Raw genomic sequence first — 112,839 nt, 5'->3', positions numbered from 1 at the left:
CATGCTAAACTCGCTTTAAATACTTATATCCTCTGTATGCAAATGTTGATTCATACCAAAATCTTTTTTTCATAGTTGTGTCTGACACATGAAAAACGTCTCGGGTTATGTATGTGTAACTGTTGTTCCCTGAGAAGGGAACGAGACGCTGCGTCTCCCTTGCCATACTTCCTGCGTCCCTGTAATGCCGTCTTTGGCAATATTTCTGATAGCGATATACTTCCTGGCTCCCGAGTCCTCCATGTCTTTGTCGTTAATCCTCACCATTGATTGAATTTGATATACACATTCAGACGCACTTACCCCTGGAGGCGTCCCCAAAGTGTCACCACAGTGACACAGCGGGAGTTCCCTCAAACAATGTATCTTAAAAGGTAACACAATGTAACCTTGCTCTCACTTGAAATGTGTTCCCACATTTAGTCCTTGAATTTGAGGGTATTAGACCTGGAAAGTCTTTGAAAGGTCGTTGAATTTGAAGTTAACTAAGGTGTGGGAACTCTGTAATAATTCATTCTTTACCCTTAAAACTGATTAATTTTTAATGACTTAAATGTATGAAAAGCAATAAATGACAACTGCACTGTAGACACTGTTTATGATCTGATGTGAGGCATTCGGCATAAATTTCAGGCCATTTGGGTGCATAAAAAAAGACCCAAAGTCATTTTCAGGTATCATCATAATTTCTTTCGACTTACATTTTACGTCTCAGTTAGGAACCTGGTTGGTGTAGAGGAACTTTTACAGCCAGAGTTCCTTGAGGTCCTTGAGAGCCTTGTTGGCCAGTGTTGAGGACAGAGGAGGAGCTTTATGAGAAGAAGATGATGTATCCTCAAGAATGGCTTCTTCTCGGGCTGGTCTGTTTTGTGTCCCTGAAGCTCTACCAGATTAAGCCTGCATGATCTGCCTCCGTGGTCAGTGGTTTATAGGCCCAGCTGCGCTTCTCTATTCTGCGAGGAGCAGAGGTGGTGGCTCTTGTCCCAGTGCATTGATATATCTCCATGAATGCACATGGCAAAACCGAGAGCTTTGAACGAAACTATGCGCAGGCCAGTAAACTGCATCCAAGGTGGATGTGGTAGGGCTGGCTTCCTTTCTAATTGTGGGTTGTCCGAGTCGCTGGGGGAAGAAGAGGTGGGGGCTGTCGACTAACCTGCCAACAGGCGGAAAACAACAATACGGCCACAAAGGCAAACAATGCTTTTCTGCAACAAGATAAAATGCAGTTTCGTTTACCGTAAAGTTTAAACAGACGTGTTTGTGCCACTCGGGTCGAGGCAGAATTACCATGCCACACTCGGTTAACGCTCTCTACCCTGGGACGTGGTAAAGATCTCACACAGAGAGCAAAGCTCTCTCTCTCTAAGCGGCGTCTGCCGCCAGCCCCGTGCCGAGTTCAAACGACCCAGAGGAGTGGCTCCTATCCCTGCAACTGGGGGCCTTTATTCTGCTCCTTTGTGTCTGCTTTATGGGAAAAGGGCCCAGATCACCACTTGGGGAGGAACTGGCAGACTATTATATTGGGTAGGGCTAGAGTCTGAGACGCATAGTACACAGATTACACCACAGTGGGTACAAAAGGGGGCCTAATTAGACCACGACTGGGTGAGGTCCAGAGAAAAATAAAACGCAGAGAGACGCAGAAGAGAGGTGGCACGTCTAACTAGAGAATGGGCTCTTCTCTCGCTTATGGGAGAACTGAAAATCAAACAGTGTGCAGTGAGACTCAGAGGGATGAGAAAGGGAGGAGAAACGGAAAAGCAGCGTAAGCAGCTTTGCGAGTGTTCGGCTACCTCGGGGATGGTATTGATTAACAGGGTTTCAGAGTCCTCCCGCTGCCAAAGATGTCTTAAGCAGCTTTGAGCTGGTGAGAACAAGCAAGCTATTTTGTTTGCCTCTTCGTGTATAAAAGACCCCAGAACAACTCTAGAATATCCTTTACTGATTTATTGTGTTATGAGACTTCTCTTTTGTACTCCTGTGGTGCGTTTCTTAAAGTATTCCAAATTTGAGACGCAAATAAGAGGCATACTACAGTGAAGATAAAGATTCAGTTAATAATACGAAATAAAGCACATTAGTCTGGAGTTTATGATACTTTTATCGCAAGCCTCATAAATCATCAGGATTGACTGTAAAAAGAAGAGCCCACCAGAATGTTTAACATCTTAATTTATGTATCACAGCTGGAATGACATGATGGTAAGTTAATAATGCTGGAGTTTTCATTTTTTAGTGAACTGTTCCTTTAACAACCAGAGTTCCAGCATCATTCCAAACTGCTATTATAAAAAGTCTCCATAAAGTGTGGACTAAACTGTCTTTTAGTATGCATGCATGCTCTTGAGTATGCATCTAACTGCTTTTTTAAGTATGGTTTGGATGCCTTGTGATTATGACATGTTTCTTGCCAAACCCTCAATGAATTCCACAGGCCACGGAGTTCAGAATGTAATCACTGCTTTACGGTTGCATGCAGGCTAATTACTGCTAAATCTAAAAATGGGTTTTGTCAAAATGTGTTCATAAAATGAACTGAAATGACTCTGAAGTTTATGATAGACCACCATGCTGATGGTGATGAAAACGCAGTTAAATAAAAAACGCAGTGGATAAACCTAAAACAGACAGCTAAAGATTAGATTGGCCTTGTATGAAAGATCAACTTTCTGTAACTTTTTAGTGTGTTTATCTCCTATGACACTAAATTTACTCTATTGTATCACAAGTCTGATTTTCTAAAATCAGAGAGAATGTAATGAGTCTTATTCTGAGAAGAAAAATATGGGGAGCAAAGACTAAAGCAGACGTTAATCTCACTCCAAGAAACAATTAAGATATTAAACAGATCTCATAGAAGATAACTCATTTGTGAGCCTGCCTGGGAAAACTCAGCACAAGTCATTTTTAGTGATTTACTGATTTCTACATAAAATTATTTGGCATAAAGTTAAGAGCATTCTGTGAAAATATAACATTGATATCTTTAATATTGACTAAGGTTACGGACTATTAGAAAAAAGGGTCAAAATACAGTATGTGACCTTGCTGTTACTGGGCCAGTTTCTTAAAGGATGTAATAGGAACCATTAGGTACAGATATGTATATATTTGGTGCTTGTATGTAGGGGAGAGTGTGGCACAACTTAACGCTCTTTGACTTTGGCCCTATCATTCCAAAAATATTTAAGTTAGAGTATTTTTTACACAATCAACACACACATCTTTGCTACAAATTAACTCAAATGAACCGTTTCGTACAATTACATTGAAAGGGACAGGAGTGCACATGTTACAACTTTATTATTAATTGTAACAAACAGAGGGTTTGTTGTAACACCTGCTAGAAAAAAATCAATAAAATTCTGTCTATGTACTAAAGGTGGATATTGTTTGTATATCTGCCTTTAATATATAGATTTTACACATTCATCCATCCATGATCCTTCATCTAACCATCCTTGTATTAAGGATCAATGCATATAGATTTTTTGAGAATGCTGCACAATTTAGACAAAAAAATCATAATTGTGAGTTATTTCCCCTGATATTGTATTAACACTTATCACTAGTATTTACTTTGTTTAAATTTCATTATCATTGTATACTGGAGGCTTAATTGTAACACAGTGTGACAACTAACCCCGCTGTGTAAAAAAAATATTTCAATCCCAGCTATTAGTTACTAACAGTTGCTGACATGTTTTAAAATGGTGTTATGTTTTATGTAACAAGACAGTGATTCAAATAATATAAGGTTGGATTTGGTGACTTACACACCCAACTCAGAAATCAAAAAAAAAACACAAGATGATGAAATTTACTTATATGCCTCCAAAACACACTTTGTTCAATATCTTAACCAAAACACTTGAAAACGTTTTTCAAATTCACAGGAGATCACCTTCTGTAAAAGAAAAAGACAAAACGCACAGATCCTGTATAAATATGTAAAGTAGCTGCGTCACAATTAACCCTGCGTTAGTTTGTGCCCCGCTCACCCCTACTTATGAGATACTAATATGCATATCTGACATGCTAATAAGCTCCCTTTGTTTCCAATATGTACCTCTGCGGTACTTATATGAATTATTTAGGTACAAATGTGTAATTATTGACCAATTATTTTTACCATTTTGCACCCAACAGTGCATAACCAATCAAAGACTGAAATTAAATCTGATGCTCCTAAACGAATGTTTTAAACCTGGATATTTCAGCACAATCTTATGGCAATACTCATCTATTTTATGAAGTAGATATTTTTATGTAGGTATTTTCATTCATACATTTTAGTATGATCTACTTTCACCTATATGACTTTGGGGCCACACTCTAAATTCTACCCAATGCTGGGTAAATATTAGACAGAACACATGTTGGGTTGTTGTTTTCTCAACCGTGAGTTTTAACAACCCAGCATAGGTTTATTTAATAACTCAACATTAAATTCTGTCTCAGCATTGAGTTAAAAATAACCCATCAGAATTAAGAGTTTATAGGGGTGAGGTTTCATTCATGCTTTTTCAGATAATTGTACGGTTGTTTGATTCTGTAAAGTTTATGATTCTGTGCTCTTGTATAGCTCAATAGTAGAGCATTGCGTAAGTCAAACCCACGCATCGCATACTAATAAAAATCTACACCTTGTAATGTAGTGCAAGTTGCTTTGGTTAAAGCATCTGCCAAATGCATAAATGAGGAGCTCAGATGCAACAGCCGCCTAACCTAATCTCTGTCAAAAAATTCGATAATGATATTAACCAAATGCTCTCGGCACTATTATACATCCATCAAATACTCAAAAAAATTATTAATTGGATTAACTCAATAAAATTGTGGGCAGGATTTCCATCCAGTGAATGTGTACCCCTAACTCATAAATAAAGCTGCTTTACACAATAAAAATATATTGAGTCCAACTCAATTTAAAGTAAATGGCAATACTCAATTAGTTGCCTCAACTCAATTTAGTGTAGTCTGAATAACTCAATTTAGCGTAGTTTGAATAACTCAATGTAGTGTAGTCTGACTAACTTAATTCTGTTATTTTAATATAAAACGTTTTTCTTATGTCATACTAATTAGCACATGTTAGCATGCTAATAATAATAACATTTAATAATTTGGATGAGCATGTGAGAAGAGACTGATCTCAAAACAGTCATTAACACATTAACACACTCTTCTGCACGATGGTAACCAAACAATTTGAACACAAACACTTCTAAATCAATAAGATAAACAGACATTAAACGCCATTAAGTCTTTCTCTTTACCTAAAAATGCATAAAATAACACTTAATTAAAAAAATTACTCTCCAAAAGCAGTTGCATGCAAAGCATGCTGGGAAATTCTTTTTCCAGAACCCAAACTCAAACAAAATTGTGTTAACGCAATAAATCAATAAATTATAGTACATATGCATTTTGTGTTAGACTAATTAAATATATATACGTATTGCTCTTAATGAGGTATTTTAAATGAATTGAACACAATTTTAATGTGTCATTTCTAAGAAGGGCTTGAATCATTTTTTTGAGTGTACTTTCTCTTCAAATCTGCTTAATCCTAGCCTCAGCCCATTCAAAAAATACCGGTTTATTGGCAGAATCCAATAAGAGTCGGATAAAAAATTCCCATTTGCAAGAAAACATGTCAGACGCACCTAGAGGGTTTCGGATCTGACCTCTTTAAATGTAAATGATTCACATTTAGTGTAAATTTAAACAAAATTGTCAGCACTTTTGGATATAAATGAAAAATGAAATGCTTAGAAGGTTAACACGCATCCCAGATATTAAGTAATATCAGGCCAGGTTTATTCTTGCAGAATGACTCTCCTAAGTAATTTCCTAAGCTGTTATCAGTGTGTTTGATGATATACGGTAGTGATGGAATGCATTCAGATACTATTTTATTGCAAGCTGTCACATCCTGTGAATCACTCATCACACCGTAATGATCAAATTCCAGAATAGCGTGTGTCTTGTATATTTTCATCTTTCGAGCAAAAACCTAAAAAATTGTTCGGCTGAGGTCATAAAGGATCAGCCCCATTTCCTGCACAAGCAGCAGCAGCGGCAGCTCTGACAGACAGGGAGTTGAGGAGCAGTTACGAGCAGCTGCATGATTACCGTACTCGTACTACACAGTAGCTGCTGTTGATGACCTGATCCAGCCCGGCACATCTGGTGCTGGCACAAACACACTGGAGTAATAGCACATTTGAAGGCGGGCGAGAGAGGAAGATTAGCCTGGAAGACTTCCTGCTCGCTCTCTCATGAGCTATAGATCTGCGGAAGTCTTCTCACCTCGGCTTAGGGTGCTTTAATTACAGAAAACCGCTTGTACTTCACCTGACAGCACTTAGAAGGGCATGCACGCACACGCTTTCAAGCTTCATCGTTCGGGGATGTACAGAGCCGGAGACCACATTTGGGTTTAGAGAAGAAAATGGGATGTTCCCCTTTCAGTGCTCTCTTAAAAATAAAGGTGGTACACAATGCCATAGAAAAACTTGTTCTTTGTAGTTCAACAAGGTTTTATAGACTATATAAAGGTAAGAAAGTGCACTCTAAAAAAATGGAAATTAAGCGTTGGGTCAAAAAGGGACAAGCTCTACCCGCTGGGTTGTAATTTAACCTAAGCTGGGTTGTTTTAACCCATTGTTGGGTCAAATATATGCTTTTATATTTAAAACAACCCAGAATTATTATGTTTGTAGTTAACTCTTTCACCGCCAGCGTTTTAAAAAAAGTTGCCAGCCAGCGCCAGCATTTTTCATGATTTTCACCAAAGTTTAATGCCTTCCAGAAAATGTTCTTCTTTAAATATATAAACATACAATATACCAAATGAAAGAACAGACCCTCTGCTTTCAAACAAAAAAAAAACGTTTCATCCTACCTTCAGTGGTTCTTTTGCAATCAGCTTTTGTATAGACCCTTTTACAGCTCACGTGATCAAATAGCCTGCGCGCGCATTTGGGCAACAGAAGTGGTGTTATTCCCCATTGTTTCTAACGTGGTAGCAACTCAGAAAGTTTATTAAAACGGTTTCCCAGCATCAAATTGTCTGGTTGTTGCGTTTGGTTGCACAAATATAATATACTAATATACGTATATATGTACCTGGCAACTTTATTTTTGGCCATCTGCTAACGTCTTCTATCCACTCCCCTATAGTACACGGATCTGGTAGCTGTGTTGAAAATGTTCATAAAGTCAACTTTTTTAAAATAACTTACTGTTTGTGTTGCTTCACTTTTGATTCTTACGATACTTCCGTTGCCTAAATGCGCGCGCATACGCTGCCACGTCATCATTGTGTACAAACAGTAAAAGGGTCTATATGGGTAGGTTTCTGCAAAAACACCATATTTTGAGCAAAAAGCAGAGATAATTCCATTTTTGTGACGGACTTTTCATAGAGATCCCATTCAGAGCGATCTTTAAAACAGACACGGACATGCAGCAGCTTGCCATAGGGCAATACTTCCAGGTTTAAAAAGTTGCGGAAGGGCGCCAACTGGTGGATAATAGCGGTATTGCGGAAAGACGGAAAATCTCGTCATTGGCGGGGAAGCGTTTTCTCTTAATTGACGAGATATCTCGTCAATGGCGGGGAAAGAGTTAAAAACCTTTGACTGTGTGGTTCTTTGGGGAACCAAACATGATTCTTCTATGGCTTTGCTTTTGCTTTGTGGCACCTTTATTTTTAAAAGGGTAAGATTGAATTAACATGCCTTGGTGTGGCTGAAGTGCATGCTACACACCCCAAAATAGTCAAATGCTTGTCAAACGTATCTTTCTGTTATATTGTTCTCTATAATTCTCGCTTATCTGCATTCTCTGCAATTTGAAAAAAGGTTTGGCCGTACAGTATTAGGCAATGTTGTGCGAACACTCGGTTCTAGATCAAACTGACCTCGTAGCGTTTCTGCTAAACCTCCAAACGGTGAATAGCAGCACTAAAGCTGCGAGGTACTTTTGAGAGCACCAATGTTCCTGCGATGTTCCCTCCTCCCTGCTATAATTGCAGGGTTAAGAGGGGCCTCACTGACGTAGACACAGGATTTATTTTAGTGAGTTTCCACAGAGCTTAAAAGAATGCCGTAGCACACCCTCCACAGATCCACACGCACACACTCGGAGAGTTTTGTGCCTAAAATGCAATAAATACAAATGCACTCTCATTGCCCTGCATGCAGTCACTCAAACGCACGCGGCCTTAGGCAAGTTTCTGATAACATAAATCACGCGATACATCTTTATAACCGTCACCTGATTCAAAGCTCTCTTCAGGAAAGAGGCACACAATAGACCTCTTTCGTTTTTGCGGTTTCATTTCATCTATTCACCAATGTTACAGACCTTTATTTGATCGTTTATAGTCACTGGGCAAATTCATTGAGAAAAATTCCATTAAAGGGCTTCCTTGTGTTAGCACAAGCGTCGACTTTGTAAACCACACGCGAGTTCTGGATTGCTTTACATTTTAAAGAGTGATACATTGTCTCGAGGTCTAATTCGAAAATGGAGCGGAGAAGTATGCTTTTCCTCCTTTCTGCCTCAACACTACGCCTGACTCCACTACAATTTTCCCTTTCAGCAGCATGTAGCCATGACAGTGAGCTGTGTCCCTACCCCTGAAACCTGGCCAAGAGACCCCCCTTTTCAGAAGAATGAGAAAGGCATTCCTATTTCAGTTAACCCCTACCAGGGGACAAGACTCCATTCAAATGGAATCAGACTTGAATTACTTGGTCTTTCTGTTTTTTCGGAAAAAGGTTGAGGTCTTCCTATGGATTCCCCCTATATATGTTCCCCTTGAGACATAAGTACTTAATAAGGGCAATGTTTTGTTAGTTTAGTTGTTGGTGCCTGTAAATGTTCAGTGGTAGCTATGAGCATATTTTCTTAATCTAATAACTTAACAAGAAACAGAGGTTAAACAAGTAAAATGTTTTGTGAGATATCATTGCCAGTGTGTTTATGCATATGTCTACTATAGCTGAAATATGGTTAAAAGCTGATGCCTTTGTCTTCAGTGAACTTATATATATTTGTTTTTTAAGACAGCGTTTTGTGATTTAATGGTGTAATTCCGCCTTTCATTTACTTTTATACTGGTTTACCAGCCTGTCTCATCAGCAGTATGTTTTTTTCCAAGGGGGCCTATTAAAACGAAAAAGAACAACGCTAACAGCCTCTCTCGTTCCTCTCTCTCTTCTCCCTCCTAATATGTTCCATATTATGAGTTTAAATAGGGTGGATTCAGGAAGTGCAGTCACACTGGTTTGCCTTTCCAAGATTCCAGGCTGAGGTTTGGCCCGGTGTGGTGGTGGTTCTGCGGGTCCGGGCTCCTGGGCAAGCCTGTGTCGGGTTTCCTCCTCCAGGGAGAATAGGTGTCCACGTTGCTGGTTATATGCAGTGTGGTTTGTGCTCTTTTGTATTGTGCTCTGCTGCTTTGGAAACAATGCGAAAACGTTTTTAAGCATTTCACGATGTAATTGAAGCTGTTGGTGAAGTTGTTTTATACTCGTAAAAGTCTGCAAATAATTTTTGTCATATGAAGTGTGAGAATTCTGTTTTAGTGTGCTATGCCAGTTTCCAAAGGCTGTGCACTGCATGTCCTGAAGATTCCAGTCTCGGCGTTCGGAAAATCTGGAGAACTTCAAGAACACTTCAGCACAGCAGAGGAGATCAGAGATGTTCTGTGAATACCTCCCTCTTTCTCTACTCCAGCTAATCAATCACAGAGACTGCTCAACTGCTGCCAAACATCTGAAGTGTTTCTTACTGGGGAATTAGACAGAGCACTGTTGTAGATCTCATTCATGTCTTTATCTCAGGCTGTATCTCACTCAGAATTGCCTGTGTAAAAAATGCCTCTCGCTCTTCTGCTGTTTGCAGAATCAATGCAGTAAAAGTTCAAATCCTTTGGGAACAAATGCGTGTCTCTGGAAGTTAGCTAAATCTGACAAAATCTCCTCTGGCATATCCTCATTTGTAAAAACTATATAATATAAACTTCAGTTGCAAAACCCTCTAAGTGCATCTGACGTTTTCTTGTAAATGAGCATTTTTATCATGTTCTCATGTTCAGTAATTTCACAAACATGGCAATGAAAAGGTTATTAGTCAGTAACTGAAATGCCGCCTTTTTTTTTTTTTTTTACAAATGTCACTTTAGTCATTTCATTGGTATTTAAAGGGGACATATTGTGGAAATCTGGCTTTTTCAATGTTTAAGTGCTATAATTGGGTCCCCAGTGCTTCTATCAACCTAGAAAATGTGAAATAGATCAACCCAGGAACTTTTCTCTCCAAGCATATGAAAAATAGGTCATTGAAATTTGTAATTTATAATAAATGATCTATATGGTATTTTCACATACGTCCTCTGGGGACACCAAAGATTTATTTGACATCTTAAAGTCTTGTAAAATGTCCCCTTTAACAATTTTGTCTGTATTTCACTGCAAAAGTTGAAAAAAAATCCACTTGTTTAGACAAGACATAGTAAACATTAGCAAAATCACTAAAGATAGGGCGACCATACGTACCATTTTCCTGGGACGCGTCCAGGCCAGGATTTCGGGTACGTCTTCCGTAAGTCATATTTGTTGACCACATACGTCATCAAGGTTCTCACAATAAATAAAAAACATATACAATCATTGTATTTTCATTTGTACCTTGAAATGACACGGCTGCTTTTCTAAAAATAGAACCTGAAATAATGAACCTCAATGACGTATGCAGTCAACAAAAACAACTTCTGGAAGACGCACCCGAAATCCTGGCCTGGACGCGTCCCGGGAAAATGGCATGTTTGGTCACCCTAACTCAGAGCCAGCGCCAGACCATAACTGACAGGGGGGCACTCGGCTTCCAACGGGGGGCACGCAATAGCAACAATAACTTGCAAAAACAAGACATTAAAACAACAAATACAGCAAGCACACACTCATACAACTGGTACAGACTGTCAGCTCATTTCCCGTATAAAGTGCAAAAGACCACAAACTATGCGCAAAACTATTGAACTTCGACCGCGGCGTGAGCGCAAGCTGAGCTCCGCTGCGCTCGCGCACTCGACGCAGCAACAAACCGCCCTCGCCCGGCGCAAGCCATTGAAATGAATGGGTTTCATAGCGCAGCGCACACCGCGTCCTAGCTTTAAAAAAGCCCCTTTACCACAATCACGTCGTAATGCTGTTAACGGTCTATAGCCATACTTCACATTTAAGCTTACGTAATTTAAAACATCGCTAACTTACCTTTGAAATAGCTGAAGACGGCATGTAAGAACATTAAACTTCCTTAAAACAGTGTCCTGTAGATTTGTAAATTCCACCTCAACCTCTAATCTCTGAGTTTGAGCCAGTCTGTGTTTGCATGAAGATGAAGCAGGCGGTGCTGTTTCGTTCTAAATGTTCTAATATCCATATTTTACACGATCCATAAAATGCCCCGAAAAAACACGTTGCTAGTATCAAGTCACAAATATGCTAAAGACGTAAGACGGGTGAGACCGGCAATACATCCAATCAGAGAAACTGGTCTATTTTTAATTAAAGAAAACATATATCAACTATATTTTCCTCATTTGATTACATTACAAGTCATGAAACATTCAATGTTTAATTTATTTTAATTATTCTTGATATATATTAAAGTAATAAAAAACTTTGTAGGGGGGGCACAACAACCTGTTCGGGGGGGGGGGGGCACTGCCCGCGAATGCCCCCCCTTGACGCCGGCCCTGCCCTAACTAAAGATGCAACTATAAACACTGGAAATAAAAGTCAGAATGTAACAATGAAGAAACTGAAAAACACAGTAGGGGGCGCTGTGATGCATGTGGCCACATTCGGGTTGTAATATTTTAAGGTCCAAGTACTCACAAGGGACCCAAGTTTGAATGTAAACACTGTTGTTTTTCGTGCCATCATTCATCCAATTTGTCTTCTTTGCACTTAGAGGACTTTGCTGAAAAACTGATGTGACGTTTAATGGATAATGCCAACAAATTGGTACGTTTAAATGGCCTGAGGCCGGGATTAAGCGGATTTGAAGTGGAAGGTATTTGATGAACGTATATGTGCTGAGAGCATTCGGTTAATATTATTATCTCAAGTGGCATTTAGTGGCTTTTGATCTGCGCTCTTCATTTATTCATCTTAGTTTATGTTAACTTCAGCATTAACTAATACATTTTTAAAATCAAAGTTATAACTGTTAACATAAAGTAATGCACAATAAACTAGCCTGAACATTGTTAGTTCACATTAGATAATGCATGTACTATTGTTAACAAATACAACCGTTATTGTAAAGTGTTAACAAATGATTATTGTTGTTTTTTATATTTGTTAAAAGGTCTCTTGTGAGCTTTAGGTCATCTAAAATATTAGAATTAGTTGTATATGAAAACAACAGGGGTTTATGGCACACGCATTTCGATAGCTGTGTGTGTGGGTGCGTGCATGATTGCGTGTGTGTAAGGGTAAAAGGGGGTTTTGAGCACTCCTCTTTCAGGAAAAAGATGAGTGAATAGATTCAGCTTGGGCTTAGAGGTCAGGTTACACATTCCAGGGGCACACACTACTGCCTGTCTCCATGCTAAAATACCTGTGTGCATTCGTTCTTGAGTGTGTGTGCATCCATTTGTGCATGTCACCGCGTACATCATATTCATAAACTACAAAAAATCTCCACACCGCCTTGTGCATTTCAATGCCCTGACGTGCACAGTGTTCCTTTTCATAAATCCGCGGTTCGCTTTTTCTGGTTCCCAAAGCATTTCATTCCAGATATGATATCCAGCATATAATTACAGTATTGTAAGAGCAGAATTACCAGGCATTAGTCTGTGGAAGGGTTTTTGTGCTTCAGACTTTGACTTTACTTGGAGAGAATAAAGCTGGTATGAGGGCCAGGATCCAGAGCTGTGGAGAGGGGTAATGAGAGGGAGAGAAGCCCAGAGGCAGCCACTGTAATTGGGCTGTAAATGTCCAGAGAGCCCCAGGGACAAACCCCCGCACATGGACTTTCCAGATGTTGAATGTTCTCTTCAATCATTCTGATATCTGAGTCAGAGTGGCCACACCCATAGAAAGTTTGAATTATCAGTCACTTTTTACATTGAATTCCCCAGGCTTAGCGTTTTGTTGGATAAACTGCTGTTATTCGTATAACTAGATAGTATGTATGAAGATTGACGCCGATCTTAGAAATCGAAAGTCTGGTTTTCAATTTCATGGGGAATTGTTTACAGACAATAACATGATTGTCTTCAAAGCAGGATCCCAGTTTTTGTGGTAAACATCTAAAGATGTATAAAAACCACTGGTAAATATGGCCTTGAACTGATTTCATTACTGTAAGTAACAGGCTCACTACCACATGCATTTGGAAGAAATAGAAGCCGTAAACAATCACATATGGGGTACTAAATGAAGAAAGAATACAGAAAGAGAGAAAAGGAAAGAGAAAGAAACAACGCTGCTCTTTTAGTCTAATTTGCGGAAAAGCTTGTGCCCTTAAAACTCTGAGGAATCCAGTAAGAGAAACCACGGGAATGACTTTAAGTGCTGCTGGTGCCTACTGGACTCCTGTGCTGTGTATGTGTGTGTGTGTGTGTGTGTATGTGAGAGAGAGAGAGAGAGAGAGAGAGAGAGAGAGAGAGAGAGAGAGAGAGAGAGAGAGAGAGAGAGAGAGAGAGAGAGAGAGAGACCAACCAGACTCTTCCACACTGTGGCTTTGATTAAGGCAACAATGCTGTTTATTTTACTATTTTCTGACTTCTATGGAAAACAAGCAGGTGAACTAAATGTACAGCAAATTATGTTTTTTGTTTATTAAACATCTAAATCAGCTGATTCACGGTTTAGACCGTTGTTTACGTAATGCGAGCAGGCTTGATTTATTTTACAGGTTACAAATTTTAGTCCAATAAAGAAATAAAATACACTCTTATTTCTGACGTAATGGAGCGATGATTGAACGATTTCACTCAATACATCCTTAAAAATAAAGGTGATAAGATGGCATAAAAGAAACATTTTTGGTTGTAACTTACCGGTTTAGTTCCATTTAACATCTAAAGAAGGCTTAGGAGAAAATTGGTTCCTTAGACCAGTGTTTCTCAACTTCAGTCCTCGCGACCCCCGTCCCAAAACGTTTCAGATGTCTCCGTACATAAAACACCTGTTTTGTGTGGTTTGTTCGACTTCAGCCACGCTGCGCAGATCGATCGGCCTGTGACATCACAATCGCGCGAGATTAATTTAAGAGTGGAGGACTTCGTATGCGTTCAAATCGCTTTCGCGGTACTGCGATGTCACACGCCAATGATTCTTCGCGGCGCCGCGTGAAGTAGAACAAGGCTTTTATGGAAGAGCGCCGATTTGAAATTTGCGGTTTTTTATAGAGAGAGACAACGTTATTTTCTGGGTGGGGGTCGCGAGGACTTGAATTGAGAAACACTACCGTCATACACTGTAAAAGGTAAGAAAGAAATGGTTCTTTTAGTATATTTTCGACTGAATTTGTTTCTGTGGGGATAAAAATGCTTCAATTCGAAGTCAGGTAACTTTATGTGTCGCTATGAATGTGATGAAACTCACCATTAAGTACTACTGTTAATACAGCATTAACTTAATGAAATAGTGCTTAGATATCAGATGCGTTCAGTGTGATAATCGGAGCTGTGTTGTTGTTGGTAGACATATAGCCTGCGTTATGTGATAATGGGGCAGTTTTACGAACAGGGATTAGACTAGAATTTAAAAGCTGTCCAAACTGAAAACCACTTGCACTGTTATATCTCAAAATACATAAATGCCATTTGTTTTGCCTCAAAATGCACACAAGTAATGTTTTTAGTAAGGCATGTTTGTTAAAACTAGTTTGTTAAGGCCTAGTCCTGGTTTAAGCTAATCTCTGTCCGGGAAACCCCTTAAAGGAGACATATCATGCTAAATCCACTTTCTTGGCTCTTAAATGCATTTTGTTGTATATTTGTAGTGTTTATAAGTACATAAAAGTTGAAATTAGTCTCTTCAGGTGCTTTGTTGATATCTTTATATTCTGTTTTGGTCATATTTTCCAACCGGTTCTGATTTTTCTATTATCTATTACGTTTTTTGAACAATTACGTCACAGTATTTGCAGCGGAACTGCTAAATAAGGACATCGACTTCCAGCCCAACACTACGAGCAATCCGCCATTTTATATTTCTCGCTGCGATATTGTAGTCCAAGCTCAAGGATGCAGAAGTTACGAGAGCGTAAGAAATGTACTCACATCTGTGGGTAAAGTCATTTTTGTGTGCCCGAGGCACTTTAAGGATAACTACTTCACCAATCTCCGCCAGTATAAAGAAGGATTTGCCGATAGACTTCGTCTGATTGAGGGGTCAATTACTTCTTTCTTTGGAGACGACGAGCAGAGCACTTCGGTAAGCAGTTTATAACTTAAAGTAAAAAAGTAAAGTACACGGTGGTCATGGTTTAGCAGTGCTGTTTCTCACTCCGAAGGCTGCAGCCTGCGGAGATCGCTTTTGGGCATCAAGCCTGGTTTAAGTTAACTGAGCATCACATTTGCAAGTCATGAGCATATTACAACAACTTACGATTAACTAAGAATAATAGTCAACTTTATAATTGTTAATATTCTGAAATAAGACCGTCTTGATGACGTATGCAGCCTGGATATGCGACCTCCGGAGGCTGCAGCCTCACACCATTGCGATACCTACATATGAAGACGTTGTTCTGCAGGTTCGTCGTCTTCATTTTCCTCTCAGTCCGTTTCCGACTCTGGCGCGAACATATAAGGCTGGATGGACAAGTCTTCCGTTGTTGATATTTTGTGAATAACGAGTAAATAAAAAGTTTCTGTGCAGCTAGATAATCGTATCTCTGCTATAAAACTACAAAAATGGCCGAACGGGGTGGAGTTTAACCGAGTGTCACCTCTGCAACCTGGAGAGGGGGCAGGGTATGACGTGCATTTAAAAAGACAGTACCAAAACGAGTTGCTCTCAGATGCACATCAGAAAAGGGGTAGAAAGGGGGCCTGTGGGGCTATAATAATGAGGAATTCAGACCCAAGCATTGCAGTTTCGCTTTACATAGACCACAAATAGATGATTTATATGTAAAAAGGACAGATTTAAAAGCATGATATGTCTGCTTTAAAGTGCAAAAAGGAGGGCCCCGAGATTAAATCTCCTACAACAACTTGCAGTGTATAATCGAAGCTAAGAAATGAACATGTTTATGAATGTTTATGCCTTATGACATGTTGGTAGAGTAATTATAAACTGTATTTTTAGCCCACAAGGCTTTCTAAATGTCGCTGCTAGTGTTCTGTATGGCATGTTTTTGGCCAATAAACATACACTTATGTCACAAATAGTTCGGCTGTGTCTCAATCAGCTCCCTTGTTCCGTAGTCTGGGCACTGATCAGGGAGTCAGCCATTTTAAGGGCTGTCCCAATAGCAAAATCCTTCTAGTACACTGGAACATCCATTCCCTGAAAATTCCCACAATGCAATGCAAAAACCAGTGAGCATTGATGGTGCCTATGTTCCCTTACCGGAAATCACGTGAACTTTTACTTTTAGCAGCCTCATCACAGGAAAGTAAGTGAACAGTGTCCCAATGTTAAGTGAGCTAGGGTCCTTACCAGTGCCCAAACCTGGGAGCTAGCGAGTGGATTGAGACACAGCCTTCGTGTTGTGCTAGACCCTCTAAAGAAGGAGCTAATTTAAACCCAACAAAATGCATTCCTTAACTAAAATCGTTTCCATTTCTTGCTGTCCGAACATGAAAAAAAGGAAGTACATATACAGTAAATATCCCCAGAACTATGAAATTGTAGCACCTTGTATGATGAAAGGTAATATTGCTCCACTGTTCTAACCATCATCCCTTTAGAAAACATAGTTTACACTAATCCATTCCTGACATGAATATAGCCTGCTCATTTATGAATTTCACCAAGTAAAGAGCAGAAAAGTGTGAATACATGTATTTATCCTTCTCTTTGTGTGCTCTTACTCGGCCGTATCGTCAGCCAGGGACCTGGGGCCCTCAAACCTGAACAAAAACGTTGGCTAAAGGCTTTAAAAGGCCCCGGCAGCACCCTGTGTTAATAACCTGTCTTACCACTGAGCCGCTGTGTAACACAAGCCCCCGCTCGCATTCCTCGCTCTTTTGTTTGACTGCGTTTGGAGCTTTTCAGACTGTCGGAGCTCCTGACTGCTTCCTTGTCTTGTGCCATCCTACTGGAGGCTGTTTAAGGCCTTAATCTAGACCTGTCTGTCAGCTGTGCCCTGTTAAGGCCCAAACTGATTGACTATGAATGCTAACTTCTGTCAGCACCTGGGTGTAAAGAACTGGGGTTTTTGGGGATGGAGAGCAGGAACAAATGAATGAGAGAGAGAGAGAGAGGGAAATGTAAGACAAAAGGATAGATACAGGTTGACATGTAAATATATGGTAAATGTAGGAAAATTCCTACTGGAGATACTGTGAAGAAAAACAGAGTTAGTAAGAAGATATATTTATATATAGAGATAGACTGGCACAACCAAAGGTCTGAGCTGGGTCTGTGTTTTATTGAATATTGATTATATGACACCATGTGTCATTAATATCCATGTGAAATCTAATAATCATTATTAATATGAATGATGAAGCTGCTGAACTTTTATACGTATGTCCATTTAAATATCACTGTAGCTACATTACTTTATAAGATTTGCCATATGTTAATATCATTACATGTATTTCAAAAGTCTGGAGTTTGTAATCGGGTCCTGGCCTGGCGGAGACCTTCAGGTTGTTAAGGCAGGTTATTGGAGGAATATATTACATGTCATTGGTGGAACTTTGCAGACTCGGAGCAGCGAAGTGTTTCCATCTGGCCCTTTCCATGGCGGTTTAGTGTCCAAACCTAACACACTCTCGCTGAAGGATTGATGCCTGTTCAATGTATGCCATTAAACCCACAGGTTCACCAGACGGCCACACCAAAAAGTGCAATCCTCGAGGGAATAAACAATGTCCAGGACATGGAACGAATGGATGCAAAACTACTTCTATGGAAGTGTCACGCGTTACAGCGATGTGGAAAGTTCCTGGCCTGGTTCTCACGGATTCCTGCGGGGAGATTTATGTAAGCGCCCTTCCCGTCGCCTGTGGCTGCAGGTAAGAGTGGCGGCAGTCTGTCAGGGATGACGATGCTCACAATGTTCAAACAGTCATTAACAAGACCAAGAATCTCTATTAGGAATGAGCCTGCAGGTACGAGAGAGCAAGTTCAACCTCAGGCTCGACAGCGGCACGTACAGACTCATCGCTTTTCGAAACTCACACAACATAATGCTTATATAGCCTATCTATATACAGTATGCTATGCATGATCCTGTAGCTCAATTATTACTGCATGACTCTAGCAATGCATAGATCATAGTTTCGATCCAAGGGACACGCATACAAATGTGTAAAAAAGAAATGTATAGATAAAATGCACTGTAAGTTGCTTTGGATAAAAGCGTCTGCCAAATGCATAAATGTAAATGACAGTGGGGGCTAATTGTTAGGACAATTTTTGTCTACTTTTGTTTGCTGTACCTGCAGTAACTGATATTTCAGCAAATACAACTTATATATTATCGCCCATCACAGTCTGATGTGACATGCAACTGTTTTTCATTCCCAGTTTATACATTATTCTCTGAAATTTGCAATTCCCTTGAAATTTCTACTGTATGTTTTCTTCTGCTTGCATGAACAAAATGAAGCCGGGCAGATTATTAATATAAATGCAGTAATAACTGGCCCGAGGCTTCTCTACAGTCTGTATAATAGCAGGCGCCTGAGAAGAAAGACAGGGGGGCTCTGCATTCTTCCTGATAGACCTGCATGCACAGACTTGCTGCTGATGTTTGGAAAGTGTGCAGCTTGTCTTGCTAACACGCTCCTCTTCTGTTCACACAACAAGCCGATGGGAAGCCCACATTATCATAACCAACATAACCAATCATTGGTTTGGCGTGGCAGTTGCATTTATAAAAACTGTTAGGGTTAGGGTTAGGTGGAGGAGTCCATGACTGCTGTAGCGTACTTTTTTCTATAGACTTAGTGAACTGAATAAAAGTTAGTTCAATTTATTTTATTTTTTAGAATTTTGCATTGTAGCAAAGCATAGTAGGCCTAGTTCAAACATTATTAGTAAAGCCTTATGACTCTGATACTCTGTAAGAAAAAAAATGGTCTCTAGCGGTCACTGGGGCAGTACCCTTTCAAAATATAGGCCTAAAAAGTACCTCAAAGGTACATGTTGGTACCAAAGAGTGCATATTGGTGCATACACTCACCTAAAGGATTATTAGGAACACCTGTTCAATTTCTCATTAAAGCAAATATCTAATCAACCAATCACATGGCAGTTCCTTCAATGCATTTAGGGGTGTGGTCCTGGTCAAGACAATATCCTGAACTCTAAACTGAATGTCAGAATGGGAAAGACAGGTGATTTAAGCTATTAGCGTGGGATGGTTGTTGGTGCCAGACGGGCCGGACTGAGTATTTCACAATCTGCTCAGTTAATGGGATTTTCACGCACAACCATTTCTAGGGTTTACAAAGAATGGTGTGAAAAGGAAAAAAACATCCAGTATGCGGCAGTCCTGTGGGAGAAAATGCCTTGTTGATGCTAGAGGTCAGAGGAGAATGGGCCGACTGATTCAATTAAACTGATAGAAGAGCAACTTTGACTGAAATAACCACTTGTTACAACCGAGGAATGCAGCAAAGCATTTGTGAAGCCACAACATGCACAACCTTGAGGCGGATGGGCTACAACAGCAAAAGACCCCACCGGGTACCACTCATCTCCACTACAAATAGGAAAAAGAGGCTACAATCTGCACAAACTCACCAAAATTGGCCTGGTCTGATGAGTCTCGATTTCTGTTGAGACATTCAGATTGTAAAGTCAGAATTTGGCTTAAACAGAATGAGAACATGGATCCATCATGCCTTGTTACCACTGTGCAGGCTGCTGGTGGTGGTGTAATGGTGTGGGGGATGTTTTCTTGGCACACTTTAGGCCCCTTAGTGTCAATTGGGCATCGTTTAAATGCCACAGCCTACCTGAGCATTGTTTCTGACCATATCTGTCCCTTTATGACCACCATGTACCCATCCTCTGATGGCTACTTCCAGCAGGATAATGCACCATGTCACAAAGCTTGAATCATTTCAAATTGGTTTCTTGAACATGACAATGAGTTCACGGTACTAAAATGGACCCCACAGTCACCAGATCTTAACCCAATAGAGCATCTTTGGGATGTGGTGGAATGGTAGCTTTGTGCCCTGGATGTGCATCTCACAAATCTCAATCAACTGCAAGTTCTATCCTATCAATATGGGCCAACATTTCTAAGGAATGCTTTCAGCACCTTGTTGAATCAATGCCACATATAATTAAGGCAGTTCTGAAGGTGAAAGGGGGTCAAACACAGTATTAGTATGGTGTTCCTAATAATCCTTTAGGTATCCTTTAGGAGTGTAGTGCATAATAGTACCGTAAAGATACATATTGGTACCAAATGTATACATATCTGTACGTAATTACTACATATTTAGAGCTTTTAAAAGGGTAACGGCCCAGTGACTGCTTGACACTATTTTATTTACAATTTTTTCACTGAAAGTGTAGTTAATACTGGGATTGTGCCTATGCAGTACACTTAATACTCACTAAAATGAAGCAAATCAATGTGTTAGAGGCCATTCTTGTATTATTCTGTATTGTTTTCCTGTGTTAACACAGGCATCATTGATTGTTGCCGTTAAAAATAGTTTTTTCTTCCGTTCCACTGCGTCCATCTGTTTTCAAAAGCAAAAAAGCATCCTGTGTGAACAGTCCCTTTCACTGGTTACAAAGGGTCGTTATAAGGCCATTAAGTTCATGCTAAACTAGATGATACCCATTCATAAGAATGGCACACTTTTTTGTACTATGTTTAGCCCCATTTGGATTTTCCAATGAATTTCCTCTCATTTTCTGCCGTCTCATTTAAAAATATTGTGGGGAATTTTGGGACCAACTGCATAGTTGTGATGGTGTGACATCTGATGATGCTTCCTGTCAGAAAGGCAGGTACAGTAAGTGTCAATGGCATCAGTGTTGCAGATTTTAGAGTCGAGGGGCATAGGGGTCACAGCTGAATAAGCCCACTTTATAAACGTCAAAGAGCCCTTTTTGTTTTGTTTTGACTGGACAAATATTTGTGAGTCCATTATGGGGTTACACCTACAGACAGCAGCTCAGGAGACAGTAGGAGTTTGTTTTCATCCTTTTTATCTTCCCCTCCCTCCGTCACTCCCCAGTATCCCTCCCATGCTCTCGAGTTTTTAATATCAAAGTACACTGTCTGACAGGAGTAAATCATGAACAAGGGGGCTTTTGTTGCCTTTTTCCAAAACCAGCCAGAGACGACAAGAGCTTGTCAACCCTTGTTCGTCGTGAAAGGTAGATGCGGGGAAAATTAAGGTGAGATGGAGAGAGGTTCGTCTTTGAAGCACAAAAGAGATTCTTCTCTCTCTGTCTGGTTTGAAACTGAATAACTTAATTTGATATGTAACAAAGGTTTCCTTTTATTAAACCATCCCACCACTTTGTTGTTTTCAAGATCATGACTCTTAGCAGCATGAAAATATCTGTACTCCTAAAGGCGTTTTTAAAGTGGGAGGGGTTTAACAGCGGTTAAACTGTGCCCGGCATACTATAGATGAAAAGCATACTTTAGCCTAGCTGATTCAAAGAGTAAAACCTGTATAGCTTAAAAACTATACGACTGTTCAACTGCCAGCCATCGCCCAAGGATGTGGTTTGCATTGTTATGTACTTTGCGTAACCACTGATCAAAACTGTAAGACATTTGAAGTTTTTCTGTATTAGAGACACAAAGGCAATCAAGACATTTTTAAAGATCCTCAGGGTGTGTGGTGAGGTACTGAATAAGAGGTTCACCTCCCTCCCATAAACATGTACAGAGTATGCACCACACTATTGTGTTTTTTATTGTATGTGATTAAGACATGAAATCTCACGTTACTTCTATTGAACTGTGATTTAGACAAAAAGCAAAAAGAAATGTGTTGGCCTTTGATGTCTGAAAATACATTTCAATTCAGCGTTTAAAGTCAAGCAACTTTATGGTTTATTGTATTATGCACAAAGAAGTACTGTGCTGAAAACAAATAATAAATTAAGAAAAAGTTTCATTGTGACCCTGTCTCTGAAATCCAGGCTAAAGTTTCAAAATCTATTTATGACATTAGGGGCATCAAATTTGATTTTGCTTACTCTGTCGATATTAAGGTTATATTTTTACAGAATGTTCTTTACATTATGTAGGATGATTTTATGAAGAAAACAGTAAATAACGAAAAATTACTTTAGCTCTGTTTTCACAGTTTGGGTAAATTTTTTGGTAATCATGTATTATTAAGCTTTTATTGTATATTATAATATACAGTATAATGGTTAGATGGATATACTGTAAGGTATGGATGGTGAATACTTAAAGGGGGCATATCATTAATAGTATGTGAAAAAATGGGTAATTGAAATTTGGCTCCTCTTATGATGTCAGAAGGGGATAATACCGCCCCTTAATCTGCACTATCCAACCACAGCACTGCCTTTTAGTGCAGATATCAGCTCATTTGCATGTTAAAGGACACACCCAAAAATGACACATTCTTGCTCACACCTACAAAATGGCAATTTTAACAAGCTATAATAAATTATCTTTATGGTATATTGAGCTAGAACTTCACATACGTATAAACATTTATTTGACCTCTAAAAAAAGTATTTAAAAGAGGCACATTCCTTTTTTTTGGTTTAAATTTAATTTACTGCTTTGCATGGTGGAAAATGTAAGGAACATATAAAAGACTTCAAACAATTCATTTCCTCCACTAACCTTTATTAAGAGATCCAAACCTGTAGCAGCACACAATAAAACCATGTATCATCGCTCCAAATGTAGCTTTGTAAATATGTCTGTGGTGTTGACTGATATCCTAATAAAACATCAAGCTAGAGAATATACGCCGGATCCATCGCTCCAGGTATTTCTCACTCTAAATGTGACGGATGAAATATTTCATCATCTCTAGAAAGAAACATTGATGGATAGAGCACTGTGATGATTTATGGCCAGGTTTGCTTTGAAGTGCCTGACTGTTTAGATCTGTTCAGATCATCTAAAGTGCACATGCTCGCTGAAGCCGTTCCTATTGGAGTGTGACCAATGAGAACAGATTATCTGCATTGTCTGTAATTATACCCATTTGGATTAACTGGATCCGAACTGGTCCTGATGCTTGCCTAAGCAGGCAGTACGACCTGTATCCAGTCTCAAATTGTGACATCCAGCATGAAAGCTGGTGCTCATTCTGTATCAAACCCAGGAGCTGTGTTTGCCAATCAGTGCTAGAACATAAAGAAAATCTGTGTAACATTATAGGTTCTTAGAAATAAAGCTACACTGTGAACCCAGTGTAGGGTCAGTTTGATTTAGCCCCAGCGTGTTTTTGGCAAGGCAGAGGTTTACACTCCCTTTGATATGGATAGTAGCCATCAGTCACCAGGCCCTCCGCTGACCTCTGGTGTGAGCTGTAGATCCAAAGGCATTAGAAGTGACTGTACATGAAGAGAGGGCTTTAGGAGGCTGCTAGCCAGCTGATACCCCAGATGTGCAGCTCTGTATGGGGTCAAGTCTGCCGGTAAAATCATGTTCTGACAATAAGAGGTTTACCCTTAACAGACCCCAATGATCTGCGGAGCATATGACAGCCAGTGAGATATACAATTAATGGCTTCATTGTAGAGGTGATATTTAGAAATAATTGACATTTGATGGCAAACGTTTTTCTTAATTGTAACTTTTGTTTGATCTCAGAGAGCTTAGTTGGGTGATTCTCACGAAATTAGATTTGTGAGGTGTCATGAAACATTTTGATAAAAAAAAGTAAATCTAAAGTAAGAGTATCAAAATAAGAAGCATACAGTTATAAACATCTCTTCATGTACTATTTTGCACATGATTTCAAATGACAATACAAACCAATTTTTTTTTTCACTTTTAAGGGGGAAATTTTCATTACCGCAACGTGTCCATGAGTGGATTTGGGTTCTTTGACATGGAAAATATATAATAAAAAAATCTAAAAAATAAAAAGCTTCAGTGCATGTTAAACTATAAACATTTATAGTAAAGAAACACATGGTATTTGGTATCATTGGTAAATGTAGAGACAATAATACGGAATATAAATTGTGTCTAAAAAAATTCTCATCCTCTGCAACAATTTTCAATCATTGTTTAAGCCAAGGAACTTTCATTTTCAAAAAAAAAAAATTTTGTTGGAAGGGACATCATTGACTGTGACACTCAAGATGGCTACCAGGTAAGCAGTTCTTATTTTTTTCTCTGCAGATAAAAGTTGAAATTTTGTTTGTCATAGTACCTAGACAACTTTTTAGTTCTCATTACCGAAAGATGAGGCTGTAAATGCATATATTTCATGTAATATCATGTTGTGGTAATGATAATTTTTGATAATGATAATCCAAAAAAATGTAAATAATTATATAGGAATTTTTTTAAATCCTCTAAAAATAATGGTTATAGTAAGTTCAGACCTTAATCTTAAATGTGCAAAAAATAATTATTGGCTTCAAGGGCTTTTTAAAAATGTTGATGCTGGACACGGATTTCGTGAGAATCACCCAGTACATTATTATGTTATTATTATTAATATGTTATGCTTGCTCCTGAAAAAAGTCTGTCCTTCACTTTTTGGTATTTACCTTTTTATACCTTTTTTTCATTTTAAGTTTTTTTTTTACAAATGAGAGACATTTAAAATTTTGTCTATCGCTTTCGATAAATGCATCTGCTAAAAGAATAAATATGAGTAATGTACATTTAATAATAGTATAAACACAGTGGAGACTGTGGTGGTGTGAAAATAAACACACTTTAGCTTTTTACAGATTTCACAGGTTTTCTATTAAAATCCGAGCAGGAAAACATGACCCATGTGCATCCAAAATACTTAACAACAGAATCAGCTATGTTGTAGCAGATCAACATTTCTGTTGATGTCTATATTCACACACAGTGCTCAAGAAATAGCAGAAATAATAAACAAACATTGAAATAAACTGTGATGTCTTGTTTGTGGTGCTCTTTGGCTTTCACTGGGTCACGTTGTCTTACCACATATGCTTACCACTTCCCTGTCCATCCCTCTTTCCAACAGCTCCTTGTTGAGGAATGTGATGTGTCCCACCTCTCCGTTAAACTGAAGTGTTTTCCATGCTCAAAAGAAAAAAAAAAATGGCACTGCCATCCGTTCCCATTGAACACCCTGGCATAAAGGTGCTGCTCTCATCTCCCCATACTGTATGTTTACTTTTCTTTTATTAGCACCACTCCCAAGTATAGCCGCTTTTCAGCATACTTTAAGAATGAGTGCTTACTATTTTTAGCAAATACAACTGAATAAGGTTATGCAATTGGTAAAAATATCTATTTTTTCCACTTTGCTTGTTTTTCCTACACTTTCTCGAGTCATTGATGTCTTAGAGGGTTTTAATAAGCCCAATGCTGGATGAAAGATGCTCTCTTTACTGCCCTGGAAGCACCTCAGTCGCTGACAACTGTACACTGAGTAGCAGAGGCAAGTGTAGGCTACTGCGCTTTTTAAGCTCTAACAGGGGCGTCTGGTCACGATTAGGCTTTTTGTCTGTCCTGTGATAGATGAATTAGCGTAACTGAACAAGGCTCTTGGAGAGAGCTCTCGAACTAAAGATGAGATTCACACTGACAAAATAATGAAATGTGGGTTCCCATTCACAATGCGGAGAGAAGCCTCCTCGATTCACTGCACTTGTGAAGCGTAAATGTCTGCACTCCCAAATGTGGAAATTCAATATGTATGAAATGTGGAAGAGTTCAAAATGTTGGGCCAAGTAGTTTACCTAACTCAGTTTACCTAGTAATGTGCTTTGTCTTTCAACAAAAATCTACTTTTCTTAGATAACAATTAAGTTGCCTACACTGTAAAAAATTATATTATATCAAAATAAAAAATAATACACTGGATTTACTTAAAAATATAGTGCATAATTTTTGCATCCACTTTTTTAAGTACGTTTTATTTAAATTATTAGCAATTGCATAAATTGCTTAAAATCCCATGTGAAACTTTCTTTAAAAAAAAATGAAAGCAAAAATGATGCACTATATTTTTTAAAGTAAATCCAGCCTTTATTTTTTGCAGTGTATATTTTAATGTTACTTTAACTTAACAAATGAAGTTAAACAATTTCAACTAGTTTTTCTCAGTTTTGTCAAGTTATCACAAGTCAAAACTTAAAATACTAGGTTGAATTGACGTAAATAATTCAGTTGTTTAAACTTCGTGCTGTATTTTTAACAGTGTAATTATTTTGAGTTTACTAAAGATTTAAAGTTCAAACAGTTTGTATTAAATGCATTTTCATGAGACGCAATACTGCCGCATGCACCTCAACACTTAACATACAAACCTCGATCATGGTGACAATGAACAAACATCATTTATTAAAAATAACTCTAAAAACAACACAGGAGATCTATATGTAATGTATAAGTAATTATGATAAGTACATAATTAAAATAAATTAATTATAGAGCACCTATTACATTGCTAAAAACTTTATCTTGTGTATTTGCTATAATACAATGTGTTCGCGTGGCTTGTGGTTCAAAAAACAAAAATAATTTTCCACATACCGTACGTCATTGTTACTCCTCTATGCCCTGCTGCCCTAGAACACACTGATTTTGTACAAAGCTCATCGATCTGAAAAGCGCAGAGTCCTCCGATTGGCCAGCTAACCAGTACATTGTGATTAGCCTGGGAGGCGTTTGCTGTTTTTTGTTTCCCATATAAGGAGCAGCTCGCGTGGTGTCTCCTGCATCTGCCATGCTATCTTTTAACTGGCTGTAGCTAGCGAAGTTAGAGGAGGTTGACTCAAGAGTTTCAGTTGCTTAAGAGTTATGAAAACAGCATGTAAACATGACTTATTGGGGTATAGTCTCGGAATCTCGTCTGATGGTAATAAAAGCGAGTTTTTAAGGTTGAAAAGTAATAACACGAATGTTCATCTGACAGGAAGTTTCGCTTTATCAGGTATGTGCATGCACCATATTTTTCCTCTGGCAGCAAGACTTAATGGCAGGGCATCTCTGGGTTCAAGGTCAGATATTATAAAAAAAAAAACGAGAAAGAATCGAATCGAACCGTGACCTTGAAAATGTAACCGAACCGTGGATTTGGAGAATCGTGACACCCCTACTACAATCCATGTGTTTGTAAGTTGGAGACTATAACTCGCGTCATCGTTTACTTTGGGATTTGTACCTTTGCATATCATAGAACTAACTCACACTTACACACCAAAGGAAGTGTAAAATTGTAAATTGGAAAATAGGTGCACTTTAAAGGACAAGTTCGGTACTTTACACTTAAAGCCCTGTTTTCAGATTGTTTATGGTGAAATAGAATGGTTTTGACTGAAATGTCGACATATGCGGCTGCCCCGAGAATTCTCGGGTGTTTGTGTTTCACCTCCCACCTCTACAATGGGTTTAATGGTGCACTGGAACAATCCTTCCTAAAATGCATTAAACTTTCGTTTACAAAGACGTGAAACTGATATGCTCACACAAAAATCGCTGCAAAAGATGCTTTCCAACAGCTGTTATCGCATTCGTTGTTAACTTGTGGACCTATTTTTCCAAACGCCTCACACCCGTATATTCTTCCGCTTAGAGCTTGAATAATAGACACTCCAGCCCAGGTGGTGGCGCTAATCCGCCTTTGCCAATTGCAAGAATAGAAACAAAGTTCCCGGCGCGGAGTAATACCGTACCTCACAGGACATCTAATACTAGTCAATGGAGTTGGAAAAAACTACGATAAAACCTGTTGGAATGCGTATTTTGCAGCGATTTTTGTGTGGGCATACCAGTGAACACCCCTGACCACTCGGTGAGTTTCACGTCTTTGTAAACGAAAGTTTAATGCATTTTAGGAAGGATTGTTCCAGTGCACCATTAAACCCATTGTAAAGGTGGGAGGTGAAACACAAACACCACAAAATTCTCGGGGCAGCCGCATATGTCCAAATTTTAGTCAAAACCGTTCTATTTCATCACAAACAATCTGAAAACAGGGCTTTAATTGTAAAATACCGAACTTGTCCTTTAAGCAATTTCATCTGTTTTATAAGTAACAGCATCTCATCACTAAAGATTTAAAATAATCAGTTGAAATGATCAGTTTCATTATACTTAAAATTTAAGGGTAGCAAACATTTTATAACAGTGACAACAACAATGGGATAAATAAAGCCAGCGAACACTGAAACACTTACTCTTTTTAAAACCAACCACATCATTTTACATGCTGCAATGCATGCTGGGAACTTTTAAATCCATGTTTAATGTAAAACAGTTTGAGTGTCTAAGTCTACAAAAGAATCTTATTCAGCACACAAAAGAAGAATACATGTAAACTTTCTTTAAACTACTTAATTAGCATTGTTAGGAGAAGATTTTGAAGTTTTGAGGATACAGTGATGTATTTGGTGTCCACCCTCTCTCTGTTATTTTCACTTACATTCCAAATACATTCGGTTCTCTTGGCTCCTATAGAGATGCATAAACACATATACTGCACATCCATACATGGGTAATGCATGTTGCTTTTCTAAAGAGAAGAGATAATGGCTGAAGAAAGAATGTAGAGTGCTGTAAAGTCTCTGTCTCTCTCTCTCACTCTCTCTCTCTCTCTCTCTCTCTCTCTCTCTGGCCTCCCCAAGGGGATCGGATGTTCTCAGCAGTTATAAGCAAGCAAAGCTGGCGGCCGGCAGACCGGCTGGCTCCACAGCAGCCTGGGCACAGAGACAATGCCAGACCTTCTGTCATGAGGCTTGCTTTCACTGAGGTCAGCTAAAACAGCCTGCGGGGTATAACACAGACATATACACACACACACACACACACAAACACACACATACAAGAACACAATGACATAAACAGCTTCGCATTTGAAATGTTAGATTTATTATATTTTAAATCACTGAGTACTGGCACTGGTGAATAACCAAACAGTTTCACCACTGTTTCCTACAATTCATCTGCTGAAGGACAAAAATTGTCATCCAACTGCAGAGTTTTTTGTTTCCCTTTTGTGTTTTGGTGATGGTACGTCCAGTGTCTGGCATAACATGGTGTACTTTTAAGTGGTTTGGGCAAATTTGACAAGAAATACCAATGTTTTTAGTAAGTGAAGAATGACAGATGTGCTTTTACATGGTGATCACAGGTAAACATAGGAAAACACTCAGATTAATCTGTGCTATGTTATTATTAGATTAGTTGTGTCCTAAATGCATTATGCATTTCATACTTAACTCTGCTATCTAATGTTTGAATTTTAGAAAAGCGATATTGTCTTAAATTATTCCTTGTGTAGTGTAGGATAATATCATAAAAATTCTATTAAGCTCACATGCTAAACTGTTCGCTTCAAATGCTCATTTCTTCTGTATGCTAATGTTGATTCATACCCAGATGCCTTTTTGCATAGTTGTGTTTGACACACAAAAATGTCTCTGGTTGTATGTGTAACCGTTGTTCCCTGAGAAGGGAACGAGACGCTGCGTCTCCCTTGCCATACTTCCTGCGCCCCTGTAACGCCGTCTTTGGCAATATTTCAGATAGCGATATACTTCCTGGCTCCCGCGTCACCCTGTCTTTGTCGTTAAGCCTCACCATTGGTTGAATTTGATATACACATTCAGACGCACTTACCCCTGGAGGCGTCACTGCAGTGATGCAGCACGAGTTCCCTCAAAAGGGAACTGTAACAATGTATCTTAAAAGGTAACACGATGTAACCTTGCTCTCACTTGAAATGTGTCGCCACATTTAGTCCTTGAATATCGCCAGTGGCACTGAAAGCCCCTCCGGTCTTCTGCTGTCCAAGCAAAACTGAGACTAGGAGTGCATGAAGTGTCCAGCATTCCACACCTCATTTATTTAGCTGAATAAGTGCATCATGTAGGTACCTGAAGTGTACATCTTGTTGGACATACATACTACCCTACTACAAAATGGTAGAGAATAGTATGCAATTAAGTATGCAATTTGAGACACATTCTTAAAATCTGTTTGCCTGCAGAGGTGCAGGAGGAATAGAGACCATTTCAGCATCTTGGGCCACATATTACCTTTCTCAATTAAAATAAAATAGTATTTTGTAAATTGCAGTAGTGAAGTAGAAAACAAACATTCAGAGCTTGATGATAAAGGCTGCTTGATGCTTACAGTTTTATCTCCACTATCTCCAAAAAAAAGAAGATTTGTTGGTTAAACTAAAAAAAGGTTATCTGGTTCGCTTAAAATGTTGAATTCAACTTAAAAAATAGGTAACTAAAAAATAAAAAAATAGTGTCAACTAATATTTTAAAGGCGGGGTGCATGATCTCTGAAAGCCAATAGGCTTGTTCGACTTCATGCAGCGCCACAAGAACCGACAGCCGGATGACGTCAAAGTTCTGCGAGAGTGATATAAAAGCAAACTCCTTCGTATGATTTTGCGAATCGCTCTCGCAGTACTTTGACGTCATCCGGCTGTCATTTCTTGTGGCACAGCATGAAGTTGAACAAGCCTAATGTTGACATTTGAAATCACCTAAACAAACACGCCCCTACCCCAATATATTCTGGAACTTCTTTTAATAGACCCACCCCACACATACGCAACCCAGGCAACGATGTGGTTAGTAGACACGCCCCTTTCTGCTGATTGGCTACATGTGTGTTTTGGTGCTCGGCCCGACTTCCTTTTCCAAAGCGTTTCTCAAAGATCGTGCACCCACCTTTAAAGCTGAATTAACTCAAAATTTCAACGCAATCGGTTAACTTACTTTTTTAACCCCTTCAGACCCTGCGTCCACGGGAATGGACATCACATGTTTTGTGGATCAAACCAATAAACATGCTGATCAACCAATCAAAATATGGCATAGTGATTAAACACCTGAAAAGTCAGGTCTGAATGGGTTAAGTTGAACCAACTTTGTAATATGTTTATAATTTTCCAACCAAATAATTCTCACTTTAACATTGTTCATGTGGTCATATTAAATCTTCAGACAACTGTATGTTCAACTGTTTTCTATTTTTCACAAAATATAAGTTTTTTTAAAGCTATATATAAAAGCATAAACATTTACACTTAATAACAGAGACGATTCTGTTCCCCTTTAGTAAACATTGAGGTTGGGTTAAATTTGGAATCCGTGAAACATTGAAAGCCAAATAAGGGGTCATGTACTGACTGTACCCATAGTTCTAAAATGCTGAGCTGATTGATTCCAAATGTAAATCAGACGACCATACAGCAACAGCAGCCTGATACCATTGTATCTTGCAAACTACAAACTCAATTCACGTCTCTATCTATCCGAAAGGTCGTAAGCAAATATGTGTTTTATAAATCCAGACTGAGCCTTGGACTGTATCCGGTGAGATCCCTTGTTCAAACTGCTTTTAAGACCACAATAATGTTTACTGTAATCCGAGCCATAACAGAGGAGCTATTCAAACTAAAAAAAACCTTCAGTGACAGCTCGTAATTGATGACTTATTCAGGAGGGAGGCACAGAGTGTTTGCATCAACTCAAGTGCTGATATTTAAGACTTGGTGTGTGTAGTTTTTATTCACAGATGACATGAATATCAGCACGGCTCCAGAACCGCAGTTTTAAGGGGGTTGGCAGATCTGTTCACGAAAGAAAAACTTTTTACAGAGATTACTAGCAAGTATGGTTCGGATTTTATCATCCTCCTAAACAAACCTATCATGCCCTGCCTCATACACACTGCGCACCTCCTAAATTCTGACACGCACCACAACAGGTGTTTATACTTCTCTATCTGTCCACACAGGTCTAATAGTGATTTATAGTGGATAAAAGGAAATGAAGCATGAAGGATTGCTTTGTGTATGAGAGACCAGAAGGGCTGGCGTTGTGTGTGGTGTAGATGTGCCGATGGTGCTTGGCACATTTATGCGTAAAAGCATTCGGATTCTCTTACCGTGCATATGTGTTACTTTTATAGTGTAGTCTTGCATACGTGACATATGCTGGTAATAAAAAGAAATGTTAGATTTATTTTGCATTGCATTTCATTAAATTGATAACTAATGTCTTCGTGCTGTTCAAAAAAAGTGGGAGGTGAGGAACGAAATGTGAATGGAGAGACCTCGAGGAGGCCTAAATCATGCGTTTGTTTCTCAGCGTGACCGAGAGAGCACATCCGCGTGTGATTGAGCTCTTTAAAATGCGCCCCAGAGTACGACAGAGAAAATAAACTGTTTAGTGTTTCAGTGGAAACTTTTTTTCTCCCCTCCTCCCGCGTTTCTTTCTGAATGAGAGGCTGAGCCGGAGTGCCGAGGTCTATCAGAAACATATGTGTGGAGTTCAAGGGCGGCCGGAGGAAGAAGGCGGATAAGCTTAGCAAAATGGTCCACATTCAGTTAGCTGAAGTCTCACACTCAAAGAGGAGAAACAAGAGCTTAAGGCCTTTTAAAAAGAGAGGTTGTGAAACGTGTAGCTGAAACAAAATCATTCACAACGAGATTTCGGTTTTGTTCGCCATACTTCACTTTTTTCATTCTTTGTTGTTTTGCAGTTCACTCAATTGCCTGTATGTTTTGTTTTATTAAATACACAATTGAAGATGCAAATACTGTATGAAGTATAAAACTTTTTTAACTCTTAATTGTCATTTAACTTGATCAAATCCATAAAAATGACATTCGCTGGTGTACCCAATGATTCAGTCATATAATACATATATCTTGCACAAAACCAATTTATTTAGATTTTTTAAGTTATCTGCCAAAACATTTTAACAGAAAACAGTTGGTGTTGTTATTAACTAGAGCGATATCTAGAAAAAACTGAAGAACTTACAGTGCTGAGGTGGCACTGTTGCCGCATTGCCACAAATCACATATTAGTGGCATTTCATTTCTGACAGGAGTACCACAGCTCCCTCTTTTGAGAGGTCTACAAATAAAAACTTGTGCGTATGGGTACTGCTTTAACATTTCAGAAGGCAATATCATCCCCACCTTCTGGTAGCTTCACACAATTCATGCAGTCCTATATAAAAATAATACATTCACCCTTTTTACACCTGAGGCAAGCCATTGTAATGTGTATGTAATATAATGTTTGACTGGCTTCTCTTGTGAACTGGTAATTAGAGGTGGACACTACTTGAGTATTTTAGTTACATTTTCCAAGCATCTGTGCTTTATCAGAGTGTTTGTCTTGGGAAAAATGTACTTTACTTTACAAAAAAAATTTCACTACATTCTAAAGCATAGAATCATACTGTGTATTCCTTTTATATTGCATATTAAAATTGATTTAATACCTAATTACATAAAAATTGTGTACTTTTAGTTTTCTTGAATAAAAGTACGAAAGTACTTTTTACTTAACTCTTTCCAGCCAGCCAGCGCCAGCATTTTTAATGATTTTCACAAAAGTTTAATGCCTTCCAGAAAATGTTCTTCTTTGAATAAATAAACATACAATATATCAAATGAAAAAACAGACCCTATGCTTTCAAACAACAACAACAAAAAAAACCGTTTCATCCTACCTTCATTAGTTCTCTTTTTATCACCTCTCAAATATGGTAGGTTTCTTCAAAAACACAAAATTTTGAGCAAAAAGCTGAGATAATTCCATTTTTGCGAAGGACTTTTGATAGAGATCAGATGCAGAGCGATCTTTAAAACATACATGGAGTTCTTTCCCTTTCACGTCAAGCGTTACTTCCGGGTTGAAAAAATGTCCACCTAGTGGATAATAGCGGTATTGCGGAAAGCCGGAAATTCTCGTCATTAACTCGTCAATGGCGGGGAAAGAGTTAAAGGAATATTCCATTTTCTTAAAAGAAAAATCCAGATAATTTACTCACCACCATGTCATCCAAAATGTTGATGTCTTTCTTTGTTCAGTTGAGAAGAAATTATGTTTTTTGAGGAAAACATTGCAGGATTTTTTTCATTTTAATGGACTTTAATAGAGCCCAACATTTAATACTTAACTCAACACTTTTTCAACGTAGTTTCAAAGGTCTATAAACGATCCCAAACGAGGCATAAGGGTATTATCTAGCAATACGATGGTCATTTTTGACAAGAAAAATAAAAAATATGTACTTTTAAACCACAACTTTTCGTCTAGGTCAAGTCCAGCGCGACCTAACGTAAATGCGTAGTGACGTAGGGAGGTCACGTGTTACATATATAAAACGCACATTTGCGGACCATTTTAAACAATAAACTGACACAAAGACATTAATAAGCATCAGTTGACATACAACAACGTAGGAACGGTCCTCTTTCAAGACGCTTGTAAACACTGGGGCGGAGTTTTGCGTTCGTCCTCTGTGACCTCTTGACGTCATGACGTATTGTGTGGGGTCAGCTGGGGCATCACGACTGGATCTACATGGCGAGAAGTTGTGGTTTAAAAGTGTATATTTGTTATTTTTATTGTCAAAAATGACAATCGTTTTGCTAGATAAGACCCTTATGCCTCGTTTGGGATTGTTTATAGTCCTTTGAAACTCCGCTGAAAAAAAACGTTAAGTGTTGAGTTAAGTATTAAATGTTGGGCTCTATTAAAGTCCATTAAAATTAGAAAAATCCTGCAATGTTTTCCTCAAAAAAACATAATTTCTTCTCGACTGAACAAAGAAAGACATCAACATTTTGGATGACATGGTGGTGAGTAAATTATCTGGATTTTTCTTTTAAGAAAATGGACTAATCCTTTAATGCCTTCCAGAAAATTTTCTTCTTTAAATAAACAAACAAACAATATATCAAATGAAAAAACAGACCCTCTGCATTCAAACAACAACAAAAAAACCGTTTCATCCTACCTTCATTAATTCTCTTTTTATCACCTCTCAAATATGGTAGGTTTCTTCAAAAACACAAAATTTTGAGCAAAAAGCTGAGATAATTCCATTTTTGCGAAGGACTTTTGATAGAGATCAGATGCAGAGCGATCTTTAAAACATACATGGAGTTCTTTCCCTTTCACGTCAAGCGTTACTTCCGGGTTGAAAAAATGTCCACCTAGTGGATAATAGCGGTATTGCGGAAAGCCGGAAATTCTCGTCATTAACTCGTCAATGGCGGGGAAAGAGTTAAGTAAAAAATTACTAGATGTTTAATGTACTTAAATATTAAATATAAAGCAAAAACTTGAAATTATGAAATGTAGTGGAGTAAAAATTATGATAATATGCTTTGGAATGTATGTTTTTCAAAGAAAAACACTGATAAAATACGAATACTAGAAATTTTACTTTTATGTAGAAAATAAAAATACTTAAGTAGTGTCCGCCTCTGCACACAGCATAACTCTGTACAGGTTAATCTAGATGATGCAGAAGCTCTTTTTATCAGACATACATAATGATGTAAATAATAATATTGTGAGTCTGAATTGTGTTGTTTATGTACTACTTACGTGAGTGCTTTGCATGTATGTAAGCATTGTGAGGTTTTGTTTCGGCTTTGTATCCTGTTGACGGGAATGGAAAATCTGTGGCATTTAGGTAGAACAGCCATGTCATAAAGACTGCACTAATGAGACCAGGCTTTTGAGGAGGGGGAAATGGTTTACATATGGAACTGAGAGCATACTGCCATCACAACTATGTGTGCGTGCGTGCGTGCGTGTGAGAGAGAGAGAGAGAGAGAGAGAGAGAGAGAGAGAGAGAGAGAGAGAGAGAGAGAGAGAGAGAGAGAGAGAGAGAGAGAGAGAGAGAGAGAGACATTTTACAGTCACAAACTCTGTAGCTTTTATGCAAACTCTAACAAACGAGTAGACGGAATCAACAAAAACTTCTTATTTTACCTCTTTTCTATGTCCATTGTCTATTTTCGTCATGCCACAGATTCCCCCCGATTCTCCCCCTGCTGTAACATCTAACACCACACTGCTATATCCACATACATCATCATCCAAACCATCCGAGTTTTACAGGCCTCTCACTAAAATAAACAGTACAGTTGCAACAGCCGGTTAAAGTGCTCACCGTGGGTCTCAACGTGGGTCTCGAGCTACGTTCCCCCAGGCACCGAAGTTCAACCTCTGACCCTTACATGCAAACACACTTACTCTCACACACACAGGCTGTCGTGTAACTACACGCTCACAGGCACATAATATGATATATCAGGAAATGCCAGACGAGAAAGATGAAGGGAATAGAGAACAGGCGGTACAGCAGTGTTAAAAGGATAACGGTGGTGGGTCAGACATCAAAAGTTCAACCCCCCTCCGCCAGGCAGGGAAGAGGAACAAATGCTCTCATAAAAAGTCAATTACTGTACTTCAAGTGTAGCACCATTAGAAGAAGAATGTGGATGTTAACATTAACTATGCATATACAATCTATATTTTTAAAACTACTGTCTTAGTAAAAATGTTTTGTTAACCAAAGAGGAGTTATTATCGATTTAAAGAGCGATTAAAACCATCACTACTGGTATCATTTATAGACAACCCATTGAGATATGGAAGGAATTGCAAAGTAATTTTCATCCATTGTGTTTCGTAAACCATAAAAAAGTATCGGCCTTTTATTGTCGTACTATTAACATGTTTATTGCATTGCCTAAAGCCGTAGAAATTAATCAGATGAAGGGAACAATGCATTTGTGGCTCTTTTGTAAAGTAATCAACTGTTAATGTCCCTTATTGTGGCTGACCAATTTACATTTCAATAAAATTTAAAAAAAGAAATGATTATTGATGCACTGCTGCATCAATGCTAAAAATATATATATCTTTACAAGTCAATGATTTAAAATAGAGCTTTTGTAGGGAAATTTAAAAGGGTTTAATGGTAAAGATGGCTAAAGGGATTAAGAACTTTTTATGTGTTTCATTTGTGCTGACAGTATTGTTTAGAAAGAAATTTAAGATAAAACATCAGGATAAAACTTATTTTTCTTAATGCGTAAGGCAATGTTATATTTGGTTATATATTAAATTATCTTTTTAAGATTGGTCATTTTATTGAGTCATTTCTTAATCTAAACCTGGATGACAGACTGTTTACCAAGTCAAATTGTTTTGGAAAAACTGTTATTACAGCCCTCCGGCAACTATCAGCTACTGAGACACCGCACACACTCCAGAGACATTAGTCACCACGAGAGGAGTCATCCCCAGCCACTGCCCCTCCAAAATAAGCATGTTTTAATGTTCATGAGGAATGCTTAATTATCCGTAAATGGCAATTTACAAGTATCTTGCTGTAAGGCACAGCCACTTCAGTGAGGAGACAGGCCCTAATTTAATGGAAAAAAGCATTACGGGGTGTGCGGTGGAATTATCCACGGCATTACCCCCATTTCATAACCCACTTTAACGTTGGCAATTTCATGCATATGGAAACAGTGGCTCCTAGCATTGGGGGGCGGGGGGTTGATTGCACCAAAAGTAATTTCACAATGATTAGGTTAGTTGGGTAATTGTGTGTGCATGTGCGTCCCTATACGTGTCTTATTGCGTCACAATGTTTGTTGTGCTTAATGATGGTCGTCATTTACACCTATAGCTCAAGTGTCGTCTTGCCTAAAGCTAAAATCAAGCACTCGTTTAACATAAAGCGTAAGCTGATGCACAGATTCACATGATTCTTATCCGTTTGACCGCTTCTCCTGGGATATTACAGGACGAGAGGAACTGTTCTGGAGATGGATAGGCATGATCATTGACAATTAACATCTGAATAGTGGTGTTAGGTTTAAAAAGTCCCCAGAGGGAGACACGCTGACTCGTGGATTAAATGAGGTTTAGCTCTAACTGCTTGAAAGTAGATCATGAGTAGCTATAGGGTATGTTTCTACCATAGATAGATAGTATTTTGAGCTAAAATATGGCCTTTAGTTATTATGTTTAATTAATAACTGAAAAACATCCAAAGTTACAGGCTCATAGACTGTATCAGTTAGTTGATGGTATTCATAATATTAGGCAATATAGGATGTTTATGAGTATATGCATACAATTATGTGTTACATGCAGCTGATGCAGGAATATACTATAATGTTAAAGTTTTATTTCCCTTTTAAGCATTTGTGTCTATTATTATGTATCAGTTTATTAGACATAATTTTAGATGCAAATTGGTAGAAACAATTTAAATAAATCACAATATATCAAGTAATTTTCTAAACACTATTTTGATGTTCACCCAATAATACAATGTTGCAATTTTTCTGTTCACCGCTAGATGGCAACATAGCGCTGTAGATCGTCATCGGCATATCGGTGTCACAGGCTGACTTCTTTTACAGATGCAAAATCTAGGTATTGTAGTTAAATTGTAGTTATTAGAGACCCCAGTATCACCACCTCTTAATATCTGTGTTATGATACATTGTTGTACCACAAGTGACAAAAAAGTATTTCAAAGTAACAATTTGTTACTAAATATATAAGTTAACAATAGCACTGAAAAAATGATTCATTCAATTTAAACAAAAAAAAAAAATTTTTTTTAAATGTAGCTTAAATAAATTCATTACGACCAGCTATCTTAAAAAATTAGTAAATTGAATGAATAATTTTTTTCAGTGAGGGAAATATCAACACTGATGTTTCTTAAAATAGCTAATGCTGTTGCGATGAAAATAACTTAACTGACCTAACTCTTTCATTTAAAATTATTGGGATTTCATTCATAGTCAATCAAGTTTTCTTTAATCATTTTCTGTAAGCAAATATTTGGTTAAACAGATTATAGAGAGTGTATATTGTAAGATTTTGACTTTTTTATGGGGCCATGGTGAATGATATGAGTAGGGGAAACATGTTGTGAAGGGTGGAAAATTTGCTGCAGCACCAGATGTTGGTGTCTGCATGTCGATTTTTGGGAATTGTGCCTGCCTGTTGCATAAATGTAAATACATTTTCCAAAACATGGTATACATTTCTTTATTTTAAACCTACTTTTAGGGCTGGGAAAAGATTAATCGCATACAAAATGAAAGTGATTATTTTGCATAATATATGTGTGTGTACTGTGTGTTATTATTGTGTATATTTAACCACACACACATACATATATTCATGTCAGATTTTTTAAATTATATATATTTAATTTATATATAATATAGAATATATAAAAATATAAATAAATATATATATATACAAATGTAAATGTTTCTTAAATACATACATGAATGTGTGTGTATTTATATGTACATAATAATTACACACACTCATATTCTTATGCAAAAAAGCATTTTTATTTTGTTTGCCATAAATCGTGATTAATCTTTTCCCAGCCCTTATAAATATATATTTAAATTAAGCTTTTAATGTAGCTTAAATAACTTGATTGCAACCACTTACCTTTATCATTTAAATTATTAAAAATTTGATTAATGATTAATCTATATATAAACCACAAAAAAGTAAAAAATAAAAAAAATAAAAGAAATTGCATGCTTTCTGATGTTATATCATTTTTGGGTGATATACTGTATATATAATATCAAAAATGATATAACATCATAAAGCATGCAATCTCTTTTATTTTTCATATTTATTTTTTTATTTTTTGTGGTTTACACAAAAGCCCCATAATCCTTTTGCCCCCTCCTATTTAAACTATTGTGTAAAGTCCAGCTGATCCTCTCATTCCCCCTTAAATCCAGACTGCTTCCCATGTACCCAGTGAGGAGTCCGGCACAATGCCATTGTTATCTGCCGAATTGTCTGCGGTCATTACTCATTCGGCCATCCACTTTGCCTTTTGTCCACAGCTTTCTGGCCATGGACCTGAGTGTTGCCTCTCTTCCATCCCACACTTCCTTAGCCCATCTGCCCCTCTCACAAACAGACACACATACAGACACCGTCCACACTTCATACCAGCTGTCCCAGTGAAGTCCCTGGGGTAGAAACAGGTGCTAGGGTTGTGCGTGTGCGAGGTTAAGAAGACATCAGCGCGTGCTGCCTACTCATCCTTCCTTAAAATCATGAAACACGTGAACTTAATGTTGTCAAGATACACTAAACACAACTTCTGTTATAATGGGATGAACCAATTATTTTGAGCAAATGTGCACAAAAACTACAAATCTAAATTTTTTCACAGCGAGAATAATTCCTCCTTGGGCCTTAACTGAGACGAAGTGAAATTGTGCCAGAGCCTAATGTGAAATTATTAAATCGCCATGTAAATAGATAAGAGAAAAGAGCACAGTGAGTATTGGGCTTTGAGTAGAGCTATTTATATCATAAGCACAAAATAGTCAAGGGGGAGGGGAATGGTGTTTTACGCATATGAATAACAGTCCACAAATAGATCCAAATAACTACACTGCAGTCACCTTAACAATTTCCACAGGATGCATTCAAGGTGAAATTAAATCCGTTTTATTGGGGGTGGGAGGGATCAAAGGGTTTAGCGAGAGGGGTCCTCTATTTTAGGACCTTGCGTTGTGGGTTATAAAAAGGGAATGTGTCGACATTTCACATGCTGGTGCAGCCAACAAGCCATCTCTTTTTACGATGTCAGGCTGTGCGTTTCCTCAAAGAATGCAACTTAAGATAGTAGTAACAGCAGTGTTTGCTTTTGCATTATTGGGTGTTGAAGTGATGGTTTTACACTTGGTTGCAGTTAGTTGATTTGTTAATGCATACAAATATTTTAGCATTTAAAAATGTAAATATTTTTCTAGCTCTTTAATAGCTCTTTAACTTCCTCCAGCTGGCATGAATTGACTGGTTTTGAATAAGCATGAACTGATTGGGACATTCCCAGTATGTGCTTGCAGAAGGCAAGCTGGGACAGGCCTGAATATGTATGCAAGTGCACACAGGAGTGCTGCTCTCAAGCCCTGCCCCCTCCTATCCCCCCTCCCATCTATGTCTGGAATCTAGAACCAATGACACAGCCTGAAGACATGGTTTCCAATACAAATTTACGATAGCCTTTTCAATGAACTTTTACTTGTTTATTTATGTTGTATGTTGTAGTAAATGTAATAATGCTAGTATTAGTTTTAAAATAAAAAATACTTTGATTAATAATGACATTTCATGAATGTAATTTTCATATGAAGTGAAGAGAGTGGATTTTGTAATATAATACATTTTTGTACACTCTAAAAACAAACAGTGCTAAATAGCACTAAAAATGGTTCACTGGGTCATAATCATGGGGAACCATTTTAAGTGCATAGCACCTATGTAGTACTTGTGTAGAACCATGGTGCTATAGTGGTGCTATATCACCCCCGGATGGTTCTTCATAGGTGCTTTATATGTGCTATATAGTAGTATATAGAACTAAAAATGGTTCCCATGTGATTACGAGCTTTAAGTACTATTTAGCACCAATTTGGAGTGTAGACTATTGCCAGAAAGTTTATTGTCAGTGAATTTTTAAGGATTTTTTTCTCCCATTAAGAACAAAATGTGACACTAAATATACTATAATATTAAAACTTAACCTAATATTACCATAATTTTAAAATTTAACAAACGTGGACATTACATTTTTTTTGTTGTTTGCACCATAATACTTAATTCAGTGTAACTGGAACCTGTTGTACACATATGTGGACAATTACACTGCTTCATGTTATAAAAAAGAAAAAAAATGGTTATTATATTTATTGGTTATTCCTAACCCCACAAATAGCTGGAAGAAATTTAAAAAAACCAAAGCTCTGGTCTTATGAGGTTAAAGTACTAGTTGTAATGACAATGAATAGTCTAATATAACAGTGGTTCTCAAACTTTTTCAGCGTGCGGCCCCCCTTGTGTATTGCTTCGCGCCCCCCCAAATAAAATTTATGACAAAAACCAGTTATAAAACTTAAATTTTAATTAAACAAAATATATTAAATTATACAAAGTAGTGATGTTGGTTAGTAGCCTTTTTTATGTTTAATTACACAGAATTCATAATAAATGAATGTATTTTATAAAATGTCATAAAACTGGGGCCCCCCTGGCACCATCTCGCGGCCCCCAGTTTGAGAACCACTGTAATATAATACAATTATAACATAAAAATATAATATTACAACTAAGGAATGTATAATGTTAACACTTTACCATAAGGTTTGTATATGTTAACATTGTAGCATTTGCTAACATGAATTAACAAGGTGCAATATAGTTTATCAGGATTTATTCATCTTTGTAAATAGTATAAGTTAATGCCTATATGATGTCATGTTTGTTCACTGAACGTTGACTATGATAACACTTTTAATTTTAAAAATGTATTAGTAAATGCTGAAATTAAAATGATCAAAGATTCATAAATGCTATAGTATTATTTGTTAGTTCATGTTAGCTATTGCATTAACTAATGTTAACAAATGCAAAATTATTGTTAATTTTTGTGTTACCTGTAAAATCTCTAAACACGTATCATTTTAAGTATAAGTGCTTTTATTGGCAAGACCTAACAGTATAAACCATTAAATCTCAACAAACGTCAAAGGGGTGCAGTATTATTTAAAGGTTTCTGTAAGATATGACATAATAAGCATTAAAATATGCATAGCATTTTTTTCATATCAAATACACATATTTGTAGTTATGTTTTGTAATATTTTACTGGGGAGAAATTGTGAGTAGGGGTCTCCAATTGTTGTGTGTGTGTGTGTGTGTGGGGGGGGGGGGGGGTCTTAAAGTCAAAAGCTTGAGTTCCACTGGTGTGAACTATGGGGAAGTAGTAGGAGGAGGGGCGGGTCCAGACAGCGCTGGCTGTCTGTCTCTCCGGGTTTCAGCCGTCTGTTGTTCAGTGTTCACTAGCTCTCATCATGCGTCAGTGTTTAATGTTACTGGAATAAAAAAAACTTTCTGCTGTGCTCTACTTTGACCTGGCTTCTTCTTTATAAACCCAGGACTTATTCTTAATCAACGGTTCATCTTTTCACAAACCGCGAGGCGAATATTCAGAGCTGTTCTTCATAACTAAACATGTCTATATTGCCTTTCACGCCTCCTATCGTGAAGAGGCTTCTGGGCTGGAAGAAGGGCGAGCAGCACGGACAGGAGGAGAAATGGTGTGAGAAGGCAGTGAAGAGTCTGGTGAAGAAGTTGAAGAAGACAGGGCAGCTGGATGAGTTGGAGAAGGCCATTACCACCCAAAGTATCAACACCAAGTGCATCACAATACCGAGGTACACAGGCTGTGCTTCAAAACCTTCTCGACTGACTGCGTTGAAACTTTAAGGCATCACTGGTGCATTCTGAACGCAACGATGATGCCTCAAACGGTGTCTAGTAGATAGGGAGCTCAACATTTATTGAGACGCGTACATCCAGGATTTGTCCTGCTGCTAGCGCTGCTAACATAAGCATAAGACAGCAGATTAAAACTTGTTTAACACGCCTTTTACACATTAAAATAAAATGGTTGTTGATGTTGAGTATTTATGTCAACCAGCTATATCGTTTTATAGGTCGGTAAACTACCTGAATTTCTTAAAAACTGATTCGAGTCGTTAACGTTAGCTCGCTAAAATGATTACTGCAGATTACCATGAGAGCTACGTTGTTGTGTTATACTGTCATATCTTGTTTTTAATGACAGTGTCCATGCAAACAAATCTTAATTTTTTGCTTGTATTTTAAAATTACGTTTTTATATTTAAGTCTTGCTTGCTAGCATTCATATTAGCACTTACCACATAGCTTAACTAACGTTAGCCAGAAAACCATTGAAATGTTTGTAAGTGACCATATATTTCACTGATAGAAAACATGTAGTTAAATATTTAACTGAATGAATGACAAACATGTCTATATACAAGTTTAGTTGTTACATAACAGATATGTGGGGTAGCTGAATTTGTTTGATAAATAACTAACATCTGGCATTCATTTACAGTTCAGAGATTTTATTACATCTAGCATCTATACCAAAGTAGTACTTTAGTATATAAGTAATATCATTAAGATATTTAATAGCCAGTGAGGTAAAATGACCAAGATGAGGCACTGCAGATATGTCTGGGTATGAGTTTGTGCAAATATGCACAGAGCTTGGAGAGTGGGGATTCAACATTACATTTACATTTGTGCATTTAGCAGACAATTTGAAGTGACTTACAGTGGATTACAAGGTATACATTTTTATCAGTGTGTTGTCTGGGTTCAAACCCATGACCTTTTGCGCTGCTAACGCAAAGCTCTATCATGGATACATTCCGATGTGACTAATAATGTCAAAAAGCCACAAACACTTTATGTCCATACACGTTGTTAGCATTGTTAGAGTGATTACTCAGCGCGCAGAAGAGACTGTTTAGACTGAAAAATGGGCGAGAATCTGGTGGAGAAATCTCCTTGGGAATCCCCTGCTGACTCACATGGTGTTAATAAATAGAGGTGATATCACGAAGTATCATTTGAGCCTGGGGTTACATACTTGAGCATGTAAGTGCATACCTTGCCATCTGTGTGGCCGGAAGGGGAGAATTTCAGTTAAATGAACTGTGCTGATTCATACAGATCTCATGGGTTTATCTGTGACTATAAGATAAAGACTGTTGATATTGAATTTCATTTCCCATTTTTTACGCCACAGATTGCAATTCGGCTGGAATGGTTTATATTTTCACTGTTTACCACAGGGCTCCGTTCTGGGTCCTTTACCGTTGATCACTCATTCACTAATATCCAGTTACATGGCATCTAACATCACTGCTAAGTCACAACATTGTATGTACACCTCTGCAATCTGAAATGTGGATTAACTTTCACACATCACTTCTTAAACAAATCTCTAGGACAGTGGTTCCCAACTTTTTTAACTTCAAGGCTCCCTAGTTGCACACAACAATATTTGAAGCCCCCCCCACTCACTCAATTTTTTGCACATAAATTAAATAGAATTGGACTAGACAGATGTATATTTGCTGCTAAAATCTTGATTTTTGCTTGTTTTAGCTTATTTTAACGCTTGTCCGAAACCGCCTACTAATATATTATACAGTAGAAGAGTAGTATGTCCGAATTCATAGGTTTCGAAAAACAGTAGGTGAAAAGTTCCCTGAATGACCTACTACTTCCGGCAAGATCCCGAAGGGTTCATTCGATGGACACTTTGCTATTCCGTGAGTCCCCAGAATAGGAGTTCAACAACGAAGGCGGCGCGGAGGGGTGTTGTTTTATTCAAAAATGCCCAAAAGCATTAACGCGGCTCTATTCAAATGCAAATACATGTATTAAATAGCTGTCCCTTGTGTTTAAATTGAGCTTATTTAATGCCATTCCAGTTAAAGGACAAGTTCGGTATCTTAGACTTAAAGCCCTGTTTTCAGATTGTTTATGGTGAAATAGAATGGTTTTGACTGAAATTTCGACATTTGCGGCTGCCCTGAGAATTTTCGCGTGTTTGTGTTTCAGCTCAGACCTCTACAATGGGTTTAATGGTGCACTGGAACAATCCTTCCTAAAATGCATTAAACTTTCGTTTACAAAGACGTGAAACTCACCGAGTGGTCAGGGGTGTTCACTGATATGCTCACACAAAAATTGCTGCAAAAGATGCTTTCCAACAGCTGTTTTAGCATTCGTTGTTAACTTGTGGACCTATTTTTCCAAACGCCTCACACCCGTACATTCTTCCGCTTAGAGCTTGAATAATATACACTCCAGCCCAGGTGGTGGCGCTAATCCGCCTTTGCCAATTGCAAGAATAGAAACAAAGTTCCCGGCGCGGAGTAATACCGTACCTCACAGGACATCTAATACAAGTCAATGGAGTTGGAAAAAACTACGATAAAACCTGTTGGAATGCGTCTTTTGGAGCGATTTTTGTGTGAGCATACCAGTGAACACCCCTGACCACTCGGTGAGTTTCACGTCTTTGTAAACGAAAGTTTAATGCATTTTAGGAAGGATTGTTCCAGTGCACCATTAAACCCATTGTAGAGGTCTGAGCTGAAACACAAACACGCGAAAATTCTCAGGGCAGCCGCAAATGTCGAAATTTCAGTCAAAACCGTTCTATTTCACCATAAACAATCTGAAAACAGGGCTTTAAGTCTAAAATACCGAACTTGTCCTTTAACGACTAACTTATGACGACGTATGTCACATGGCAAATGTAGTAGGTCCGAAATCCATTTATACTATCCATATTCATACTATATAGTACTTCGACTTCATCTAATTCAGTACCTACTGTCACAGTATGCGATTTTGGACACAGCCTTTATGCTATTTATTGCTTTATGCTATGGTAGTCATAGTCATTAATGCAACAAATGCGTTATCCTAAGTCGCTTGGTAAGACATTATCTGTTTAGAACATTGAAATGTACTATGTACCGCGCTGAAGCTAAAGTGCCATCTAAAGTTTAAACATGTACATCCTGCCTCCTTTTAAGAGAGCTTTCACAAAGGAAATACATGTGCGCTTATCTTATGCATCTCGTGCTAAACTGCTTTATTAGGCAAACCTCAACCACTGTATCATCTTTGTGTGTATGTAGCAAGCAAGCGAAAGCTAGTCAGACAAATTAATGTGTAAGTTGTAGTGAGTGTGCACATGTTTGCACACAGACTGCGTACTCTGCTCACACAGTTTATTAATTAGAGTATGCGACATGGTTATTTAGATAAAGCTTGCAAGGGTTTGGGAAAGCCGTGGGTTGTTTGGTTTGTGGTTGGTTGTAAGAGGTTGGCGTTTAGAGAGTTTAGAAACAAGCGCAGTGGCTTTGGCATAGTCTTTGAAGTACTGATTTTCAGATTGATATGCTGTTTGGTCTTCCGGATAAAATGTTCTTTACATTAGTGGCCAGCTGGGTAACAGGGTTAAAAGATTGCAAAGTGTGCAACAGAATGAGCAGGAAATCATCACCTGCTCACAAGCTTCTGTGGGTTTTTGAGGTCATGCTACTTCCTGCTCCTCTCTCCTATTCAAAGCAAGCGTAGATAATATATTCTGAAACTGTCTAATGTAAACAAGAGCAAACCCACGCTGAAAATGTTTTAGCAATGAAATAGGTGCTCTTTAAAATATGTGACCCTAAACTAAATGATAACCAGTGTATCAGAAATCAATTCCAGTAATTGAATATACTTTATTACGCAACACCCGAATATAATCCCCTTGGTAACTTTCAATAGCTGAGAACTATTTTCTGGCGCTGCGTAATATCGTTGCGCCTGCTGCAGCCATGTTATGGCAGCAAAGTCCTTGATTATTACGCCAGAATGAGAGTATAGTTCCTAGCCATATCAGCCTAGAAAATCGCAACTTTTAATTTTCCAGTCGGTCTTAATATACGATGTAACTACAGAAGAGTCAAGTTTTAAATAGAATAAATATCAAAACTCTTTGGTTATTTTTGAGCACGATGCTAATGGTCTAATCAGATTTAATGGATTGTGCTAAGCTATGCTAAAAGTGGTAGCGCCAGACCCGGAGATCAGCTGAATGGATTCCAAAACTGTAACAATCTAATGTTTAACTCTAGGGGAGCTGGAAAACGAGCATATTTTCAAATATTTGTGTCTCATAAATATTGTACTATCCTAACAAACCATACATCAATGAAAAGCTTATCTCAATTAAAAAAAATTTGTGGTCCAGGGTAACAAATTGAATCGATATCCAACCCTAATAATAACATTTTTGTTATGTTTAATTTGAGGTTATGGTGATGACCAGTGGATTCAGTGTGACATCTCTCATATGTGAATTGTATGTGGCAACAGTCACTCGTGCTCACAGAGGAAGTTCTGAGGTTACTGGCATGCCGCACTGTCCACTTATTCTCTGCAGAAATACTTGCTTTTAAAAACACCAATTTTATTGAATGGTTTCATCTTGCCACTGTCTTTTTTCCACTGTTGATTTTAAAAGGCAGCATGTCTGCACGTGTGAGAAGTAAGAAAAGATGGGTGCTCTTGGCATGGACTCAAGGGTGAATGGGTTCTGCTGTGTGTGACAGGTCAGTCTGGAGGTCTGTTTGACTTAAACAGAAGGAGTAGAAGTCATATGTCTTAAACAGAGACCTCAGGACTTGGCTTTGTCTCTGTGGATGTACTCAGACAATCCAACACTATGACTTGTCTTTGCCAGGCTGCAGACTCAATTATACATTTATAGTTTACAGTCCGTTTGGGCTTAAACTTTTGGGCATTTCCATTGGACAGTTTGACCCGGTACGGCTCACTTTTGCGTTTTTTTCACTGTGTACAGTATTTAGTATCTATCCAATACTATTTTTGTACCATCTTGGTTGAGGTTCCAAGGGAGCCATACTGATACCAAACATGATGTGTAAGCACTGCAGATCACTGATTGGTCAGAGTGAATAATCACTACCAGCGTCATTGCTAAATGCAAGATTAGTTTACCTTTGTGTGCTATTGTACCACACAATGAAAAAGTGACTTTATATGAGCCAACCACACATTTTAAGTACCATGGGGTATGAATTATAAATTTACAAAAAGGAAGGACGATGAGCAGCATGATAATTTCTGGGCTAATGTTTTTCTGTCTGACAAATAAATCACACACTGTTAGTTCCTACTGCAAGTTAAGGTTGCAAAATACTGAAATTCACACAGCTGGTGAACAGCTAAATGATTAAGTAAACATTACATTGGAAAGTAGTACGATGGTCTTAGTCTGCTGTCTGCGCCGTCACATTGTCTTTCCTCTACTCATGCCAGATATCTTAAACTCACACACTCATTTCTTTCTTCATCCTCTGTCAGTCCTCTGAGCCCTTTAAAGAATTAAAATAACCATGAAAATGCAGTAATGCGATAAAATGCATTAGCAATGCCTTCCATTGTGCATGGGCCACAATAGCATGAAAATAATTCATGCTTTCACTGCAGATCTCTCTACTTGGAGCCATTGACCTCGGCCATCAGCAGGCACTTTTCAACCCATTATGAAATAAAGGCCTGATTCACTTTCCACTAAATGAGGCTCTTGTACTTTTTGAATATCCTGAATAAACCATTGGGTGAAGGATGACTGTGTTATACTTGGAAAAGACTATCTGTTTGCATCTATTTCAGTGGAAGTTCATCTGATTGGCTGTCAGTGGAGACAACCAGATTAGTTACAACATCTACAAGCAAGGCCATGCTAACTGGGCCATGCTAAGCTGTTTACAAATCACCACTGAAAGATTTATTAGGCTTTCGTATTCATGGGAACATTATGTTTCGAAATAGTGCAAGTTGTTACAGATCGATGTGTAATGTTGTACATGGTTTTTTTCTGCAGTTCAAAATGCTACTTTGATGTTCACTCCCTATTTGTTTTTTTCTGCAGTTCAAAATGCTACTTTGATGTTCACTCCCTATTTTGTTATACAGATCCAAGCTGTATTCTCTTTACTGTTAATAAGGTGAAATAAGCACCGTGTTGGCATTAATTCGTTACCGTATATTGGTTGGTTGTGTTAATGCCTTTTAAACTCGGTCTGTAGGTCTCTAGATGGCCGTCTGCAGGTGTCTCACAGAAAAGGCCTCCCTCATGTGATCTACTGCCGGCTTTGGCGCTGGCCTGACCTGCAGTCCCACCATGAGCTCCGTGCCATAGACATGTGTGAGTTCGCCTTTCACACGAAGAAGGATGAAGTGTGTGTGAACCCCTACCACTACCAGCGTGTTGAGACACCAGGTGAGCCGGGCAAGAGTAGAGTAATCTGAAGTATTTAGATTGAAATGTTTTAAAAATCAGATTTGAGTATGACATGAAATAAGTGACTTATTGGAAAGTGTGTTCAGTTTTGCCCCCAGTCCTGGTTCCTCGGCACACTGACATCCCCACTGAATTCCTTCCGCTGGATGATTACTCCATTCCTGAGAACACCATATTCCCTTCTGGAATTGAGCCGCCGAGCAACTATATACCGGGTATAAACATGCTTTCAGTTTTCACACATTAACTTTCACCCAGACATGCCCTTAGGACTTCACAATACTGTAGACATTACTCACTCACACACGCACACACATTGGATCACAGGCACACAGCTGCTGGGCTTTGTGGTGTCTCTGTTTGCATAAACTGTTTGTCAAGAATGTTCAGTCTGGCTTCTTAATAAAGTTGGCAAAACAATTAGGCAGATCCGATTTTGGAACTTACGACTGGTAACATTAAAATTATTTAACATGATTTAACCATTAAGTCGAATTCCTGTGTATGGGAAGACTTTCTCAGCATAGGAAACATTTAAACAGTTTGCTCTTAATTTGCTTAATTTGTGTGTCATTTATATGTTAGTGTACACCTAAATAGAAGGTATATGCATTAAAGCTCACTTTATATGCATAAAAACACACTTTTTCATGCTACTTATAGGGTAGTTTTACGTCCTTCGTGTCTCCAAAGAGTCTTTAGTTTGATCAGATTTATAAAAGACAGATTAGCTTTACTGATTCTTTCTGAATAAGCCCTAGCTCCTGGAGGCGTACCGCAGGTAGAGCGATTCGCAAGCAACAAACAAAACATTATCCCACTATCTCTGGATAACTTATGATTCACTATTTGTTCGTGTTGTTTACATCATGCACTTATGCACCAATTGCCAATGAAACAGACATTTGATGCAGTTTTACTTAATGCCTGTGACTCATGACCTGGTCGGGACCGCCCCATTCCAGCGTTAGGCGCACAACTCCACTGCTGTCCGGAATAAACAAACTATATCCATTGTTTCCATAAGACTAGGCTATTTGAGAAACTGAACAAGCTTACATTTTCCTCACAAACAACAACATATTTTTTGGTGATGTTGATTTCGTGTCAGCTCTTGGTTGGTGTGTGCGCTATTCCGGTTAAAGTGCCCATATAAGGACTTACACTATACTTTGGTTTGGTTTATTTGTTTAACAGGGACAATGCACATTAATGGACATAATTGTAAATGTACCAGAATTAGCACAAAGGGCTATTTTTCATCAGTAGCCCCCTGGCAGAATATTAAAAAGTCATCCTAAAACAAAAACATGGCATTATTACACATATACACATAAGATTATGAAAAAGAAAAGAAAATGATAAGAGAGAATGAAAGAGAGAGAGAGAGAGAGATTGCCCATAAAAGAAATAAAGCAAGATTGTTACGTTTAATGCAGGGTTCACACCAGACGCGGTAGAGGCGGCAAGCGCGAGTGATTTACATGTTAAGTCAATGCAAAGACGCGAATTGGCATTCTGCGGTGGGGAACGCGCATTAACCAATCAGGAACTTGCTGTAGTAGTGACGTGATTACAGGAAGCGAGGGGAGTCTCAGTGAAGTCGCGAAAGCCCCTCCCATAATGCGAATATCCGCGTGAATGTCACGAATTACTACAATTTTACAAGCGAATGAAGCGAGTAAACTCCAATGTTGAAGCGTCCAACTACACATGAATAGCACATTTTTGTCGCCTCTACCGTGGATAGTGTGAATGCACCATAAGACTTTCATGTCCGAAAACACTTTCCTAACCCTTGTACGAACCCTGACTAGGTGCATTCGGCACAGAAGTACTCCGTTATACATCAACCTGCTTTTTTGACATTTTGCCTTTGTTCAGCATCAGGAATCCAACTTTCATCAATTAAGAGAAAATGACAAGTTTTTACGGCAATCCATATTTCCACTATTATCCACAAGGTGGTGCTCTTAGCCAACTTATAAAACACTGAAGCATCCACTAAAGCCAAACAGTAAAAACTCAGTGTATGTTTTGATCATCGCTCTGAATCTGATCTCTAACAAAAGTCCTTCACAAAAATGCAGTTATCTCAGCTTTTTACTCACAACAAATGAAGATAGGATGAAACTGTTTTTTTGTTTGAAAGCATAGGGTCAGTTCTTTCATTTGATATATTGTAATGATATGTTTAAATATTTAAAGAAGAACATTTTCTGGAAGGCATTAAACTTTTGGGAAAATCATAAAAAACTTTTTTTTAAATGCTGGCAGGGAAAGAGTTTACAGTGTTAATAAGTCAGAACGCACGAATAGCTTTAACCCCCCACCCCCATAACGTAATTTTTGTGAAAAAAGTATTGATGACTAATGTTTTACTACATAGATTTATGTTCAACCAAATGCTCTCTATAATAAAAATGTCACTCATAACACATGTTTTATTACTATGACATAATTATGTCTTTTCTTGCTGCTTAATGTCTAATTTGTTTTTTCAGAGACGCCTCCTCCAGGCTACCTGAGCGAGGATGGCGAAACCAGCGACCACCACATGAACCACAGCATGGACACAGGTTAGATCTCTGGGTTCCTATGAGACACGATATCATTAAAACTACTTTTTCATATTAATCTGATTTCTTGTCTCAGGTTCCCCGAGCCTTTCACCCAACCCGGTTTCCCCCGCAAACAACAACCTAGGTAAGATCACACGTTCATCTCCTGTCAGTTTTTGTGATCTCCATCAGAAGGTTTTTGTTATGATCAGTCAGATTGCTGTAAGTACATCATGAAGGGGAGACTACACCCTGCTGTGAGGTCTGGCTTTAATCTGGGTGGATTATCTCTGGCACGTTATCTTCATAATGTGGAGCTGCCTGCCTGACCCCACTTGCTGTGATTGGTGAGAGGGGAAGTCTGTTCCCCTGAGCCAATGAGAAAACTGTAGTGGGAGTCACTGCCAGTAAGGCAGATGATGAGTAATGCTACCAGCATCTTTACTGTCCTATTTACAAGCAATCGCTCAGGGCATCGTAAGGGTTTCAAAAATCTGGCAATGCGTGTACAGTACCGCCCAGTCTTCTGATGAAGAAAATTGTGTCACGTGCACTGTATGTGAACCCTTGCGTTTGCGTAAAAAAAATGACCTTACTGCGGCCTTTAGTGTGTTTATTATATTTCTACTATGAATATAATAGTAGGAGTGATAATATGAGTACCTTATTTTATAGAAGCCTTTGTTTCTGTCGTCTCTGTGTTCTCAGCCCGCCCAGGCTAATGTAGTAAAAATAATAATATCCTGTCGCAGGGTTGTTTTAACTCTGCAGAGAAACACCAGGGGTGCATGTAAAAGAAATAACAAATAACACAGCCACCTGCTGATTTCAAAGGGCAAGGGACGGCTACATTGTCAGAATGTGATCCCTATTCACAGATTTGCAGAAGTCCTGTTCTGCATACATTTATTTGTTTACTTTGTTGCTTCTGTCCCTTTATCTTTGTCCTGCACTTGTTTTTTTTGTCTCTCTGCTTCCTCTCTCAACACACTTTTTTTGTTTTGTGTGTATTAGACCTGCAACCGGTAACATACTGCGAGTCTGCCTTCTGGTGCTCCATCTCCTACTACGAGTTGAACCAGCGTGTAGGCGAGACCTTTCACGCCTCCCAACCATCTCTGACAGTGGACGGCTTTACAGACCCCTCCAACGCCGAGCGTTTCTGCCTGGGATTGCTGTCCAACGTGAACCGCAATGCAGCTGTGGAGCTCACGCGCAGACACATCGGTAAATTCACCCTTAGCTCTATTGTAATTCGTATGATGAAATTATGAAATCAGTGTGTTCTTTACACTTCACCCCGCCCCCTTGTTCCCCAGGCCGAGGTGTGCGCTTGTATTACATCGGTGGCGAAGTGTTTGCAGAGTGTCTGAGTGACAGTGCTATTTTCGTCCAGAGTCCAAACTGTAACCAGCGTTATGGCTGGCACCCCGCCACGGTGTGTAAGATTCCTCCCGGTGAGTCAGTTCATCTGTACGTTTTGATTGGCTGCGTGTATATACGTCCTCTGAGTCACTCAGTCATGCATGTTATAGACTTCCTCATTATGTTGTAAAGAACCACTCAAGCGTATATATGTGTGTGCCTTTCATTTTCTCTCAGGCTGTAATCTGAAGATCTTCAATAATCAAGAGTTTGCTGCTCTCTTGACCCAATCTGTGAATCAGGGTTTTGAGGCTGTGTACCAGCTCACCCGCATGTGCACCATCCGCATGAGTTTCGTCAAAGGGTGGGGAGCAGAGTACAGGTGAGCCGGGACATAGCATACGCATACTACAGTAACCTGTTATCAGATGAGTAATAATTTCCGTCTGCAGTCTCTTTTATTTCTGCCTGAGGTAAACAAAAGCATATCTCCTATACTCCATATATAACTTAAACCGAAAATGGGGGTGATTTTACTGCATACTGGTGGATTTGGACCATCACAGTCAGACTCTGAGTAGATGCCCGAGGAGGAAAGCACTTCTGTGCATGGCACCAGGTTCAATCTCATTAATGTAACCAGGGCAAAGTTTTGCTGGAGTTTCTGCACTTTATTTTAAAGCACAACAGTTTACAGCACACAATTAAAAACAGTAAGATGTTATTTTGAACCTACAGGAAACATTGTAGCAGGAATGTGGGAATGCTTTGCAGGGAAACGGGCCAGAATGGGTGTTCAGACATCAAAAGCAGCCATATCACTCTGTTGCCTACTGAAGCTTAAGCCCTAAGGGGCTGTTTACACTTGGTATTAAGATGTGTTTTCATCGATCGGATCACAAGTGGACGAGAGAGACACATTACGTTTACACCTGGTATTTAAATCCGTCTCTTTTGTCCACTTTCGACCACTTCTGTCCTGAATACTGTGAGGGGACGGTCCGTGAGACGGTGGGCGAGTCTCTCTGCTGTCATTCAAACGCGAGCGGGAGTAATGATGAGTTTATATGGACGCAAACTAATATTATGTCGGAGTCCACTGCTTGTTTAGCAAGTAAACATGCTGCACAGTGTTTTGTACATGTACATGTAAGAGCTTTCTCTGAATTTTCAGCGCAATTGATGAAATAGGATCGCGCAACTTTCACGCTTTCAAAACGAAACTACGGAGAACACCCGCAGTAGTTTTATCAATGAAAGGCTAAAAATAGCGCTGTTCACCGTATGTTCACGCCAGAAGTAAAAAAAAAGACGTAAAATTTGTGTTTAATACCTCAGATTAGATAAATGGGCGGAGAGAAGGCGGCGCGTGTGGCTGTTTTAACACATTCAACCACATATGCGTTCCGCAGCTCCAAAGCGATCCGATCGAAAGTGGTTTCGACTACCTCTGGATGTGGTTGAAAGTGGTCGAAAGTGGACGCGTTCAAAACGTTTTGAACACCATTTACACCTGGCATTAACGTCGTCCACTTGTGATCCGATCGACGAAAACGCATGTTAATGCCAAGTGTAAACAGCCTCATTAGTAAGTTTGAGCCTGGTCAGTACTTAGATCTTTAGAAAGCCAGATTGTGGCTGGTAGAGGTGTTGGTGAGACCAAAAGGGGGTGCACTGCTCACCCTATGGTCTGTGTGGGTCCTAACACCCCGGTATAGTGATGATGGGGACACTATACTGTCAAAAACCACCGGCCTTTTGCCTTAAAACTAGAGTTATTTTCTTAGGTCATTTTGCTCATCAAGATGCATCTTAATTTAAGAATTTTTAGATATTTGTCGGAGCCAATGGTGTAGTGGACAGTTCTCCCATATATGGTGCAAATGCACTTCCTGGTTACCCGAGTTCAAATCCCGGCTTGAGGTCCTTTGCCGATCCAATACCCCTATCTTCACCCTGTGATTTCCTGTCGTCTCTCAATAACTTAATGTCTATCAATAAAAGGCAAACTGGGCCAAAAAATAACATAAAAAAAAAGAATTTTTAGATATTGGTACTCAAAAGATACAGAGTGATCTCACGGAAAGATGGCACAACATTTAGCTTTTTTTGTGCCTTAAGCATTAATGTCTTTTTTGTGTCACTCGAATTTCTATAAATACGTTTTCTTTCTTTCTTTCACTTTCTTTTTTGTGTCATGTTATGTATTGTTTTCTCATAGTTTTTTCCCATTTTCTTTGTCGCTTGGGGTTGGAATTAGAATCACTTTCTGTTACATTTTTAGAAATCCTAACCCAAACCCCAACTCTAACCCCAACTCCAGGCGACAATAGTTTTAAAAGCGGAAGAAAAACATGTAGAAACCAATACGTAAAAGTACATCCTTACCCAAACCCCAAATATAACCCCAAGCAACAATGATTTACAACTAGGGGAAAAATTGAGATGGTCTTCACTGCAGAACACGACATCCAGGGGGCGCGGTTGGATCTAGATCACTACTTTTATTGTAGTCCTTAGTAAAGTTTGTTTTTCTGTCAAAAGAATTTGAACTTAATTTAGTTACGACTCAATGCGGAAATGGTAATGCAACAACACGTGTATGACGTGTCTTGTGGTAAAACTGCCGACCAATCAAAATGCAGTGGGAAGAGATATCTGGATCCAACCCCACCCCCTGAATGTCGTGTTCTTCAGTGAGGCGCTACTGAAAAGGACATTTGTGCATAAGGCACGAAAAAAAGCTGAATTTTGTGCCATGGGCACGAATAAATGATTTTTTTTGTGACTATAACACGATTTGCTGTGAGATCATGTTGACAAGATAACAATAATAAGTTAAAAAAGTCATTTTTTGCAGTGTATTGAAAAGTATAATAAAAAAAATGAACTACTGTTAAAACATTTATTATTAAAAAGGTTTGTGGCTTATGTAAAAGCTCCACATTCTCTATTAATGCTCCTCAGCTGTCATTCACATCTGTCTTGCTTAAATAAAGATGTTATGTAGAGTAAAATTAAACGCACTGAAAGGTATTTAATCACCCTGTGACTGCAACACACAACAATCTAATGCTTGGTTATGTAAAACAGCTATTTCTGGCCTGTGTAGAGTTTGCTGAAAATGCTTGCCTGCATAAGAAGCACATTACTGACCCAGATTCTTCTTCCTGCAGACGGCAAACAGTGACCAGCACCCCCTGCTGGATAGAGCTGCATCTTAACGGTCCCCTGCAGTGGTTGGACAGAGTGCTTACTCAGATGGGCTCTCCAAACCTCCGGTGCTCCAGCGTGTCGTAGGATGAACCCACAAGCCCTATCTAAATAACCACACCCAGAACTCACCATCTTTTGCTACTGTACAGTAAAAGCAGCAGAGTACAAACTGAGGACAGAGATGAAAACATCTGCAGGACTTTCGAGAATGTCAGTTCAACAGATTTTAGTTTAAGCACTTTCAAACAATGACACTCGTGGATCGTGGATGTGTTCCCATGAACAGTTTAAAAATGAGGCACTTACCTCAATGTTTATAGAAACCTTTTATTTTTGGATCAACAAATTACCACACATTTAATGAAATACTCTCTAAGTCAGACGCAAGGGCTCTTAAGCAATCACTTACATGGGTGCCTAATAGACATTTCTGGTTTTAAAACGTTTCCACAACCTTCAGTGAAGGGGTCCTGTGTGAACTTACGTTAGCCTGGTAGCTAGCAACAAGCTAGCTGTTTGTGTAGTTGTGCTTCCTGTCCATGCTGAACAGGTCAGTATATCGTGTCTGAGATCCACGTTGGTCTCATTTGCACAGTTAACCAGGTTTGTAAGCTTCTAGACTAGCTGGGACTGAGTGTGTAAAAAAGGGTACCTATGGTAAAACAACCTTGATGATAAAAAGCACTTATTTTTACAAGTCGACCATGATGTAAACAAGAGTTTTGTCATTGACAAATGTAATAGATGATGGTGCCATCGTATATCTTAACTTGAAGATGGTTACTTTAAGAATTGTGGCAAATCAGACATTTTGTAATAAGTATTTTTGCATAAACTAAATGGAAATTGTGAAGTATATTTTTACTGCTATAGAGTATTGACATTAGATTGTGTAGTTGTCCAACATTGTCATAGGAATTGCAGCACCAGTTGGTGTGGTATAAATTATGTAAAGGACACATACACAATAACATTACCTGGCCAAACAGTTCACTTTTCTTGCTCTTTTTAAGATCGCTTAGATAGGCCAACATTGAATTGTTCACATGGTTATTTTATTGTCTGTTTTTCTGTTTGTGTTCATCATGGTGCATCAAAGGGATGTTTTAAACTCAGGACCACCAATCCATTCAACAGATACAGATTTTTATGCAAGAAAATAGTGCATTTTTTATTTCTATTTTGAGTAGGGTTAAACTAAATCGACACTATTGTATTTGATGTCTTTTCATGAAAAAGTAGAGGGCAAGTACTGCTGGCAGCTCTTGGATCGCTTATATTGTTGTACAAAAAAGATAGTTCATATATTATGTACTAGCTGGATTGTCTTTGTTTTGAGCTTATTTTGTGTATGCTTTTAATATCATGGACAAATGTAATATTTGAACAATCGACTCATTGCATGAACTGGAGATACGTTCTTAACAGATGAATGGTTTTTCATTTTATTGTTTGACGTCTGGACTCTGGAGGGAGTACTGAAACATTGCTCATGGAAATATCAAAGCGCTCTGCTTGCTTTAGTTTGTACAGTCTGGAAATTGAGCAATTGATCCTTGTGATGTTTGATCCCCACTAGCTGACCTGCTGTATATCTTATGACTTTGCTGGGACCTCCTCTGCAACTTAACAGGCATTTGAGGTTTTTAATTAGATATGCCATTTTCACTGAAATTTTGATATTCAAGTATTCTGTGTCTCTTAAATAACTTGATATGGTAAAGCATTTGACCAGTCATAACTTTAATAGGTAAATATATGGGTGATTTATATTATTGCAGGTACACTTGTGTGTCCAAAGTAATTTTTTCAAATGGTTATATTTTCTAATATCTTAATAGATAGATATTACAGGCCATAACAATATAATATTTTTGTTAAATGTATTATATATCTGAAAATCATGATTTCCTTTTATTGGAATTAGTCTGTCAATTCTGTTACAGTCAAAATTTGATATAACTGGACACCAAATGTACCTGCAATTAAATGATTGCCTTTACATTCTTATACTGGTGCTCAATTCCTGTTGGCTCTGAATAATCTTCACTTTTCTGAAATATATACTTACATTTACTGTTGTACTGGATTTGTTATCTAAGTTTTAATAATAAACTAGATTAAGAGCATCTTTGTTGAGTTATTTACACCAGCTTTGTTTCTAATATGAAGAAAGTCAAATTGCATGGGTATAAAGAAGGTTAAGTAAGTTTGACTTGTACTGCGATTTCAGATCCCATGTTGTATAAAAATACAACAAACCAACTCTGTTTCAAGTTTTTTTATTGTCAAATATCTAATGGCATGTTCAAGCACAGTCCATAATTGTGACTTACATCCTGTTTTTTTATAATAAACAGTCCACATTTAACTAATCTCCCATTCTGTTTACCACCTGTTGCAACATCATACTTATGACAGAACAACAAACTTCATCCACGTATGAGGATGCAGATCTGCACAAACACCATGGGAGAGTAGCCGTGACTATAGTCTTGCCCAATGCGACCCCTCCTATTCCTCTGAGATTATACTGTTTTAAAAGTCAAACGCCCATAGTCACCCTGCAGAGCCTAATTGTTGTGTTGGATGATGAAATTATAGTAACTGCGGTTTGTTTTCAGGCATCTTGCATGTTCCAAATCTTGGTTTCTTGGGTGGGATTGGGCAGGTCAGTATTGGAATGACTGGGGGGGGGGTGGGCTGAGTAATAACAGTGGAAGCTGTTTCATACTGTGACCTTAACTTTCCTCTCCTGATGACAAGCCATCAATCTCATCTTGGTCTCCACCAATGGCCATCCAGAATGCTTTAGCAACCTGTCAGAAAATAAATAATTTCTCAGTAGTGAATAAACACATTTTCTTCCTACTTTAGAAATGTTAAGATATATTACCTTCTCTGCATGTACTTTCCTCTGCTCATGTGGTAAGGAAGATGCTTTATCTGCGAAACAGGAGACAACTGGTTTTAAGCATACCGTTTAGTTTGTTAGATTTTTTTTATTAAGACTTTTTTACCTTTCATCTCTTTTAATTTTGTAAAGAGCCGTTCAAAATTCTCCACATCTGCATCTCCAGCTGTAAGATTGGCCAGTTCTTGGATGTCTATGTCAATCATTGGATCTTTGTAACAAATTGGCAGTAAATTTTAGTTAACACTTACAGAACTGGTTGGCCTGCTACCTTAAAATATAAATTCCCAAAAACTGAAACTTTCCACTACTGATTATGGTAATGTATTTTATGTAATGTTATCAGTTATTTATTTACTCCCAAAAAAAGTACTTACCCACTGCTGTATTTTCTGCATTACCCTGGTTGTTTTCTGCTCTCTGGATCTCACTGCTTTCATCTGTGCTGTTGGATGGAGAGGACTAAAAAGGAAAACATTCCGTTTTAAAAAGTTTGTAACAAATAACCTGTTGTCTCCAACATTTGCATTATAACCTAAATCTCTAGGGTGTGGTTTCCTGGATAGGGATTATTCTAGTCTTGGACTAAAATGAAGGTTTAAGCTGCCTTTATTTCAAGGTGACATAGAATGATTGAACGGTGTATTTATCCTTGTTCTGTGATGTGACATGTAGACAAAAAAAAATGTGTTTGGGTCTGTAATGCCTTAGAAGCTTCTTAAAAACCTCTCTCAGATAGCTCTATTAGGGTGGGGGATTTTAAACAAGTGGTTTTGCACCTATTTGGCTCCCCCTACTGGCTTAACTTGCAATCTCATTACTGATTGGCTGACTTTGCTGCCAGTCAAAAAATGTGGTCAATTATTTTAAAGTGGAGGGGCAGTGAGATGCCTGTGATGTCATAAGTATCAGTTTTTCAGATTAGGCCGTTTTCTGGCTGAAATTTCTAAAAGAGGAATTTCTATGAGACTGAGATGTTTAGCATGTTTAGCACTATTTGTATGTTCGTGAATGTGGGTGGACTACCATTATTCAACAAAGACAAGGTAAAAATGGTTTTTCATTCTCCATCTCCTTTAAAAACAACTTACACTACACTTTTTTCCATTCAGCTGACCTCGAGGTCTGGCGGTACCACTTTTTAGCATAGCTTATCATAATCCATTGAATCTGATTGGACCATTAGCATCGTGCTCAAAAATAACCAAAGAGTTTCGATATTTTTCTTATTTAAAACTTGACTCTTCCGTACAAACATTGTGTATTAAGACTGACAGAAAATTAAAAGTTGTGATTGATATGGCTAGGAACTATACTCTCATTCTGGTGTAATAATCAAGGACTTTGCTTCCGTAACATGGCTGCAGGAGGTGCAATGATATTACGCAGTGCCCGAAAATAGTCCCCGGCTATTGAAAGTTACTATTTTCAGGCGCTGTGTAATATCATTGCAACTTTTAATTTTCCATCGGTCTTAGTACATGATGTAACTACAGAAGAGTCAAGTTATAAATAGGAAAAACTATATCGAAACTCTTTGGTAATTTTTAATGTTAATGGTCTTATCAGATTCAATGGATTGTGCTAAACTATGCTAAAAGTGGTAACGGCAGACCAGGAGATCAGTTGAATGGATTCCAAAACGATAAAAATCAAATGTTAAACTCTAGGAAAGTTGTAAAATGAGCATATTTTCAAAAAAAAAAAAAAAAAAACAAGAGTGGAGTGTCACTTTAACATTTATATAGTGATTGTTTTGTCCCATAATGCACACCAGTATCGTTTTTTCTAAGGTTTGTTTGTGAAAATGACTCAAGTGTCCTAATATAAATAAGGCCTAGTCCTGGATTAATCTAAACCCTGTCTTGGAAACTGCCCATAGGTGTTTTATTTATGTTAAGGTTGACCTGTGTCTCTTGACTGGGTCGTGGGTTGTTGTGACGAGAAGCCACCAGGCTGCTCATTAGGCCAAATCCCTGACTGTGTTCTAAAGAGAAACAAATAATATTCAAAGCGAATGTTTATTTACTTTGCCAAAAATGAACCTATAAATATGCATCATCATAAACCGTATCATAACTTGATCCGTTACAGATTTGTGCATTTCGAATTCTGGCAATAAAACCTCACCATCTTTCATCTCGACACTGGACCACACATTGGCATTAAGAGCTTGCACTATTCTTTTTACCCCGGTGGACTCTGGAAAGTCATCTGTGGGTTTAAAAAAGTAACACAATGTAAATCAGAGATTATGCATATGATGCGTTTAAACATGAATCCTCTGTCTTTTTCGCTCACCATCCTCATCAAGTAGATCTTGTGGGTTGAGCTCCACTAATTCAAATGCATGAGACAGACACCACTGCTGGGCCTCTTGTCTGCTTATACCTGCAAAGTTATATTCACAACACTGTAAGCCATGATTAACCTAAAACAGCATAGGTCACGGCAGAAGATAAAGCACTCACCACTGTCACAGACATGGTCACACACTAGGATGAGCACTTCTGGAGACAGTTCCTCTACTATGGATAACCAGGGACTGGCTTTACTAAGGCCATCTTTCTGAAATAAAAGGACAGAGGTAAATGGAAGCATGTGCATTTAATGGGAAATTTGGGGAAACTGTCAGTACTTTACTTACAGTTTTGCTGTCAAAGTAAACAATGAAAGCTTGCGTAGACTGAGCAACCTCCACATTCATGTTGAATGTACTTGGAAGGGCACATAGACTGACGTCTGCTGTGTAGTATTTGTTGTTGATTGTCCATGGATACCAAGCAACTCCTTCCTTTATTTTATCAGCTTGTGGGAGTGATTCTAAGCCCAAGATCTCTGAAAGAAACAGGTCGAATGCAGACCAAGCAGGTTTTTGTATTTGTTTGTAAACAGTATTGCAGTAATTTAACTAAACACTGCCGCCTGCTGGACAAATTAACGTACTATCACCAACACGTTAAAAATGCTCAACGCAAGTAAACTTCAAGGATTCGTAAAGGGTGGGTTTGTATGCAGACCAATGATAACAACGTTTACTATAAATTAAAATAAAATGTGGCAAAACTTTATCACAACTAATTCACTTGTACACGAGATTGGTGTTTTGGACCGTGTGATGTCAAATCATTCCAATATTATCCAGTGCGATCAGAAAAATCCAACAATTTACTACAAACCAGAAACTATTGTGTATGGTAATGAACAAGACATTGTCTCGCTACATAACATTGGCAACAGCATCAAATAAATACACGTATTAGACAACAAATGCACGTACACATTATTAGTAACGCTTCATGCTACCGTTACACAAACACGTTAACATACTCTTTTAATGAATAGTAAAACGTTTGTCAGATTTAATTCTTCAATGAGAAGACAGCACGATAGTATTTCTTGTTGACAGCTAGCATTAGCTTAGCTGAAAGGCTAATGTGTCTAAAAGATTACTCACGTCTGATGAGCTCTTCTTCCTTAAAGTTGGAATCGCAACTTGTGACTAAGATACAAGGCAAGGCAGGCACTTCATCTCCTTGATCGTCAGACATTTTGAAGCTTTAAGAGACTTTAAATAGCCTCTAATAGGAATTAGCACGTTAGCACACCTGACAGCCTCCTCCTTGAAACCTTTCACCTCTGATCTTTACACAGTTTACGGTTTACTTCCGTGTTTGCGTGTGTGCATGACGTGTGTTCGACTTGCAGACCGTTGCAGACTGTTCGACGTATGACATCATAGTCTCGCGAGATGTTATATAATTTCGAAACGCTCACGCGATATTTTAATATCATACTGCGATTGGAAGTCGATTACACTAACTTTAAAGTTTTAAAATTATATTAAAACGTAGACTGCTTATCGCATGTCATTGTTAGCACATATTAGGACAAAAATAAGGAAAGACAATTATTCCATATCCGGTTTCCCCGTAGAAAATGGAATGCAATAAGCGTTGTGTTACTATAGTGACAGCCAGCCTACTATTTAGAAAACTATTAAATTGTATCAAAGGGACAGCACGATTAGAAATGCTTAAAATGTGACTTAAAAACTCATTTTTAGTTGACAAATGGCGGATGTCCTTAAAAATAAAGATGAGGTTGGACATATTCTAGTACAGGTAATTTGCAGTTACTAAAGTCAAGTTATTTATATGGAAACTTGTCGGTAGTTGGTAAATATGTGAAGTTAATGCCGGTTTCATTAACTATATAATATATATTTATACGTAATATTATTTCAAACAGGTTAAGACAGGTTTTATGTGTGTTAGGTCCAGGATGATTTGAGACAACTGAAAAAGAATCTGGTCCGACTGACTGTGCAAGAAAATGGGGAAATTTTAGACATCCAGGCTCTGGATACAGCTATCAGCAGGACAGAACATGGAATACGGGTATATCAAATCCTGGATTTTGTTCATAGCTCTGCTGAATTATTGAGAGATTCTTGCAACAAATTTTGTAAAATGTGGAACGTTATGTTTGTGCTTTTCGTTTCTTTGTTCATAGAGGCACGCAGAGGATTATCTTAAAACTATTCATAATCATGTTCTGACTCTACCATGTATCAAAGAGCCTGACAAGAAGACTACTACTGGCAAGCTTGTTACATGGTGTGTGTAATTCTTTAAATAAAAAGCTAACATTTAATTTTAAATGCTTTTGAAATGGGTTCATTAGGCAGAATAATAAAGAAAGGACATTTCCAAGACTTTTTAAAGATGTCAAATAAATCGTTGGTGCCCCCAAAGTAGTATGTAAAGTTTTAGCTCAAAATACCATATAGATAATTTATTATATCATGTTAAAATTGCCACTTTGTAGGTGCAAGGAAAAATGTGCCGTTTTTGGGTATGTCCTTAAAAATGCAATTGAGTTGATCTCTGCACTAAATGACATAGTTGGATAGTGCAGATTAATGGGCGGTATTATCCTCTTCTGACATCACAAGGGGAGACAGATTTCAATGGCCTATTTTTTCACATGCTTGCAGAGAATGGTTTACCAAAACTAAGTTACTGGGTTGATCTTTTTAACATTTTCTAGGTTTATAGAAGCACTGGGGACCCAATTATAGCACTTAAACATGGAAAAGTCAGATTTTCATGATATGTCCCCTTTAATAGTGTTATAAAACATCCCAGAGTAAGACCTCAAAAAGCTGCATGAAAATACCAAAATACCAAGTGAAAATTTCTGCACATTTTAGTCAGATGGTTGGCTTGCTCTATTATATATGTTGTATAATGGTTGTTTAATGATATTTTAGGAGTATTTAATATGGATACAAAGCATATGAAACCTTACACTCTTCTAACATTTTGCAGGCAGCCACCATATGAGGCAATACCAAACACACGTCCTCAGAAAAGCCAGATTACTGGTGCTTCACCAGGAGAAAAGGTTTTTATTTTCCCACTTTTTCATTGCTCTTAATATGCTAAAACAATATTTTTTGAAAATATGAATTTATAATTGTTTCTGTTTTCTTAACAGCATAAGTTAGCGTTTACCATGCGCCTGCTGAATAACCCATTTCACCCCAAAAACAAGGAGATTGTGCAGCAACATTATGGGATTCAGCTTCCTCGCCTGCACAAAAGAATCGGGGCCCCTGTGAGTTCCTAAAGAAGGCGTTTACTTCATTTAAAGGGGACATTTCACAAGACTTTTTTAGGATTGTAAATAAATCTTTGGTGTCCCCAAAGTACGTATGTGAAGTTTTACCTTAAAATTCCATATAGATAATTTATTATAGCATGTTGAAATTGCCACTTTATAGGTGTGAGCAAAAATGTGCCGTTTTTTGTGTGTTCTTTTGAATGCAAATAAGCTGATATCTGCACTAAATGACAGTGCCGTGGTTGGATAGTGCAGATTAAGGGGCGGTATTACCCCCTTCTGTCATCACAAGGGAGCCAAATTTTAATGACCTATTTTTTACATGCTTGCAGAGAATGGTTTACCAAAACTAAGCTACTGGGTTGATCTTTTTCACATTTTCTAGGTTGATAAAAACACAGAAGACCCAATTATAGCACTTAAACATGGAAAAGTCAGATGTTCATGATATGTCCCCTTTAACCGTCACCGTCTCAAAAAATGGGCCATTTGGCATTACAAAGAGTAATAATATATGACCCTGTCTGTAAAACCCAGGCAAAAAAGGTGGATGATGAAATTTTTTTGATTAGGCAGAGTTTGGAAGATCTTTTTACCAGAGAGGAACAATGAAAGTGAATAAAGAAAGAGTTTCATCCCATTTTGTGAGGTCAAGTCAAATTTACTTTCTGAATGAGATCTTAAGCATTCTGGGTGAGATGTTGGTCCAGGTGGGTTAGGGCTGGTTTGATACTTGTCAGGCTGGAAGGGATTGTGGTTGCGTTAGAAGTCAGCTTTTACGTTTAAGGTTTATTGATAGTGTTGATTATATCTTGGCCAGGACTGACTGTTGCCTTAACGCTGGTGTCTGCCACATGAACCTCTTGAGAAGGAATGATGGCATTGGTGTGCAATAATAGATGAATCCAGTCACTTTGCTTTCAAGCGGGAGATGCGGATTTGAAGGTCACCTGGTTTGGCAGTGACAGCTAAATCTGTTTGTTGGTAAACAAATTAATCTTTCCAAAGGTCACCATTTGTTTTGGTGCTCTGTTCCCCCACCCCTCCTGCTTTCTGCCGCGGCTCTCCCTTTATCTCCTGCATCCTCTGTCTGTCACTCGCGAGGAGGCTGTCATGTTGCTGAGAAGAAGGTATGAGACTTGGCTGCTGAAAGCGGACAGACGCAGATTGCTGCACATCAGCATTCTTCAGAGGATGGCCAGCACCTGATTGCAGTTGTATGGACTGCTGCTTTACAGCTGTCTCAGGACAGGCACTGGTACCTGTTCCCGCATGCCAATAAGACAGCCGTGGCTTATCCAACTGGCACTTTGCCTGCCGCATCAGTATCTCTGTGCCGTCGGCTAGTTCTTCAGTGTGTCTCCAAAGGATCTTCTACTTTCTTTTTTTCAGATGTCCCTCTGTACCACTTAAACAGCTGTGAGCCTCCAAACCACTGCGAACACCTGGCTGGTGCCGGTGGTCTGTCAGGGAGATCGCTGGTGTGACAACAAGCAGGCCAGAGAACATCAGGGGGGGAAGAGTAGAAACAGCAGGATGAGGACAATACAGAAGGGCTCTGTCTGGCATGTGTCCACAGCTTGGCACGTGCTCTCAGATATATCTATTTTTTCAGTAAAATGACTGAATTACATCTGTGATGATGCAGTGTGCAGTGCTATGATTAATGCATAGCCTACTCATCACATAATATCTGTGCTTTACAACATCAGCGCTACTCAACATACGGCCCTTAAACCGTGTTTTTGGAGCCTGTGTATGTGAAAAATTACATATGTAATTATAAAAATATGAAATTTATGTAAGGTGTTAAAAGTATACATATGGCAAGACATACATTTGTTAGCATGTTAGCATACACATTGTCTACTCAACCTATTATAAAACTTCAGGATCAAGGGACCCTGATTTGTTGCAAGTGAATATTGGTATGTTGATGTGGACTCTTAGCAGTCATGACATTTGGGACAGATCGGACATTGCATAATCAGTGTTAAACGTGTCACTTCCTGTTGCCAGCTGGTGGCGCTATGACAATAAGTGACTAATGGCATCCTTAAAAGTGTACCTGTTTCACACCAAACGGGCTGTAAATTTATTGTAGCTAACATGTTTTTACGAACCTCTTTGTCGTCTGTGACATTGTGTTTTCTCAGGTAATGTTTTTACAAAAAGTGTAAATTGTAATTTTTATCTGCTTCAGATGTTGACATTATACTGATTGGGCATATTTTACCAAAATGATTGTACTATTGTTAAAATTAATGATGAATTATACGAGTCGCTAAATGACTGTTACGAAATCCTAATTATTGCGTTATTTCTGTTGAGATTAATGTGGAACGTGGACAAGCCTTTCATCTGATTTATGCGCTTTTATACGATAATGAGAAGGTACGATCATTTTAGGCATTGCTCTGATGGAATTTAATTCTAGGGGATTTCAAACAGCTGTTCTCATGAGAGAAGGTACAAGACAAATAAACTGAGCCGTGCTCAAAGTATCCAGAACGCATTGCCAGCATGTGATTGATTGCTTCAGGGAAGGGGGCTTATTGGCCAGTTTACAATGTCATTAACTGCCTGTATTTTAGCTCCAGCTTTATTTTAATGAATGCGGAAAATCTGTTGGTTGTAATCACACAACTTCACGGCACTCTCTCGAAAAGGCGGCTCGCTTGTGATTTGCTACAGCCAGCCGAACGGAGAGAAAGAGAAACCATATTTCTTGACATCTACAAGCTGCCACCAGTCTGATTAATGGATGGTCGTCTCTCAGCGTTTTACAACAAAGTTTTGTTTGGAGGGAAAACTCTGGTCAGTGACCCAAAGCTAATAGCATTCTCCATGAGCAAGTTATTGAACGAAGTACGCTCCCTCTCTCTTTCTAGTATGGGGTGAATGGAGGATTTCAAGCCTGCAGGCAGGTCTTTTTTTGCCCTGGCGAGACAGGCCAGAAGGTTAATACCCTTTGTTTTGTCACTTTCAATATAATACCTTTGACCTTAGACCACATCATTCAGTAATTTCTTCATGTTTGGACAGTGTTTTATTACCTTTTGAAGACATGTCCATTACTTAGTCTGTACAAGCTTTAAATAACCATTTTGCAGCTCAGGTGTGTCATAGAGGTTAGTGCAAACATGATTTTACACAGCAGATCATATTCCGGATTAAAAAAAATCACATTTTAGGTTTAAAGGGACACTCCCCCTCTTTTTTAAATATACTCATTTTTCAGCTCCCCTAGAGTTAAACATTCGATTTTAACCTTTTTGGAATCCATTCAGCCGATCTCCGGCTGCTGTGGCGGCGCAATGATATTACGCAGTTCCCGAAAATAGTCCCCTGCCATTGAAAGTTTCTAAGGGGACTATTTTCGGCTGCTGCGTAATATCATTGCGCCTCCTGCAGCCATGTTACGGCAGCAAAGTTCTTGATTATTACGCCAGAATGAGAGTATAGTTCCTAGACATATCTGCCTAGAAAATCACAACTTTTATTTTTTTGTCGGTCTTAGTACACAATGTTACTACAGAAGAGTCAAGTTTTAAATAGGAAAATATCGAAACTCTTTGGTTATTTTTAGCACAATGCTAAAGATCTAATCAGATTTAATGGATTATGCTTAGCTATGCTAAAAGTGGTACCGCCAGACCCGGAGATCAGCTGAACGGATTCCAAAAAGTTTAAAATCAAATGTTTAACTCTAGGGGAGCTGGAAAATGAGCATATTTAAAAAAAAAAGTGGGCTTAAAGTTCACTCAAAAATTTAAATTTAGTCATCATTTACTTGCCTTCAAGTTGTTTCAAACATGTATTGTTCTGCTGAACACAAAGAAAGATATTTTGAGGAATGTCTGTAATCAAGCAGTTTTGGAGGATCGTTGACTTTCACATTAGGACAAAATACCATGGAAGTCAATGGTGTTCCAAAACTGTTTGGCTACAAACATTTCTCAAAATATCTTCCTTTTTGTTCGGCAGGAAAAAGAAATGTATACATGTTTAAAATAACTTGAGGATGAGTAAATGATGACAGAATTTTCATTCTTGGGTAAACCATCCCTTTTAACATGATTTCTTAATAGAGGGTGGAGACATTTTGGTAACAGGACTGAAAGTAACAGGACTGAGTTTTTGGCATAGATTTAGAAAATACATAAAATATATCTGCATTAAATATGTGCTAATAGCATGAAGACACTGAGCAAATTCTAATGATCTACCAAAATGTTTTATTTTAAAATAAACCAATAACATCAAAGAAATACAATAGGTGATAGGATTGAACGTTAAGATTGACATTCACAATCATAGCATCAATATCATAAAATATACAGAAAAGAATTTGAGAAAGTAACTTTTGATCTTCACATGGTCTTCAGAAGATCCAGATGATGTCACTTCCTCTTGAAAATGTGACTTGTGGAATATTTCTAGATTTTCAGAGGGTGAAACGTGTTGGGTAACAGGACTGAGTGAAATCCTGGGGATTTTACTAAAATGTGCATTTTATCTTAAATAATATGACTTTTTCAATGGTAAAAAAATATTTAAAGCAAATATGAGATATGGACCCACACAAAAATGCAAAAAAAATAAATAAATAAAAATAAAGATATCTAAAGAATTGTATGCTTTATATTTAGAGGTAAAGTACAGAGATAGAGCAGGGATGGATATAAAATGCTGTTTTTCAGTGTTCTATATAGTTTTTATTAATGTTTTAAATGACATAGTTTAAATTTGATGTTAGATTAACATGCAGGAAACTTTGCTTAATAATAAAATGTCGATCCAGGTGAACATCTGGCTTGGCAGGGTTAGACAGAATATTATATACATTCAAGTAATGAAAAAATCGTTGTTTTGCCATTTTAGGTGGGAACTCAAAAAGTAGTCATTGGCGCCACTGTGGGAAATTTAGCCGCAATACCAGGATGCCAACATCTCTACCCCAAACCACCACCGCCCTTTGAAGAGAACTTAAATCCAGGTTTGACCTCTCATACATTTGTTTGTTTGTGGATTCTTGTATGTGTTCAGTTGTGATAACTTGCATTCCTAAAATATTCTGCGTACAGATCCTCTCTAGAGACTGTAACATAACTTGCTTGGTTTTTTAGGCAATGCAGTGCTGCTTCCCTTAGCAGCTGACCCCTCATCAGTTCAAACCCCAGTACCGCCCAGAGCTGCCCATTTGCTCAGGATAGAGGACAGTGGCCAAACTAAGTTGGGTCAGTCTATTTTCGCAATGTCATTAGAAACTTTCAGCCTACATTTTAAGGTTAAAAGGCATACTTTTTTATGTTTATACCATATTACACTTATCCTGTGCATTATAATCTACAATCATATAGTATTTGCAGAAGGAAATTAGTGTGGTCTTTCTTTAGAGTATAAGAATTAGACATTTGAAAATAACTGTAGTATGTACTTCCACTGTAGATGAGTCAGAAAAGGCACGTAAATGGCAGGTGGTTGTGAACAGAGAAGATGGAATGGCTCTTGGAAGGTCAACAGAGGGTCAAACATCTGGGACGATGCGGACTCCACCTCCATCAGCTGCATCTACAAGCACTGATAACAGAGTCATGACTCACGGGTTAGCCCGACTCATCCCACTAAACCCACAGGTATTATCTTACTACTGAGGTACATGATGTGATTCATGACATGTATGTACAGTGTGTTAAACAGAAATGAAATATTTCAGTCTCACTAATGTATTTCTAATAATCATTTGCTTACCAATAGAGCTATATTTTGCGTGCACACAAAGATGCAGTCTGGTCATGAGAGTCAGCTTAAGAGTTGACTGATAGTCAATTTTCCTTTTGGCAGTTTTCTCTAAGTAGTGACCCCTGACGTAATGTTGACTAATAGTGTCAGGAATAGCTTTAGGGCACTTATATAGGTAATGATTTTAAATGATCACTCTCTACAGGCCATAGACATTTTATAATTATGACTTGCTGCTAAAAAATATAAAAGCTTGATTTACAGCTGCTTCCAATTCTGTTATGGTGTTTTTTGAAAGTCAGTAAAAAAAACTATTGTAATGCAAAATGTATTTTTTATTATTATCAAAATTTTATTATTAGGGCTGCGCGTAATATACAAAAATCTGTGAAATAGTGCAAATGTGCATATCATATATCTATTTAAGTATTGCATATCGAATGTCCATAGGTGGAGTTTGGGCGCAATTATGACTTTGTCTGAGCTATTAATGAAATAGAAATATGGGAATTCATATTTTATTTGTCTATTCTTAATACTTTAATGGGTAGACCGAGTAACTTAATGCTAAAATAGTTTTTATTAATTTCAACCATATTTTAAGGGGAAATATCGTGAAAATCTGACTTCTTCCATGTTTAAGTGCTATAATTTGGTCCCCAGTGCTTCTGTCAACCTAGAAAATGAAAAAGAAATCACCCCAGTAACTTAGTTTTGGTAAACCATTCTCTGCAAGCATGTGAAAAAATATGTAATTGAAATTTGGCTCCCCCTGTGATGTCAGAAGGGGATAATACCGCCCCTTAATCTGCACTTTCCTATCACCACACTGCCATTTAGATCAAGGGCACACCTCACACCTAGAAAGTGGCATTTTTAACATGTTAAAATAAATTATCTATATGATATTTTGAGCTTAAACTTCTACTCTGGAGACACCAAAGATTTATTTGACATCTTAAAAATGTCTTGTGAAATGTCCCTTTTCAAAACCAGGAAGCTTCACTTTCTTGCTAATATCAAAGTAGGTTGGTACCCTTTGTTTGCCGGTGCCCCAAAGCACAAACGCGAAACTCATGCTTATACGAATGGTGCATTTTTTAGCATTCATTATTGCTCAGCCCTAATTATTATTAGTGACCCTTTCTATGAAAAAAGTCTCATAATCTATTTATGAGCAAATTTCACATTGCTTTCAATCTTTGACATGGTCTTACTCAGTCAATATTAAGGATATCAAGGTTATATTTTAACAGAATGTTCTTTACATTATTTAAAAAAATGTAAATCACAAAAAATGCCTTTAGCTGGACAGTGTCACATTTACTGTATAATCCTTTTATTTAATATAAATTTCTCTCCTTTTAGAACATCCCAATGCCAACTGCTTTCAGCAAATACCCTTTCACCATAGTTGAGGCTCAGATTGATACCAGTGCTCCAGACTACTGTAGGTTTAAAAAGCAGTACTGTCTGGGCTGGGGTGCAATCGCGGAGGCTTTGGATGAGCTGCAGCGGATCCTGTTGGACTACTCTGTGCCACTGGCGCGAGCGTGCGGGGAGCGGCTTGCAGCTTGTGTGCAGAGCGGTGATCTCGACCAGAGAGGTGACAGGAGCCGGTGTGGCCATGTGGAGACGCTCCTCTCAGTGCTTGAGAACAGGGATGAGGTATGGGAGCTGATGTGTCAACCTGGCCAGCGCTACAAAGGCAAAGGGGGCCATCAGGCAGCAGCTGTGCGCATCCAGACCTGCTGGAGGCGATACTCGGCCCGGGCCGCCTACCTGCTCCAACTTCGCCCCAAATGGGCGGCACAAACTATTGCCATGTCTCTGCTGAAGCGTGCCAAACTTATGCATTTGAAAAAGAGCCTGCAGGCCTCGCGCCTCCGCCACCTGGAGAACTACCACATCAGGGCAGAGGTGAACCATATTTGTATAAATAAGTGTGTATATTGGATTCAAATTAAGGGGGCGGGGGGTCTTGCAAAGCATTTATAATGCATCATTTTAGTTTAGTATGTTACAAGCAGGTTAAAAACGAAAATTAGAAAATGCAAGTGAATGAATGATTTAGTTCGCAAAAGATATCCTACAGTTGTAAATTCAAATTTAACACATAATTTACATACACATGCCAAATTTAATATTAAGTTTTTATTTATCAGAGCAGATGTTTCATCTGTACTGTCATTCCTGTAACATCTTTATGGATCTAGGATGTCTCTTAATTAGTGCCCACATGTTCATTCATCCACACTGTCACTCACTGTGAGAAAAGACACAAGCTTGTGTATGTTTCCACCCTTTAAACATTCACATCCTTTTAATTAAGCCTTAATCTTCCCCTGGCAGAAAGCTTCATGTAGCCTGCTAATTGAATTAATAGAGGGAAGATGTTTCTAAGTATGCACTTAGCTGATTTAATTAATGTGATTTATGCTTGGTTTGTCTCTATGAGACCCAGAGAGAAGCATCATTTCCTCTCTTTGCTGCCACCCGTGTGACGACAACATGATAAATCCATGTGCTGCTGGGTGCTTTCTCACCGATCACTTTTGTTCTGTAATCTCCTGTGTTTGATTCACAGTATTTGGCAGCCAACTGGAAACACATCACCTGTGCCAAAAGGACCATCATCCACGTGCCATCATTGGGTAATTCCTTTGCATCTGTTATGATGTCTTTTGGTCACTGAATGTATTTTGGAGCATCTGCACACATATAAGTCATATTAACGGGGATTATAACTAGCTGTATGTCAGATAAACCCTGCACTGGTTAGTAGAGATGATAGAGAGTGAGACTATAATCACCAGCAGATGGAGTGTAATTTTTGCACTGGGGGTGGCTGAGGAGAGGCCTGTGTGAGCTCAGCTCAAATAATTAAAAAGTTGAACCCTATTGTTTTTATTAGTTCACTCTGTTAGTTTAAATACATTTAATCATTTTATTATAGAGATAAGTATTTTTTTTTGATAATTTGGTGTGTTTTCATACAGTAAGGTTGTTTCTTATAGACAGCAAAGAGATTGCACTTGCTCAGAACCCCAGAAAACAATTTTGTGGGATGGAGCCGTTGTTCACTAACTATTAAAATTTCACAGTTAAAACTTAATTTTAAATTGTTTAATAGGATATTCCCAGGCGCACCGTCTCAGTCTAAGGGAATTTGATTTACTCCAGAATATCCAGATGGGAAGACTATGTGACATCAGAGGTACAGTATGAGCTTTAATGCTTACGCAATGTGTAATTTCAATGTCGACTGATGACATTGTCATTTACAGATAAGAACGTTGAGGTGATCTATGTGTCTCCGGTGAGTCTGGGAGAAGATGTGCTCCAATACTACACTCATCTGCTGGGCCTGCAGGCAGCAATTGAACTGGGTGATGCTTCTGCCCCCCAGACGCACTGTGCCAAGCGCTTCACCATCCTCATGCCAGAAGGACTGGAGTATTTTTCGGTATGGTGCACTCTCGCATGTTAGTTTTCTTTCTGTGATTTAATAATGAACTCATTTTCTGTCTCCTACAAACTAATCCTGCAATAGCCAATTATGGAGTTTAACTAAGGCATTATTTAGTATGCTCATTTAGCTCTTTTCCTATTGGTTCTCACATTGTAGTCAAAATTTCACTTAGGGAATCACACTAAGTGGGCAGTTTTCCGGACAGGGCTTATCCTAGTGCATGAAAAACACTTTGTACTGACATATCTTAACACAGATCAGTGCCATTGTTTTGTCTCAAGATGCACACCAGTATTGTTTTTGTAAGGTTTGTTTGTAAAAACTACTTTTTGTAATATAACTAAGGTCTAGTCCTAGATTAATCTCCTGTCCTGTCCTAGATTTATCTAAGTCAGGAGTGGGGAACCCTTGGTCCTGGAGGGCCACTGTCCTGCAGAGTTTAGTTCCAACCCTAATCAAACACACCTGAATTTCATTTTCAAGTAATCCTGAAGACTTTAATTAGATTTTTCAGGTGTGTTTAATTAGGGTTGGAACTAAACTCTGCAGGACAGTGGCCCTCCAGGACCTGGGTTCCCCACCCCTGATCTAAGTCTTGTCCGGAAAACCGCCCCTAAGTATTTACTTAAAGGAATAGTCTACTCATTTTCAATATTAAAATATGTTATTACCTTAACTAAGAACTGTTGAATCATCCCTCTATCATCTGTGTGTGTGCACGTAAGCGCTGGAGCGCGCTGCGACGCTACGATAGCATTTAGCTTAGCCCCATTCATTCAATGCTGCCATTTAGAGATAAAGTTAGAAGTGACCAAACACATCAACGTTTTTCATATTTAAGACGAGTAGTTATACGAGCAAGTTTGGTGGTACAAAATAAAACGTAGCGCTTTTCTAAGCGGATTTAAAAGAGTAACTATATTTTATGGCGTAATAGCACTTTTGGGAGTACTTCGACTCGCCTGAAAAGTCCGCTCCCCTTCTCACTCTCATAATGGGAGAGGGAGGGTGTTACTGCGCCAAGTCGAAGTACTCCCAAAAGTGCTATTACGCCATAAAATATAGTTACTCTTTTAAATCCGCTTAGAAAAGCGCTATGTTTTATTTTGTACCACCAAACTTGCTCGTATAACTACTCGTCTTAAATAGGAAAAACGTTGATGTGTTTGGTCACTTCTAACTTTATCTCTAAATGGTACCATTGAATGAATGGGGCTAAGCTAAATGCTATCGTAGCGTCGCAGCGCGCTCCAGCGCTTACGTGCACACACACAGATGATAGAGGGATGATTCAACAGTTCTTAGTTAAGGTAATAACATATTTTAATATTGAAAATGAGTAGACTATTCCTTTAAAGGTTTGTCACAGGAATATATGTGTGGCAATTAATTTTTCTCCTGTAGAGGGCGTCAAAGGCGACTTGTTTATTTTGTCCAGATCATCCATAAATGAATTGGATACAATGTAATGATCTCTCCCTATTGCCCACCAATACATTTCCAGGTTTTAATGTATTAGACCAGTGGTTCTCTACCATTTTCACTTTAAGGCCCCCTAGTTGCCCACAACAATATTTGAAGGCCCCCAACTTTTTCCAAATAAAATGAACTATAGCTCGGAATGACTAGCCGGATGTATATTCGCTACTTAAATGGCCAAAAAAATAAGAAACATTTAGATTTTTGCTTGGTTTAGTTTATTTTATTGCTTGTTTTGTCCAATTTTTTATCATTTTAAAGGCAGGGTCCATGATCTCTGAAAGCCAATGTTGAAATTTGAAATCACCTAAACAAACACGCTCCTATCATTCTAGACATTCTTTTGATAGACCCGCCCCACACATACGCAACCCAGGCAACAATGTCGTTTAGTAGACACTAGAGATGCGCGGTTGGCGGGATAAACCGCGGATCGGGCGGATGACGTGACGAAAAATAATATTTTAATTAAATCCGGGCAGGTGGCGGGCGGTTGAACCCATCAAATTAAAAATAAATGTATACATTGTTAAATATTGTTATCTGAGTATACCTACATCCAAAAAAATCAAGCACACTTTGAAAGAGTCAAATTTTCATCAGGCAGTAATATGGCTAGTCGGTCTACGCAGATTGTTATGAGAGATTGCAATGCCGGCAAAGGAGGTACATGACAAACTCAAAAAAGGATAATTAAAAACAAAGGAAATAGAAGGTCAGAAAAGTGTTGCCTGGAATAAGTTTTACAAAGTGGTAAATCAGGATGACACCAGTGCAGGCTATGTAATTTGTGCATTTAATTTAGGCTATTTATTTATTTTTGTCCCTGTGTGCCGAAAAAGTGTGCTACAAGTGTGTTTTGGTAGTTGGCCCTACTACCTTTTCCAAAGCGTTTTTCAGAAATCGTGCACTCCACCTTTAAGTCATCTTGAGGCCCCCTTGAAAATCTGCTGAGGCCCCTCTTTGGGCCCCTGGCCCCCTGGTTGGAAAACACTGTATTAGACTGTGTAATGTGCAAAATTAAACATAAATATTGTGGAATAATGTATTTATTAATGAATAATAATAAATTAAGAGTTTGGTTCCAAAATGCGATAAGCGCCATTTTTAAAAATAAATTAGTTACCACCAAAATCAGTATTGTATATTGATATCTGCAGTGTTATTCTGTCATCTGTCATCTTTTCTCCTTTTTTCCCCAAAACGTGATAAATGTCCTCCTTTTCTGCAGAATGCAATAAATCCGCTCAAAAAATCACAGCGCACCATTTCACGCATTGTAAACAACAATGGTGGTGCGTTGAATACACACAGAATTTTAGTTTTCCTCAACAAGTGATCAACAAACAAACAAAAACAAAATTATACTTTTGAAGGCATTGATAAACCTGTGTTGGTCTTCTGTGGCGGGGAAGATGGCACTTGTGCGATGGAAAAATGCCGGCTGTTGTTTGTTCTCACACAACAGCATTAAGCTTCTGTTATGCTAACACATTGACCCCAGGTGATCTTATGAAAAACGTTCTATTATTTAACTCGAAGTCGACGAAAATCAAGCAGGATCAAAACATTTGACAGCTGTTCACTGTCAAAAAAGTTCAACGACGACATCCCAAGGATGACAGCAGAAATGATAGTGTTCTTAATGTGACAAAGTAAGTGTTTTGATTAATGCCATTAATGTTTATTTTTTTAAATCAGTGTATATCACTAGTCAACTAAATGAATGTAACATGGTAAAGATGAATGCACATTTATATACTGATTCAATAGATTTATAGCATTTTGGGGAAAAAACGTGTCATGGATTTATCACCTTTTTTTGCAGAAAAATCATCAGTTTTTATAATAAATCTTTGAAAATCAAACTATGGATTTGAATTTTTAATGTTATTATAACCTAAAGATGTTATGTGAAAGTTTGTAACAGACAATATTGTTTTTTATCTTGTCACTTTCTTGGTATAGAAAACACATTTTTACCCAAATTAGTCAAAATGGATTTATTGCGTTTGGAACCAAACTCTTCAAATGTTCTCCTGCTGTATAGCTTAATGGAAGAGCATTGCGTTAGCGGCACAAAAGGTCATGGGTTTGAACACAGGGAACACAAATACTGATTCAGAAAATGTATATTTTGTAATGCACTTCGGATTAAAGAGTCTGGCAAATGCATAAAAGATATGTAAATATAAAAAATAAATATAAAAATGAAATATGACCTTCTCTGACCTTCCCTTTAAATCACATTTAACCAGTTATGCAGCACAATATATTTAATTCATCATACAGTATGTTAAAGTACATTTACTGTTGGTCTAACTGACATCTTGTGTGCAAGCAGAGCTGTCGTTTTATTTATTGCAGTGTCGATTCCTCTCTGTGTGTAAACTGTGGCAGACGTGTCAGCGGGATAAATCTCTGTTAGCCATCGCTGCCAGCGTGGCGTGCCAATGACAGACGGGACAATTCCGTTTGGATCAAACATACAGATGTGGAGTAATTAGTGCTTTCCCCACGGAGCCCATCACTAAGCACACAGTAAAGACGGGAGGGTACGGAGGTATAGGGCCCCCAGTTGTCTTTTATCAATTTAACATGTTGGAGTACAGGAGAGGTCACGACCCCTCCGGCTGTACGTAATGGGCCCAATGTGTGTGCAAGCGCTCATAAATTACAACTATAGACAAAGCGAGGAGTAAGACCTTAGAGCTGGAGCGGAGAGGACAATTATTTACGTACACAAAGACCTTAGAGATTTCACCTTCAGGCAGGGAAATATATATAACATAGCAGTTTTTTTAAGCGCCGTACAGTATATACAGTTATAATAATCCAATGTACATGCAGTACTGCAGCTTTTTTTCAGTTTGACCCACATTGTGTTTCAGAACAAAAACATGTGTTTAGCTTCGATCCTAAAGTACAGCCCACGAACGCTGAAGCGCATCAAGCATTTGATCCAGGGGAAGCAGGCCTACATGGTCGCTGGCATCACCCATATCGATGACCTGGCCGTGTCGGATGATCTGGAAGTTCCTCTTTTAGGCACAGAACCTGCTGTGGTCCACCTATATGGAACTAAATCCGGAGGAAGACGAATCTTCAGTAGTGCAGGAGTTAACACACCTCCAGGAAAATGGGATATATATACCCTAGAGCAGGTCAGTGGGATAGTTATGTGTGCACCTGCTGTACTATTCAAATATATGGATTTTATATAGATGTCATGTCTTACTTCCAGCTTTATGAAGGCTTGGCCCAGTTGATGACAGAACACATGGAAGTGCAGCGATGGCTCTTTAAGATTGACAGTGAAATGGGTGGACAAGGAACGGCTTATTGTGATGTGTTCCACCTAAGATGCCACGCTTGGGCACAACAACAATACAAACACCACCGTTCAGAACAATGGAGAATGTTGATGACGGAAGTAAAGGTAAGTTTATCTTTGTATTAGTTCATATTAGTTATCTTTTTTGATTTTTTTGTAAGAGAATTAGTATCAGGGTTCTCACGAGTCCTTGAAATCCTTGAAAGTTTGTGAATCTGGGGAAAATAATTCAAGGCCCTGGAAAGTTGTTGAAAATATACATACCTAGATATAGGTCATTGAAAGTGCTTGAATCTATTTAATGCAAGACGTTTTCTGGAAAAAAATCCATATTATTTCCTATGTAGTGTAGGATAATATCATAAAAATTCTAGACTTTTTAAGCACATGTTCGCTTTAAAATGCTAATATTTTTCTGGATGCGAATGTTGATTCATTACAAAAATGCTTTTTTGCATCGTTGTGTTTGACACATGAAAATGTCTCGGGTTATGTATGTAACTGTTGTTCCCTGAGAAGGGAATGAGACGCTGTGTCTCCCTTGCCATATTTCCTGCGTCCCTGTAACGCCATCTTTGGCAATATTTCAGATAGCGATATACTTCCTGGCTCTCGCGTCACCCTGTATTTGCCGTTAAGCCTCACCATTGGTTGAATTTTATATACACATTCAGACGCTGACGTCCCAAAGTGTCACTGCAGTGATGCAGCATGAGTTCCCTCGAAAGGGAACTGTAACAATGTAACAGGTAACACGATGTAACCTTGCTCTCACTTAAAATGTGTCCCCACATTTAGTCTTTGAATTTGAGGGTACTGGATCTGGAAAGTCCTTGAAAGGTCCATGAATTTGAAGTTAACTAAGGTGTGGGAACCCTGTAGTATGCAGCATCACCAATTATATCAACTCATCATTGAAATATGTTCAATTAAATTAATTTAATTAGGTTCCTTGGTGCTAATTTAATATTTAAGTTTAAATATTTGTGGTTCATGTTTAAAACCTCTTGGTAGTAAATCAGTTGAGAAATATGCCATGCCATGCAGTTGCACAATGTCTGTTGTGCACGCTAGGAATACAGGAGTATCAAGTGGCTTGTTTTTAAATGTGAAAAGAAATTATTTTGCAAATCCAAAAGCCCTATTCATTATAATTTCCGCTTTGCCTGGTTTTCACATTCACGTGTATGTTTTGTACAAAACGCACCCTTGTCTCAATGACAAGCCTGTCATTACTGAGCAAGGCCAAACTTTGATGCCTTGTTCAAAATTCGAGTGCTTATGAATGAGATTTATGGAAAATTAATAACAAGCCATTTGAATTTTAGCATATTTATGTATTCTAATTCAAGTGTAATTTATTTCACACCCAACAATCGTTGCGTGCGTTAAAATCCCATTGGTTTTATTCACCTGTAGTGTTCTCCTGAATCTCCCTCTCCATCATATGCTTACAATTTGGCCCTTAATTTAAATACAGTGTTTTGCCATTACACTTTGTGCCAGCTAATTGCAGTGTTATCATCACATGGGCTGTGCGTACAATCAGACCTACCTTTTTATTCCAGCCACTTATTATGTCTGGAGGCGAGACAAAGGGCCACGTGTCCTACCTCCAAGCTATTAGCTCAGTCCCTAATTCACACTGAGGCCGAGTGAGGAATCCGGGGCTGTAATTGTGGTGGCATTGGCACTGTTAATTACAGAGGTAAGCGGTTGAGGCCCAGCCAAGCTCCATTATGGTGACGGCAGTGAAGGAGCTTTAAATGGGGGGCTGTTCACCAGCTGGGGTCCCAGTGAGAGAAGTGCGAGCTGGGGCCTGATGAGCTAGCCTGTACCCTTAGGGCTTCAGGGCCATATGAAAGCCAGAACTAGCCTTTATTCTGCCACTTCAACCTTTTTAATCAATGCAAGCTCTGCTAACAGAATGGAGACCACAGAGGTTATTTCAGCGTGTCATTCATTTTCTACAGATCTGTGTTCACTCCCTTAGTGGCGGCGAGTGCCAGAAGCTTGAATTTTGTTAAATGCTCGCAGTTCTGTTTATGGTCACGTATTTGCATACCATTCCTTTGATTTATCAACTTTATGCTTTCTTTGCTATGCTCATTACGTTTTATCTTTATTGAAGCCCTTAAATTCAACAGCAATTGCTGAAATATTGTAGAGTAGATTTATCAGTCTAATGTTTTTAATTGCAGGGGTAATAAAGGATAAATATTGCCTTTGTTCTTTAAGTACAAAAATTAGTATGTGTAATGTCTCCTGGATATTTGCAATTAAATTTTAAAATGCACATTCGGTGGCCGCCACCACTACACTCTTTGTAAAGACATAGGAAAATTTTTATAATGATTATGCAGTTATCAGACCGCAATTATTGGTGGCTTCACTTAAGTTTTGTGTTTGGCTTTACCAGTAGTTATAACTCATATGGTTTTAAATGCTGTTTTGTCTCTCTAGGGAGCTGTCTTTCATGATAATGCATCCTTTAATTTCTCCTGTCAGGAGGTCTATAGAGGGACCCCCCCACCCCCTATTTACCCTATTTGCTGTGTGCACATTGTTTAATTATTGATTGTGTAAAAAGGCTTCTCTAATGTGGGGGGAAGAATACCGAAACCCATGTGGCTCTTTGGAGGAACAGCCAGCCGTGGACAGCCAAAGAGAAGTGTGAAAACAGACCTGAAAACAGATTTTGGATTGAAGTGTGTATTTGGGGGGGGGTGGCTCACACCCTGAGGGGTATTTAGGCCGGGGGCAAACCTCACAGCTATTCACAAGACATGTGGATCTCACTCTACTCGCCTGGGTGGACTCACACGCTACACTTTACAAACATGCACATTCTGCCAGCACATGGGTCATTAGACACAAGGCAGCATTATACTAATAGCATCAACCGATAGACAGATTGTCTCCTACTTATTTTATTCAATGCATGTGGGATTACATGTTATATCATGTTATTTTATTAGATTATGAATGTAATGGCACTTTATGCTTTCACGTTTGGTCAGTGTTGCAATTTTGAAAAAAAGAAAGAAAGAGAGCTGTATGTTTTTACTTATTTAAAATGTAGATTTGTATTATCTGACATAGAATAATGATTTAACCCTTTAAACCCTTTAAACATCAAGATTCAAAAAAATTAACCTACAGGTTTAAGCAATTCAGTTCTCAGAAGCCTGTTTAAGGGTTAAACCTCTATAAAGGGTTAACAAAATGTTTGCCGACTTCAAACAAGTCTCCTATTTGTCTAAAAAGAAATGCTGTTAAATATATTCGGAACTGAAACGTGTCTCAATGCGTTGCGCTTCCAATCACAGAGATCAAACAGCAATCACAGCACACTGGAGATGTCTGTTTTATTTTTCTATTGTCAGATAGCTCATCTTTATGTGGAAGCCAAGCAAGCCTTGAATCCTCTCCTCACAGTACAGTTCGCAGTTTAAGTCCAAATAAAGAATGACAAAAATTATTCCCTCTCGCTTTTCTTTCCTCCCTGCTGTTTATGTGAACTGCATTGGCAAATTCTCCGAGCGCGCCTACTCTTTCGGAGGAACGCGGGCCGTTTCCTTACACTTCTTGCCGCATCATTGTGTGCTTTATGGCTTGTGTCGGGGTGAAATCACTGCGCAGCGATTGACCCTGGTTCTTATAGTACTTGAATATGATGATGGCTGTTTCATGACTTGAGTATCAACAGCATCTTTCCTCACCAACGTCACACAGCATCTTCACTGATGTCAGCGGTGACATTTGTATGAGGAATTTAAATGTAATGGAAATGTACTTTTAGAAGATCTAAAATTGCTTGATCCTAACCAGTTTATACAAATAAAACCTTTTCAATATACCCAATACCCTGTCAGAATTTTTTTTTTCATCCAGCTGTCACTGGGGCGGTACACTTTCAAAAAGTACAGCTTTATTTCTATTCAAATCATTTTTATTTATATAGAGCTTTTCACAATTGTTTAATTGTTTCAAAGCAGCTTCACCTTAAAGGATTAGTCAATTTTCTAAAAAAAAAAAAAAAATCCAGATAATTTACTTACCACCATGTCATCCAAAATGTTGTCGTCTTTTTTGTTCAGTCGAGAATAATTTTTCTTTTTTGAGGAATACATTTCAGGATTTTCTCATTTTAATTGACTTTAATGGACCCCAACACTTAACAGTTTTAATGCAGTTTCAAAGGACTCTAAACGATCCCAAACAAGGCATACGGGTCTTATCTAGCAAAACGATTGTCTTTTTTGGCAAGCAAAATAAAAATATGCACTTTTAAACCACAACTTGTCGTCTTCATCTGGTCCTGTGACATGCCAGCGCCACCTCACATAATATGTCATCACTTCAAGAGGTCACGGATGACATATGCAAAACTACGCCCCAATGTTTACAAGTGTGAAGAAAGAGGACTGTTCCAACGTTGTTGTATGTGGAATGATACTAATTAATGTCTTTGTGTCAGACCTTTCTACATCATTATGCAATTACGTGAGGTCGCGCTGGTGCGTCACAGAGCTGGAGGAAGACAAAAAGTTGTGTTTTAAAAGTGCTTATTTTTTATTTTTCTTGCTAAAAATGACAATCGTTTTGCTAGATAAGAACCTTATGCCTCGTTTGGGATTGTTAAGAGTCCTTTGAAAGTGCAATTTTAAACTGCATTAAAACTGTTAAGTGTTGGGGTCCATTAAAGTCCATTAAAATGAGAAAAATCCTGGAATGTTTTCCTCAACAAAAAAAAAAAATTCTTCTCGACTGAACAAAGAAAAACATCAACATTTTGGATGACATGGTGGTGAGTAAATGGTCTGGATTTTTTTTTAAGAAAATTGATAAATCCTTTAATAGATCCAAAAGGAAACACAGAAAAATCGATAAACAACATAAGCAGCAGAATACAGTGGCTAATATTAAACCGTACTAGCGAGCATAGTGGTTGAAAAAAACCCTAGGAGAAAAAAACTCCCAACTTTTTGTAGTCAGGAGGGAAAAGTAGGAGAGAAAAAATCCTCGAGAGAGAGCCAGACACAGCTGATTGATTCTATAGAGGATATATTATATAATAGGTAAAATGTTATACAATTTATAGGAATTAAAACATTTAAAACTATTTATATATATAAATGTTTAAAGGGTGCATATTAGTATCTCAAAGATACGTATTGGTGCCAAATGCATATCTGTACCTAATGGTACATATTAGGAGCTTTTTTCTGACAGTGTACATGTAAAAACTATGTACATGCCTTGTGGGTCTCAAGCCCTCGATCAGCCCGTTCTCTTTATTTGTGATGAGAGGTCAAAGAGGTGACATTTCTTTTTTCTTACTAACCAACAGGTTTTAAAAGACACTCACAGAAAGTCAAACATCGCAATTAACAACATAATTAAGTGTCAAAGCCATTATGGCGTATTCTAGTTACAGCAACAAGGGCCGTATTGATCCGAAACAGCCCCTGATTGATCTTTTGATCGATTGGCTTGCATAGGTGTTTATCTGCCAGAATGTGTCAGATCTTATTGGGGACAGGTGCAGTTACTATTACCTTCAGTTAAAGCTATTAGTCTACTGTGGTGCACTGGTAACGGGCTGGCTGTCAATCACCCCCCTCCTCCCCACACATTCTATCGTTGTCTTTGCTTTTGTGAGCTTGTCAGATAAAGACACACTTGAGTAGTTAACGCTTTATCAGGGGTATCAATATTGTGCTGTATGTTTTTATATTAAGGTCAGAAATTGCTTTATGACGTATGTGTTAAGGAAAGTTTCAATGTGGTTTTTGTGTCTTTATCTTCTCATTTGGTGTAGAAGTCGGTGATGAAAAAGTTCTTAGAGGAGGTTCCTCATCTTCTGGCTTCCTATGCACGGCCTGTCAACACATCCTGCTATCCCACCTGGGCCTGTTTTCTGGAACACTTCCTTAAGGAAGGTAGTTTTAACCCGTTTGGCAAATATTTCTTTAACTCTCTGTAGTGAGTTCATCTGCTTTTTTACATGTTTATTGATGTGCTGTGCCTTCTTTTTTTTTTACTAAGGAGGAGTAATAGAAGCCTATCCTCCTTCAGACAATATAACATGTCTGACTGTGGATGTGTTGGTGGAGCCAGGTGGAGATGTATGCATTCTGTCCTGTGGAAATCAACTGCATGGACCCAGTAAGCTGGAAGTGGTTGGCTCCACCATGCCCCAGACCTCCATCTGTCCTGACGTCCTTCACTCCATCTGCATGCGTGTGGGTCAGGCCTGCCAGCAGCGCTCCATCATGGGCCACCTCTCTCTAGATCTAGTCACCTTCATGGAGCCCAGCAACCTGGAGCAGCAGGTTAGAGACCCAACTATGAGTCTTCTTTATGACAGTAGACAGCATCATCTAATGTGGTGTAGATGTAGGGTATTAGTATGTTACAATGTTACATCTTTTATGCTTTTCCTTTTTGTCTCAAAGAATATAGAATAGCTTAAATTTTTACGTTTATATCATGTATAATGTTAAATTGAACATTAAAGGCGGGGTGCATGATCTCTGAAAGCCAATGTTGATATTTAAAATCACCTTAACAAACACGCCCGTACCCCAATAAAATGTGTCCATTCATTTGATAGACCCGCCCCACATATACGTAACCTAATCAACGATGTTGGTTAGTAGACACGCCCCTTACTGCTGATTGGCTACAAGTGTGTTTTGGTACTCGGCCCGACTTCCTTTTGAAAAAAGGTGTTTTTTTTAAAAATCATGCACCCCGCCTTTAAGTACATTTAAATATGAATAAGATAACATATAGGCTAATATTACATTCACATTATGCTTTTGTAAGTCCCTTTATCTAAAGCTACTTCAAAGCATGCATTTCATCTGTGTGTGTATTTCCCTAGCTTTTAAACCCATGACCTTGGTGTTGTTAGCACCTTGTGTTATAATTTTAGCTAAAGATACAATAGAGACACTTAGTTGTGTGTAGATCACTCAGAAAGAAACATGGCAATGGTGTGTTTTACAGCTATGAAAACAAGACTGTCGTGTAAGACGTTGAGATGGGGTTTGACATGTGGTGCTGTTCTGTCAAGTCTTTTAACACCCCGCTAGTGTGACGGTTCAATCTGGTTTTGGCGCTTATTGGGATGTTAAAGGATCACTTCTATAAGATCCCCATAGGAGCAGTACAAATGAGAGAATGACCAGGAGAGAGAGCGGCTAACGTGCCAAAAGGCTATCTAATAAACTGTCAGGTCTTATTGTGTCAATAAACTAATTCCCATTTTAAGGCCTTGGCCCCTGACCTACAACACCCTGTTATGTACTGGTGTCAGACAGAAGGTCAGGCTAGAGTGTCTTGTCTTCATACATTGAGGTTCTTGGTCACTGCCGTAAGCCATGGTGAGAGATTGTAGCACCAGAGTGCTTTCTCTGTCTGTATTGACATCTAGACAAAAAAAGTGAAAATAAAATCGACCTCTAACCATAGCCTAAAAATAAATAAATTAAACCAAACAACTTGTATTCACTGTTGAATTTGGTTACATGATGGAATTTTATACACTCACCTAAAGGATTATTAGGAACACCTGTTAAATTTCTCATTAATGCAATGGTGTAATGGTCTGGGGGATGTTTTCTTGGCACACTTTAGGCCCCTTAGTGCCAATTGGGCATCTTTTAAATTCCACGACCTACCCGAGCATTGTTTCTGACCATGTCCATCCCTTTATGACCACCATGTACCCATCCTCTGATGGCTACTTCCAGCAGGATAATGCACCATGTCACAAAGCTCAAATCATTTCAAATTGGTTTCTTGAACATGACAATGAGTTCACTGTACTAAAATGGCCCCCACAGTTAAAAGATCTCAACCCAATAGAGCATTTATGGGATGTGGTTCATGCCCTGGATGTTCATCCCACAAATCTCTATCAACTGCAAGATGCTATCCTATCAATATGGGCCAACATTTCTAAAGAATGCTTTCAGCACCTTGTTGAATCAATGCCACGCAGTTCTGAAGGCGAAAGGGGGTCAAACACAGTATTAGTATGGCGTTCCTAATAATCCTTTAGGCGAGTGTACATCTCACAAGTTTGTACTAAAAAAATGACATGTAAACAAATTTACATGTCCCTCTCTCTCGCTCGCATACCATACATTTCATACAGTGCATGGTTTTTCTCTGGCAAAGTACATGACAACTGAAAAATCTCTGTGGGATATAAAGGGAGTGGACACATTGAAATAAATAGTCTAATGTCAAAAGAATGGTATGGATCTGACCTTCACTGACCTTACTGTTTTAGATATTGATTTAGTCATTTTTCAAAACGTGTGTCCCTAAATTTAAATTGAGTCATGGAATGACAGTATCCCCTGTGGAAATGTACTACAACAAATGATAAGCGAGCCCAGAAATGATTATATAACTAGGCAACATGATGCATAATTAATTAAGATGCTCTGACTTTTATCAATGATCCCTGCTGGCAGATGAAAATGAATCTCTTTCTCTTTTTGTGGACCAATACCCTTCACCACTAGAGGGTGACAGAACACACTTGTGCTATAGTACATTCAAATGATGGGCAGAAAACATGGGCACCTCTCAATGCTTTGTTGATCTTAATGTTCGAGGACTGTGTTTGATGTAAACTGACTGATGCTTCTATGAGGTACTAATAGGAACTCTTACAGTTCAAATGTGTAATTTTTGAAGGGTACCGCTAACCGCATCTGTGGATAGGGACTTGCTTAACACAACGTCTATGAGTCAGTTCTTAAATTTTAGCTTCCCTATACATCTTAATTAAATTATGCACATTATGGTGGTATATGAAATATCATAAAGCAAATCAAATCCCTCTATAACACATGGTTCAGATTAGATGAATACATTTCTGTTTATCACTCTGAAATGGAAATCATATTTCCTCGTAGTATAAAATATTACAGTGTACAGATATATTTTCATATGAATGTCACATACTGCTGTTTTAATCATCAGCTCGGCTGGCATGCTGTGATTTTAAAATAGTTGATTGACTTTGGTAGGCAGAGAACCACAGCGCTTAAATTAAGAAGAAATCCGCTCATGTACAGGAAATTTCACACTTGATTCTCACATAATCTACAGACAGAATAGCTTTTACTCTTGCAAATGAAAGTAATTCGTAAATGCTTCTGATTGAATAGCACCAGGATGCTGTATTGAGAATTCACGGGATGAATTTGATTCGGCGCGTCTTATTGAGAATCAACTGCATGCACAATTAAAATCCACAAAAGGAATTCAGACGGATAAATCCAAACATGGCTGTCCCATCAGAGGCAGACATCATTCAGAACGGTGCCGCGGTGCGGCTAACCTGTCTCTATTTAAACATCAATTTACATTCAAACCTGTTGCTAAAAGCAGTCTGTATTTTTTGTATGTGAGGGGGAGATGCGGGTCGCATGTGTTTGCCCTTGCAGGCTTGTCTCACATTGTGTGCAGAGGGAGGCTCAGCTGCAAGATTGCAGTTTTTAATGAAAGTGAAGGGCTATAGAAGACAGGTACAATCTGGGCGTATATATCAAGCGCCTTTGTTAAGGTTGACAATGAAGCCGGCTTGCCTGATTCTTCGGACTGGCTAAATGGTCCCACCTATCCCACGAGCACAGGTATTAACTATGGACAGAAGGCACTGTGGAATAAATTCAGCTATAATGTGAGGCAGGACACCTCAGAGTCTTGTTTCCGGAGGTCATGGCTTGACTTACAAGGGCTTATTTCTCACCTGAGTTTATTTCTTTTGTAAGGCATATTATTACAGTAAAGCACTTTTCAACGGTTATTTGGAAAGTTGCATTTTAGTGTCCCATGCACTGTCAGAAAATAAAAGGTTTAAAACTGTACCTTTTCTGTCGCTGGGGTGGTAGGTTAATTTTATACCTTTTGGGCTACAATATTATACCCTAAGGACCTATTGTGTACCTTAAGGAACATTTTTGTACCAGTTTTAGTTAAAGGTACAGGTACAGCAATGTACTCAAAAGTACAACATTGTATGTTTAATATACCTGTAAAGGTACAGACCTTACTAAAAAAGTACAGTTTAATGCCCTATTTTCTGACAATGTGGAAGCCATAATAATCATGAGAAAGATCAAATATATGTTATGTAGAGATCACTGGAAAACAAGACAGAGAAAAATAAAAGATTTGGAAGAAGTGTGTCATAAAATATTTTTTCCTGTCTAGATTTTCTTCACTAATCTATTCTGGACTCTTATTGAGGGCTTTTTAATTATTGAGTCATCTAATGGGTGATTTTCACGAAATCAAGATTTAGTAGGTGTCCAGCATCAGAATTTGCACATATAAGATTAAGGTCTGAACTTACTATAACCATTATTTTTAGAGGATTTAAAAAATATTTCCTATAGAATTATTTTAATTTTTTAGATTATCATTATCAAAAATTATCATTACCGCATCATGATATTAAATTAAATATATGCATTTACAAACTCATGTTTCTGTAATGAGAACTAAAATGTTGTCTAGGTACTATGACATCTTGCCAAAGTCAATTATGTCCCTTCCAACAATTTTTTTGTTAGAGTTAGTTTCTTGAGGGTTTAAACAATGATTGAAAATTGTTGCTGCGGATTAGAAAATTGGTCTTGGACACATTTATATTCCTTATTATTGTCTCTAAATTTACCAATGATCTCCAAATACAACATGTTTCTTTACTGTAAATGTTTATAGTAAAACATACACTGAAGCTTTTTATTTTTTTGATTTTTTTATTAAAATATGTCCATGTCAAAGAACCCAAATCCAGTCATGGACACGTTGCGGTAATGAAAATGTTCCCCTTAAATGTGGGAAAAAAAAAAATTGGTTTGTATGATGTCATTTGAAATCATGTGCAGAATAGTACATGAAGAGATGTTTATAACTGTATGCTTTTTATTTTTATACTTTTACTTTGCAGTTTCTTTTTTATCAAAATGTTTCATGACACCTCATAAGTCTAATTTCACAAGTATGTCTTATTTATTTATTTAATTTTATTAATTATTTTATAATTTTATTATAATTATTTTGGCACAATTATATGTTTGTCTAGAAAAGCAATTGCAAACATTTAAGCATACACCTTCAGATTCAGTCAAGTGTTACTAAAATATTTAAATGGTACGTGTATGTGTATATATCATTTTGTATACTAAGTAAGAGTGATTTCTGTTGTATTTAAGCGAGTGTATACAGAGAGTTTATTGGACTCAGGTGGGTGAATGTTGGTTAGATTATGATGCTGTGATCATGAAGTGATTCAGAAACCGGGCCACCATTTGCATCCGCTGGCAGGAGCGTTTAGGTTGACAAATAGGGATGACAGGAGAGTCAGCCAACTGCCAGTTAGTTATTAACAACTCCTTCACTGGTGATTTATTTGCCACTTTTTGAAGAGAGGGCATAGCTATTAGATTATTATCTGGGAAAATTAGCCCTGTTTAAGCGTAAGGCCACGACTGGGTTTGACCCCTTAATATCCTTATAATGATGCCATTAACCATACAGATGTGAAGAGAGTCTCCGGTTGGGCTTTAGATACAGTACGTCTCTCTCTCTCTCTCTCTCTCTCTCTCTCTCTCTCTCTCTCTCTCTCTCTCTCTCTCTCTCTCTCTCTCTCTCTCTCTCTCTCTCTCTTTCTCCCTCTCTCTCTATCACCCAATGTGAATCTGATCATGAGCTGGTTGTTCTTTGTTAGATTATTACATTAAGGTTCATTTAATTTAATTTAATAATATAACGAATAACTTGTTTTGTAGGCTGGTTGTTAGTTAATTTGTTAAGTCTCCTAACTCTTCTGCTGTGTTGTGTTTACTGTAGGTATGGGCTGTTGATCTGGACCTGGGCTATAGTAACCAGCTGGCCATGACCCAGGTGATGCTTATGATGACAGGAGGAACGCTGGACTGCCGCACCAGTAAACTGGAGGTTCCGGTTAAAGATAAAAAGACATCTGTGTGCCAGTCCAAAGTTAAGCGCGAAGCTGTAAGAATCTTTATACCTAAAAGATCACAATCTGTCCATTTTAAAATATATTTATTATATACTGATCATGGAAAATGTTGTTCCAAACCAGTATGATTTTAGTTTTTGGAACAACAGAAAAGACATTGAACTCCTAAAGTATGCTAAAAGAAGCTTGTTCGCCTCATTACAGATTTCTAAAACATAATTTTGTGTCAAGAACGTATTTAAGTTGTCTTTTAGAATGGTAGTCACCGTTCACTGTCCTTGATAAATAAATAAAAATATCAGTTTGGACATTCTGCTATAAATAACTCCCTTCCTGTTTCACATCAGAAAGAAAGTTGGGCTTTGAATAGGGTGGCTAATTGATGTCTGAATTCATTCATTTAAAAGTTAATGCTCTTGAGTGTTTCCGTTGCTATCAAACCTTTAAAGCACAGAATGCCATTATCCAGAATGTGTTTCCTGAGACTGGACCAGAGAGCAATAAGGGTCCTCTACTGGATATTATCCAGATAAATCACAACATCCATAAAGATTGATCTAGCTAAGCTTTGTTGTTTTATTTTTGTTAAATACAACTAAACGCTGTAATTACGCTTCCGACCTGATTGGTGTTTAGATGCTGAATTCATTATCATTTTGATAGATGAGCCTAAATAATCAACCCATAAATAATGCATACCATATTCATTATGCATGTGTATGCATGCCTGAGCACCTCATCAACCTGATGCCAGCCCCTAAACAAAAGAGTTCCTTTATTAGCGGCAAACCGGAGTTTACGCTTGTTAATCTGCGACTTGTATTATTTTATCAAACATTCATTTAGTTTGTGTGTGGCAATGTCATCCGGCTCTTGCCCGCCCGTCTTAATGGCTCACGCTTTGGCCATCATTTAAGCCTGGAATATTACAAACACAATTAAATCCCCGCAGGAAAGGCTTTTATTGTTGTTTGAGGATAGCATGTTTGACAGCTGAAAACTCAGTTCCATAGAAGAGAATTACTCATCCCCTGCCGACCGTGAGAGGGCTTTACCCTCTGTTACATATTTGTCAATGAGAATATGCCTCATGCCCGCTGTGTGTCCTGTGAGTCTGCCACTCTTAACTAATCAGCTCCCGTGACATTCTCTTAGACGCATCGTTTATCCGTTCTGTCTGCGAGCATTGTTGTGTTGTAGTGGAAGCCTTTCTGTTCTCTTCTGAGGTGTAACCTAATAACACAGGACTCCCCTGTGTCCTATATGACTGTGAAACTAATGCCCCCTTCTCCGTGTGGGCTTTTGAAACCCTTCTATTTGGGTTTTAGTGCTACACCCCAAAGGTGAATTTATCAACTGAATTGTATGCATTATGATGCTTAACTCTGGCTTTACTGTGTATCTGTCCTCAGCAAACCTCGATGACTAGTCGCTTTGCAGTGATGGCCACCCGACTTATGCACACCAATCTCTCTTTGGTGTATTACAGCACATTTTTTCTGATGTGTAAAGCACAAGGCATAGGCTACGACGTCAAGGTAAAACCTCTGCATTCTTTTGAAAAATAAAACTATAAATCATTTCAGAGTGAGTGTATTTATATGTAGCTTTGGTTGATGTTTCAGGCGAGAAAAGGCACCGTGTTCGTCCTCCATGACAGCAAAGATAGAAAGAGTCTCGGCATGCTGTGAGTCCCCGCGAGAAGCGGGCAAACACATTACCCTTATCTTACTTCGGTTTTATTTTCTCTCTCCCCATTACCATTAGACGTAGTATATCTAGACCTTGAGCACACTCCCAAGAGCAGATTAAACATTATGTAGTGAATACCTCAACTCAAATGTGTCAGCACACAAAATACTGCCAAGTAGAATTAAAGGCATTTATCACATAAATCCTATAGCTATCCCATTGAAGCCCCGCTTTCCTTCCTCATTTCTCCCTGAAGAATAGCACAGTCTTTAAGGCTGAAAGTTCTCATTAAGATCCTTACAGCCCCAGCAGCCAAACAAGGTGATTGTTTTTTTGTTTTTCTCTGATGATGGTTCTGGGGGATCATTAGTAAGCTCGTTTGTTTCTGTGTGTCATTAAAAGAACGATCTCGGAGCATCTCCCGGGAGCGCTGCTGACCTTTGCTCGGAACCTGTCAGTCATTCATCAGGAAATATCAGGCCCGAATTATATGCAAGGAACGAATAATTTCAAGGTATGTTGATAAAGTAACAAGTATATCAGTATTTTTTTTTTTTGATGGGGTGACCATATCTTTTACATCATATATCATCTTTAATTTAAGATACACCCTCCTGTTTTATTAAGTTTTGGAAATGAAATTGTGAATATTATGAAATGCAAATAGCAAAATAATTTCAAATGTAAAAAAACCTTTCTGAAGTTTACATTTAGATTTTACATTTATTCATAATTTTATCCAAAACAACTAACAAACCATTTAGGGAGCATTTAACTTCAAAGCTATGTTTACAAGTAGAAATTGAGGTACAGATAGAGGAATATATTTTCCGGAAACAAATGTTAAACAGTGGAAAGTTAGGAGTTAAATGACTATGAATGTTTACAAATATTAAAATACTGCATTATAATATATTTAATAGACGTCTTTCAGTGCAAGTCTTTACACTGCAAACTAAAAGATTTAACAGATTTAAAAAGGAACAGCTTCTAATAAAATATGTTAAGTATTTTGAATACATAACTGGTGTGAAAAAACCAGGTGTCTTTATTTAGTCATTATTTTGTTCAAATTAAACATTAATTTGGCAAATGAATAGACTGAGGTCTACAGACCAATGAAAAAGTGCATGACGTATCCCTGGGAACAAATCCATGTCCATTTTTCAAAAAACTATGTCAGTTTTGTATTGCTGCTAGATACTTTTCTAATAAATGATTTTCAGGGCTGCTTTTGGTCCAGCTCAGGTGTAAACATATTTTTGCTGCTGGACTTTTTTGAAGCAATGTCAATTGTCTGTCAATATAGCACTCAAAACAATACATAAGGTATTATATATATATATATATATATATATATATATATATATATATATATATATATATATATATATATATATATATATATATATATATATATATATATATATATATATATATATATATATATATATATATATATATAATACAGGTCAAGATACTGTGTCTAGGCTTTATCTCTGGCCACATTATCTGCAGAGTAGCCGCACAGTGCTGTAGTGCAGGGTAAACAGAGTATACCAACTTTTTTATTAGATGGCATGGTATATACCCACTTCTAAATTTGAAATATTAACTATTAATTTCATAATGATCCTCACACTGAGAAGTCAAACAGCAGAACTTAAGTTACAATACTAGCCCATTTTGGAGTTAACTATAGTCTTACATGTCACTGTTTATAACACAAGGTGCAGCTTTGAGAAAAATAGGGACATATATTAAAGAGCATACCCACTTCTCCAGGCACCACTGCACCACTGACTCTGCACATTATTTGAAACTGTTTAGCTAATTGGAGATACTGACACTTTCTAAACTTTCTTTTATTATTATAAATTATTATTTCTAAATTCAACACAATGTTACTTAATTTGCTCAAGGAATTTTTAATCAGTGTAGTGGCTAGAGGTTTGGGTAGTCAAGTACTCTCTCTATAAACATATTGAATACTGTGCTTTTGTGTGCTTTTATAAGGACCTAATCAAGGACATCGAAGACGTCCTGGGCATCCCTGTACAAAACCAAATTAAATTTCAAGAAGAAGAAGAAGAGATAACTGCAGCTGGAACAGACCAGATATCATCTCATACACTGCACAAATCAAGACACACTTTTAGCCTGTGATACAAAAGCATTCAATTACACATTCAGTTACAACCCCCAGTTGTTCCCAAATAATTTACTAGAATTTAGCGACATTAAATTTAGGCATTATAAAAGTGAATCTGTTTTTTTCTCCATTCATTTTATATAGTTCTAAAATATTGTATGCTTTTCCTTCTCAAACATGTTTTACAGGGCAAACAATAAAGCTATAATAATTTTTTAGTACACCCGTCTGATGCATTGTATAAATTACATTTTTAAAACGTAATGAAATCCCTGAATATATTGTGAAATATTAAAAGTACCCTTTAGATTGTGTAGTGCACATAGGAACAAAAAAGCGCATAGTTGTTTCTTCCCGGAAAATAGATGAACGTACCAGGGACTTATATGTTGTTTAAAATTACAGTATTTTAGTGGAGCAAACAGTAACACACGTCGTGCGTTGTTTTTTGTTGGAATTTGACATGCAACGGGGCAGCGTAATGTGAATGTTTGTAAAACGAGTATGAAAGCCGCTCCGGTAAGTTGTGTAACCTTCAAATCGTCCTCGGATGTGGCAGACTTTTACAATGGGGCAAAGAATTTCCTTGCCATTTCTATCTATCGACATCTAGGTTACCTAACACATATCAGTTTTCATTTCACGTGCTATTTTTAAAACGAAACGTCGCGTTCGTTAATTTCTTGTTACGCGATAGTTGCATTACATTTTTTTTCGTTATTATTCACGCGCTTTGGGATCTAGTTTGAAATGACTGGGATTTTGCGATGGATTCACAGTGGATTTCTAAAAGTTCTGCTGTTCCCCAGCACGTTTGGACGTAAATCATCTCGTCCCGCTGCCTCTGAAGTGTTAACATGCCATCTGACACAGCGCGCGCTCCCTCCCTGGACTTCATTCTGCGTGCGCTATCGTGACGTCATCAACGACCAGTTCGGTCTGTCTCATTTCAACTGGCAGGTGCAGGGAGCGAACTACCACATCCTCAGGACGGGGGCTTTCCCTTTTATTAAATACCACTGCACCAAAGCACCTCTGCACAACCTGCAGTTTGAGAATAGTTTTTTTGGGGCGCTTAAAGTCATCAATTTAGGTCAGTTTATGCTATTCAATTTTATTCAGATATTTTGACAGTTAATCAAACCAATTTCTAATATTTTTGTGTACGCTTTATTTTTTAAGGTATTCCATGTTTGGCTTATGGCTTGGGCTCTTGGATGGTGGCTAGAGTGACGGAGACAGTACAAACATCCGCAGGCCCTGTCACAGTTTACTTTGCATATAAGGAGGTGGAAGGTGCTCAGTTCTAATATTAGAGACAATCTGACTTGCCTAATATTCTGTCTGAACTTTTGTCTGAATTCTGTTGACTTTGTTTGCACTGGCAAGTATTTATGATGTTAAAATATTGAATTTCTGGAACAAATGGAAAAGTATTAAGATAGAATGGATAGTGCACTTTTTCATGCATAATAAAGTTATTTATTTTATTTATTGTCATTTTATTTATTTATTGAAAGTTCTTTCTGCATTAGCCTATTGGAAGGTCATGCACATGTTTTCAACATCTTTTTAGTATAATATAAAATAATGAGTAAACTTTTTAAAAATTAGGTAGAATAGTAGAATTAGCCTAGTTTTATAAAAAATAAACTATTACATTTGTATTAATTTTTACTTGATTTTGAAAATATTTCTACCTTTTTGTAATATTATAACTTTATATTTAATCATTTAAAATACATTTTATGATTAGATTATTCTTGTAATGAGACCACATTCTTTTTGAAATTTTAGTTTAGTTTTTTATTTTACCATGCATCAAAAACACTGTTGTAATTATAGCATGGTGATTATTATTAGGGATTATTTGTGATGTCTTAAACATTGAAGTTTACATGCTTTACAACTCCTTGTTTTCCCACTTGTTTCTCACCCTAAAGCTAATGCAGAATTTTAAATACCTTCAGCTCATTTATTTAAAGTCAAATTAGAGCTCACTCCCTGCCTGGCATAATGTCAATAGGAAGCAAGAGGGATTGTTTAAAGGACAGGTCTGATAAAATGGTTTTTAATTACAATAGAGAAAGTGTGGCCTTCATTCAAAGCCCTCCCTAACCCCCCCTACAACTGCCATTCTCAGATGCTTTGATTTCTGATAATGTGCTTTGCTGAGTTGGCGTAGCTCTGGTTCTCTTCTGCAGAATCCTTTGTGAGATTGGGTTTGACAAACTACCATATTGATCCTCTACAACTCTCAAAGCTTTCTGCTAAGCACATTTATCAGAGACCTTAATTTTCTTGCTTTGCCACCTCCTTTTTACTAGCTAACAGCCCACAGTAATAATTTCAGGTATTACATGCAAATCAATGGACCTCTTGCCCTTTCTTTTGCACAGCGTAATTTAGAGGGACAGATCAGATTTGATTGGATCATTGTACGAGGACTAAATTTAGTGAATGTGCAGTGTAGGTTTTGTAAGAATTGTGCCTATTTCAAGTCATTAGTGTTATATTGAGTACCCTGTTGGGTGTTAACTAGTTACAAAGTAAGTGATTACTCTTATTTTTCCAGTAATTTAATTAGTTACTTCTGTTGAACAATTTTATATAATGCAATAGTGCATAAAAATTTAAATCTATGGTTAAAATGCATGTTTTTTATGTATCCTTTTCACTTTAAATACTTTGGTGAGTTAATAAGAATAATGGTAACACTCTAGTGTAGTTTACAATTCTTAACTGGTTGGTTATTAGCATTACTGAGATATTGGCTGTTTATTAATACTTAAAAAGCACATAAATCTTTGGTGCCTTAACATTTTTAGGTAAATCAACTCAGATTTACAAGTCATTTTAATTTACTTTTATTTATCTTGACCAAATATGAGTAGCTACAACTTATAAAATGAAGTTGACTTCTTTCAACTATACTTGATAAGTTATAACAACTCATAATAATAATAGTTATTTAAAATTACTTGTAAATCTTGAGTTGATTCAACTTAAAATGTTAAGGCTGCAAATATTTTTTTTACAGTGTATTAATACCTGATTCTGCTAAACCTTATTCTACATCCTTAATCTTACCCAATTCCTACCAATACTTAAACTTAACAACTACTTTACTAAGTAATAATAAACTGTAATTAGGAATATATTGAGGCAAAATTAATTAATAGTTAGTTAATAGTGAGATTTGGACCTTGAAAAGTCTGAACAGTATAATTGATGTACTTTTATATGATTTATTTGAACCGTTTTTAAGCCTATCTTTGTATTATTTACTTAATAAGATTTAAAAAGTAATTAGTAATAAATTATTTAAAGAGATTAATTTGTACAGTAAGAATGACATGATTAAAGATGTGATTAGTTACTTTTGTTGAGTAACTTACCCATTGAGTACTACTGAAATGAATAAACTCGTGAAAACATAATATAAAATTTGTGCTGCCTCACTATTAATCGTTTGCAGAATAAAAGTTTTTGTTTACATAATATATGTGTGTATGGTGTATAATAATTATGAATACATAAATACACACACATACATGTATAATTTTAAGAAAAAATATATTTATATAATAAATATTTATATTTATATATAATATAAATTATATATAAATATAAACATGTATTTACACATGCAAATGTTTCTTAATTGTGTGTGTGTGTGTGCGTGTGCGTGTGCGTGCGAGTGCGCGTGCGCGTGCGCGTGTGTGCACCAGCGTGCGTGTGTGTATTTATACATAATTATTATACACAGTACACCACCATATATTATGTACACAAAAACCTTTATTCTGCAAATGATTAGTCGCAACTAATCGTGAGTGACTAAAAAAAATATGTGACCTTGTACTTTTACAGTTCTTTAAAAGATTTCCATAGCTCCCTTATTTTTCCCACTATAGGACCTTCCTCTTACATCCCGTGCAGCATTTTTGTAAAATCAACATATCATTTTTAAAGTTACTTTAACTTAACAAATTTATGTTAAACATTTTCAACTTGTTTTTATAAGTTATGTCAACTTATCCCAGGTCAAAACTTAAAATAGTAGATTGAATTGATCCACAAAACCAAGTTGTTTTAACTTCATGCTGCATTTTGTTACAGTGTGTAAGGAGACTAAATGGAAATAATTTACACACCCAGTGCAACCTGATCCAGGACGGCTGGCTTTGTAAGTTAGCATGAGCTGTGAAATGCACATGGAACCATGTCTTAATTCCTCATTGACTTTTTGACCTTTCTTTATCACCGATCCTGTAGCAGGTCTTGAGGAGCAGTGCGAAAGGCCAGGCCTGATAGGGCGATGTGAGCCACGAGAAATTCGAGTCGAGTGTGCCTGTTTTTTGGTCATGCCCTCCAAGTGTAGTACCAAGCCACAGGAGACGACATTTATAGATGGAGCGGGTGCTTGCCGTTACATTTCACCTCGGTCAGAAGTCTAGGATAACGGAGCAGCAAATTGGTTACTGTAAAGTAAAGGAAAATTTAACAGTGCCATGTTAAGAGATCAGTGCCTTGTTTTAAGGACCATGCAATCAAGACTGGTGTCTGTAATTGGAGGTCTAAATTACCCTCTCTGAATATAAGGTGCTAATCAACGAAGGATTAAGCACTTGTATTAACAAGTTCAATTACATGCAAATAAAGAAGACCAAGTTGAAATCTTTAAATACAAACACTATTTACATCTTAGGTAACTAATGGGAGTGTAAAAGCTGGATTTGATTGTGATATGAGGGGTAAAATGGTCCGAGCCACACGCTGTTGGTGTGTCTTGTAGTGTGTAATCTATAATTTAGCAGGAAAAATCACATTAATTTTGCTTGACATGGAGATGTATGGGTTTGGCAGAAACAATTATTGTATGAATAACCCCCGCAGCTACCTCCGTGAAGGTTATCATTGAGCTCTCAGACCAACCGCAGCCCCCTCTGGATCACGGGGTGTCGAGGTGTCAGCTACATCACAGTTTGTGTCATCTGTTACAGGTACACTGTGATCTTCATGTCAACAGAGGTGCTCAGACAAATAGGCTTGGAATTGAACTTCTGTTGTCAGAAGTCATTAAATGACGGTGACAGACCAAGGTAAGCAATTCTGAATCACATTCATGAGGACATCTTCAAGAACGTCACAAATCTGCCAAGTATATTAATTGCATTTGCGTCTCATGATATTACGGTTTTGGCTGCATTCCTGGATTCTGATTAAATTTATTCTAGGACTAAATCAGATATTTATTATTGAATCACTATTAAGGGAGTAATATTATCTCTAATATATGGAGTAATCTCTATTTAGGAAAAGCTTTTGATGCATTTTTAAGAGTAAAATTCTTCAGATTTGAATAGTAAAAAAATTCAACAAAAAGAGAAGTAAAGGTGTTTTAAAATTGTCCTTGTTACTGGAATTTTCTAACTTTTGTTGCCAGCAGCTCTGCAATACGTTTGAACCCAATTCTGGTTTTGCATACACGGAAAGCTTTTTTTGAGTGGATCCGTTCTCATACTGTCCACAACAGTTAATAAGTATATTTCAGAAAGAGATTTTCTTTATTGCATCATGTAAGCATTATCAGACAAAAAGATTGAGTACAATTGTTAAAGCTTTAGTGATTTCTGTGTATTATAATTGCTGACCTCACACCACTGAGGATGGAATTACTTGATTTTTTTCCAAATGCTATTGGGTGCTGAGAGTGGCTCTTATGAAGAGCGGAAAAGCCATTAAAAATCTATTAAAGCAGATCTTTTTACCCAGAGGGAAAAGCCTTCTCATTACTAAGCAGATTGGAAGGGATGACAAGTGGCTCTATATTTCTATTTTATTTTCTTTTCACCTCATCATTTTCTTTCTGAAAAGGCCAGCTGAAAGACAGCATGCCCACTGTGCCAATCATTATTGCTACAGCTACTGGCTGCAGGTGGCTCCCGTGGCTGTCAGTCATGCAAAGTCACTGACCCTTTCAAGTCTGGAACCAGGCACGATTTGTACACAACAATTCCTCAAGGCCACATCCCTACATTACCGTCTCTCGTGTTTAGTTTGTATTTAAATCCATTTAGCATTAATTAATGCAGAAGTTCATTTAAAAAGTTGTTCATTTGAAGTGATGTTATTTATTAATGCGCGTTAATACGTGCTTTATGCTAATTTCATCGTCTGACTGACACATTGATGTAAATGTATCACTAACGCATCGTGTCTGAATGCATGTTTTGATAGTTTTGAACATTTAGCTTAATGCATTGTTTTTAGTTTTCGTTCGAGCTGATTACAGTTCCGTTTTTGCTTCTCCCTTGGAGCTTGTAAGACGTTCGTCTCGCTTATATTTACTGTTTACAGTGTTGACATTAAGAATAATGGATACTAATGGTATCTCTTATGAATTATTGTGAGAGTTAAATGAACTCTCCATTTTATTATATATTATGCAGTATTTAAAGTTTTGGGTCATTAAAAACCAGACGGCACTCTCAGCCTCCGCCCCCCTTTCCCCCACCCTAAGTTTGTCTTTTACCCCCTGCCAGTGTGCAGTGATGCCCTGGTTGCCACAGGGTACATTTGATCTGTTTTCAGAAAAATGCATTATAACAATATTCTGAAATAATGTTTTGTTTTTCATTCTTCATGCTTTTTACTATTTCTGTTGTTGTTTTTAAAGCCCTCACAAGTCTGGAGGACATGAGTTGTGGCTTTTATTGTTTCAATTTTTTGTTTGTGTTTACTTTGTCATCATGTGCTTCATTCAGATTTGGAGAACAAATGTGAATTTTGACACGTGAGGTAATGCTTACTTAATTCAGCTCTCAAAAATGTGTATTGACCGTCCTTCAGGGTCAGTAAAGTTCACACAATGACTATTTTCCAAGGCGTGCACTCTCTCTCTCTGGAGGTCAATGTTATCTACCAGAAGGTTCGAGTCAAAGCAGAGGTCAGGACTTTTATTCCCTTAGGGAATCCAAAGTGTGCAACTGTGTTTTGTACATTGCATCATACAGTGAAATACCCTTCCACTTTAAATAGACTTTATCAGAGAGCAAGCAGTAAAGAGAAATCCTTTGCAAGTAAAAAAGCAGGAGGAAAGAAAGTGAAATAAATCATTCCTGTTATCCACTTTGATACTCATTCTCTTTTTTTCCAGATGTGATGTTAGATCCCCAATCTTTCTGCAAATGAGCCCTGGCTCTCTGTAATGGCTTTCTGCTTCTCATGGGAAGTGGGAGTCGTGCGCCCGACCCAAAAGCTGCTGATTGAAGAGGAAAATGTAATACAGGTGTAAAGCAGGCTTGATGGGGGTCTTATGCAAGGGTTATGAATTTTAACCATTTTCATCTACACGCTTTTATGTACATACATATCGAATTGGATCTGAATGTGCTGGCTGGACTGTTTGGTGCTCCGCAGAGACCCGTAGGTTTCTGCTGGGCTGTCGCTAATTCCAGATGAGAGGATTGCTATTATGCTAAATTAATAGGAATTAAGGAGGACTGAGTTGGTTAAGCAAGCACTTGATTAAACCGAGATGTGATGGAGGCTTTACAGTCCAGCAGCTTTATGAATGAAGGCAACACAAACCACGACTGTGCAGGACAATGACAAAAATATTGCACGGTGTTATTTCTTTAAAACTTTTAATTTGCAAATTACAACTTTATTTTTTTATTCTCTTGTCTTTTTGTCATCACACTGCAAAAAAAATGACTTTCTTACTTATTTTGGTCTTTTTTTTAGTAGAAATATCTAAAAATTCTTAAATCAAGATGTATTTTCTTGATGAGCAAAATGACCTAAGAAAATAAGTTTAGTTTTAAGACAAGAAATATACAATTTAAATAAATGTGTGCTTAAAACAACCAAAAATATCTGCCAATGGGGTGAAATTCACTTAAACTGTATACTTTTTACCTAAAAACCAGACTTATTTTCTTTGCTCATCCAGAAAAAACATCTTGATTTACGAATTTTTAGATATTTCTACTGACAACACTGCAAAAAATTATTTCCAAGAAAAAAATTCTAAGTATTTTTGTCTTGTTTTCAATAAAAATGCCTAAAAAATCTTAAATTAAGATGCTTGATAAGCAAAACGATCCAAGAAAATAAGTCTAGTTTTCAGACCAAAAATATCAATTTAAGTGATTTTGTGCATAAAACAAGCAAAAAAATCTGCCAATGGGGTAAGCAAAAAAATCTTGAACATTTTTCTTAAAGACTAAATTCAAGAAAAATTCAAGAATATTTTTGCTTGTTTTATGCACAAAATCACTTAAATTTGATATTTTTTGTCTAAAAACTAAACCTTTTTTCTTGGGTCGTTTTGCTCATCAAGAAAAAGCATCTTAATGTGAGAATTTTCGATATTTTTACTGAAAACAAGACAAAAATACTTTTTTATTATTTTCTTGAAAATAATTTTTTGCAGTGAAAAACACTTAGTAAGAAAGTCATTTTTTGCAGTGAAACTTTAATTTTAAGATTAAGAAGATACAGAAGACCACAAGAAAAGCGATTCAGTAATAGTAGTTTCAGTATGTTTTGATGTGGGCATTCTTAAAGGGATGCTTCACCCAAAATTGAAAATTTGGTCATCATTTGCTCACCCTGAAGTTGTTCCAAACCTGTATATATTTCTTTGTTACGTTGAACACAAAGGAAGATATTTGGAGGAATGTTTTGGGGCACCATTGACTTCCATAGTGTTTCTTTCCCCAAGCTAAGATTACCATCTATTGTCATTTACTTGATGTTGACCTCATGTTGACTCTAAACCCATATGAATTTCTTAGACAAGGGGACATTTTGAAGAATGTTTATAATGCTCTTTTTATACAACGAAAGTGTACAGTAACATTATCTCTTTTTGTGCTCCACAGAATATTAACAACACATTGTCAAGAAAATCATGATGGTGAGTAACTTGTTTATTTTTATAAAGGGCTTTATCAATAGCATCATACAGTAGTGCTCTAAAAATGTTTGAAAGTACAAATCTACTTCCACTCTACATCTGTAGTGTCAAACCAGGGTGAAAGCATGACCTGGAAAGTCATGTACGTCCCTGTGCAGAGATAAAGTAATTGAGGGGTGGAGTCTGGTGGCTGCTAATTTATTCCCTATATGTAAATGTAATGATGAAATGTGAAGGATACAGACCCGAACCCTCAGGCAAAGAGGCACAACAGCCTTGTTTAGTTATTGTCCAACAAAGAGGGAATTCACTTAACACAATCTGGAGAGATTAGTGGGTAATTGTTGCCATAATCGATAAGTCACCAGAGCGCGAAATAAAAGCTACGATTGAGTTTCTAGGTTGTCTTCCATGTGTTATGGCAGCCGTAGATCGCTTCTGCTTGCACGCCGCCCGTGCTTGGGTTCTTGCAAGCCTGCAGGTTGAGTTGAGGCCTGATTTTTGTATGTGCATGTATAGGATGTATATTTGTGCGTGCGTGTGTGCAAACGGTGGGGCTAGGTCTGCTTGGATGAGCCTCATTGTTCCTGTGCGGCCTAGTGACAACGCTGGCGGGCAGAGAGGGATGAAACCTGAGCAGGGTGACAGTGATAAATAGCCCTTTTAATAACAGCTGCCCCACTTGGCCAGCCACTCACAGCCTGTGTCCTCTGTGTATTTATTTCTATGTTTATTTATGCATCTATAGCAAGAAGGAAATCACAACCGTAGGGCTCCAATATGTCTTTTTTGGGGTGGGGGTGCGGAGATTTCACAGATTTGGAATTTTAGTGTTGTTTCTCAAACCGACCAAATAGTCTTTTCGGGTCTCAAATGACTTTGAGTATTTGCCTCGTGGCCCTGAGCAGATCAGTGTTTTGCCATATTTGCAGTAAATATTACTTGTGCTGCTCTTTGTGTTACTATATGAAGAATGGTCTTATTTTTTGTAATTAGTGATTTTTTTCTACAAAAGCACTACAAAGCAGACCGTTGTGAAATGCATCTTTGCAAAAGTCTATCATGTTTGTGCATGAACAGGAAGTGAATAATGAACATTGAAATGGCACATGGTACAGTTACCATAAACTTTATTTCTTATAGCCTCAAACATGCAATCTCAACGTCTTAAGTCAATCATACTAACAATTAAAACTTAAGTGTGAGGGCTTTAAGGGACATGGCTTAATAATGAAAGCACCCCATTTGCAAATAGGGAAAACTTTTGTGCATTACAGGAAAATGCAATGACGGGATTTAAATCTCCTAGTATAGCGTGTGGCCTGAAGACGTTCTCTTCTGTGTTTAAGGACATTGCGTCTTCTTGTGTGTTGATTTTAAGCAAGCCATTAGACTAAAGGCCAGTCCTTTTGTCTGCTGAAAATGACCCGGGGCTTGAATGACTGAATAGAAAGTCATGGCAGTATATCAGAGGTGTCAGAGTCCGTTCCTTTGGGGTACTGTCTGCCCTGCTCTCATTCAAACCAATTCTCCCACCTTAATTGGTTCAATTAGTTAAGTATCCATGTACATTATCATGTATGCATTTTTCATGATCTGTTTAAAAATCGCAGAACAACTTTCGGCTATGATTTGCCATTTGGTAAAATGTTAATGTCAGAGCCGGTAACTGATTGGGATAATTAAGTAATTAAGGGCAGATGTTGAAACAAATGCCAAAACAGGCGTTTGCCCTGCAGAAAGTTTTCTCTGCACTGATTTTGACACCCCTGTCGTGTGGGGATATCCCAAAGGTACCTGTAAAATAGTTACAGTTTCACTCTTGTGATTATTCGGTTGGAGTCTTTGATATTGAACAAAAATGGCTTTTTATATCATTGTGGGGAGAGGAAATGGACTGTAAAGCACGAGCGATCGGAATAGCAAATCACAGCACCTAATAGCCACGGCCAGTGAACCACAGCTCTGGCCTGGAGTTAAAGCTGAAACACATTCAAACACACACTCACATTTATCCTCTGTGCATTTTACTCCAGACGGATACCTGGTAAAGTATAGTCTGCAACCCGTATGACCGCATATAGTGTGGAATGCAATGTGTGGAATAGCGCTATCGGGTCTCAAACAGGTAGTAGAAAAGCAGTGCGCCGTCACGTCACAGATGTGTATGGACAACCTGCCAATGCTTTTGACAGCTGTCATAATTGGAACGTGGCTGGAAGGCATTGCAAAGTGTAGATCGATAACCAGCAAATTTTCCATTAAAGAAAGATTACGTGGACATTGCTATAAAATAGCCGGAGGTCGCCCCATTACTGACTTGATGATGAATTGGTCAACATTTTGAACATTGGGGTGAAATGCTAGATACGCGGCCTGTTTTTTGGGTACAAGGGTCTATCTTTGATCTGCAGTGTGAAGATTTGTGATAGATCTATATAAGCCTGATTTTCATTACAGATTTGCGCAAAACTTTTGTGCAAATATTTCTAAATATAAATAATTGCAAAAAAATGAGTTTCTATTTACCAATGTTATACATTCCAGAAATCATGGCAACGGATGTTGATAGATTTACTTAAATGCACCTATTTCATTGCTAAAAAACAACATTATTTTGTGTATTTGTGTTTGCATGGTTTATGGTTAAAAAACACTTTATTTTCCACATAGCGTACATTTTTGTTGCTCCAGATTTCACTCTCTTCCTGAAGCGCACGGATTTGAATACCTCTGACGTCAGCCGGAAATGTGACTCTCCTCACCATGTTTGAAAGATTCGGTCGCAATGCTAACAGGAGTTAACTTACAGGCTGTGAGCCCCAAGCGGGTAGAATTATAATAATGTTGGTCTTGTCTACATCGCCAATCCCAGGAAGTTAATTGTTGCCTACAATCCGTGTGTTTGAGATTTACGTTGGAGACGATAACTCGCGTCATCGTTTATTTTGGGGTGTGTACCTTTTGCATATCGTTAACATGTACTAATACACACTTACACACCAAAGGAAATGTACAAACGTGAATCGGACAATAGGTGCTCTTTAAATCACAGCCACTGCACTAGCCTTTTTCTTTAATCTAAGGAGATGCGGGCATGTTATCCAAGCAGAGATGGCAAGGAAAGCCCTTAGATTTGGGAGCAGCCACCTACACTGTCAGAAAAAAGGATCCTCAGCTGTCACTGGGGCAGTATCTTTTTAAAAAAATGCACATTTGCACCTAAAGTGTTAATTTTAGGTACATATTGGAACTACATGTATACACATCTGTATCTAAATTGTACATGTTAGGGACCAGTGTTGAGGAAAGTTACTTTTAAAAGTAATGCATTACAATATTAAGTTACTCCCAAAAAAAGTAACTAATTGCGTTACTTAGTTACTTTTCATGAAAAGTAATGCTTACGCTACTTTTAAGTTACTTTTGCGTTACTTTTTCTTTCTTTGGCTGAGGCTTGATCTCTTTCAGGCCTTGCAGGTGTTTTTTATGATGTCAAACAAATGTTAAGCTCTGGCCTGCCATCTACGTTTCTGACTCAACTGTTCCCGCTCATTCCCGTTAATATGTTCAGTTTAATTCAGTACAATATTTTATTTTTTAATTGAATTAATTAAACTGATAAGTAACTTGCATTACTTTTTTAAAAAAGTAACTCAAATATTAATGTGTACATTTATAAAGTAATGCGAAAAGTAATATTATTACGTAATGTAGATTACTTTTAATGCGTTTCCCCAACACTGTTAGGTACATATTAGTACCTTTTCAATGAGTACTTTCTCAGTGAAAGTTATAGGGGCCATTTTTGACCATTTTTTTACAGTGAATAAGGTGTTTCTGGCTGGTTAAAGTACGCGATCTCACATCTTTAAAAAATGATCATGTGACTTGTACGCAGGTCAGGTGACCCGTTAATGCATTCCATTTCAGTTCGCAATATATTTCTTTTCCAGTTCCCAGAAAAACCACCTCATGCGAGCATGAAAACTTCTTTGTACTATATTGAAGTTTTGCGAAATTGACATTTCATTTTCAATTCCCAATATCAATTTGTGCAATTGGAAGTGTAATGGAAACACTACACTGCACTAACTACAGTAAGTGTATACTACTTTATCTAGTCATATACAGTATACGTTTACCATGGACCGCCCAATGATAATTATTATGAGACAGAATAGTTTCATCTTGTGGTCCAAAGTGCTAGTGTGCTCATCATTGTAAACACACCATTAAACAGAGATCCACAGGCCACAAAGGAGCACAAATCTACAGTTAATTGGTAGGGAACTGCGAGAGATGATTAAGAAACAAAGATTGCTGGGAGCTGAAAAAAGACACAACAAGCGAAAACCAACACTGGCTGCAGGACAATCAATCAAATCTGTCAGCGACTTCACCGCGCTGTGTAATTTATTGGAATTGTTCTTAGGAAATGGGTACACCCTGTAATGTGTAGCTAAGATCACTTCCTAACACCTCGCAGCAGTTGACATTGAAACCAATCTTGGGCTGTGTCCTTTGATCTGTGACTCTGCCCTTTCATGTTGTTACTGATTTTCTTGAAACCTTTTCTTTTCTTTAAATGAGTAGGTAGATATCTTGAGCTGTTCAGATTGTAATTGAGACTTTTAGATAGAACTCAGTGAAATATTCTTTTGAACAAGAAGTGATGAGGTGTCATGACACCCCTGGTTATGACTGAGGTTTTAGGGGTAGATTTTAGGCACTGACAGCTGTCGATTAGGCTTTGAATATCAGAATGCATCAGTCATGTATAAGCTGACAGCTGCTTCACATTGCTTAGTGTTCTCGCTAGATTATCATCATGATGACGGTGTATTGCTTAAACACAGGTCAGGTGTGTGTGCATGTGTGTGCGTGAGAGAGAGAGAGTCCTGCTGCAGTGTTTAAATACGAGTCACACCCGTGTGGTGTATAAAACAGTCTCTCTCTCTCTCTCTCTCTCTCTCTCTCTCTCTCTCTCTCTCTCTCTCTCTCTCTCTCTCTCTCTCTCTCTCTCTCTCTCTCTCTCTCTCTCTCTCTCTCTCTCTCTCTCTCTCTCTCTCTCTCACACTCACACAGGCTCAAGCAGACCTCTAAATCATGTTTCCTAATTCCCTGAGCCACATCTCAATCATTTTCCCTGCTAATTTGAGAGTCACCCTCATTTCTTTTTAAACGATTCATTTTCAGCACATTTGTACAGTAAATGGCCCCGATGTGTTCTACAATTTAGTCAATTACTGTTTCAGCCACTGGGGCTCCAGGGAGGCCGAGCACACATGGCCTGGAGGTACCATCTCAATAATTGTTTCAGGAAAGTTGGGAATGGATCGGTAACGCTGTGTTCTACTTATTGAAATGTCAATTGGAGCCAGGACTTCACACTTACCATTCTCTATTTATACATTTCTATGTTCCATTAAAAATGTATAGATCTCATTTTTGTGCGTCTGACCTGCAGCGAGAGGAGACGTTTGCAACAGATGTTTGATTGTGTTTGGACGGCGTTTCGTTGGGATTGGGGTGTATTGTATTTTTAAAGACAAGACATCACACACTAGATCCCTTTTGTGTGGTTGGATTTGTCATGGATGGGATTTGCAGTTTAGTACATAAATAACAACTAATAAATTTTTTATTTTTTTTTAGATATATAAATAGTTAATTTTTAATTAGTTTATAAAATCCAACTATGCAATATAACCGGGCTTGTGCTATTTTTTTATTTCTCATCAGTGCACAATTTTACATTCATATTATAACTCAGGGACTCTCGTGTTCCCTACATGTAATTTTTCAAAGGGCCGTAAAATTTGTAGCACTTCTCTTGAGGTCCTCTTTAATTACAAATTAATTAATCCAGAATCAATTAAAAAATTAGATCCCCTTAAATGAGGTCTTAATGGGTGTTAATGAAGGGGAGAATGCGTAACTGGACCATACAATGTGACCCGCAGACCCCAATTAACAAGCTCATTTTTTACCATTTATCTTTTTGTTTAGAGAAACGTCATTAAATTGGGATGCCAAGTGCTCTAGCTTGCTTTAGAAGGTCAACCTGCTCTTTGGAGCTAAATGAAAAAATCTCAACCAGTTGCATGGCAGGTCTGAATCCAAGGTTGCAGGATATTTTTGTTGGAATCAGCCTTGAGCCGCTTTTAATATCAGTGTAATCTGTCCCCGTAAGCTTAATGCGAAACACCTAAATCAAATTACGCCTTTGTTTACACCAACGGCCCATTGCACTTTTAGGATGGTGCCCTTAATCTAAAATGCAACATCTTTAGTTCATTTGCCCTTAATGCTGGCCTATTAAACAAGCCTGTTTATTAGATGCTAAGGCTGGTGTGGCATTAAGCAGTCAGTCTATCAGTATGTATTAAGTTGTCACTAGAAGGTGATGGAGGGAGAATGCAGTAAGCCTGAGCCGGGCCGGTTGGCTGTGATGGGCCCAGGCCTATTAACTCCTATTGACAGTGACACACATGTGGCCTCCTCAATGAGTGGTTCCTTATTGATTTTTCTCTCTAGCACTTTTCACTTCCCCTTTCATGCTGCTGGGGGAAGATCTTTATCTTGACTGATTGGCGATGTGAATTGTCTTACACATAAACACAAGCCGCAGAAGGCTTGTGTGTGTATACACATATACAGTATATGACCAAGGTCATTTATTTATGCATTTGGCAGATGCATTTAATCAAAGTGACCTACAGTGCATTCAGCATTAAATCTCTTTGTGTGTTTTGTGGGATTTTAAAACATGATAAGTACTGTTTACACACCTTTCTATAAACAGTATTCATTAAGAAATATTTCTGTTTGTATCCATAAGGTTAGGGTGATGGACATTGAAACACAAACCTTGTGACTTGCTCTCTCTCATATCTCTCTCTCTCTCTCTCTCTGTATTGCTTTGAATGATATGGGGAGGGGTGGTTCACCCCAAGTTGTGATCTGTCCTGCCTCTGTTGCCAAAATGAACCCTGACAGCACATATCGACTTCATATCAAGTCAGGCCTCTAGGAAAAAATGATTATCCCCTGATAAAATCAGCTATTGATGGGCGAGCAAATAGCTTCCTAGAAGCTCACATCTTTAGAGATTTATTGATATAGGTTATTTGATACGTAGTTAGTTGGTGTCTGATACTGGTAGGGAAAGGTCTGGCAGCAGGGTTGGGATGCTTTATATAGTTTGTGATAGGCTAGTGGCTATACGTCATTTTTCACTCTTATTTTTCGCTTGGTTGTAAAAGAGGGATTTTCTTTCCGTTTGAATTTGTTGTTCTGAATGTTTCCTGCCAGTGCCCCTATGAGAAGGGAATAACCATTTATTCAGGGGTGTGAACCAAAATCTGAAAAGATCTTTAATATGAAGATGAAAAATAATTTAATGTAGTACATTTAAAGTAATTGCAATTGCAAGCATTCAAGCAATGCAATAAGTTATGCTTATTTTAAATCAAAAATTATGTGTTGTCTTTTTGTTTTTTTTCTGCACATATAATATGTGTCTTCTTCAGTGTAAGCCAGTTTTTAATTTGTGACCCTGAACCACAAAACCAGTTATAAGGGTCAGTCTTTTAAAATTGAGAAAAAATACCATTGATGAATGGTTTGTTACGTTGATGTTTTTTTAGGATAGGATAATATTTAATTGAAATACAAAATCTGAAATCTGAGAGTGCAAAAGATCAAAAAAATCGCCTTAAAGGATAATTCAAATTTCTTTAAAAAAAAACTAGATTATTTACTCACCACCATGTCATTCAAAATGTTAATGTCTTTCTTTGTTCAGTCGAGTAGAAATTATGTTTTTTGAGGAGAACATTCCAGGATTTTTCTCATTTTAATAGACTTTATTGGACCCCAACCCTTACCAGTTTTAATGCCGTTTAAAATTGCAGTTTCAAAGGACTCTAAACAAACCCAAACAGGGCATAAGGGTCTTTTTTGGCAACAAAAATAAAAAATATGCATTTTTAATCCACAACTTCTCTTCTTCCTCCAGCTGTGTGCCTCGTTTGGAATCGTTTAGAGTTTTTTGAAACTGCATTAAAACTGTGAAGTGTTGGGGTCCATTAAGGTCCATTAAAATGAGAAAAATCCTGGAATGTTTTCCTCAAAAAAACATAATTTCTTATGTTCTCGACTGAACAAAGAAAGACATCAACATTTTGGATGACGTGGTGGTGATTAAATTATCTGGATTTTTTTAAGAAAATGGACTAATCCTTTAAAAGTTGTCCTAATGCACATATTACTAATGATAAATAAATTTTTTACATGTTAACTGTAGGAAATTTCCAAATTATCTTCATGGAACATGATCTTAATGCTAATATCCTAATGATTTTTGACGTAAAAA

At 37.9% G+C, this 112,839-nt stretch overlaps 5 protein-coding genes across 5 annotated transcripts; 4 read left to right on the top strand and 1 right to left on the bottom strand.

Annotated features, from left to right (window-relative positions):
* Positions 1–43,005: 43,005 nt before the first annotated feature.
* smad3b (SMAD family member 3b) lies at positions 43,006–58,372 on the top strand. The gene is made up of 9 exons (XM_065278994.2): positions 43,006–43,447; positions 49,736–49,929; positions 50,037–50,165; positions 52,455–52,529; positions 52,606–52,656; positions 53,526–53,738; positions 53,831–53,968; positions 54,114–54,258; positions 57,053–58,372. The coding sequence occupies exons 1-9, from the start codon at positions 43,245–43,247 to the stop codon at positions 57,174–57,176; spliced, it is 1,272 nt and encodes a 423-aa protein (XP_065135066.1). The 5' UTR covers positions 43,006–43,244; the 3' UTR covers positions 57,177–58,372.
* Positions 58,373–59,358: 986 nt separating this feature from the next.
* On the bottom strand, positions 59,359–63,657 carry aagab (alpha and gamma adaptin binding protein). The gene is made up of 10 exons (XM_065283248.1): positions 63,464–63,657; positions 62,654–62,844; positions 62,478–62,574; positions 62,308–62,397; positions 62,137–62,220; positions 61,914–61,993; positions 60,384–60,468; positions 60,113–60,217; positions 59,989–60,038; positions 59,359–59,911 (listed from the first exon to the last, which is right to left on the bottom strand). The coding sequence occupies exons 1-10, from the start codon at positions 63,555–63,557 to the stop codon at positions 59,834–59,836; spliced, it is 954 nt and encodes a 317-aa protein (XP_065139320.1). The 5' UTR covers positions 63,558–63,657; the 3' UTR covers positions 59,359–59,833.
* Positions 63,658–63,993: 336 nt separating this feature from the next.
* LOC141282526 (IQ motif-containing protein H-like) lies at positions 63,994–65,640 on the top strand. Its single transcript, XM_073815662.1, has 5 exons — positions 63,994–64,130; positions 64,284–64,406; positions 64,522–64,625; positions 65,340–65,415; positions 65,509–65,640. Exons 1-5 carry the CDS (start codon positions 64,080–64,082, stop codon positions 65,638–65,640), a joined length of 486 nt encoding a protein of 161 aa, XP_073671763.1. The 5' UTR covers positions 63,994–64,079.
* A 5,132-nt stretch (positions 65,641–70,772) lies between these two features.
* Positions 70,773–95,820, top strand: iqch (IQ motif containing H). The gene is made up of 15 exons (XM_065278998.2): positions 70,773–70,874; positions 71,086–71,273; positions 72,748–73,299; positions 73,967–74,033; positions 74,513–74,596; positions 74,667–74,845; positions 79,222–79,494; positions 79,575–79,769; positions 85,489–85,609; positions 85,716–86,002; positions 91,554–91,718; positions 93,099–93,224; positions 93,312–93,373; positions 93,781–93,892; positions 95,395–95,820. The coding sequence occupies exons 2-15, from the start codon at positions 71,139–71,141 to the stop codon at positions 95,542–95,544; spliced, it is 2,508 nt and encodes an 835-aa protein (XP_065135070.2). The 5' UTR covers positions 70,773–70,874; positions 71,086–71,138; the 3' UTR covers positions 95,545–95,820.
* A 50-nt stretch (positions 95,821–95,870) lies between these two features.
* c9h15orf61 (chromosome 9 C15orf61 homolog) lies at positions 95,871–97,020 on the top strand. Its single transcript, XM_065282703.2, has 2 exons — positions 95,871–96,623; positions 96,713–97,020. Exons 1-2 carry the CDS (start codon positions 96,281–96,283, stop codon positions 96,838–96,840), a joined length of 471 nt encoding a protein of 156 aa, XP_065138775.1. The 5' UTR covers positions 95,871–96,280; the 3' UTR covers positions 96,841–97,020.
* Positions 97,021–112,839: the final 15,819 nt, after the last annotated feature.

Source organism: Paramisgurnus dabryanus, chromosome 9 (assembly GCF_030506205.2).
Source record: "Paramisgurnus dabryanus chromosome 9, PD_genome_1.1, whole genome shotgun sequence".
In the NCBI taxonomy this organism is placed as follows: Eukaryota; Metazoa; Chordata; class Actinopteri; order Cypriniformes; family Cobitidae; genus Paramisgurnus; species Paramisgurnus dabryanus.
This window is presented reverse-complemented; position numbering and strand designations above follow the sequence as displayed.

Excerpts from the sequence above, each read along its gene's own strand:
- LOC141282526 (XM_073815662.1), top strand. The coding sequence starts at position 64,080 with ATGGCGGATGTCCTTAAAAATAAAGATGAGGTTGGACATATTCTAGTA. Across the intron at positions 64,131-64,283 it reads TTGGACATATTCTAGTACAG|GTCCAGGATGATTTGAGACA; the intron begins GTAATTTGCAGT and ends TATGTGTGTTAG. Across the intron at positions 65,416-65,508 it reads GTGCTTCACCAGGAGAAAAG|CATAAGTTAGCGTTTACCAT; the intron begins GTTTTTATTTTC and ends TTTTCTTAACAG.
- smad3b (XM_065278994.2), top strand. The coding sequence starts at position 43,245 with ATGTCTATATTGCCTTTCACGCCTCCTATCGTGAAGAGGCTTCTGGGC. Across the intron at positions 43,448-49,735 it reads AAGTGCATCACAATACCGAG|GTCTCTAGATGGCCGTCTGC; the intron begins GTACACAGGCTG and ends CTCGGTCTGTAG. Across the intron at positions 52,530-52,605 it reads GAACCACAGCATGGACACAG|GTTCCCCGAGCCTTTCACCC; the intron begins GTTAGATCTCTG and ends TTCTTGTCTCAG.
- c9h15orf61 (XM_065282703.2), top strand. The coding sequence starts at position 96,281 with ATGACTGGGATTTTGCGATGGATTCACAGTGGATTTCTAAAAGTTCTG. Across the intron at positions 96,624-96,712 it reads GCTTAAAGTCATCAATTTAG|GTATTCCATGTTTGGCTTAT; the intron begins GTCAGTTTATGC and ends TTATTTTTTAAG.
- aagab (XM_065283248.1), bottom strand. The coding sequence starts at position 63,557 with ATGTCTGACGATCAAGGAGATGAAGTGCCTGCCTTGCCTTGTATCTTA. Across the intron at positions 62,575-62,653 it reads TTTACTTTGACAGCAAAACT|AAAGATGGCCTTAGTAAAGC; the intron begins GTAAGTAAAGTA and ends CTTTTATTTCAG. Across the intron at positions 62,221-62,307 it reads AGATCTACTTGATGAGGATG|ATGACTTTCCAGAGTCCACC; the intron begins GTGAGCGAAAAA and ends TTAAACCCACAG.
- iqch (XM_065278998.2), top strand. The coding sequence starts at position 71,139 with ATGGCTCTTGGAAGGTCAACAGAGGGTCAAACATCTGGGACGATGCGG. Across the intron at positions 85,610-85,715 it reads GGAACACTTCCTTAAGGAAG|GAGGAGTAATAGAAGCCTAT; the intron begins GTAGTTTTAACC and ends TTTTTTACTAAG. Across the intron at positions 93,374-93,780 it reads AGAAAGAGTCTCGGCATGCT|AACGATCTCGGAGCATCTCC; the intron begins GTGAGTCCCCGC and ends TGTCATTAAAAG.